General features: G+C 36.8%; 4 protein-coding genes across 11 annotated transcripts; 2 read left to right on the top strand and 2 right to left on the bottom strand.

Annotated features, from left to right (window-relative positions):
• Positions 1-472: 472 nt before the first annotated feature.
• Positions 473-46,349, top strand: MTMR7 (myotubularin related protein 7). Its single transcript, XM_058192004.1, has 14 exons — positions 473-1,685; positions 12,231-12,353; positions 14,097-14,259; positions 16,172-16,329; positions 20,075-20,203; positions 20,694-20,828; positions 25,275-25,407; positions 28,810-28,919; positions 29,723-29,848; positions 32,839-32,888; positions 34,600-34,800; positions 36,287-36,418; positions 39,405-39,531; positions 42,069-46,349. Exons 1-14 carry the CDS (start codon positions 1,662-1,664, stop codon positions 42,405-42,407), a joined length of 1,950 nt encoding a protein of 649 aa, XP_058047987.1. The 5' UTR covers positions 473-1,661; the 3' UTR covers positions 42,408-46,349.
• A 145-nt stretch (positions 46,350-46,494) lies between these two features.
• On the bottom strand, positions 46,495-57,718 carry VPS37A (VPS37A subunit of ESCRT-I). 2 transcript variants are annotated; one of them, XM_058192005.1, is made up of 12 exons: positions 57,382-57,718; positions 56,093-56,167; positions 55,278-55,392; positions 54,495-54,595; positions 53,395-53,608; positions 53,051-53,121; positions 50,782-50,909; positions 50,633-50,691; positions 50,486-50,554; positions 49,720-49,863; positions 48,677-48,757; positions 46,495-47,962 (listed from the first exon to the last, which is right to left on the bottom strand). In XM_058192005.1, exons 1-11 carry the CDS (start codon positions 57,543-57,545, stop codon positions 48,677-48,679), a joined length of 1,221 nt encoding a protein of 406 aa, XP_058047988.1. In that variant the 5' UTR covers positions 57,546-57,718; the 3' UTR covers positions 46,495-47,962. The 2 variants fall into 2 exon arrangements, with proteins under 2 accessions (XP_058047988.1, XP_058047989.1); XM_058192006.1 differs by having other exon boundaries at positions 56,093-56,162; positions 57,382-57,521.
• A 213-nt stretch (positions 57,719-57,931) lies between these two features.
• CNOT7 (CCR4-NOT transcription complex subunit 7) lies at positions 57,932-79,543 on the top strand. Of its 6 annotated transcripts, XM_058192010.1 has the most exons (9): positions 57,978-58,078; positions 60,218-60,377; positions 62,330-62,529; positions 62,666-62,761; positions 63,216-63,409; positions 65,385-65,546; positions 72,151-72,295; positions 76,362-76,472; positions 77,738-79,543. In XM_058192010.1, the coding sequence occupies exons 3-9, from the start codon at positions 62,413-62,415 to the stop codon at positions 77,864-77,866; spliced, it is 954 nt and encodes a 317-aa protein (XP_058047993.1). In that variant the 5' UTR covers positions 57,978-58,078; positions 60,218-60,377; positions 62,330-62,412; the 3' UTR covers positions 77,867-79,543. The 6 variants fall into 6 exon arrangements, with proteins under 6 accessions (XP_058047995.1, XP_058047997.1, XP_058047992.1 ...); XM_058192009.1 differs by lacking the exon at positions 60,218-60,377 and having other exon boundaries at positions 57,933-58,078; XM_058192012.1 differs by lacking the exons at positions 60,218-60,377; positions 65,385-65,546 and having other exon boundaries at positions 57,932-58,078.
• Positions 79,544-87,651: 8,108 nt separating this feature from the next.
• ZDHHC2 (zinc finger DHHC-type palmitoyltransferase 2) lies at positions 87,652-104,439 on the bottom strand. Of its 2 annotated transcripts, XM_058192008.1 has the most exons (13): positions 103,868-104,006; positions 103,263-103,362; positions 101,128-101,154; positions 99,315-99,409; positions 96,606-96,726; positions 95,045-95,114; positions 94,491-94,523; positions 93,961-94,081; positions 92,131-92,263; positions 91,914-92,040; positions 91,692-91,781; positions 89,939-90,051; positions 87,652-87,727 (listed from the first exon to the last, which is right to left on the bottom strand). In XM_058192008.1, coding segments are annotated over exons 3-13 (945 nt in total). In that variant the 5' UTR covers positions 101,129-101,154; positions 103,263-103,362; positions 103,868-104,006; the 3' UTR covers positions 87,652-87,686. The 2 variants fall into 2 exon arrangements, with proteins under 2 accessions (XP_058047991.1, XP_058047990.1); XM_058192007.1 differs by lacking the exon at positions 103,263-103,362 and having other exon boundaries at positions 103,868-104,439.
• Positions 104,440-107,090: the final 2,651 nt, after the last annotated feature.

Here is a 107,090-nt window from a genome sequence, read left to right as displayed (position 1 = left end):
ATTTTAAAAGTTTTATATTTCTTGTGATTTTAAACAATGGTTCTTTTTAAAAATTACATTTTCTACCTTTATGTTAGAGAGGCAATAAAAATGTAAAAGTTAAAACATGTATTTTAACTATCCTTTTCATAGCTTCTTATTTTAATAGTCTCACTGTGGTGAACCAAATTCTTGGAAAGAAGCTCAGATTTAAGAATGTTAATGTGTTCTTAAATAATATTATTTAAATTTGGAAACAGTGTATTTCTGAAGAATTTTGGATTTATCATGGGGTTGTTGCCCCAAAGGCTTTATGTGTTCCCCAGAGACACTCTTAAGTACCAGACAGCAAAGGACAACTTGATGAAATGTGTCAACTGTGGCCTCTATTGGCATAAGCAACGGGATAAAAGAAAAATTCAGATGATGGCCACAAATATATAAAATCCTGGTTCTTTTTACATGCATCATGGCTCATATAAAAAGGGATGGAGCTTCAGTCATGCACCCACTATCTTTACTTTTTTTGGACAGCAAAGTCTGGTGGAATTTGTGGATGCTTAGCCTGGACAATATGATTCCATGTGTCAAATTTCAACCTATTATTTAAAAATGGCCTTGTAGCCATTTTTATAAGAGACAAATCCATTGTTGCATTGCTATTGTTCTATTTGATTTTTTAAAAACATTTCTTTTGTACTTGTTTCAGATACATTACGTGAAGACAGTTTTTTGGGAGAAGGCTGTAATGCTGGGAAAGGTGGAAGGAAAGAGAAGAAGACGACAACCAACAGCAAGGTGGATGGAGTCAGTTATGGTGATGATGGGTCTCCGGTTGGGAGACCAGGCTAAAGACATCATCATAGAGAAAATCATATCTATGTAGTCCCTAGGAGTCAACACTGACTTGATGTCACATAATCAATCAATTGTACTTGTATTATTATATTTTGTACATTATACCACAAACAATTGTATATTTTGTCTATTATTATGTTAATTTGCTATATCTGTTTTTAAAATATCTATTTCTAGAAGACATCTTTTGTTTTCTTTGGAGTTATAAAAACACAAAGTTGCCTGCTTTGGCATGCAGTGCATAGCTTGGTTCACCTAACAATGGCTTTTTAATTAAGCCTATTTTCTGCATTCATTCCACCTGCTGAATTACCCTCTAATAGGTGAAGCTCAAGCAGATAAAATTATGGTTGCATTTCTCTAGCGGAGAGAGGATGATGGAGAGGGAGAGAGAGAAAGAGAGAGGAATATTATATCTAAGCCTGACGCACACAAGGAATGAGCAACTTGGGAACCAAGATGGCAAATGATGCTGGCATAAAGAGTAGCTCCTGCGCAGCATTTGCGCTGAAACGCGTCAGTCTTTAGGGCCTGGAGGTCTATCGAACCGGGCTCTGACTGATGCCCAAACCTGAAAAGAGCAGCATGGCAGCCGCTGCAGAAGGCGGAGCCCGGCCCTGACCTGCGAGCATCACAACAACCCTCTCCCTCATCCGATTTGAGAAGTGAAGATTTTCCAACTGCTCTTTACTTTTCCCCCGATACGCTAACACTCCCGCCCCTGCCCCTCTTCGCCTCTGCCTTCTGGTGCATGCACGGGTATTTGATGGTGCATCGCTCTCCCTTGGTTGTGTAAGGATCCCACGCAGCGAGATCTGGTCGCTATGGAGTACATCAGAATGCCCAAGGTTAGTACGGTGCCAGAAAGACGGAGCGGAAGGGATAGAGGCTCGTCTTGAAGAAACTGGGGGGAAACTGGGGGGGGGGTTCAGGATCTGGCGGGTGGGGGGGCAGGGAAACGGGGGAGAGGGAGGATCAATTATTCCTCCCCCTGCGCGTGGGATTCCAGGTGAATTAATCTTCACCTACGCAAGGAATAATGGTGGAAAGTTGAATGTTTAAAGAATCTATTCCCCCCACCCCTCAGATGAGACTGCTGCTCGGGAGAAGGGCCTTTTAACTCGGAGGTGTATTCCAACCAGATGATATTCTTCACATAGTTGGAAACAGAATTGCGCTTACTCATCCTTTGCCTATAATAATGCAACATCAGCCTGCAAATCATTTCCCCTCCTTCGATCTTACTCTTATTTGAAATTGAGATAGAAAACCCTCTCGCTTTCTCCCCTCCTTTCCAGGGAGAAATGATAGGTGAAAATGGAATTATATTATGGGGTTTCAAAGCGGTGCCTGATTCTAGGTCTATAGAATAAAAATGGATTCCTGGAAGAGTATCCCTGAATCTGATAAGCGATACAAGTTTATTTTCGTGACATTTGAGTAAATTGGCCTGTGCATTGATAAACTGTTTTAAAGTTTTAAAATCTTGTTTTACAACTGATTGTTTATGGTAAGTCCTAGTAGAACATGGGTTTGAATAATGGTTTCTTGTCTTAGGGGTTATGAAATTAGGCCTCTGGCTTCTACACATGAAATGTCATTTGAACATAGAAGAATATAGTGGTTTGCATTTAAAGGCATCATCTTGACATTTTTATCTCTTTCTCTGGCTTATGTCAAAAAGGCATAATTTTAAACTGATTTTTTTGCATGATTATGTTCCATAAATATAGAACAAATGAATAAACTCAGTAACAAATAGAAGACAATTCCACCCCCACCCCAGGAAGTAGCATATAAAATATTTTGGCTTAATAAAAATCAAGCCTTTCTTAAAATTGGAACACTAATTTAGGAATACTTATTGTACTTAGGATCTTTCTGAGACCTACTGTTTTATATTGTTTTATTGGTTATAAGCCAATAAAAGGGTTCTTTTTAAGAAAATGTTGGATAGCCATTTGTCTGAAATGGTGTAGGATTTCCTGCCTGGGCAGGGGTTTGGACTAGAAGACCTCCAAGGTCCCTTCCAACTCTGTTATTATGTTATGTTAAGATAGGTGGATATATCAATGTTTTAAATGAATAAATGAACTGAAAGTACAAGATTTTAAAAGGAAAGCATCCATCTTCCATTGACTACTATCATTTTTGCTATGGCCTGCCCTGCTTCCATGCTATGGGATTAGGTTAGTTATGAGATTTAATGTAAAAAAATAAATATAGATTTAAATGATTTTAAACCACTAAAATAATTTAGAAAGTAAAAGCCGTCAGAAGAACAGCAAAATACTAAAACAACTATTGATAGATGTAATCAACCACTAGCCGTAGGGCTCATACTTGGACTGCAAAAATCCAAATGATCTGTAGATCATGGTTTTCTTTTTTTTTAGCTGCAAAACGTTTTTTAAATAAAATATTGAACAAATGATGAAAAGGAAACGCTCTAGTGATAGAAAATTGGCTGTATTTGAATGATTTTTGTTGTCCTTAGTCTTTCATGGAACTTCATCAACTTCCTGCAGACTGGTAGGATTTTGTGGAACATAATTTGAAAGACTCAGCACTAAATAACAGCAAAGTGGCACAGGAAACTAACTCGCTTGTTCATTCTGGTAGCCCCAGCATGATAAACCCCATGGTAGCTTAACTTTAAATGACAACAAAATTGAGGAACAAATAACTTTTTGTATACCATATCTGCCCTATGGCTGTGCCTGAGATGCAGGCTATAATTTGTTTCGAACTGACGAATACTGTGGTTCTGAAGTTCAACTGAACAGTTGAAGGCAGGTCCTGACTTGGTATATTGACCTTCCCAGCACCTCAGTCATTATGAAATCTTGCATGATATCTCTCCTGCCCTCTCATCTCTACCTACCTCCTTTCTACCTGTCACATTCCTTTTCTTCTCCTTAGAAGTGTGTTCCTCAGCACACATTGCCAACAATAGTGTTGCCTTTTATTCTGTTCTGCACATTCTTAATCACTTAGGGTTGGCATATTTATGTTTTGTGTCTGTGCCTGGACCAAACACATGTGGTGTACATATTTTGATCTGGAGAAAGCCACCTAAAATGGCTGTTCCATGTAGTTTGGACATTCCTGATCAGCCTGTGTTGAAAATACTTTGTTTGGACCCAACAAGTAGGGAATGCCGCAGGTGACACAGCTATTTAACATGATTTCTACAAAAGAGTCTAAATGCCTCTCTAGTGTGTTGTAGAGTGTAGTAATAATAACATTAAGAGTTTATTTCTTGTATCTGTTTATTTAATATTCCATCCTGTGTGGTCAAGTTCATACAGTTCCAGGTTTTCTCCTACCCCTTCCTATTTCTTATTAGATATTTAGGTCAATAAATATCTTCCTCATCTTAGTTATTTCCAGATGCTGGGAATAATTTAGATTGTAAATGGAATCCTGAATATTTAAAAAGTACCACAATGGGAAGACTTTGGGAAAAGTATATAGAGCATCATAAATATTTACATCTATAGTGGTGAAGAAAATTGGAGTGCCTTTCTCAAACTAAGCCTTTAGGTCAGCCAATCTGACCCACTTCATGAAATATGATTTTAGAGCATTTAGAATTGAATTGCTTTTTCAAAATATTTGTGGGAAACTCTAATGGGCAAGCTCATAGTTGTAATGTTTCTAAAGATCATCTTTCAGGGACAATTTTGGAAATGAAATGTGGACATAAAAAATGATGCTTTTTTTGTTGTTGTTGTTCTTGTAGAGAAAAATCATAGGAAGTTAAAAGTTTTGGCAGCCTCTGATTGCTTATAGTTTACTCCAAAGAGAAAGTAAAGAGAGAAGCACCAGTGTTTTGTGGCTACTTTTTGTTTGTGCATTCTGACCAGTACCATGATAGGTTCCTTCGATCTGATTCCCCTCATATGCCTTGGGCTTACAAAATGCCACTTTGTATTGCTGATAGATTGAAGAAAATTGTTTTATAAAAGACAAAAGAAGGCACTGCCAAACCACTTCTGTATTGTTGTTTAACAAAAACAAAAACAATCCCTAACAACCTTACATAAACACATCCATGAACTTACCAATTTATTATGTTTGAAGGGGACTTTATTTATATCTAGGGGAAGTGGTTGGGTGAATATTCCTCTTGAATTCTGCTTTAGGCAACTGTGAGGCTTCGTTCACTCGAAGACTTGCACATAAAGTTTCAAGGACCCAGCTCTTGATAAGAGGGCTATGAGAGATACTAGAGGAACTACTAACAATAAAGTAAAACAGCTGTTACAAACTAAAAACCTCAAGCTGTATAAATGCAGCAGTTCTAAGTTTAAAATCTTGTAATTTTTTTATCTTAATTGTATATTGCAATAGGCTGAAAATTGATTGATAGCTGGACATTTTTAAAAAAAATTGTATTAGAAATTACAATAGAAAAGAATAGAAACCAAGCAAACTACAAAAATGAAAAATAAAAGACAAAAATAGTGTGAAAAAGAAAAAAGGAACTTCTCCTTTCATTCCAACAAATACCCAAATCTATGTAAATTTATTGCCATCTATTAAATTACTGTACAACATATATTCTTTTCACCCTATATCTCTTAGCTAAAAATAAAAATGGAAAATCCTTATTATTCATTCCTTATCAGCAAAAGTCTAGTAAGAGTTGTAAGATATAAGTACAGGTAGTCCTCAACTTATGACATTTGAGTCCAAAATTTCTGTTGTTATGCAAGACAGTTGTTAAGTGAATTTTGCCCCATTTTACAACCTTTCTTGCAACTGTTGGGCTGTTTTCAATGGTATTATAACTTTGAACAGTCACTAAATTAATCTTGTAAGTTGAGGACTACCTTTAATTCTTTATTTTAAACTTGGTTGAATACGCTTACTTTGCATTCCTTCCTTTTAATTCTTAATCCTTTTACAAAGAGCCTTCTTCAAAATCTTAATAAAAATCTTTTGTACATCCAGTAAAAATATATTCATATCTCTTTTTTGGTATGATAGTTATAGCAGTCCTTGACTTATGGCCACAACTGAATCCAAAATTTTTTTTGCTAAGTAAGACAGTTGGGAAGTGAGTTTTGCCTCATCTTATACCTTTCTTGCCACAGTTGTTAATTTAATAAGTTGTTAAGTGAATCTTACTTATCCATTGACTACTTACAGAAGTTCACAAAAGATGATCACATGACCCTGGGACACCATCATAAATACATGCCAGTTGCTAAATTTTGATCATGTGTCCATGGGGATGCAGCAACAGTCGTAAGTGTGAAGAATGATCATGTCATTTTTTTCAGTGCTGTAACTTCAAATGGTCACTGAATGAATGGTTGTAAGTCAAGGGCTACCTTTCAGATGAAATTGAATGATGCCTAAAGTAGATATTTTAGGCATCATTCGATTTCATTTGAAAGTTCAGTCCATCCTTTCTGTATTATTTTCATTACTTGCTACGTTTCTATCCACATTCAAATACATTTCAAATTTATCTAAAGCATCTTGTTCTTATTGGTTCATATCGAAAGTCTTATCCAATTTGGCCGATAGAATTTTTAAATTAGGCTGGTTCAGTGTTGAAATCCAATTTTTTTTACTACCCGTTCTGTGGGCGTGGCTTGGTGGGTGTGGTGTGGCTTGGTGGGTGTGGCTTGGGCATGGCAGGGGAAGGATATTGCAAAATCTGCATTCCCACCCCACTCCAGGGGAAGGATACTGCCAAATCCCCATTCCCTCCCAATTCCTGGGAGAAGGATATTGCAAAATCTCCATTCCCACCCTACTCTAGGTCCAGCCAGAGGTGGTATTTGCCAGTTCTCCAAACTACTCGAAATTTCCACTACCGGTTTTCCGAACTGCTCAAAATTTCCGCTACCGGTTCTCCAGAACCTGTCAGAATCTGCTTGATTTCACCCCTGGGCTGGTTCATTCAAATCTACACTCATACTGTCCAAGGCAAATTGTGCCTTAGGATAAATCTAATGCAAATATTGCTATATAGCGATACAGCATTTATTTATCCTTTCTTCTGAAGTCAGCCTGAACAAAGTCCCCCCCCCACAGTGTAGCATCCTTTTTCTTGAACGGCTTCCCAGTAATCTTGCTGGGATCAATGTTCACATTTCTTCTCTGAAAGTCCCTGACATCTGTTTGCCATTTACATTCCCTTCAGTATCTAATTTTTACCATCTCTTCCCTTGCTCCCTAAGACGTACAGTATCAAAAATGATGTTTTTGGCTTCTTTTATTTATACCACACAAAAAATTGCAGTTGCTATCATATATAACCCCCTTGATGATTTTCTTTTTAACACCTTTTGTCCCTTTCCTCTACAAAAATCAAGGTCATAAGGGAAAAATGATCCTAGTGGACAGACATGGTTTGAAATAAATATTTCTTTGCTTTTTTAATTTACAACAACAATTAAACTTTTCCCCTCTCCTCCCCCCTCCCCCACCCGACTTCCTGGAGCAAACACAAGGTATAGTTCAATAAACAAACAGTCATACATTAAATTTTTAAAATCTAACACAATTATAATCCTTCTCTCTCACATAACCTGACTTCTTCCATTAAAATAAAAAACAACGTCCTTCATTCAAAGGCAATCTGAAATTTCTTAATCTGATATCTATTTTGAATATAATCAATCCAATTCTTCCATTCATTTAGGTATTTTTCTTGAGTACTGTCTTTCAAGAAGGCTGAGATTTTAGCCATCTCAGCCAAATTGGAAACTTTCAATATCCATTCTTCTATTGTGGGTAATTCTTTTTTCTTCCAATATTGTCCAATCAACAGTCTTGCTGCTGTTATTAAGTTCAAAATCAATTTAGTCTCAATCACTGTACAGTCTGTTGTTATTCCCAAAAGGAAAAATTGTGGTAGGAACTTTATCTTCTTCTTCAGAACCTTCTGCATAATCCACCAAATTCTTATCCAGAAAGACTTAATTTTCTTACAAGTCCACCATACATGAAAATATGTAGCATCATCACAATTACATCTCCAACATTTCGCTTGCATATCTGGATACATACATGATAATTTCTTAGGATCTAAATGCCATCTATAAAACATCTTATAAAAATTTTCCTTAAATTCTGCGCTATGTAAATTTAACATTTCTAACCCAAATTTTTTCCCATGTTTCCAACATTATTGGTTCCTGAATATTCTGTGCCCATTTTATCATACAATCCTTTATTAAATCTCTTTCAGAATCTATTTCTATCAACACATTATACAATCTCTTTATATGCCCCTGGGTTTGATTTCTAATTTGTTTAACCAAATTTTCTTCATTTTGAATAACACCAATTTTCTGATCTTCTTTCCATCTAGCCTTTAACTGTCCATATTGAAACCAAGTATAATTCCTCCCTTCTTCTTTTAATGTCTCCAAAGATTTTAGTTGTAAATTTCCCCTCTCATTATATAAAAGATCTTTATAAGTAATCATTTCTTGTTCCTGTTCTATATTTATATTCTCTACTGCATACCAAGGACTTGCCCATATAGGAATTTTATAATTTAACATATAATAATATTTTTTCCAGACACGCAGTTTGAAATAAATATTTCAATTCCATATAATGTATGTGGGCAAGCGATCAGCCCACTGGACATTCATTTCTATGTTATTTAATATCTGCTACTAACAAATAATCAGATAAAATAAGGTTTTCTTCAAATACATCCATACTGTTCAAATGTATAAGATCAGAGTTTTTGTTTTTAAACACATTATAACAAATTGAGTTCCCAGATAGCATTTTTTTTCTCTTATAATATATAAAATGTTTCTAATTCTTATTGCTTTTTATCTAAACTCTGCTGTAGGTTCCTGAGCCTAAAATTTTTGCCTGGATTTGAACGAGATCATCATTTATTTAAGAACCAAATGTCTTCCATGTTTTAAAGGACAGTATTTAAAGATCTGATGTTGATGTTACCCAGCTTTTATCTCACTAGCCTAAATCAGACAAATGATGCTGTCAAAGTCCTGTCAGATGCTTGGAGACTATTTTGAGTGGGAGAGAACAAGCTTAAAACTCAGTCCCCTTGTTCCCTAGCCGGCTTAATCAGTTTACTGTAATTAATTAGTAAAGTATTTTTTTAATGAGGAAGAACACAGTTTCATTAGTTGAGTTGCACGCTTGTCAGATGAACTTAATTTACAGTGTATTAAACAGCACCTAAACATGGCTTCTTCTTCCCTTTTCTTTCGTTTCTGTCCAATTTCCTCTTCTCACTTCATTGCCATCCAATTTTGGTCTCTGCTTTCTCTTGGCTTTTGTTTCCCAGTGCAGGGATTCCTTACCTGTCTCTGTCACTTTTTTCTTCCTTCTTTTGTTGGAAAGAGAGGCAGGGTATGTGCATGCTCACTTGTACTTGTGTATTCTCCACGAACAAGGGAACTGTTTATAGCTGTGGTCACCGACTGGTGGTCTGTGGACCACTGGTGGTCCACGAGAAAATTTTGGTGCTCCACAGAAAAATTATTTTCATTTTTTATATTGCACTAAATACTATTTATCTTTTTTAAAAAATCCATATTACTGGTCCACAGGATTTTAAATTATGAATTTATTGGTCCCTGAGGTCCGAAAGGTTGGTGATCCCTGGTTTATATGATATTTGTAGATAGGGGATCAATGTCATAAATGGGATAGCTTGTTTTATCAACAACGACATTTAATAATGATACTGTACATTTTATGTTAACTTTGATTTCTTTTTGGCCCACTTCTTTCTTTTGGGAGGGTGGAGGAATGTGGCTTCTGGCAGGTATATTTTACACCTGGCCTCACAATAAATTACAACACTCCTTATTCAGCACTAGGCTTATCTTGGCAGAAGATTTGCAGACATATCTAGACAGGAATCTTTACTGCAGATAGGAATGAAGCCTTGGGATGATATGGCCCACTGCAGTGCAAGGAAGTTGTTTATGTGTATATGTGTGTACAGACACAAAGAGTTGGCCATTTCCTTGATGGGATTGAGAAGCAGATCTTTACATAATGGGTATTTACTAGACTGGGGATTGGTCTTGCTTTTCCAGTTTCAGCTACAATCATATATACACATGTTCACGTATGCATAGAAGTGCAACTCATGCATACATTTATCAGAGTGAGGAAAGGGAGTAGTTCAGGGGTTTGGTGTCTCTATATAGGGTTTTCCTTGCATCCTACATTCATTTTATTAAAAGGGGATTGTATCAGTTGCAGAGTTATCTTCCAGTCTCAGAAATACGGCATGTTCTACAAATTAACCCATCTTTTCGCTGAAATTTTTTATGGGCCTAACTACTTTGATCTGGCTATAAACTGCCTAAATTTAGATTTAATATAACAAAGTTCACTTATCCACTGGGAAAAATATGAGATGCACAAAAATAGTTCCCAGTGGATCTGTTTTCTAGAAGAATGTGCCATGAAAGTGGTTTGGCTTTCGGCTGATGTGACCAGCTTTTGACATAGGTCATTTAAAAAGTAGCCAAGATACAGTCATGTAAGATTCAGCCAAGAAATCAGGGACTCATAATCCATTTTTTTCAACTAATGTTTTAAGTTCTGGGATTTTAGTCTTAAATTTCTTTTACCAAACTAAATTCTCAGAGGACATAATGGAAAGTAGCCATGAATCTAAATATAGACCATGAGAATTTGGTTTAGCAAAGTCCCAGGTCACATGGAAATGCTAATTCTGATTAAGGTAATAAAGGTTGCCATCATTAGTACCTTTAACCAGGGGTGAAATGCTCCCGGTTCAGACCGGCTCGCCCAATCCGGTAGCGATGGCAGTTGGTGGTTCAGAGAACCGGTAGCAAAAATCCCTGCCCCTGCCCCTGCCCCTGCTGAGCCGCGCCATCACTTGAGGTTGTTTTTTTTAACTTTTAAAAGCAGTTTTTCTTCAGCCGAAAACATGCCGTTAAAAGTAAAAAAAAAGCCTTTGATGATCCCGTGGCTCAGCTGGGGTGTCAGAACCTTTTAAACTCTCTTTTTGAACAACCTCTTCGGCCGAAGAGGTTGTTTAAAAAAAATAGCTGGGATAGCTCCTCTGGCTATCCCAGCTGAGTTCCTCATTACCAGAACCTTAAAAAAACATGTTTTCTACAAGCTTGTTAAAACAATTATTTTAAGAGGTTCTGGGCTGCAATGAGGAAACTTCAGCTGGGATCATCAGAGGAGCTTTTAAAATCTTTTTTTCTTCTGGTGATCCCAGATGAGTTGCCTGATCATCACAGGCTTTTAAAATCATTTTTAACAACCTCTTACAACAGCCCATGCCCACCCAATCACCCCCTCCCCCACTTACCTATAATTGCTGTTCCTTTTGGGCTGGCAAAGCCATGCTTTACATCAGTTGCATCAGCTAGCAACTGAATCTGCCTGCCTAAAATCCATCTCCTCAGTGAGCAACTGAATCTGCCTGCTTTGCTGGCTGAGGAACTCTGGCAATTGAAGTCTACAAACCTTAAAGTTACTAAGGTTGGAGACCCCTGATCTAAAAAATATAAATAAAATAAAATAATAAAATGAAATATTTGTGCAGCTTTCTGAGATTTGGTGTGTTTCTGTAGTGTTTCACTCTAACTACACAAACACACAAAATCTCACAAAGCTGTATGTGGCATTTTGTGTGTGTGTGTATGTGTGAGTCAGTTGTGTTTGTGTGTGTGTGTGTGTGTGTGTGTGTAAAGTGTGAAAGTTGGTTTTTGGTACCTCTTATTGTTTTGTATACTTCGTTTATTATTTTTATTATTTATTGTTATTGACCACGCCCACCCAGTCATCTGACCACCCAGCCACGCCCACAGAACCGGTAGGGAAAATTTTTAGATTTCACCCCTGCCTTTAACCATAGGAAAAAAATGTCTAAACTTGATAATTCAACTGTCATTATGGGCAAGAGATGAGTAAATTTTGACTTCTCAATTGGTTTGTTGTTTTTTATAACAATGGATTTGAATGCAATATATTTCTAAGTGTTCTAGGTATATTCTGGTTTTTTTTTTCTCTTTTATCTAACTCCAATCTTCAGATGTCTCAGATAAGATAGGGATGTTTGCTAGCAATAGATTTATTCATAAAACATATTTATTTTAAAAGGAAATGCCTGTGAGCAGTGCTGTGGGCAGTATTCATTATTGTCAGATTGATTCACAGCATTTGCTGAATTAGAATCATAGCTTTTACATAAGCAGATGGCAACTCATCACTTTGAAATGTAAACACTGAAGAGGGGTGACATTGGTAAAATGGTGCTGCATCTTTTAGCACGATATCAAAGCATTACAGGATATAACACATTTCTAAAAGAAAAAATATAGCTCTAAAACACTTTCTAAGAAGTTTTGCGTTGGTGATTTTGTGCCTTTCTCTGTTTGTAGGTGGAAAATGTGCGCTTCATTGATGGAATATCTTCCAAAAGAACTGCATTAGGGACTCTGTATCTAACAGCCACTCATGTCATCTTTGTAGAAAATGAGCCAGACAATCGTAAGGAGACATGGGTATGACAAGTTACGATTATATCTTGATAAATTCAGTGACCTGCACAGGCTGTGACGTATATTTAGAACCATAAAATGTTCTACAAACAGAAAGGCAATTAGGTCTGTTAAAACACTTTGTGAATATTTGGGGACTGTTCACTTCTATCTGTATCTCTAGTCATAAAAATTCCTAGCCCTCAAGGACCCTCTGAATCCTTGACTCACAGTGGAGAGGCCATTTATGCCACTAAGTCCAACCCCTCAGTCAGTGCCAGCATCCACACAATAACAGCTCATGGTATTCAGAGGTCTATTTTCTGCTTGGACATGTTCTAAGTAAGCAAAAAAGTTTAAATCATTGAAAGAGCAAGTAGGTATGAAGGAACTTCAGTAATTCTTAAGTCTTCCAAATACAGTAACCAACTTACTGATGCTATCAGTCTTGAGCGTTGTCCAGAGTGCAATTAGAATTCAAAAATATCTGGAGGGCAAAATATTTTTTTATTTCTATAACAACAGATCATGAACTATCATAGTCAGAAGAATAGTCTGTTCATCTGGAAAGAATAGATCTCCTATCCAAGGAGCCCATGCATCTCATCGAATAGAAGACCTGCCTGCTCTTGAAATTCCAAAAAGCAACCACATTACTTAGGTTCTTCAAGGGCAGGGCCAGCTCAAAATATTTTGCTTCCAGAGATCATAAAACAAACGGCATTCTCTCACTTTCCTCACAAAGATGCGTAGCAAGTTTTGCTCAGGCAGAAAATAAGGTGAAGAAGATGACCTGGAAATTAGAGCTCTACCAGTAATTTCACTGGACCTGGGGCAGCATTCTCCGACTGAGAGTATCATTCCTAAAAGTGTTAGCCAGTAAGAACAGAATACTGGGACTCTTGGTTATGGAAGGGACAATGCTCGCTCTTTTTTTCTTCTCGTGGATTATCTCCACCTTTTGAATGCTCTTCACATTTAGATTCCCTGCATATGTCAGTTTTGAAATAATTGCTCTAATCTCTTCCTTGTAGCATTCTACCATTCTGAAAGCTCTGTTTTCACCCTGGATTTTTTAAGTTGGTAGTTTCAAGTGACCACAGTTAGCATTTCAAACCCCTTTAAAGAATCCAGAAACCAAAGTTCTGGATTAAAGTCTCCTTGATTTTTAAACAAAGGCAAAATTCACCACCTCTAATAATACTTGAATTTCAGGATGTCAGGCATATGTGAAAATACATTCTGTGATTGTTCTAATTAAAAATATATTGAAAGTAAATAGTATTTAAAAATACATTCGAACAATTTCATAAAACGAAACAATAACACTTAGACCTTTTTGTTAATTCACTTGGAGCTATTTTTCTCCTCAGCCTGTCATACCTCGCAAAGTTGTTTTTGTGGGGAAATTCCCATTTATATTGTCTAAAGCTGTTAGGAGAATATGAACTATAAAATACATCAAATGCTTATTTTTGGATCTCAGTGAACAAGTTAATGATAGCTTCCTCTATGAGAGCTGGGTTTGTACGCATTCCTTCCAGCAGATGTAGTTAAGTGATGTCCCACTCTACTAAGTGATCTTCTGCTCCCCTTACTGATTCAGGATTCAGTTGCTCTAGCTCTCTGTGATCTTGTATAGTGCTAAAACTTTGTTCAACATGCTACTTATGTTGTTAAAGACACATCATACAGTTTTGATTATGTTGATTTATAAAATGGAATATATTTAGCTTCTCTTTAGATTGACTTATTTTTCTTCATCAGATTCTTCACAGCCAGATCTCTTCAGTTGAGAAACTTGCTACATCAGCTTCTGGTTGCCCAATGTTGATTCGTTGTAAGAACTTCCAGAACATTCAATTCATCATGTCTCAGGAAAGAGACTGCCACAATGTTTACATTTCTCTGATACGTCTGGCACGCCCAGGTATAGCATGGAAGTTCAGGAGGTACCCATACGTCTGTGCTGGCAGTTGGCCTGAGTAAAATTACTTCCTTGTAGGCATGGGTGACTCCTCTGTTTTGTTTATAAATCTCACTCTTAGGAGGCTGAGTTGTTTGGATTCTAGTCAGGGGTGAAATGTAAAATTTGTTACTACCGGTTCTGTGGGCGTGGCTTGGTAGTGGTGGTGGTAATGTGACTGGGTGGGCGTGGCCAACTTTTAAAAAAAAAACTTTTAAAAGCATTTTTTCTATGGATGAAGAGGTTGTAAAAAATGCTTTTAAAAGCCTGTGATGATCAGGCAATTCAGCTGGGATCGCCAGAAGAAAAAAAACTTTTAAAGGGTTCTGACGATCCCAGCTGAGTTGCCTGATCGCCAGAACCTTTTAAAAGCATTTTTTTACAACCTCTTCAGTCGAAGAGCTTGTAGAAAACATGCTTTTAAAGGGTTTTGACGATCCCAGCTGAGCTGCGCGATCATCAGAGTTTTTTTTTTAACTTTTAAAAGCATTTTTTCAGCTGAGGAAAAAATGCTTTTAAAAGTAAAAAAAAACCCTCTGATGATCATACGGCTCAGCTAGGGCGGGTGGGGGCAGGGATTTTTGCTACCAGTTCTCTGAACCACCCGCCACCATCACTACCGGATCAGGTGATCCGGTCCGAACCGGGAGCATTTCACCCTGATTCTATTTCAACAAAAGTTTCCATTGATCTGAATTTATTCTGATTTATTTCATAAATCTGTTTTGTACATTTGATATGGTTGGTTGTTGTATTCAGTTGTATTTTCTTTAACTACTCATGCTCTTGCTCATGTTCTTCTTATTCTTTTTGCTAGTTCTCTGGTTTTTTTCTTGGTCTTTTCCCTAAAGGCTGTTAATTTCTACTCTGGTACCAAAAAATTCAGAATCTCCATTTATTTTTTAGCTAATTCCATCCAGATTTATCATTCTTTTATGTTTGGAATTTTTTTCTCTCTGTCATTTTCAGTATTAATCTTGACATGGGACAAGAATGTTTTATGGAAATGTCCTTTCATTGTAAAAACTGTGTCTCTAATATAATTCCCTGGGTGATTTTACATGGATGATATATTTGTTGCAACTGCCCCTCTAAGTTCCCAAACCTTCCTAATTTATGAGATTCATTTATTTATAAAAATGATTGGGAAAATAGTTTGTTCTGAAGCAAATGTCCAACCTCAAATATAATTTATATTTCTAACTATCGCTTGGACTATGGAGTCCATGGAAGCATTATTTAAATATAAACTATAACTGTTGTTTCTTTGCCTTCGACTATATGCTTTGCCAATGGCTGTAATCAATATGGCATTCATTTCTGTGCCATCATTTGCCCCTTCATTGCCTCCAAGTATTTCTAATTGTCTAAAGGCTCAATCCATGTTATGTCAGAATGTGAAAAATAATTTCAACTCCCATACATTAAAGTGGCTGTTTCTAGCTTTGATTACACTAGATAAAGTAAGCGTGAATCAAAGCCCATCTACTATAAAATAAAAAATAAAAACACAGAGAGAAAAATAATGTTTCTGCTTTTTTCATCTGCTTTGTCTACCTGGTATAAATTAAATTACCAAATAATCTCAAGGAGAATACTGTATTGGCTGTCTCCCAAATGTTATCTTAAAAGTGTCCAGACAAAGAAAATGCAGAACTGACCTGAAGTCCACTCTGTAATTGTTGTTTGGCATTTCTACAATTATAACTTTCTAAAGAAGTTGGCTTTATCCCCTGGATTTAAAACATGAACAGTTGGAACAATTAAGCAAATAAATCAAGCGAATAAATGTTAGTGTTTGCCATTTTGCATTAATAATAATAACAACAATAATTCTAGTGAAGAAATAGCAGCTGTCTTGTTTTCTTGTTTTCAGTGAAATACGAAGAACTGTACTGTTTTTCTTTCAATCCAAAATTAAACAAAGAAGAACGAGAGCAAGGCTGGAATCTGACAAACTTAATGGAAGAATACAATCGTATGGGAATTCCAAATAATTACTGGCAGATTAGTGACGTCAATAGAGATTATCGTGTGAGTTGCCGTTCATGAAAACAAATGATCTGAGGTCTAAATATTGTGATTCAAAATATTAGTGTGTGAAAGACTTCTGTTTCCATCACTTTCCAAATAACTCAGAAGCTCAATTAATTATGAAATACTTGAACCAGTAAATATTAAGCTATGTACCTTGTAGTCTTCTGTATAAAACTTGCTTCGTTGTTTATTTCAGATGTATAAAATTGGTGTTTCCCTGCCATCCTACCTGAGAAATTGTGATTTTAAACACAATTAGCTTCTGAAGTTAGCTTCAGAAACTGCTTTGATTTCATAAATACAATTTCCCAGTACATAAATCATGGATAATTGATAATTGTTAAATCAACTTCTGGAAAGAGAGTGTAAAGGAAGGAAGACACTTGTATTTTATGTATTCCTGGATTGATAGAGTTCCCAACTTGGTATCTTCCAGAGGTATCAGAATCTGAATAGAGCTGAAAGGGACCTTGGAACTCTTCTAGTCCAGATACCATTTGGACTAGACCCTATACCATTTCAGATAAGTGACTATCCAGTCTCTTCTTAAAAACCTCCATTGTTGAAGCACCTTCAATATATGAAGGCATGCTCTTCCACTGGTTAATTGTCCTCACTGTTAGGAAGTTTCTCCTTAATTCCAGGTTATTTCTCTCCTTGATTAGTTTCCACCCATTGTTTCTTTTTCTGTCCTCTGGTGTTTTGGAAAATAAATTTACCCTCCCCCCCTTTGTGGCAACCTCTCAAATACTGGAATACTGCTATCATGTCTACCCTAGTCCTTCTTTTCTCTAGACTAGCCAAACCCAAATCCTGCAACCATTCTTCATATGTTTTAGTCTCCAGGTCTTTAATCATCTTAGTTGCCCTTCTTTGTACTTTTTCCAAAGTCTAAACATCTCTTTTGTAAGGTGGTGACCAAAGCTGGATGCAGTATTCCAGGGGTGGCCTTACTAAGGGTTTATAAAGTGGCATTAATACTGATATTGAAGAGTACTGGGCCTAAAACGGAACCTTGTGGTACCCTGCTTACTTCCCTCCATGTAGATGTAGTACCATTAAGGACTACTCATTGAGTACGGTTTGTCAGCCAGTTAAAAATCCATCTGGTGGTGATACTTTCTATCCCACATTATTCTAGCTTACCAAGAAGTAGGTTGTGATCTATTTTGTCAAATGCCTTGCTGAAGTCTAAATATACTATGTTCATAGCATTTCGCTGGTCTACTAATTTTGTCAAAGAATGAAATAAGATTGGTTTAGGATGATCTGTTTTTAACAAACCTGTGCTGGTTACTAGTTATAACTTATTTGTTTCTATCATAGAGTTTCACAGATCTGTTTTTTTAATTATTTTTTCCTGGTATCTTTCCAGGTATTGATGTTAGACTGATTGGTCTGTAGTTTCCTGGGTCTGTTTCCCCCCCTTTTTTGAAAATGAGAACCACATCAACTCTTTTCCAATCCTCTGGTAGTTCCCTGGTGCTCCAAGTTTTTTTAAACATGTGATACAATGGATCTGAGATAACATCTGCCAGCTCCTTCAGAACTCTGGGATGTAATCCATCAGGTCCAGGTGATTTATATTCAGTGAAGTCAGACAGGTGTTCTCTTACCATTTTCTTTATTTTAATTTTTATTTCTAGTCTGTCTTTTACAATTACATTTCTGGTAGGTTTGGCTATAGTTTCTTTTTGTGTGAGGACTGATGCAAAGAATGAGTTAAGCGGCTCTGCTTTCTCTCTACTCCCTGTTACTTCCTTGCCATCTTCTCTCTTTAGTGGAACCAACTGTTTCCTTGACTTTTTTCTTGTTATCTTTGACTTTTGTTGCAAGTCTTTGCTCATTCTGAGTCTTTGCTTTCCTGACTTCATCTTTGCAGATTCAGGGTTTGTGCTGATATTCTGCCTTAGTTATGTGTCCCTCTTTCCATTTTTTGTACTTATCCTTTTTGTCTTTCAGTTTATCAGAGAGATCTTTGTGCAACCTTGCTGGTTTCTTTTTGGATTTCTTGCTTTTCTTTTTCAGTAGTATTGTGTTGGACTGGGCTTTTATGATAATATATTTCAGTGTTTCCCACACTTCTTGAATTGTTTTCTCCTTTAGGATTTTTATCTATGAAATTTTGCTTAGGCTCTCTCTGAGTTTGTTAAAATCAGCTCTTTTAAAGTTTAAGGCACTGGTTGGATTATATTCTATTACCTGTGTTTGCATCATATTGAATTCCAGTATGAAGTGGTCACTCTCGCCCAAGGTTCCGGCAATTTCAACTCCCTCTATTACTTCTCTATTAGTAAGAATTAGGTCCAGTATAGTTTTTCCTCTTGTTACCTCCTCTACCTTGTCAGCTAAGTTGGTTAGGAATCTGTTTGATGTCCCACTTGCTGCAGAGTTTGTCTGCCAATTGATATCAGGTATTTAAAATCTCCCATTACTACTCTGGCATGTTTCTACATACATTTGTTAATTGATTAGCAAAGAGTCTATCTATTTCTTCTGCTTGGTTGGGTGGCCTGTAGTATACGCCTATGGCAATGTCATTGTTTTTCCTTTTATGTTGACCTATATGGATTCTAGGAGGTTTTCATTCTTGGTTTTGTATATTTCTGTAGAGATGTAGTGATCTTTTATATATAATGGAATTCTGCCTCCTTTTTTATTAGTCTGTTTCTTTTGAATAGTTTGTATCCTTCTATCAGTACATTCAAGTTGTGAGTTTTATCTCACTAAGTTTCAGCAATGGAAACTATATCACATCTGCGTTTATGTACTAATACTTCAAGTTCACCATGTTTGTTCCTTAAACTTTTGAGCGTTAATGGACAGGCATTTGAGTCCTTTTATGGGTCTTGAGTATGTTTCTTATATCTCCCACTTGGTAACTGGGATTTCCATCCTTTCCATCACTCTATATTTCATTATGTTTTTCTTTTTTTTATTTATTCTTTCTCTTTACTCCCTTATGTGATTGGTTATCTAGTGGTTTTATCTCATGTTAGCCTATAGATTCCAGAAATTGCATCCAACATCTGAACTGTTTTTGACGAGGACGGTGTTGGATTAATATCATGTTTCATGATACTATGTTTCATCTTAATCCTGTAATCTGGTCATTTTTGCAAAAAAAACGAAATAACCTTTTGCAGTTTTTCTGTTGGTAAACTTCAGATAGACAAAGTCTAAACCTGTCAGAATTTCCCAATAGGCCTCCAGTTATAAATGCTGTATCATACTGTTTAGATTATTTGAAGATTGATTATGGTAATATATAGGCACGCAAGAAAGTTTGCACTTTTTAACTTTTTCTTAGAATTGTCATTCATTTTTCTTGTTCACTGCACATGTATAAGATAATTATTTGTGAAGCAGTTTGGAATAATTCATCGCAGAGTGTTTGAAAAAATAAATATATACAACAGTATTTCTCAACTTTGTCAGCTACCAGAATTGTCCAGCCAGCATGACTGGCTGGAGAATTCTGGGAACTGAAGTCCACACTTCTTAAAATTGGCAGGGGTGAGAACATTGCTATACAGCAGAGGTGCCAAACCTGCAGCCTGTGTGTTGGATGCGTCATGCGCTGGCTGCGCCCACCCCCGGTTTTGTGAAGGGGACAAAAGTTGTGATACATCACGTGACGCCAAGGTGACGCTGCGAGTTTGACACCCCTGCTATACAGTATAGACTGCTTGAACAAATCAGTAAAAAATCTTCAGTTTTGCTTTCTTCTATTCTGGGACAGGTGTGTGATTCATATCCTACTGACATCTACGTACCCAAATCAGCCACTGCTCATATTATTGTGGGAAGCTCTAAATTTCGTAGTAGGAGGCGTTTTCCAGCACTTTCCTATTACTACAAGCAGAATAATGTAAGCATGAAATTAAAAATTTAAATAATTTATTCAATATATCCTGATTTTGAGTATTGAAATGATTTTGAAAGAATTTGTGTCAAGCAAGATTACAAAAATAGCTCCCAGTCAAAGGATGGGACATACCTTATCTGGCTTGATTTCTTCTTAAAGATGGAGGTTACTATAGTCCTATTATAGATAAGAAAAATTCATACATTTGCTTGTCAAATTATTAGAGATTTTTAATTGATTTATTGATCAGTTTTTAATTATATTAATCTTATTTTTTCTATGTGATTCAGGAAACACATTTGATTGGCATCATATCATCTGGAAAATTCAAAATGGCTGTTTGTGACAAATAAATCATGAGTCAGTTTGCTGTGAGAACACAAAAGGAACTAACCACAACCAGAGTATTATAACCAAGCTTGAACTTACTAAATATTTTCACAATAAAGCATATGGTTGCTCTTGTCTCTCTCTCTCTCTTGTTATCTCCTAGGCTTCCATATGTCGCAGTAGCCAACCTCTAGCAGGCTTCAGCGCTCGATGCCTGGAAGATGAACAAATGCTACAGTTGATCCGAAAGGCAAATCCTGGAAGTGATTTTATCTATGTTGTTGATACACGCCCCAAAGTAAGAGGCCTCAAATTCTGTTGTATTTTTTTATGCCGAGTGTTGGCTGAAATGTCTAAGAAATTTTGAAATTTCCCACCCCCAAAAAAAGTCGAAGCTCATTAAAGTGAATCAAACTGTTTTTAATTGCACTGAAGGGAAGCTCTGTTTGTAAATTTCAGCAAATAGAAATATTATTTTATTAGGTCATTAGCAACATACGTTTTGGTCTGGAGGATTGCATAGAAATGGAAATTGTGTTTACAGTCCTAAAATTAGTTTTCTCAATAAGCAAATATATTAATGAATGGGGAGAGGCTTGAACTGAAAGAGTTGAACTTACTGATTACCAGTGATGGGATTCAGCTGGTTCACACAGGTTCGGCCAAACTTTGTAGTTAACTTTGTGTGTAGTTCGGCAAACCCGCTGAATCACCATGCCTGGCCCTGCCTTGCAGCTTGCCCCTCCCCTTCCAACCACTCCTTGTCTTGCCCAGAAAGGCCAGAAAATGATCTTTTCTGAGGTCATTTTGGTATCTTGGCGGTCCTCTAACCAGCCTCCCTCCCCTCTCCAAGATGATGTCTGCGCAGGCAAAATCCCAAGGCAGCTCTGACAAGGTGCCCAAGGGAGAGGCTGCAGCTACTAAACAGGCGATCAAGCTAAGTGCCTGAAGAACCCCATCCATCACCGGGAGTCCAGGTGCCTCAGTAGATGGCAAGTGATGCCTCAGCCGGGCAGCCTCAGCCTCAGCAGACAACGGGCTCGGCAGGGGGGCAATCTAGTGGCCAGGAGCAGCTCTGCCCCAAGGAGACTGGGGGCATTGTTGGGGCTCCTGCGAAATGGGGCTCAGGCCCAGTCCCCTTGCTGCACCATGTTCCATGAGCTAATGCTGGCACTGTGCGGCTACCCAGGCACCCTCTTCATGTGCAGTGGCCTGCAGGTGGGCATGGCAGCAGCCCTCCTTTCCTCCACAGGGCCGAACCATCACCCTCCCTCCTCCTTCTCCTCCTTCCCCACAGATGTCCCATTCCTGCACCCAACCAAGGCCACTCTCCCGGCCTGCATCTGCCACCTGGGCATGCTCTACATTTACCTGCACGAGTTCATTGAGCAGTTCGCCAAGCACGCTCAGCCGCCGGCCACTGCCCTGCTGCAGGTACGCCCTTCCTGCCCTGCATAGTGGACTGTGGCACTGGGTGAACAGAGAGGGGGGGGGCTTCTAGCAACAGAGCGGGCGGGGAAGCAAAGTGGCTGGGCTGCTGCTGCCTTTCATTGGGGTGCATGGAGTGAGATGGGGCTCCTCTTGCCATCTCTTCTCCCATTGTCTGGCACCCTTAGCCACCCGCCCACCTTGGTATCAGTGCAATTTGGGGGTGGCAGATGGGGAGGGGAGGGGTGGGAAAGGAAAAGTATTCCCGACTCCCAGGCCAACTGGATTCTTCCCAGAAGTTCTTTCTCTGCCTTTCAGTGTCAGCTGTCAAAGATGAGGGTTCTGTAGGCAGAAGAGCTTGCTCCATCCACCACAGCCCAATTGCCCTCACATCCCCCAAGCATTTCCTTGCCTATCTGACTTCCAGCTCATTCACATTTCTCCATCACGTTTCTCGCTGTCGTGTGCAGGGAAACAAAAATTTGAACTTCTCGTGAAAAAAATTATCTTGCGAAGTTGGAATTGATTGATTGAACTTTATTTTAGTTCCACAAACTTGTTTCCCTATACACAACAGCAAGAAATGCGATGGAGAAATGTGATGGAGCTGGAAATCAGGTAGGCAAAGAAATGTTTGGAGGAAGTAATGACATCTGAGCTGCCCTGCCATCCTCCACGGGTTTGAGATGCCACTGAGGAAAGGTGCCAATGACCCTGCGGGCCTCTCTCTCTTTCTCCTCCTTCCACCACTGCCCAAAAGCCCTCGCATCCCCCAGGAAAGGTGGATAAAGAAAGCACCTCACCTAAAGGCTTCTGGCTTGATACGATCCCCCCCACTCTGCCTCTTCTATTGTTCACTCCCTGCCTGAACACAAGCAGGAGAAGCAAACTGTTCAGGGGCAGAAATGAGATGTGGGTGGGCGCTCCTCTCGCATTTCTTCTTCTTTTACTTTGTTGGGCCTGGAGGTGCTCTCTGTCTTGAGTCACTCTTCTCGCTTTATCCAGTGACAGAGATGGCATCTTAAGAAGCCATGGTTTAATTACCACATTCCGCACGTGATGGAATCCTCTTTCTTTGACCACCTTTCTTGCGGAAAGCAAGGGCACCTGGGGGTGGGGGGTGGGGCAAGCTCCGCGGCACAGCAGTGCAATGGAGAAATGGGCAATGGAGCGGCCATCATGAGGGAAGGAGGAGGCTGCTTTCTCTGCTTCTCCTCCTTCCCTCGGGCTGGTCGCTCCATTTGCCATTTCTCCATTGCATCTCATCACCCAGGATCCATTTTGATACCAGGGTGTGGGGGAATATTTTGCCTCGCCAAACTAACCCCACAGTCTCCTCTACATTTGGCTCAGCTTTGATCATGCTGTCAACTAAATTCCTCGACCCTCTCACTTTTGCCCACAGACTGACCAATACCTCCTGCACACAGCTCCACAGGGAGGGGGGAATCCCTCCACTCCCCCCAATTCTTCACTTTCCTTTGTGAGGTCTTGGGAGCATCGATTCCTTGTCTGTATGGTAACCTCCCCTCCTTGTTCCTCGGAAAACCTCACCTCTTAAAAGAGCCGTCCAGGAGGCTGAAACAGCCGCAAGACCAATGTGCAGACAAGCACACTTGGAAACAGCCTTTTGACAAAGGGTGGAAATCTAGGCGAACCAGTTGTTAAATTATTTGAATCCCACCACTGCTGATTACTCACTTGAAAAGTTGGAGAGAAGATATTTCTTTATCAATTATTTGAAAAACATGTGAGACTGAACTTCAAGGCTGAACTGAGTTTTGTTTCATTTTTCATTTTATTTAAATAATAGTTGTTATTTGGATAAAATGAAAGATGAGACAAAACTAAGCTCAGCCTTGAAGTTCAGTCTCACATGTAGTTGCCCTTTAAAATAGGTTGGTTTGAGACTATAACTTCTAGCAGACAACAAATCTCCCCTGCTAATTAAAAGTAGAAATTTGCAGAATTCCACTATTAAGCATTGCTTGCATTTCTTGAAATTGCAGAACAGCTAACAAAGATTCGGATACTCTTATGACTGTGCAGACAATTGCTATTATAGCCTCACTATAAATAGAGAAACACATAACATAAGATTTGGAAGCATTTTAGAGGTCATAGTCCTCTCTCGAATGCCAAAATCAATTACTCTATCATGCCTAACAGATGGCCACCCTGTATCTACCTAAATACCACCAAAAAAGAAGAATCTGCTTCTCCCCAAGGCTGCCTCCTCCATTGTGGAATAATTTTTATTATTAGGATATTTTCCTTTTGCAGTCATAATAAATATAACTTTATTTGCATTTTGTGACAAGCAGTAGAGGGCTCTCCAGCTTTACAAAATTAGAGCATACGTCCAAAGGCTTACTTGTAATATGGTCAACATTCCCTGTTGGGCAGATAGCCTTTGTGCAAGCACAGTGTGGCTGGTCAAGGAAACTTTCCAGAACATTAACAGGATTTGCTAGATTCTAGGAAATGCATATTCAATCCAGCAGACCTGTACTACAGGCCATACAACAACTTGTTGACCTTTGCCTTTTTATTGAGTGCAACAGCACCCAAAAGGGTCTTTATGCTTCAACATATATTTGATTACATTGTCAGTAGGTAAGGTGAGAAAGACAGTCTGGTGTAGTGGTTAAGGCCATAGCTAGAAACTGGGAGACCTTGAGCCCAAGTCCTGCCTTAGACACAAAGCTGGGTGACTTTGGACCAGTCACTTTCTCTCAACTGGTGGAAGCAGACAAACTTCTGCTTCTGAAACCACTTCTGAAATTTTGCAAAAAAACCTGCAGGGACTAGTCTTGACACTGACTTGAAGGTACACACACACACACACACACACACATGTAAAGTGAGTTCTGTCTCTAGAACACAATAGCATTTCTTATTCTTCCTCTTTTAAAAAGCACTCATTCTTAACTCAGTGGTTCTTCTAACAAGTCAGCTAAGGTCAACAATAATTTGGCATCTTAGAACAGATCGGGTCAGTATTCTGTGGCTCTGAAGAGAGGTTGCCATCTTCTGGATGAATTGTACAATTGAAATCACTGTTGAATGTAAAAGCTCCGAAGTAGTCGAAGGCAAAGGTGACAGCAGATCTCATTTTTATTTCATGGCTTTTAAAAAAATAAAGAATGCAGCCTGTATTTTCACTAATAAAACTCACAATCCTATATTGTGGAGGGCTCTTTCCTCCCTTTCTTTCTTTTGGCATATGGTTATGTTTTTATTTCTTCTGCATTATAAAGGAAAGAACATTATGTCAGAGGTCTGAAGGGTATTCTTTTTTCCTTGATCTTTGCAGCTCAATGCAATGGCAAACCGAGCAGTTGGGAAAGGGTACGAAAATGAAGACAACTATTCCAACATCAAATTTCAATTCATAGGTATTGAGAATATCCATGTTATGCGAAGCAGTCTTCAAAAAATGCTTGAAGGTAACATCTTATCTTTGTAGATGCTGGGGGCAGCTTGAGATTCATCTGTCTTTTCTTAAGGATCTGAGCTGAATGTATATTAGTACCAAAATTGAAATGAGGGATTTTGCTTCATTAATACTGCAAAGAGCATTGCAGTTTTAGCATTTAACCCCATTAATGTGAAACAATTTTTCTAAAGTGAAAACGTTGCATTAAATTGACCCTCTGCTTCAGTGGCTGTTAAGAGCTTTTCCTGTAGATATTTTTCAGCCTTGCTGTCTGATATTGTTGAGTTGGAGAGTTTAGCAACTTAATAGGGGATCTCTTCAATAGGCGATTCATTTTATGAATCCTTCCTCTTGTGGCATTAGAGAAACTTCTATATAATTGGCTCTGTATGTTTTGAAAATGTTTCAGAATCAATTTTTGTGTTAAATTTATATTTTACTGATAAAGAAGTAAAGGGAGCCTAGTATAGATCTATTTCAAGCTAGCCATGCCCTTCTGAGATTCGAATCTGGGCTACTTGCATATTAGGTAGATGTATTAACCTCTAAGCTGTGGGCTCTCGTCACTTTGTCGGCTATACCAGGGGAGAGATTAAGTGTTTACGCGGAAGCAGTATCCATAGTCCCATGTTTGGATAGACCAGGTTGCCCTGATAGACCAGTTTCACAAAAAAAAAAACACTTCAGAAATGTTCCTCATGAGCTTGAAAAAGTAGTAGTCGTTTTAAAGATCTGATTCATTGAACCAGGTGTGGCTATCTGACTTATTAAAGCAAATGGGGCTTTAATGCAACTCTCTAATGAGTCTGCATCTGTTTTCATATATGCTTGGAATCCTGAAGAAAGACATAACTGCATTTAAGCAGTTCTGGGCTTGCATCTGGAAGCAACTCTTCCATAATTTTAAAAGGATGTGCATCTTAATGCAGAATATATAGTAATTTAATAATTACTATGATGGTCAGTTTCTGCTAACCTATTATATAGGCATTACCCTTTTCTTTTACCCTTCTCATCCTACTTTGGAAAAAGAAATAAAATTATATGGTATGTATCTTAGCTTACAGAAGGTTTGGTTTATTTCCTCCACTTCTGACATATTGTTTACTGTGCTTGTTGTCTAATCAGCCCACATTCTCATTTCTGCCAATCCTTTTTGTACAATTAATGGCGAAAGACAGATCTAGAATGGCAATAGAATAGAATAGAATAGAATTTTTTTTATTGGCCAAGTGTGATTGGACACACAAGGAATTTGTCTTGGTGCATATGCTCTCAGTGTACATAAAAGAAAAGATACGTTCATCAAGATACAACATTTACAACACAATTGATGTTCCATATATCAATATAAATCATAAGGATTTGCCAGCGACAAAGTTATAGTCATACACTCATAAGTAGAAAGAGATTGGTGATGGGAACGATGAGAAGATTAATAGTAGTGCAGATTTAGTAAATAGTTTAACAGTGTTGAGTGATGGCCTTCGGGAAAAAACTATTCTTGTGTCTAGTTGTTCTGGTGTGCAGTGCTCTATAGTGTCGTTTTGAGGGTAGGAGTTGAAACAGTTTATGTCCTGGGTGTGAGGGATCTGTAAATATTTTCACGGCCCTCTTCTTGATTCGTGCAGTATACAGGTCCTCAATGGAAGGCAGGTTGGTAGCAATTATTTTTTCTGCAGTTCTAATTATCCTCTGAAGTCTGTGTCTTTCTTGTTGGGTTGCAGAACTGAACCAGACAGTTATAGAGGTGCAAATGACAGACTCAATAATTCCTCTGTAGAACTGAATCAGCAGCTCCTTGGAATGTGTCAAATCAAATGTATTTTTCCAATTTATTTAATTACCAGGGTTAAAAACACAGGGATAATGACCAACTACAACAAAGACAATGAAATAATCATATGAAACCCAAAAATGAAGACTTAGAAACCACATACAAATTAACTAAAGATACAGTAAAACAATATAAAACAAGAATAAAATAGAAATTGAACAAGATAAAAAAGCAATTCAATATAAGAGGAAAAAAAGACATTATAATATTATCATTTCAAGTCTAGGACATCTTATGCCTCCTTATGGAAATTTCTGCAAATAAGAATTGCAAGGCCAGTGGCTTTTAATGGAGACATTGCTTAGTAACTGAATTCCTCACTAAATTAGTTCGCTTTTGAACTCCAGGTCAGCTACTGCTATCAGACCTGGCTGATTTAGATCTGACGTTTAGGACTGCAGTTTAGGACTTTGTGGTCTTTGCTCAGTCAAGTAGAAAGCAAATATTAACTCTGATATGGGAACAAACCTCTATTTTGACTCTATTTAGGCTTTGCAAACAGGAGGTAAGCAGTCTCAGAGTAAATCCAGCTGCTAATGGCTTGTGTTCCCATCTGCGTAGATGCATTAATCATTTGACAGGCTTCTTGCTGTCAGCAGTCCACTGTCATGAGGGTTCTCTGAGACGCTATTTTGAACATACCTGTTGTGATCAAGTGCGAAGAATCACTCTTTTCACTGAATGATAAGATTGGTCCTCCTAGGCTGATGCCCTCCAGATGTGTTGGAGTTCCAACACTCCTAATTTTCCAACCCACAGGGGATAAGTATTGCTTGGCATATATGTAGAACATCAGGTTTGGCATATCTGGATTGGCTTTAATCTAAGGTTACCAGATCTGGATTAAAGGTTTGGTATTGGAACCCTTCTGCAGCCTATAGGAAAGGGATCTGCCACACCTTCAGATGTGTATGGGTGTAGGGAATTTCTCACCAATTTGAATGGATCAGCATCCTACGTGTCGTGAAAGAGCGATTGATGGCTATATCCCTCCTATATGACAAGAAATATTTTTTTCTATTCATGTCAGCAGCTGGGGAATAGCCAAGCTTACACAACTGTACAGTTCCTTTTTGTCTTCGATTTTTAAGATGAAATGCCAGTTTAAGAGAGTGTGATTTTTGAAGAAGGAAGTGGCAGAGAGGGAAGATTTAATTGAACCTTTTCTTCCAACATTGGTCTTTTAGTTGCTTTCTTAAAAAAAGATATGAGTGAACTGAAGCCCTGCAGAAGATAAACTTAGTCCTGCTATTTTGAGAACAAAAACACCTACTGGGTTAAAATATGAAGAGACCTTGATTGCAGCAGTCCTTAATTCAGTGTCTGTTGACATAGCCTTTTCATTTTGGGGACTTTGTTATGCATGTTTTCCCCAGAATTTAAAAGCATATGGCTTGCAGCAATGCAAGAAATCAAACTGGTATATAATGGCTGGTCAGTCATGCAAATCAGTCATGCAGCCGAACAAGTGACCAACATGTATGTGAAAATCAATTCCCCTTTTTAAGCTAGACTTACCATGTAAAATTAGCAACTTAAAAAATTCTAGTCTGCTGAAATGGGCTTATTTTGCAGTCTGTGAGCTGACATCTCCTTCAATGAGTGATTTCCTGTGGGGGCTAGAGAATTCAGGCTGGTTGAAGCACATCAAAGCCATTATGGATGCGGGCATCTTTATCACAAAGGTACAATATATGCTTCGTAAATGAAAATGGGGATGTGCCATTTCACGTAATGGAAAATCTTTGATTTTCTTCCACTTGCATGTGTTATGGAATAAAATTAATACAGTCCAGATCTGTGCCTCTCTGGCCTAGAAAATAACACGGTGCTGGACATAATGCTAGATGCTGTGCAGAGAAGTGTTGCCCAAGCTCATGAACCTATTTTTGTCTAGCATAACTGGTGATGCCAATTTCCTGATATTTGTGATTCTTTCTTAAATGTCACATGTATGCTTGGATAAGTGTACAGAACTGTCAGAATGAAATGCTGCAACTGGAAATGAAGCACATTCATAATTAAAAGAAGCTCAAGGCCAAGGTGAGAAATAATAGAGAATATCAGTGGGATAAAAGGCAAGTCATAGTGATTCATTGGCGGCTTCTCCAACAATGAAGAGATGATGAAAGGAAAAGATTTCATGGTATATTTCCACCCAGCAAAATACGGTTATTCACTATGTACAAAAGCCTTCCACAGTGTATTACATTGGCTGCAACATTGGGAATAAAACTCATATCATTGATCCATCCAGTTGAGTATTTGACAGACAATGGCTACCCAAGGTGTTTCTAGCAGAGATATTTCCAGCTTTATCTTGAGATGCTAAGAGTTGACATTCCACATACTTACTTCTCTATCATTCCCTTTCTGTAGGAATCAAAGATACATTCCTTCTTTCTTTCTTTCTTTCTTTCTTTCTTTCTTTCTTTCTTTCTTTCTTTCTTTCTTTCTTTCTTTCTTTCTTTCTTTCTTTCTGTTTTAGGCTGTTGCTGAAGAGGGAATCAGTGTTCTTGTTCACTGTTCAGATGGATGGGACCGGACTGCTCAGGTTTGCTCTGTAGCAAGCCTTCTACTAGATCCATATTACAGAACTATAAAAGGATTTATGGTAAGCAAGACAGCTTTAATTAGCAGAAAAAGGGATACGTTCTGAGTTCATTTTTAATGGAATTAAAGTGAAATTATTTTTTAATAACATCAAACTATTTAGTGAATTTCCAGAGGATTTATCTTCTACATTTTGGGAGATGATGCACCACATTTTTGGAAGTCCGTATTTGAGGTCCATCTTCAACTATAGACTCAGTTAAGCAGTCACAACTTACTATGGAGCTAGCAGTTGTGCTTCTCATTGTTATCCCTACATAAAAGCGCTTCTGGCACTCTTGCTTAAGCTCTGGTGAAAGGCAAGGAAGTTGAACCAGTTCACTGTCTTGGAATACACAAATTTATGGTGAACAGATCAAAAGCAAGAGCAGCTTTGTGGATTACAAGAAAAAAAATCTGGTCCAAGAATGGATGCAGGTTTAGCTCAAATAGATGGGACACATATTTTCAGAAATGAGGGACTAACACTTGTGCACTTGGCATAACTTACTACCACCCCAAGTAATTGAATGGACTATCATTCCCCCCAATTTCTATCATATTTCTTATAACTTTACAGTAAATGCATCTTAAATGTAATCATCATTTACCCCCTTTCATTATCTTGTTTATGAAGAGATCTTGGAGTTTCAAAACATTCTGCATTTTGTAACTCTTGAATGGGAAACTTGAATGCTAGCCATTGTATGAAATAGATTGGAAGAAACTGCATTGAAGAGACAGAGACTAGTTAGCTCTGAAGCTTGCAAATTTTAATTTAATCTGTGATTTAATTTTAATTTTGAGTTTTCTATGTAAGGCCAAAGTGGATGCAAAAGACTAGGATGTATTTAGAATATTAGAATTATAGGGCTAGGGGGGACCTTGGAGGTCTTCTAGTCCATCCCCCCTGCCAAAAGCAGAAACATTTATACGATCCTTGACAAATGGATGTCCAATATTTTCTTGAAAATCTCCAGCAATGAAGCCACCTACCTAGGCAAGCTGTCATGTTACTCCTAAGTGCAAGACCTTATTTTTCTCACCACTGAACTATATCTTATTGGATAGGGCTCATTGCTCTAGTTCAGGGTTCGGCAACCTTAAACACTCAAAGAGCCATTTGGACCTGTTTCCCACAGAAAAGAAAACACCGGGAGCCACAGAACCCTTTTGACATCTAAAATGAAGATAACGCTGCATGTGTTATTTTTTTACCTATATGCTAAGTATAAAAAACTATAGTGTGTTGCATTTATGAAATCAAGAACTGCTGCAAAGAAAACAATTTTTTATTTCTGCATGCAACAAAAACATTTTGAACTCCAAAAGAAAAGATGGGTCGAAAACCTCAATAAATCATGTGCCGGCAGGTGTCTCACATTGGCAGTTGTGATGCATATTTTGAGCGACAGGGAGCCACAGCAGAGGGATGAAAGAGCCACACATGGCTCCAGAGCCGCAGGTTGCAGACCCCTGCTCTAGTCTGACAAAATCCTTCTGAATCTTGAGTCTTATCTTTCAGAGTGTTAGCAATTCCTCCCCAGCTGGGTGTCATTTGCAAACTGGATGAGCTCCACTTCTATCCCCATAAAACTTAGATAATTTTTGAAGATGTTGAAGAGCACTGTGCTGAAGACAGAATCTTGAGGTACCCCACTGCATGCATTGCTCCATGTAGATGTCGATCCATTGAGGGTGAACACTGAGTGCAGTTGGTCAGTCAATTGAAAATCCATCTGGTGATCTGTCTCACATTGCTTTATCTTATCAAGAAGTAGGCTGTGGTCTACTTTATTGAATGCCTTACTGAAATCCAAGTATCTATATCCACAGCTTTTTCCTGGTCCACTTATTTAATCACTTTATCAATGAAGGTTTTTAATAAACCCATGCTGACTTTTATTAATCACCTTGTTCATTTCTAGGTGCTCCTAAATCCATTGTGTGATTATCTTTTCTAGGATTTACCAGGTATTAATGTCAGGCTGATTGGTCTGTACTTTCCTGGTTCCGCTTTTTTTCATTTTTCGAACATTGGAACCAGATCAGCTCTTTTCCAGTGCTCTGGCACTTCCCCCTTGCTCCAGGAGCTCTGAAAGATTTGTTTAGTGGTTCTGAGATCACATATGCCAGTTCCTTTAGAGCCCTGGGATGTCAACCATCTGGTCCTGTCAATCTGAACTCATCCAAAGAGGATTAGTATTATCTTACTAAATTTCTTGCCTGTTTTGATGTGTTTTTCTATTTTCTCCTCTAACCCATAATTCGTTTTCCAATAAAAGGGGGAAGCATCTTTTCTCTTTTTCTAATATAAAACATAAATTATCACTTTCCTCTGAGAACCTGGTTTGGGAATATGGGTATACATTTCCCTGACATATTCCCATGCAGCTGGCATGAACAACTGGCTTCTCTAAAAGGCTATGATGACTCAAATCCATCAAACTTAGATTCTTTGTCATGTGTTCATGTGTTCTGTCAGTGTGGCAGATGGAGATAACTTTAAGAAATACAAACTGATTTATAGCCAATTAATGTTAACTTTGAAGCATTAAGCGTAGAGCAAAAACCATGTAACATTATAATGTGAACCTCAGGGTGTTAAAAATTATTCTATAAATGGATAGCAAATTTCCAGCATAACAAAATTGTATGTTGCCATATAAATAGGCTGCCAATCAGTTTCTAAAATTCATAACAGTATGATTACTGTCCCTGATAAAACTTACCCTTTTTCTGGGGTCTAGGCCAGGTCAGTGTGGCCAACTCACTATGGTCAGCATGAGCTGGTCATCTGGAGTTGTCCTGCAGTGACTTGGAGGTGGCGAGTTGGCCGTGGTGAACTGACTCTGGCAAGCTTGCCACAGGGAGTTGTCCCATTCTGCTTTTTCTGATTGTGAAATTTCAGGATTATTTTTAATAATCCAATTAATTAGACTAAGAAACATAATTTTCTGCTTCGCTATAAAACCTCAATAAACTCCTTTGATGCTACTTTTTTTGTTTCAGGTATTAATTGATAAAGATTGGGTTTCATTTGGTCATAAATTTAATCACAGGTAAGCATGGTTCTTTAGTGTGGGTTCTGTGAAGTGGCAACCAGGTACTTTGCTGCCAGAGAACATCAAATGAACATCTGAATATTAAATATTGACCATGGAAATTTCTGATGGCATCATGTTCGCCTTGTGGTCACTTGAGTCATTCTTGATTCTTCATAGAATAGAATAGAATAGAATAGAATAGAATAGAATAGAATAGAATAGAATAGAATAGAATAGAATAGAATTTTTTATTGGCCAAGTGTGATTGGACACACAAGGAATTTGTCTTGGTGCATGTGCTGTCAGTGTACATAAAAGAAAAGATACCTTCATCAAGGTACAACATTTACAACACAAATGATGGTCAATATATCAATATAAATCATAAGGATTACCAGCAACAAAGTTACAGTCATACAGTCATAAGTGGAAAGAGATTGGTGATGGGAACAATGAGAAGATTAATAGTGCAGATTTAGTAAATAGTCTGACAGTGTTGAGGGAATTATTTGTTTAGCAGAGTGATGGCCTTCAGGAAAAAAATGTTCTTGTGTCTAGTTGTTCTGGTGTGCAGGGCTCTATAGCGTTGTTTTGAGGGTAGGAGTTGAAACAGTTTATGTCCAAGATGTGAGGGATCTATAAATATTTTCATGGCCCTCTTCTTGATTCGTGCAGTACATAGGTCCTCAATGGAAGGCAGGTTGGTAGCAATTATTTTTTCTGCAGTTCTAATTATTTTCTATTATTTAATTAATAATTAATTAAGTTCTAATTAATCATAACTACATGGACAGGATTATGCAGTTTTCTTAGTACCATTTTGGAGGAGGTTGGCCAGTACCACTTATCTAAGGCTGAGAGATAATGATTGACCCAGAGTTACCAATATTTTTTGGTGTCGGGTGTAAGGGAGGATTAGAATTTGGGTCTTTCCACTCCATTCCTGTGCCTTAATCATTAGACCAACCTAACTTCTGTATCTCATGAGTATAGTGAAATATAATTAGAAATGATATGAAATGTAAAGGCTCATTTTTAAGCAGATCCAAATTCGATTGAATATAACTGGTCCTTTTCTTAATCACCTTTCCTTTGATTTTTTAACTTTTGAAAAGTCTTTCTAGGCTTATTGGCTGAGTTTATACACCGCACTATATCAAGATTTTAATTACTGTTTGTTTAAAAAGCCATATCAGTCTGGTTCACACATAACTCTAAGCATAAACTGTGGCTTATAAAGTACAGTGGCCAGGTTCATACATTAGCCTATGTGAAAGCCACACAAATCACATTATGCCACTTGTGGTGATATATGAGCCCAATCTTCTTTCTTATTGGACTAATCAATATAAGTAAAATCCATTTAGCTATTCAGGCTTTAGCTGGCTATTGGGACCTCTGGAGGGGGAAGGAGGGGGCAAGCAAAGGAGAGAAATGACATATGATATTACATAAAGGCCAAGATTTGGTACTTTCATCACTCATCAGGACACAAGTATGCAGTTGTAGCAGTTGCATGATGATATTATATTGCATACGTCATTTTGACCTGTTTGTGGTTACCTTCTAATTGACATGGATACATATACTCTGGCAAATTTTATTCCGCAAATGAAGCAAACAATAGAACTGACAATTAGGATGGAAGATGTGCAAATTCTAGAAGATCCAGAATTTCAGAAAGGTAACAATTGTGAATTAATATTTTCCCCTGGCATTGATGTAGATATGGCAATTTAGATGGAGACCCAAAGGAGATATCACCAGTCATTGATCAATTTATTGAGTGTGTTTGGCAACTTATGGAACAGTTTCCTTGTGCCTTTGAATTCAACGAAAGATTCTTGATCCACATACAGCATCATATATATTCCTGCCAGTTTGGAAACTTCTTGTGTAACAATCAGAAGGAAAGACAGGAGCTCAAGTAAGTCACTTTATAAAATATGTGTGCATGGTACGCCAGAATGACCCTTTATTCCAGTGGTGAAATCCAAATTTTTTTACTACCAGTTCTGTGGGCGTGGCTTGGTGGGCATGGCAGGGTAAGGATACTGCAAAATCCCCATTCTCTCCCCACTCCTGAGGGAAGGATATTGCAAAATCTCCATTCCCACCCCATTCTGGGGGCAGCTAGAAGTGGTATTTGCTAGCTCTCCGAACTACTCAAAATTTCTTCTACCAGTTCTCCAGAACCTGTCAGAACCTGCTAAATTTCACCCCTGCTTTATTGTGATAAACATGATGCTTCAATGTGGAATCTTAATCAATACATAAGAGAAAATTGTTCAGTCCTTTCAAACTGGTTATATATTAAAACCCCAATATAATCATAAAATAGAACCAGTAATAAATACTACTAAAGAATAAAAGATCCATCTCCTTGAATACTTATTGCAACCAAAAGAATTATCCAAAAACTGCTTTACTTGAAAGGAAGATGTCTGAAACATAATCAATCTCCTGAATTCTCATGAATATAAGGTGATAATCTGATTTTAAAAGTAAATTGGAAGATTGGAGAATTAACCCTTCTTTTTAGATAAATATTAAACAGTAGAGAGACTGAGAAAACAGTCTCAGTTGGATAGTTATGATTGTCTGTCAGAGTTTTTCCATGAGGGTTTCTAATTTTTCCATTTTAGTTGTCTTTTAAATTAATTAAATGAAATCTCAATTGCTATTGTCAGAAAGTTATCATCAAAAAATATAGTTCCCAGAATGTTACAAGGATAAAAGCCAAGAAAGTTGGAATTAAATAAAACCTGGTTAGTTCCTTAGCAAGTCTGCTGATCATGGCTTCCCTGCTATTGCCCAGAATAACCCAACACTACCACCTATTGATTTACAAAGAACAGTAGACTGTGGTTCTTTGGCAATTTAATTCACAGAATCAGTTACAGAATGAGATGTATTAATGTTACGTCTACCCAGATCAGAGCACAAGCACTCTGACCAGCATCATATCTTATGGTAGTAAAAGAATCCCCATTCCTTAATTTTCTTGTGTTACACAACAAAATGCTTCTTTTTATTAATTTTGAATCTCTTCACAATTATTCTTGGCAGATGATCCCAAATATTGTAAGATAGGTTAAAACAAAACAAAACAAAAAATTACTCAGGCCACATCTGTGCATAGGATGCCATAGTTTCCATGCAGTATTAGGAAATTTAGTTCTGTAGGCCAAGATTGTCCCTAAATTCCTTAACCACTGGCCATATTCCACTGGGGGTTGTGGTTCTAAAACATCTGGAGAGCTTAGCCTTTTTTATTACCTAATTCCAAATAGTTGTTCTATCCTTCCTAAATGTGAATCTACTCTTTTGACACGCTCATGAAGTCTTTCAATATGAGAATGAGGGAAATAGCAAATGCAGTTCATAGAATTTTATTATAAATTGTCCCTCAGAATTCAGGAACGGACTTACTCACTTTGGGCTCACTTATGGAAGAATCGTGCTGATTATCTGAACCCTCTGTATCGGGAAGACCACAACAGAACCCTTCATCCACAATCAGCACCCTCCCATTTTATCTACAAGTAAGTTGCATCTGAATTGTTTTATAAAATATTTGACTAAATGAGCTAGCAATTGTCTCTGACTTCAAGAACGTGCAAATATATTGCAAATAGCTGTGAGATTGATGGTAACTGTCACGAACCTTCCCCAATTCCTTCTTCTTTGCTGTGAAAGTGTAACACATTGCTGTGTAGACTAAAAGATAATTATATTAACCGTAGATACTTTTAACTGGGATAAGGTGTTGTAAAATTGTTTCATTTGTTCACTTTCTGTCACATTGCTGTGGAATTCTGTAAATGACCTTTTGAAGACAATCCATCCTTGAAAAGTGATTTATAAATTTCAAATAATGCCCAGACAAAAGCATTAGATCTTCAAGATTGGTATATATATACAGTATATCAGGGTAATGATGATTTAAAGCTGACCAGCCCTTTAAGACTGATGAGTCAGCAGGTTTATTGCCATTTAAGAAGCTGTCTATATAAAGGGGCCATTAGAGGGCGTCTCTCTCCTCCTGTATCTGCATTGTAGCATTTTCTCTCCGTGTGTGCTTCCTGTTACAGCTGAAGATTGATTGCCTGGCTTTGCTTGGCACGTGTATGTATATATAAATATAACCTATAGATTAACCACTGTTTGAAAAACCTCGTGTACTATATTTTGCTCCTGGGTTGTCTCAAAATAGTAGTCACACTGTTGTGTGACTATATATATGCCTGTTATGTGACAATATATAAGTCTGTTTTCTTTCTTAGCTCAGAATTAGTGATGTATATTATTAATGTGGAAGCTGGGATTCTGCTAAATAAAAATAAAAGAGAGAGAGAGGTTAAAAATACGTTTGCAAGATATTGTAATTTTTATTTCTTTGTAACTCACGGAAAGAAATTTGCTTTTTAAAATTAACACCAAGCCATCCATATCTTTTAAAGAATGAAACTGGAGTACGATAGGTTTGGCATTATCGTTAGACTTTACAGTGTTAGAGGGCCTCTTAAAATAGTTTCTCATTCTTTTCCAGATAGGTCTGCTCTTTATCCAAGTGTGACTTCTAGTTAACCCTGCCAATGATCTACTTATAATGATGTAGTCTAAGAATATTCAGAGGAATTAGGTAACATGATAGCTCAGCCTCATTTAGGTTGCCCATAGCATGTCTGTTGTAATATAGCTTCTTCTCCAAGAGTTGCTAGACTTTCAAAAGACTTTTTTAAAATACAATTTTATGAACAAAATTAAAAGGAAGATTAAAGCTAATATAAACTAGTATAAAGTAAGAACAAGAAAAGAAGAAAAAAATCAAAGTTAAAAGTTCAAGACTGGAAAAAAATACTTTAAAAAAAAAGAAAGGAATACAAAATTCACATTTCCAACATAAACTTGAAGTATACATTCTCATTCTAGACAATTTCTCCGGTGATATATACCTATCTTATAAAAATCCTTGTTAAGATTATAATAATTGGAAATTTCAATCTTTTGAAGCACATATTTTCCTGTTGTTCCATCTGTATATTATAACCAATTTTTAGCCTCTTTATCATACTTTCCTTCACTTGTTCTTCTGTTTCAAATTGACCTGTAAGTATTTCAAGAACCAAACAGAAGAGGGAACAGTGGCATTCCTGTTTTGTTCTTTGTTTAAATATCTCACAAAGTTTTGTTTATATTTCAATTAACAATTATTTGTGCTTTCTGAGAAATGTAAATCAATATTCCCCATATAAAATTTTCTAAAATCCGTATATTTCAAAACCTTGAATAAGAAAGCCCAGTTCAAATTGTCTTCTTCTCAAGAAATCAATGTGGCCTGTTTTTATTATCTTGTTGAAAATATTCTGAAACGTCCAACACATTTCTAACATTGTCTTTTGATTCTTTTAGGTAAAATCTACATTGATGTGAATAAATGCTTGCAAATCTATTTTCATATGTTTGCTATAGTGTAAGCATTATCTGAAGTTCATCAGCCAAGGACTGATGACTTGCTTGCATTTTGAAATGAGCTTGTGGCCTATAAAGTATTAGAAATAACATACATGACACTTACATAAAAAACATTTGACAGTTTCAATTTTCTGAACAATGGAATGAGAATTTGCTTCTTAAAGTTGATTACAGCAATAAAGCTGCACTTAAAATATTCAGCAAACTGGCTTACTTAATGCTGGAATTTCAGGAATTTTAGGAAGAAAGGCTTCACATGTGTATTTCTTGGAAATATTTAATCCTTCAACCAAATATTTGTATCAGAAAACATATAAGATAGGGGCTGGCTATTTTATTAATTTTGATGCAGGATTTCTACTGACTCCCCCACAAGGACAAAGTCATTCTTAGTACAAGCGTTACATCAGTTATGGGAAAATGCCAATCCCCGCTGGGTTTTCTCATTTAATAATTGGTGTAACTCTTGCATTCCAAATGACTTTCTGTTTATCAAAGTTCTCATGCTTATCAGACTTCAGTAAAGTGAGATATTACATTTAATGTTGTTTAAAGTTACACAGATAGCATTTGGCACTTTAATCCTATAAAATTGCACTGAAATCTGAACATGTGATTCACTTTGCCAAAGTGAAAAAACCTTTTATAGTCGGAATATTCTGAGAAATAAAGATCTGTGTTTTCACACTTCTGTGCTGTAAAATGGTCTTTATCAGAGGTCTCCAACCTTGGCAACTTTAAGACTTGTGTACTTTGCTTAGCTTTGCTGGCTGAGGAACTCTGGGAATTGAAATCCAAAAGTCTTAAAGTTGCCAAAGTTGGAGACCCCTGGTCTATATGAGAATCTGAGCAATTTTTATGTGATAATTTTAACAGCTGAGAGAACTCTTTCCCATTAAATGTTTCCCTGGCACAGAGGCTTGTGCTAATTTGTTTTACACTATGCAGTGCAATCCTGTTAACTTCTCTAGGAGCAAGTTGTGTGGGCTGAATAAAATGAGGCTCACTTTTGTATGAGCTTCAATAGGTTTTTGAATCTTCTTTATTTTCCAGGTTTTGGAGTGGAATGTATAACCGTTTTGAAAAGGGATTCCATCCAAGGCAATCTGTTACCGAATATCTGATGGCTGTGAAAGAAGAAACCCAACAGTTGGAGGAGGAGCTGGTGGTATTAGAAGAGGTATGCATAATTGGTTTTCTAAAATTATAAAATTTATAGATTGCTGATGCACCCCATCTTTTGAGCATGCGATTGGCTATCGCCATATGCATCAATTCAAGTATAGGGTATCATTATTCACAGGTAGATGTAATTTTTGAAGGTTTTCTATCTGACATATTGAGTAGAGGATTATATTTCTTCCATCCCATATCTGGCAATAAGAGCTCTCTACAGCAGTATTTCTCAGCCTTGGCAATTTTAAGAAACATGTATTTCAACTCCCAGAATTCCCCAGTGAGGCTTGCTGGCTGAGGAATTCTAGAAGTTGAAGTCCTCACATCTTAAAATTGCCAGGGTTGAGAAGCACTACTCTACAGTATATTTTTGGATCGGCTATTTATTTCTTTTACCATGATAACAGCTGCTAATGAGTGAATTTCCTACTTCCGGTACAATTTCAAAATCAATTTTCTTGTGAATCCTGTGTTTCCCCGTCTGTGGTTTACAATCTATGGAAGACTTCCTTAGTTAAAATGAGCAACAGGAATTCCGGAATTACACTCAATTTCTAATTACCATACATTTCAGAGTGTAAGACACACTTCCCACCCCCTAAAAGTGGGTGAAAATTGCGGTGTGTCTTATATACCAAATGTTGCCGAAGCCCCACCCACACTTTTTCGGCCTCCGTATGTCATGTTTTTGGCCTCTGCCCGCTCCATTTTAGACCTGTTCCAGGCTGCGGGGATCACCATAGCACATCGCTGCCAATCACTACCTCTGCACATCACATTTTCAGCCTCTGTGCATCATGTTTTCACCCTCTGCACGCCCTGCTTTTGGCCTCCGTGAATCGCATTTTCAGCTGGTTCCAGGCAGCGGGGATTGGCAGCAGCTGCAGCAGCAATCCACGCCGCCTGGAACCTGCCAAAAATGCAATGTACAGAGGCAAAAAACGGAGCGTGCGGAGGCCAAAAATGCAATGCACGGAGGCGGTGATAGGCTGTGGCGATCCCCGTAGCCTGGAACAGCTGATTGGCAGTATTCCAGGAGGCCGATCCAAACGCCAATCAGCTGCTCTTGCTGAATCTGGCTGTGATAACGTGCTGAAGCTGACCACACTGTTTGCTGCAAGGACGCTAGCCAGATGAATGCTGATGGATGCTGCTAGGCAGAGGCAGATTTTTTTTTCTTGATTTCCACCCCCAAAGCTAATGTGCATCTTATACTCTGGAGCATCTTCTACTCCGAAAAATACGATAATTACTGATTTCTCCACCTTGCTAGTCTTTCATATTACAGTACAATTTGGGCCATAATTGGGTGAGCCATTTTCAAAGCAATTATTTCTTACCTTGTTTTTTTACTGGTCACCTCAAGCTTACTCTGGCTATTTTCAGGTAGGCAACTTACTTGTTGCTGGGATTCTTACCAATAAAGCTTAGATCTAATTATGCTTTAACTCTACAGGGATTAGAGCAAATGCTTTTCTCCTTTTAATGAAACAGGTATTTAATAGAATCTGCTGGAAGGAAAAGTTTTAGTATTTTGCAATAGAACCACTGAAATCAGCCTACCCTTAGTTAGATTTCTAGGTAACCAATATTCAATCTGTATGTAGCTGCTTCCTCCCCCACCCCCCCAGCCTTCAGGTTGCTAAAATGTCCTTATCTATTCCCTGAATATTCCTTCTTAACTCAGAAGGATACAACTGACTGCCACCTGCTCTGTCAGGTATCTATGCTAGATGTAGTGGATGATTCTGTTGCATTTGATCACCTAGGACTGAATGAGAATCAGTCCCATCTTTTCTGTACATGCATACTTAGGGAGAATTATTTTCTAGGTTTTTTTTTTTACAAAACCTTTTAAGTTGTCTTTAATTTCTTACTAGCCAAAGGGCGACATCCTTGTTCATCTTTTGCCTTTCCCGTTTCTCCTACTTCTCATTATTGTGAGATTTTGTTGAGTAGTCAGGTGATAACTGGCACAAAATGCTCCATGAACATGGAAAAATGCCTAGAAACTTGCTTTCTTTCCGTTCTATATAATTTCTCACCTACTATTTCTTCTATAGAGAAATCAAGAATAACCTTTTTTATTATTATGCTTGATTTCTCTAGGGAAGAAATTGTAGGTGGGAGATTATATAGAATGGGGGGGAAAAAAGAATAACCTTCCATGTCAAAGAGACTTTAGAAAACTGCAAGTATATAAATCTGCAGTTTCCTAGGCTTGCTTGCTTTATTCACTCACTCATCATTTACATCATTAATTAGTTTGTCACCCATCTTTCTTAGAGGTAATTCTACACAGCTTACATACTTACAAAAAGCACGACGTCCCAAGAAAGTCTAGCCTTGCTGCTTTTTCAATTAATATTATCCAATCCATATTAGATTTTGTAATCTTCTATTAATTCATCCCTCACTATTGGTTAGTAGACTGGGATTGATGGACCTATCATTCAGAAATACCTGTGAAGGCCCCAGCTTCACATTGATAGCTTGGATATATTTTAACAGGCCAATGGATTTTTGTTTCTTGTCTTGCAGAGACTGGCAAAACTTACTAATGGGCAATTAAATAATGAGGCAAAGTTAAAAAAGGAAAATGGAAGCTCCAGTGACTGCATGGCCAAATCACTCCAAGATAACACCTCCAATCTGAAATCATTCCCTTCTCGGAGTCCTTCACAGGGAGATGAAGAAGATTCAGCACTCATCCTCACACAGGACAACCTGAAAAGCTCTGATCCCGATCTGTCAGCCAACAGCGATCAGGAATCTGGTGTGGAAGATATGAGTTGTCGGTCCCCAGGTGGAGGAGGTTTACCCAGTGAAGATAGCATTAGAGACCATGACTCAGATGAAGCTGTTTTTCTCACTCTCTGAGTGATAATTTAGTAGATTATGAAAGACTGCCTATCAAAAGTTCCAAAGGGATTTATGCACTTAAAAGAGTCCATATGTGACAAAGTAATAAGCTAGAACGTTTTTGCATTTATTATCTTCGTTATCCATTTACAGAGCCATATAGAATGAACGTTTTGTTTTACATAACTATTATCAATAGGATAGCTGTACAGTAAAACCACTCCAAAGAATTGACAAGAAATGTTTAAGCAATGCCAAAGTCAATCCAATCCAATTCAGACCAAACCAATACATGTTATCTTACTTTGACACCAAAAAATACTCAAATGGAAAAAACAAATAGATCTGTTCTGTTTTGTTTGTTTTTGAAAAACAAACAAACAAATCTTGAAAAAAATTATGTTAAAGATGGCCATGTATGGACTTAAATATTGTCAGAGATGTCTGCTTATTAAAAGGACATTGCTGAAGAAATTTGGAAAATTAAGATTGAAATAACCAGATAAGTTTTCCTAGTTCTATGATTTGATTGGTAGTAATAACATTATTTCTGTTGGTGCCTCTGCAAATGCTGTTTTTCCCATTTTTCTCTTCAAGTAATCTGATTTCAATTGAACACAATTCCTGGTGACTATATGGATACATTCACGTTTTCCTGATCAAGTGGTCTACCAGTCTTCTCCCAGGATTTCCTCCCTCTCATCCCCAATCCTGGATTATTATGGGGATCTCCCCCCTCTCCCGTCCAATTATTAATCAGATCTGACTCGTCCACATTTAGCTGTTGAATTATAAGACAGAAGGTGGGTCAGCAAGAGATTAGCTCTACCCACACTTAAATTATGTACTTCATCCCCTTTGTAAATTCAGGTTAATGTAGTGGGGACTGTATACTTTTCATCTTCTGAATTGTGGAATAGGATAGGGATCATGACAAAGAGGGTGGACATGGGCACTTATTCCCATGTACATTTTTTGGATTGGAAAACGTGACTAGGGCATTTAGCAGCTTAAAATACTTTAATCTATATGCCACTCAAGGAAAGCTAGGAAATTCTAAAGAAAAAAAATATCTTTCCAAATTATCTTTTATATTCATCCTCATTAGCTTGCAATAAATCACTGGTCCTTTCACAAATATAGGCAGCCCTTGTTTATTGAGCAGTTGGGATGGGCAACCTGGTGGCTAAGTGAAACACTGATTAAATGAAAATCACACAACCACAATAAAGCTTACAATTGTACTTCAGCTTTGCTTCGGCTATGTTTTTTTCCCCTTTTTCTTTGAGGTTATCTTGTTATGAAGTAAATAAGCAAGTGAGAATAAGAGCAGAGAGGATGTCAAGGTCATAAATATGGGTACTGATCACAGCTGGGGTTTTTAGCACTTTTGTGACTTATACCACATGTAGGGTTTTTAAAACATTGAACAGCTTTCTCCAACCAAAATTAAATGTAATTGATTTATTCGCCAGCTACATATTTAATGTCCTTCCTCTTCCCTCCTTGCCCCCCGCTAAAAGTTCTTATTTGTTACTTATTTTTTGAGGTATCCTCAAGCAGGAGAGTAGATGTAAGAGTTTCAGGGGTCGCATTAAAGCTAAAAGAAGAACTTGGGGCCAAGCTGGTCAGTAAAAGGAAGTGTTCTTTGTAAAAGACATACTGGAAACTATGAGATTTGTATTATTAGACATAGTAATGGACATTAATGGTTTTAAAAGGAAACTAGATATATCTAGGAAAGATAAAGCTATCATGTCTACCTGATTTAATGACTTATCTCACCCCTCCAAAATTTGATAAACAGAGCAGACGCAATTCAATTGCACCTCACCAGACCATCTAAATCAGGCAAATGTAAGAACAATGGTTTGCTCTTTTGGTGAAATAAAGTGGGATCCTTTGGAGGCAGAACATTACTCCAGTGGCCCAAATTCTACCAATTGCAAACAAGGTGCAATTCAGCCCCATCATGAGATAGCTCTTTTGCATGTACCGTAATAATGTGGTCAATTTCTTTTAGATATTACAAGTTTATACATTCATAACCAGATTATAGTATATATTTTACTTTGAACACAAGCTGCGATGTACTCAACAGGTAGTGCTGAACTTGAATACAGAAGTACTCTACTGTAAAATGGTTACTCTATAAAGTATGAACTGATGAGGGTCAAATCTGCCATAAAAATCTACATTATGGAAATATTGTAGAATATACCATATTGTGTCTTCTAGAAATTTTGTGCAGTGTATTTTACACCTGCAGCTATTCCTACTCTGCGCCTGGTTTTACTTGGAGCCCAGAGATCTTGCATTTAATAGATTGTCTTGTATGGTTCCAATTCTGAATTACTAAAATTGCAAAATTAAAGATATAGTACTCGCTGTATACTTTTGGCATTATGAATATAATTTAAAACCTTATAAACAATAATGTTTGGTTATCTAATTGCTTTTTTTTATTGTTACACTCTATAATCTTAATTCAAAGTGGTATTTACAATATTGCAAAAACATCCATAGTGAGCTCTTGAAAACTATTGTAAAAGTTTATATTCTCAATTGAAAACAAAATGAATTTTATAATTATCTGTTTGTGGCTGAAGTGGCATATCACATTAAGCTTTAGATGATTAAACGGGAGTACTGTAATAAATACTATTTGTAGTCTCATAGTCAACCTAAGCTTGATGTGAAAATCCAATGTGTATATTGCAAAAAGGGAGTGGCAACAAAATGTTCAGGAGATTTTTATCCTTAGAATGAAAGCTTTTGGTCATTGGTTTCAGCCAGCTACTTTAGGTTTCTAGTTTATTTTTCAAATCAAAGTCATGTCCACTTCTACTAATGGTTAGAAAATAAATCCACATTGAGCTACATTTTTGTTTTCAGGAAGAAAGGTGACTTGCAGTCCTTACCTTTTAAAAAACATAACCCCACAGTTCGTTCATGCATGTTGATAACTTCCTAACTTCCCACTGGCTTTTAGTGCCATTTGTCTTGGTATTCATCATCTAAATACACTGTTACAGGGAATGGAATGATTTCTCAGGACTGAGCATCCACTGTTTTCACATCATAATGAATCATCTTCCTTTCCTCTTTGGGATTTCCATTGTACAGAGGCCTCCAAAGAATAGGTTAGCAAAAGTCGCCCTTTGATTATATTTTTGTTACCATTGATAAACAAAATCGAATGAACCTGAAGACCTATTCAAATTGGGGTTTGTGCTTGCTTCCCTGATTTTCTCTTCATTGATTCCATCATTACCTGTGTTGGAGTATTGTTATCAATACTGCGATACGATGCAGAATTTTTATAACTATATAATCAGCAATTAATATAAAAGAAAGAATTTCTAATTCCTCAGTTACCCCAATCCATGCAAAGCATTTCAGGATAAAGAGTCAATACAAGTGCACACAGCAAGGCACTATTCCTGTATGGAAAGCAGGGAACGGGCTTGAAATGTAGGAAGCGCTACAGACAACACAGCCTTTTTTCACTATTCATGTAAACCCATCCTGATTCAAGAAGATTCAAGACAGCAACAAAGCAAGAGTGTACAATTCACAACCCAATGATGAGCACACTTCACTTGGAAGAAGGCTTGATGCATTTTGAAACTCTACTTTTTGGTTGATTTCAAGTACCAGATTAAGAACAGTGTCTTTATAAATAGTATTTGGTTGGATTCATGTATTGTGGCTATCATAAACTCTGATTCATTAGCCACAATAGCTGAATTCACATTGAATATTAACAAAACACGTTGTGGCTTAACTTGAATTACATTTTAAATTAAATTTCTAACTAGTAATTTTCCTCAACATTTCTAAGCGAAGGAGAAATGGTTCGAGCTTGACATCTACAACAGCAAAGAAGTATGACCGTAAAGTCATAACTAGACTGTTTCCATTTACATAAAAAGACTAGGCAGCAACAGTAAGAGATATATACAATTAAATAACTTTCAAACACGTATTGTTAATTTAAATCTAAAGACTACCAGAGGAAGAGAAGCCAAGATCAGAAAACAAGTATTCTGAAGAGAACAGTAAGGAGCAGAACTGATAAAATAACCTAAATGACACGTAGCAATAGTATTTGTTCCACCAAACTTATTTATTTCCAGTTTAAGTCTCAAAAGTTATCAGTACATCCCAAAGTATATAAAGCTGAATTCTACAGTTACTCTTCCACATGCAGAATTAAATATTCTGCTTTAAAAATGCATGTATCAATACTGAACCTTTTTGGAGAGAAGCCCTATAAATCGTTCAAGAAAATGAAATTTATTTCTTAACAAAGCAATTAAAAGAAAAAAAAAACAAGTCATGAATGTATACTCTTAGACTTAGTTTTCTGCAATATTATCGTAAATTTTTGCCAATTATCTAAAGAAAAAAAGAGTCCAAGGTTTAGTTATCTGAAAAACATTTTGAGTTCTTTAAACATGCAAGACATAAAATTAAACTATTTTTATATGAAAATAAAATTCCTTGGTTGTATTTTTAGTGTAGGATAACCTCAATTTTACCTCTGTAGAAGAGTGATTTAAGACTGCGGTTATTTCACTACATTTTGCCAACATAATACTGAACAGGTGAATAGACGTGCTTATTTTATGTCTGATGGAGGGGACTGAGAGATGGGGGTTTGAGTCAATTCTATTGGATCTAAATAATATAGTTGTTGATAATATATATACTACATAAAGTTCTTCTTTCCTTCTTGGTTTCAAAAGTGCTTAAACGAACACATGGACACACTAGGGCAAAAGAGAACAGAGATGAGGAAATAAAGCAAATGTAGAAATACCAAGAATTTATACAATCTACCCACTCATTTGCTTCAACACAAATAAGAAAATAAGATGCAAGAACTGGAGAATTATGCCTATCTCTATTTGAGACTTGAGGTAGGATACTTCCCGAAGCGATGAGTGGCAAAATTAAAAGAAAGGATTCTTTAAAAGTTTGAAGGGTTGCTTTTAGCTCTTCAGTTTCTTAGCTACTCAAGTCTGATTGCAGTAGTGTATACTTATACTTACTTGAACTCTATGTAGTGACATGATACAAAAAAGGGTGAAAACCTGATTTCAAGAAATTAAATTGTGGTGCATTCTGGTAAAGCCAGATGAAAAATCTACCTTATTTTACTTGTAACTTAGTTCAACCAACCGTTTCTATGCCTCTCAAACAAACCAGCCAGTATTTAATAAGAAAGTTATGGATTATGCTGTATAAAATTTAAAAATCTAGTCAAAATTACATGTTTAAATATTTAATCTATAAAGGTGGTAGGGACAGCAGCATGAAATTAAATATGATAAGGGTAATCAATAGCAAGAAATATTAGTGCAAAAATTGCAGTAGAAGTACATTTTGAATAAAATAAGAATAGAAAGACACTCTAATTTGTACAAAAAATCACCCCCAGCTCTATATACAGTTTTTTTTCTATAAATACAACCATAATGAAATGCTTATTTGCAAAATAATAGACCTATGAAAATGTGCTTTGCTGGATTTGTTGCCTTAAAATTCTAATTAGCTGGAAAAAAAATCTGTGAATAGAAAAAAGTATCTACCATTAGTCAAAGTTCTCAATGCACACATACAAAACTTTACGTTTTCTTAAATTCAGATTAATTTAAGGCAAAAAACTGATACATATCCTTTAATCCCTGATTGCACTGATTCGTTTTCATAAAAGGCTAAACTCAAAAGACAAAGTAAAACTGCATATATTGTTGAAAGTTGCATGTTGTTTGTATCATAGCCATAAAGTAATTATCTTTAATGATTCCCCCTGCCCTTTCCCACCCTATTTGCAGTATTGAGTGACATAATCCACAATGTCCAGGACTCTCCATGTCCATGTCCCAAATGCTCAGAAAGGCCTTTCTGGATGATTGTGGGAACTATTAGAGAATAAAATTATGAGCATGTAAGCTTTGGCTAATTCCTTTTATTTTTTTTGCATTTCTTGATTTTGTTTCTAATTGTGATGTTTTTACATGAAGCAATGTAAAACTTTCCCAATTACGTAATCAAAAGCTTACGTTCTTGTATGTGTCATTTTTGTTCTGTGTATTATGTAACGCTTATCTCTGGACAAACATACATAATTTATATGACTACACACTTGCATAATACACATAATAGGAACGTGTCCTACCAGACATTCAGAACTGGTGGATATTATTTATATGAATGTATCCTGATAAATTAATGTGTGGCAGGCAGGACAATTAGAATCTGCCTCATTTGTAACATACCTATAATGGAGCATGAAATTGGCCACGCAATGCTATTGCCTGTTGTAGTTTTTCTTCTTTGGCTCTTCTACAGTGGCAAATCTAAGGAAGAAAAATGTTAACACCATATATTCTAAATTTACTTTGGTGGAAAATAATGCTTTTAAAACAATCAAAATAAAGAAGTCAAACTTTGACTAAATCTGTGATCATCTCAGCTAGCAAGCTTCATGTGCAGGCTTCGAGTAGAATAGTTGAAGGTGATTCATATGTTTCGATTGCAATTCTAAGGACACTAAAGCTAGCACAAGGAATTACTGATTTAAGACTGAGCAAACGTTCTTCTAACAGTTTAAATAATTAGTTAATAGCACACATTGCAATATACATTATTCAAAAGCTCTCAATAATAATATCAAGGTACATTCTTTCTTGGGTACATTCTCCTTGGAGTTTGCCATTAACAATGAAGTTACTAAATAAAACATACATAATCGAATTGTTCCAATAGAACAAAATTCAAAAGGATTATGTGCCCCAATGGAAGAAAAAACTTGACACATTAGGGGTGTTCTTTCATACAGAAGTGGGGAACAGGCCTCTTACTCTTGACTCTTTAGCTCACTACCATAAGGGTGGTTGGGGTAATATTGACATTTGTTTTTAATCTTACATACTTAAGCAATATAAACAACATACAAATAACACACTGTTATTATTCCTCTATCCTTGCATAACACTGTGCATTGCAGATAGCAGGAAAGTGATGGGACAGTTGTATTCCTATAGTTAGTGCATGCAAAGCAATAATTTTAATGCATACTTAGCTTGCCAGAAATGTTAGGCAATTTGGCAAACAAAAGCCATTCTGAAGTAGGAAGGCTTAAGTATTAGTATTTCTCTGCTAAATACAAGAATTTGTGTTTATACAGCCGACTGTGTCTTTTTTTAAAACAGCAAAATAAACTTTAATTTTACTTATTCGATAGCTTTCAATTGGATTAATTACAATTTTATTTAAGATTTCAACTATTTTGAATGATTAGGTTTTGAAAACTACGTACTGTTCTTTTCTCCATGAAACTACTAAGAAAATCGTCTATTTCTGTTTTCCCTTCCAGAAAGTCTTCTGCAATAGTGTCAGACTCCTCTTCAGCTTCATGGGCGGCCACTTTCAATCTTGCCTGCAGAGCACTTGCACTGCAACTCTGTGGAAAGAACAGTGTGTAATTTGAAAATGTTCAGTTCATTTCCCCAGGAGGTCCACAGGGTTCTCCGACCACTTGGCATTTTGCAAAGTAGTTACAACAGCTTGTACTGTGCCATTAACCTTAACTAACTCCTATGGGTGTCCATCTTTGGATAGGTTGATCAGTTACTTTTTACATAGCAATAGCAATTAGACTTATATACCACTTCATAGTGCTTTTACAGCCCTCTTTAAGCCGTTTAGAGTCAGCCTATTGCCCCCAACAATTTGGGTCCTCATTTTACCCACCTCGGAAAGGATGGAAGGCTGAGTCAACCTAGAGCCGGTGAGATTTGAACTGCCAAACTGCAGCTAGAGTCAGCTGAAGTAGCCTGCAGTCCCGCACTCTAACCACTGCGCCACCTCGACTCTATTTGCTTTGTTGTATGCCACTTAAAACCATCAGACTGGGGCAGTTAAAAAAAGGATAAATAAATCATACTTTTAACTCCAAAGAACAAAAATTAAGAGAGGTTAGTCTCCAAAACAGGATGGGATGGGAACTAGAATCTCGTTTTAACAACCTCTGTACAAGCAAGTGAATCATGCTTTGTTTCCTCTTGCAAAAAGGAAAAGCTCACCTCACTAAGTTCATGCTGCCTTTGTACTTTCTTTTCAAATGTGGTTTTCAAATGAATCAGTTGTTCATACTAGAACGAAAATATTTTTATTAAACAGGGTCAGAAATCAATTCCTAAATTGCAGAAAATATTTTTCCTTGTACTTACTTTATCTAGTATCGTTTGCCTTTTGGTCTCCAAGCTTGGTTCCAATAATAAATTTTTTTCTGCAAGGTAAACCCACTGTTGAATTTTAGAAGAATATCATTGTTTTTTGATAAAATGTTATTCTAATTAGAAATATTTGGAAGTCTTACTTGCTAGTTCTTCAATACTTTTCACTAAATCATCTTTATCATTAATTATATGCTTCAATTGGGGTAGATTAACAAATTGTTCTAGCAGTATATCTTCTTGTTCATTCATGTCTGTCAGCTGTGATATGCTGAATTGCAAAGAAAATAAAAATAGTATTTAGCAACCAGGCAAAATATCTAATGTATTATTTTGACAACTATATATACTGAGTTTCTTGATAATGCGCAATTTCATTCTGGTGTATATGATATAATGCTAATCCTTATCTCATTAAAAAAATGAGCACATATTCAAGATTAATGCTTAATTATTTCCAAAACTTGAACTCAGTCATTGCTACTTTCCTGAGAAAGCCATAACATTTAGAGAATGAATCCTGAGAATTGCCAATGCTCAGGCAAAAACAGTTCATGGCAATTACTACATTAAACAAATGAACAAAGCAGGAACATAGGCAAACACACTGTGTGCACAATTATTAGGCAAGTTGTATTTTGGAGGATTAATTTTATTATTGAATAGCAACAGTGTTCTTGGTCAATCCAAAATGTTAACAAACCTCAAACCCAAATATTTAATAAAGTAAAAATGAGTTTTGGGCTTTCTTAGGAGAATGTCTATGTATGCACAATTATTGGGTAACTATTAGCATGCAGAATTATTATGCAACTAAATGAAAAATGAAAATCTGCCCATCTCATTCGTTTATACGCATCTGTTAAAGTGACAATAATAAACAACTCAAAATGTACAAATACATTTCTGACATTTCAAACAAAAAAAAACTCCAGTAACCAATATAACCACCCTCCTTTTCATGGAGTCTGTCAGTATCTCCCAGACACTGTTCAGAGAGGTGTACTGTTTTTCTTCACTGTAAATCTCCCATTTAAGAAGGGCCCACAAGTTCTCAATAGGGTTTAGATCAGGTGAGGAAGGGGGCCATGTCATTATCCTTTCATCTTTAAGGCCTTTACTGGCTACTCATGCAATGGAGTACTTTGACGCATTCGATGGAACATTGACCTGCATAAAAATCATGGTCTTCTTGAAATATGCAGACTTTTTTCCTGTACCACTGCTTGAAGAAAGTGTCTTCTAAAAAATGGCAGTAGGGTTTGGAAGTTGGTTTTGAGTCCATCTTCAACCTAAAAAGGTCCAACTAGCTCATCTTTAATAATACCAGCTCATACCAGTACCAGTACTCCACCTTGCTGGTGTCTGAGTTGAAGTGGAGCTCTGTGCCTGTTACTGATCCAGCCACGGGCCCATTCATCTGGTCTGTCAAGAGTCACTCTCATTTCATCAGTTCATAAAACCTTTGAAACAATCTGTCTTAAGGTATTTCTTGGCCCAGTCTTGCCGTTTCAACTTACGTGTCTTGTTCAGTGGTGTTCAGGTTTCAGCCTTCCTTACCTTGGCCATGTCTATGAGCACTGAACAGCTTTTTGGCACTCCAGATAGTTTACAGTTCTGGAATATGACAGCACTGGAAGATAATAGGTTACTGGTAGCTTCAAGTTTGATTCTTCTCAAATCTTTGGCAGTTAATGTGCGTCTTTTTTTCTCAACATGTTTCTTGCAACCCTGTTGACTATTTACAACAAAACATTTTGATGGTTCTGTGATCATGCCCAATATCTTAGCAATTTCAAGAGTGCTGCAATATCTTAGAAATTTCAAGAGTACTCCCCCCGGGCTCCATTTTTGGCACGACATCCTCCTACAGCCCTCTGCCAGTGAAAAAGGAGCTCGGGAGGGATGAGTACAGTCCCCTTAGCTCCGTTTTCGCTGGCAGAGGGCTATAGGATGTTGCAGCTGAAAATGGGGCCTGGAAGGGCTGCGCGCAGCCAAGCTCCATTTTCACTGGCAGAGGCACTACGGGCGGGTCCTTCGCTATTTCCAGAGTGGCCCCATGAGCCAGATCTAAGCACCTCACATGCCGGATCCGACCCGTGGGCCTTGAGTTTGACACTGCTGAACTAAGCATTCCCATTTATACAGCTTGGAGATGGAAAATATCCATTAAAATGATGATATAGTAAAAATACTCACTTGCCTAATAATTGTGCACACAGTGTATTTACAAAAATAAAAGTGAAACTGGTACAGTACTGAAGTTTTCACCTTCTACTCAGATCTAGCTAAAGAGATATTTCGCTGATGTCTTATTTTATACTACTAGGAACATACTGGCTTTACTGAAATATACATATAAGTCAAGTCTATGGTTTTCAATATTGAGGAACAATTTTTACCCATATTTACCTTAGTTCTGATAGTTCTGGAAATACATCTGGAACATCAGGCATTTTGTACCCAAATCCATTTTGATTTCCCTAAAAAGATTAAACAATATATATGTCTTTAAATAACAATCCAGCTTGCATGATAGCTGTATGACAGAATAATAAGCTAAACAATACAGTTTTTCCTGTACTCAGGTTCTATAAAATCTCTAAAGATTTTGGAGCTCAGAATATCATCTTCTTAAAAGTATGTTCAAGTATTACTAGCAAATTCACTTTCTCTAAATGTTAATATTTGATATTTGAATGGTATCTTTTGGGAAATGAACAGCTTGTTTTGTAAGGTACACTACCAATACATACCTGTGATAATGTTTCTGTTGTTGGAACAGGTAATGGCAAGTCAGTTATCATGCCAAAGGAAGGAGCTGCAGGTCTATCTGTACTATAACCTGAAGAAAGTGATTCTGCAAGGGGCACAGATGCTACAGACCTATTTGTTTCTTGTGGCAGATATGCAGAAAGAAATGGAAAATTCTGTGGATATGTAGGAATTCCACTTGGCTTGCTGTAAAGGCTAAGAGGGAAAACAATCTATTATCAGCAAATTATTTTATAGCATTTTCAAGTTTTTCTTCTCAAAATGAAATTGGATTAAGCATTAAATAGGTTTCTGGTTAAACAGTTGACAATAGCTGTAATTCATTCTAACTGAATGCATGACAAGCCATCCAGTTAATCTTATCAATGCCAGAGTGATCACATAGCACGATTCATCATCTCCTGAGGCATCTAGACATGACTATTCCTTCAATCCAAGTAATTAAAATTGAGGGCCTAACTAAAACTTCAGCAATGTTTTATTATGTCAGAACTAATGAGTCTTTTCAGTGCTAATATAATCCAAAATATAAAACATGCACAATATCTAGATGCTGAAATTTAGAAAAGCTTTGGTTTTTAGTGAAAACAAACCTGAAAGTAATGGAATTATGCATCTGATGCTACTACACCTAGGCCAATGGATCTTGTATTTTGCTGATACCTACTATAAACTCTCCCTTTTTGTGTCACATATTGCCCCTATTCTGTATCTCCTTTGACCAATTACAAATAAGCATTTGTACTTATAAGTTGAGATGGATCAGGGAAAGAAAGATGTTTAGAGCTAAGGGCCTTCAATACTGTAATATAAAATACTCAATTTTTATTTACATGTATTAGCCTTATTTATGCCCAGCAGAGAACAGCTCAACCCAAAACAATAGTTTAAAATTTTATTCAACTCTGACTTTTTAATACAACAACTGAAGGCATTAGATGAAAGAAGGAAACCAAATTGCTATATAAGGTTGACAGCCACATCCTGATTTAATTATGTTTGATCTGAGTTTGCCCCATAAGGATACACATAGTGATGTTTGAAATTACGATATTATCCATATTTTAATGTGCTTACTTACTATGGGAATGCTGTTGCGCTGGGAGCCAAAACTGGAGGATTTTTCCAAAATTCATCAAGTATACTTTGAACAATTTTGCCAAGGTCAGAGTGCATTGTAAACTGTTAAATTATTTAAAAAATTAGCATGGTTAAAAATTATGTGCCATACAACAAAGTCCATTTATTATCGATTTAAATGAAAAAAGGCAGCTTAGTGTAGTGGGTAAGGTACTGGGCTAGAAATCAAGAGTCTGTGATTTCTATGCTCTGTTAGATATGAAAAACAGTTGGATGACTTTGAATCAGTTATTCTCTCTCAGCCCACCCTATCTCACAGGATTGTTATTGTGGAGAGACAGGAGTATTACTTATGTTTACTACTTTGAGATAGATTAGATAGATACACAGATGAAAAGGCATGATACAAATCTAATAACAATCACGTGGCCTCTCTTAGATGATGGATGCAAGTGACAGTGGTATATACAATGAGGCCCAGTTGTGTTCTTGTGTGCAGAAACCGAGCTGACAAATAACCTGAAATAATAAGAACTTAAAACACATCAGGATTCTGCAAAAATAGTTTTTAATTTTTTAAAAAATTAGTTTGGCGGAACCACTCTAAAAATGTGGGGTTTTGTTCAACAAAGTCCTTGGGAAAACTATCTACCAGAACCAAGAGGTCAGAAGGTATAAACATTAACAATTCTACAATAAAATATAACTGTTGCCAGTTGCACATCTTGAAAGAGACATGCATTTTACCATTAATTATTTCAGAAAATGATTAATTTATACATACACTATTAATTAATGGAGAGGTCACATATGCTCCTTGTTTGTCCATTATATGGTGACGTATTGGGGGGAAAACACTGATGACTGGTTTTTCCTGAGGAAACTGAGGAGGAAGCAAGCTGCAAACACCAAGATATTTGATTATTATCATAACTTCCATATATGATTTAGCTCTCTATTGCATCTCCTTTTGAAATATAACATTCACCTTTCTAGAGAATGTGAACAACAGGGAGTGAAAGTACAGTTTTTCCTAACAATTTCTATATAATCACAATCTAGCCAAAAACATAGCTCATCCATTTGAATTCTAGCACTTACAACACAAACAACAAACAGTTGATGTACTCTCACTCTGTCAGACAACAACTGAAATAAGTGTCCTACTCAATCTCTGTTTAGGTAATTTTCTGATCCAGATGTTTGAAGATAATGAACTTTTTATTGAAATCTCCTAGAAGAAATGTGAATTTTTATATCAAAGTAATTTTAGGTGCACTCCAAGAAAATAAGTTAAAATCAAAATAAGTCAACTTATTTTGATGAAGCAAAACTTCTTCATAAAAGTGAATGATTATCACTTAGGAAAAATGCTTATAAATACAGCTGTTGACAATTTTGCCACATAGATGTAGGCAATATGCTCCTTGAGAGTCACACAGAAAAATTTTCTCTCCTTAAAATTTATCCAGATTGAAACAGAGGAAACTCACTCTAACCCTCATGTGATGTGACAACCTTAACAACCTTCTAGTCCACATTGATTCACTAAGCATGATTTTAATTTTCAACTTAACAGTCAAATCAAAAGATACTCACATATTTATATTAATTGTCAGGTTATTTACAGTGAAGGGCAACCGATATTCCACATCTTTTTGTATTTCAGCTATACTAAAAAGAGAAACATGATTATTAGTGCTTCCTGTAATAGTGAAATCAGATACAAATGACCCAATTAAGCATCTTAAAAAGTTTGATCTGACCTTAATTTCCAAGGTCAGATCAAACTATACTTTCTTCTGTTAGAAACTCTAAATTACTAAACTAGAACTGGTTCCTTTAATACAGTTATTCAAACTTGGCCCCTTGAAGAGTGGTGGACTTCAACTCCCAGAATTCCCCAGCCAGTATGAGCTGTAAACTTGAGCAAGTTGCTGGCTGGGGAATTCTGGGAGTTGAAGTCTACCACTCTTCAGGGGGCCAAGTTTGGACATCCCTGCTTTATAGCTTGATTCCCTCCTTCCTATTTTAATCAGCTTAATTTTGAATAAAAGCTCTGAGGACCCCAGAAAATATAAGAACCGGCCTCTGAAGGCAGATTGGTCTCTGTAGTTGAAACAGAAACTTGTTCACAAGAAAGCTGATGTGTGGGCAGCAACTTGTTTTGCTGAAGGAAGCTGAGTGCTATTGGTGAACCAGCATTTTACTCACTTCCTGTTTTCTAATAGAGGGAAGGCCAAATTCCTTTAATTGTACATGGTAATTAGTCTTTGGACTGCAACCAAACTATTTTCACTTTGAAAGAGTGGTAGGCATTGCCCTCTGTATGTCAGCTACTCTTTTCAACTAGGATTTTATGACTGCTCCTCCTTTGCTCTTTTTGTGTCCTCTGGCTTCTAACTTCTGCCTGCCAGAAGTTGCAATATCAAGGCACACCTTAAATCAGAGGTCTTCAAACTTGGCAGCTTTAAGACTTGGGGACTTCAACTCCCAGAATTCTCCAGCCAGCATGAGCTATAAATTTGAGCAAGTTGCTGGCTGGGGAATTCTGGGAGTTGAATCTACCACTCTTCAAGGGCCAAGTTTGAAGACCTCTGCCTTAAACATACTACTACTACTACTAATTGAAAAAATATTGGCGGCCCAGGTCAGTGGGCCTTTAAACATGCCTTTAAAGAAATTAAGTGGCCCCTCATTTGCCCTGGTTTGATGGCTGATTTTTCAGCTGAGGAGCGAGTCTGAAGGGGAAAAAAAGCCATGTTTGCAATGGAGAGATCACCCAGGGAATCCTCATATTCTCATACAATCCTTCCCCACCCTGGATTGACTTCCAACCGTTCTATGAAAAAGAACGATTCCCTCCTCCCTAAGGGGGTGTCACTCACGCGGCATGGGCGCTGCGCAGAGACTCGATCTGCCGCTGCCGCTGCTGCTGCAGGCTGGTGAGAGTCGAAGGCAACGCTATTCCGCCGGCGGAAGAGGTTGTGGTGGTGGCGGCGGCCGCCCCGCCACCGCTGCTCCCTTTGGAGTAGTGGAAGAGCCAGCTCATCCTCTTCTAATCTAAGCCCCCTTCCTTGCTAACCGAGAGAGGGGAAAAAAACAACAGACGATGCGCAGCCTTCCGTCGTCGCCACCACCTCGCCTCCCTCCGCGGGTCTCTCTCCTGTCCTAGCGGAACGTGAAGCCCCGAGACAACGAACACAAGCCACCCAACCGTTCCGCCTGCCGGAGCCGTGCGACCGAACACGCCTGCGCTCGATCCGCTGGGCGGGTCATCACCGCCCGTTGCCCTTTTCCATTGGTGGGAAGGGGCTGGGCGGGGCCAGCTCGGGAGCCCGATTGGCCCAGCTCTGCCGGGTCTCCGAGGCCGGGAAAGGAGCGTGAAAGGGGGAAAGCGAGCGAGAGAAATCGAGGGGTTGAAAGGTTAAGAGCGCGGCGCGCGCTGATGATGTAATGGCTTTGTGCGCTGGGAGGCTGTGGGGAAGCCGCGCGAGTGGTTTTCCGCGCTTTCTGGCTATCCCTCGCCGCGTCGGGGCTGCCTCCGCCGCCGGGTCCCCGCTCGACCCTTTCTCTTCCCCTCGCGTGAGTAACCGCTTCTCCTTTCATTAAGAAAGGCCGCGAGGAGCGGCGGCGACAGCGTTTCTCGTGTGTGTGTGTGTGTGTCTGTGTCTGTGTCTGTGTCTATGGGGTGGGTGGGTGGGTGGAGGCGCCGGCGGTCGGGAGAGTGAAGTGGAAGCGCGCGCGGTCCGACGGCGAAGTTTTCTTTCCGTAACGTGGGAGGAGGGGGAGAGGAGTCAGAAGAGAACGAACTTAGGCTGGCGCTTGGAAGTCTCCTATCTCACCTTTGCTTTACCTTCATCCTATGCGATCCAAGCTTGCCTGCCTGCCTGCCTGAGACAGTAAAACTAGAGGTGTCTCTTGCCTCATCTTGAAAAGATCTGCCTATGGCAGGGATCCCCAATCTTGGCAACTTTAAGACTTCTGGACTTCAAGTCCCAGAATTCCTCAGCCAGCTTTACTGGCTGAAGAATTCTGGGAATTGAAGTCCATAAGTCTTAAAGTTGCCAAGATTGGAGACCCCTTGCCTATTTATTTATTTATTTATTTATTATATTTGTATACCGCCCATCTCCCGAAGGACTCAGGGCGGTTCACAGACAAAAAACAACAGAAAACATATAATAGATAAAAACAGCTAAAGAATAGATAGTTAAATTCAATTGATGCTCTAACTTATAAATACAAATTTAAAACCTCATTTAAACCCCTTTTTTAAAAATCCCAATTTAAAACTACATTCAGGCTAGTCCTGCTCTTCGAAACAGCAGCGTCTTCAGCTCTATGCAACGTTCGCTGCTCCCTTTTCCGAAGTTTCCCTCCTACTCCCAAAGGGAAAAAAAAGTGGTGCGGGAAGATATAAGAGTTAGATGCCATTGAGTTATCTTTTCTTTTTGGTCATTGCAAAGATGTATAGAATAGAATAGAATTTTTATTGGCCAAGTGTGATTGGACACACAAGGAATTTGTCTTGGTGCATATGCTCTCAGTATACATAAAAGAAAAGATACGTTCATCAAGGTACAACATTTACAACACAATTGATGGTCAATATATCAATATAAATTATAAGGATTGCCAGCAACAAAGTTACAGTCATACAGTCATAAGTGGAAAGAGATTGGTGATGGGAACTATGAGAAGATTAATAGTAGTGCAGATTTAGTAAATAGTTTGACAGTGTTGAGGGAATTAATTGTTTAGCAGAGTGATGGCCTTCGGGAAAAAACTGTTCTTGTGTCTAGTTGTTCTGGTGTGCAGGGCTCTATAGCGTCGTTTTGAGGGTAGGAGTTGAAACAGTTTATGTCCAGGATGTGAGGGATCTGTAAATATTTTCACGGCCCTCTTTTTGATTCATGCAGTATACAGGTCCTCAATGGAAGGCAGGTTGGTAGCAATTATTTTTTCTGCAGTTCTAATTATCCTCTGAAGTCTGTGTCTTTCTTGTTGGGTTGCAGAACCGAACCAGATAGTTATAGAGGTGCAAATGACTGACTCAATAATTCTTCTGTAGAACTGAATCTTTATTATCTTTCAGCAATAGCCAAGGTATGCATTCTGGTATACAGAGCTGAGCGTATAAACTGTTCATGCTTCTGTCTAAGTCATGATTGGCGGTTCTTGGTGCTCTCTGAGCTTGGTTGTTTTCTTACAGAAGTTTCATTACCCAACTACGAAACATCATCGGTGCTGATAGAGAGTGGGGTTTCTTCTTAAGTCAGGATACCACGGACTATCCAAGGTTCAGGTTGTTATTGTTCATTCTGTTACTATTTGAAACATGCAAGGATCAATGTGTCTTGGGGACCCCCTGACGTAAGCTGTGCTATGGCACTTTGGGGCAGAAGCATAAATAGCAAAGTGAGGCTGCTGGATTTTTATCTTTTCAGTGAAAGGATGAAAATAGAAGGGAAGGTATTGAAAAGAGCAACTAAAACTATCCTCTCTATTTTTCACTGTTGGATTTGGGCAAGAAATGTTGTGTCAAGCTTTTCCCAACCATAAATCTTCCAGGTGATTTATTCTATTCCAATAAATAACAACAGCTTACATCCTGTGACAATATCTGTAATGTGATTTAAATCACTAGTACCAAGACTTGATTTAAATCAACTCAATTTAAATCATAATTTTTAAAGAACAACTTTCATCTCTGTCCCACAGCAGCTGCTCCTCTTGCCCACTGTTGACTCACCGACAATCCCATTCACTTTAATGGGACGGCTGGTGATGTCACAGCGACACAACAAGTGAGGGACGTGACAGGCAGCAGGTGAGTAAATGCCTGCTTACAGCCGCTGCCATGATGGATCTGAAATGATAGGTACTTTTTAATATTATATAAGCTGCTTAGGTTTCAGTTTCATTTTTACTGCTTGCCCTTCATTCTCACACTTAGAGCCTTGTGTTACAGATGCATTTCTCTTCAAACAATCATAGTTTATAGTGTACATAGATTTGCAAAACAAAAGGATAAAGGAATATTTCTGGAATTTGTTTTATGATTTATTTCATGGTTACTGTGAAATAGTGTGAATGCATTAATGTTTATGCATGTTATCTCAGCTTGCAGAGATTGGATTCATTGAATGAGTTTACAAAAAATGTAAATATTGCAGAATATGCAGCCTCATGCTACATAACTCCAGCTCCATTTCATCCTGAATAAACTAAATTATTAATGTACCTTAAATACAAAACTATCTTTAGATAGATTTTTACTCCAAAAGCGTTTTATTAAAATAAATTTGATACAAAATAAAAAAATCAAATTTAAATAAAAAAACCTGATTTAAATAAAAATATATATTTTTTTTAAAAAAAAGAGATTTTTATTCACCCTGCAAAGTTGTTTGCCCTTATGGCTGACCATAAGGCGTTTCCCCCACTGCCTGGTCCCCACAAGCCTGAAAAAAAATGTGAGGGATTCCTGGGGCAGGAACCTATGCTAGGCATTCCAGGACCTTCCCCATGACCCCTTAGACAACCCATGCTCCACTTAACAACCACATCAGGAAGAGCAGGAATGGGTGGTCTTAAGTGAAATGATCATGTGGGCACTTCACATCAGTCATGATGTTTGACTATACTGGCCAGGCTCCATTGTGGTTGTTGGTCAAAGACTATCTATAGGCTTACATAGAATAGATATTTATCAAATTTTCTTAACATTTTCTGTGTCTAAACGCTAAACCAGACCAAGGAAATTCAGTTCGCCTAGGAATGGTTAGCTCTACATATTTGTTTAATGCTTTGATTATTATAATAATTTATTCTATGCCTTAAAACAGGGCATAGCAGTCTGATACTCTCCAGTATCTGGATTAAAGCTTCCATATTTCCTAGCAAATTGTGTCAGAGAGCAAGAATTTTAAGGTCCAAATCAATTGGTGAATTATCAGCTGCTGTAAACATTTAGGAGATATTACAGTCTAGAACTGTAGTGTTTCATGTCAGATTGCTTTCTGTTTCAAATGGAGGACACTGTTCAAATATAGAAAGAATAATGTTTAAATTCTTAGTTTTTAGCAATAATAAAACTCTCCTAGATTGCAAGAGAAGAGACCATATGGAACAATATTTGTAATTTTATAATTTTCTTCAGGCACACCCAGGAAATGAGCATATATTTGGCAGCAGGATATAGAGCTCTTATTTCTACATTAATTACTTATTTGTTCTTGATCAATTAGCATGTTTTGTTTTACATTAGTGGCCAGTATAAGTATTAAACTTTATTAATGCTGAGTACAAATACGTGGCTAAGCTAAAATGCCTTAGATAGATTGCAAACAATGGCTGTTATTTTATTGAATTAAATTGAAGTTTTTCGAAATTGCCATCCAAAAATATGCTAAAAAATCCCATAGAAATGATGTTAATTCTGGTATTAATGGCTGCTTATCTGGGTGTGAATTGCTGGTGAGGAGGTTGGAGTTTTTTTGTTATTTGTTTGCTTTTTAGCTTTTTTATTGTGTCTTTTGAATGGTATGTAAATATTGTTTATCTTTTTTGAGCCTGTTATTGGTTGATTTGTCTGAGTGACAAAGTTTCAGGAATTGTCTAGCGTTTGGGGATTTAACTTGGTCTAAATGCTGAAACTATGGTTAAGTCTGCCAATGTGTTGTGAAATTAAGGAGTTCTTTTAAAGATGTTTTCGAGGTGTGGCTTGTGCTGGTTGTGCTATAGTATGCTGAGTTGTTATGTACTTTTTGATAATTTTGTTTATGTTTATAAATTCATTAAAATCATTTATTTCTTGTCTTGCTGTTTTAGGTATAAAATTTAAACTTGTTTTATGAAATCAACTTTTCATCAAGTATACCTTTTTGATGCCTGGTATCTGAAACCTCCTAATTATGCCAGCAGCCACAGTAGATCACAGCCAAAGAATCTGTGAAGTGTGGGCTTGTAACCTGGATGAAGAGATGAAGAAAATTCGTCAGGTTATACGGAAGTTTAACTATGTTGCCATGGTAAGATATTGGGAATATCTTTATTTTTCTTAAGTTACAGAGGCAGTGTAAATGATTTGTAAAAGAAAAACGTAAAGGAAATAATGCATTTCTTCAAAAATAACAAAAGATTTCCATTTTATTTATTTATATACAGTATATCCTGCCTTTATTATTTTTACAAATAACTCAAGGCGGTGAACATATCCAACACACCTTCTTCCTATTTTCCCCACAACAACAACCTTGTGAGGTGAGTTGGGCTGAGGGTGAATGATTGACCCAAGTCACCCAGCTAAGGTGGTAGAATTTACAGTCTCCCACTATCTAGTTGGGTGCCTTAACCACTAGACCAAACTGTCTCCCATTACTGATTTCATTGGAAAAAAAGTTCAAAGTAATGAATAAAAATTAGTTCTGAATAGGGACATACACGTATGTTGTTTTTACAGTTCCTAGTTCTATTTGGTATGTTAATAAAATAAACTAATATTGAATAATTAGATTAATAAATAAGCTTCTTTGCATAGCTCCTGGGTTTACCCATAATGCCTGAGTTAACTGCAATACAGTAATTGGGTTCCATGTTTAGTCTTTTCTATCAAGAAAAGTATACAGAACTTTTAGAGCATCTAGCTATAAAAAGTGGTGAATTGTATTACTCTTTTAATAGTTTCCATTTTGTCTTTCACATTTATGCTTTTCAGGACACAGAATTTCCTGGTGTAGTTGCACGACCTATTGGAGAATTCAGAAGCAATGCAGACTATCAATACCAGCTACTCCGGTGTAATGTAGATTTACTTAAAATAATCCAGTTAGGGTTGACATTCATGAATGAGCAAGGTGAATACCCTCCAGGAACTTCAACATGGCAATTTAATTTTAAATTTAATTTAACGTAAGTTCTGGAACTTGGTTGTGTGTCTTTAAGTGTGTAGAGTATTTTAAAATTAAATAATTTAACTAGGTTTTTCCCCTCTGTTTTTCAATTAAGTGCAGGAAGTGTGATAAATTACACCTAAGTAAATTTGTTCAAGTTCTTAAAATTCATATAATGTTCAATCTGAGATTTATTATTAATATTATTTTAAAAACCTCTGTTGGAAGCCTAGTTGAGATAGTTAGGGTTAAACCCTTTGTATATGTGCTTGAACTTTAAATTGATGTCATTCACTGGTTTATATCAAGCAATGAACGTAAGAGTGCCAACATATGGAGGCCTTGTCATCCATTAGCTTTATTGTCAGAGAAATCTCTGGAATAGGCTGAGGTCAGAAGGAAATCTGCCAAAATCGGAGCCTTTGTGCAAGTTTTGCCGACTTCCTCCACATATTGCCAAAGTTTGTATTCTCCAGGTTTTTTTGTTCTTCATAAGATTCTCTGAATCATTTTAATTTGGTTTCTTATGGGTGTTAGGATTTCCAGGAAGGAGGAAGCATTAAGAAACGTTTGCTTCATAAGTTGATTTGTGCATCTCTGGATGAAAGTTATTGATATTAGCTGAAGTTAGCTTACATTTAGTTTATTCATTTACAATGTAGGTAGATCTTCCTAGTTGTGTGAATCTGGATAATGCACAAGACAGTAAAAAAACAACAACAACCCTGCACAGATTAAAACACAGCAAAATATATATCCCAAGGTGAACATCTATAGTCAGTTACAGCCAAAGCATGATAGAATTACCCAATATATCTTCTTCTCTCAGCGAACAACATGGTATATATTATATTTCAGTGCTATGTCATGAAAGGCTTATTAGTAGGTAATCAACAGCTCTTTGAATTGAACTCAGACAGTTGTCACTAACTAGTCCAGCTTCAAAAGTGGATTGTTCCACTAGCAGTCTGATTGCTGCATTTTGGTCAACTGCAGCTTTTGGGTCATCATCAAAGGCTATCTTACAAAAAGTGTGTTGCAGAAGTCTAGTGATCCAGCTGTCTAGTGATCAATGTCTGAGTTCCATCATCAGGCTATCCTGGTTGAAATAGACTGCAAGTGGAACACCAAGTGGAGTTGTAACTAGTGGTGGGTTTCAAATTTTTTTACTACCGGTTCTGTGGGTCTGGCTTGGTGGATGTGGCATGGCTTGGTGGGCGTGGCTTAGTGGGCGTGGCAGGGGAAGGATACTGTAAAATCTCCATTCCCACCCCGCTCCAGTGGAAGGTTACTGCAAAATCCCCATTTCCTCTCTATCAGCTGGGACTTGGAAGGCAGAGAATAGATGGGGCCAGTCAGAATTTTTACTACCGGTTCTCCAAACTACTCAAAATTTCCACTACCGGTTCTCCAGAACTGGTCAGAACCTGCTGAAACCCACCTCTGGTTGTAACACATATTCCTCTATGGTTTCTGCTTGCTGGCTAAGTCTAGTCCTCTTCCTCATCATGAACCAACTCCTACAGCAACTATATAGAATAGTTGCTGTAACTGATGATACTGAAATCTCTCTGTATGTGTGTGTGTGCGCACGCGTGTGTGCGTGCATGCCAGTGGTGAAATCCAAATTTTTTTACTACCAGTTCTGTGGGCATGGTGTGGCTTGGTGGGCGTGGCAGGGGAAGGATACTAGCAAAATCCCCATTCCCTCCCCACTCTGGAGCCAGCCAGAGGTGATGTTTGCCGGTTCTCCGAACTACTCAAAGTTTCCACTGACGATTCCCTGAACTGCTCAAAATTTCCACCATCAGTTCTCCAGAACCTGTCAGAACCTGCTGGATTTCACCCCTGGTGCATGCATATATCTAATTAGCAAAACTCTTTTACAAGAATGATTTATTAGCAGTAATATAGATTTTCTGCTTGTAATTCATTTAAAATTTGTTTGACATTAATTAACAATAGTGATTATTTTTTAATAATGCTTCTTCTAGAGAGGACATGTATGCCCAGGATTCTATAGAGCTATTAACAACATCTGGAATCCAGTTCAAAAAACATGAGGAGGAAGGAATTGAAACTCAGTACTTCGCTGAACTTCTTATGACTTCGGGTGTTGTGCTCTGTGAAGGAGTCAAGTGGCTTTCATTTCATAGGTAACCACAACATACAGAACGATTGCTGGCCTATTTTTTTTCCCCCTTTTAATGAAACCTTAAGACAAAATAATTATCTCTGCTTATTAACCTGAAGTATTAGGCTGGGTGATTTCTAGATCATTTTGTAAAGACTTTGCTGCTTTAATCTTACCTCTTCAGTTTACGCTTTGGCTCCAGTGGAAACAAATAATCTATCTTAATTTGAGGTACTAAAGTGTCAGTCATGTAGAGAGGGAGCACTGTATTTTTCTATTTTGCTTTGACAGTTTCCCAGGTCAGAGGAAGGAACAGCCACATATATCTGCCCTTTGTGTACGGTTAGCAGGTAAATGGAAACTGGAATTAGTTGATTAACATCGTTGGAAAGTCCAAATTCAGTACAGCTCTGAAGACTCTTTGATAATGCTGGTAGGGAAAATATGAAACTTTTATCTTAATTGTAATGCCAAATATCGGAAAATTAAACTTTGCTGCATGAACCTATTTTCTTACCTGGTTCCAATATTCTAGTTTTTTTTGTTTTTTCCAACCCCTAAGGCCCCCCTCCCCACCAATAGAGGTATGGCCCTTAAAGAAAATGGTTGAGACTGATGTTTGAATTATATGATTTGAAGCTTAAAGGACAGTGTAAGCATACACTCAAGATCTGAGTCATTGAGCACAATCTTGTGCTGTATATTGTAAGACCCACTTCACAATTCTTAAGCAGGAAAAAAGGAATATTCAGCTGATTAATCTATAAATATGTTAATTATTACATTAGTTGGGTTGTTGAGCATAAAGCTGCTTACTGAAGGTTGGTTTTGGCAGGGATAAATATTGGAAAGTTTTCTGGAGCAGATTACTAGCAGAGGTATTTACCTTAAAATGAATCATCTTGATCAAGATAATGTAGATGGGTGTAGCCATTCAAGCCATTCTGATGCACAGGTTTGAACATTTCAGAAATCCAGGTGCTTTGAAATGAAAAGGGTTTGTAGCAAATATTCTTAGCTTGGAGTGCCCAAAACATGTATTGTGCATCAGTTTGTTTTTAATACAGTATCCCAGTGAGGGAACAATACTTCAATACCATTAGTTGAGATTAAATTGTTCTGTTTTGAACAATTGGAAGGAATTAAATTAGCTTTTATAATGTTGATTATATAGCTGTTGATGGGGAATTATTATTGTGTAGGATTCAAAATACTGCTAGAGAAATGATAGAAAATTTATCTCAAAGGTGCTTTTTGCTTCAAAAGGCAATTGGACTGTTTTCTTCTTCCTCAAGGAAAAAACAGTCCAGTTGCCTTTTGAAGAAAAAAAGCACTTTTGAGGCATCTATGACCTGGACAACTGAGAATTGTCACAGATAGAAAATATACAATGTACAGGAGATCTGTGCTTTAGCAGTGTTGTCATTTGACTGGTTTTCAGTACATTTTACAAAGAAGTCTTCTAAGGTCTCCATTTTGATTTTAACTGTGTGCAACTCAAAAATGGAATTTTTAGTGCTGTTAGCAGACTTTGTATCGTTTGGAAGTCAATTATGTTTTTGTTCTTTAGGTTTATCAGATTAGTTAATATTTACACCTTTATCCTGGAATAACTCTGTAGCTGCTGGGCAGATCACAGCAGTATGTTTGGAGCTGGGAGAGTCCTCTTCCATAAAAGAGGAGAGATCTGTAATGGCTAATGATTTCAGTCTCTGTTAATTTTACTCTAAAGCATCATTTCCATTGGAACGGTTTTGGAGAATAGATTTACTTATAGGAGTTGGTTCCCTGCTTGTTAGATAACTCAGCTTTCAGCTGTTCTGTGGGCTTGGCTATAGCTTTGTTGCAGAAAGTGTACAATGTCTCTTCCTTCTTTTTCCCTTGATGATTGCTTAAGTCTCAAGTTTTCTCTGTTCTTTCTATATGTTGCGGGTTGCAATAAGGCAGCACAAGGCTAGTATTTAAAACAATAGATTAAGGATAAGGTGATTAAAAAGCCTCTTTTGAAGGAGTTTTTCACAGTAGCTGTTGCCTCTTTGCTATCTTAGCTCCTCCTTGTATGATAATTTTAAAACACATAAAAATTATAGTACTTTTTTGTAGTTTGTTTCATTTTCTGTCTTGCTGGAAAATGAATGTGCTTAATTGCTTTCATGTAAAACCTAGATGGCAGGTAGCAGGTAATAATTGCTACCACTGTTAGAATATGTGGATAATTGTTTTTCAAGATGGAGATGATTTGTTGTGAATAAGGTTCATTAGAATTCTCTGCAATCCTGCAGTGTTATGATGTCCACTTCTTCTAAATTCTAAGGAGTTTCTGGCTGAATAAAACAATAAAACTTTGTCACCTCTTTACTGAATACATTAAACCAATACTTGTTTCCTTTGATGTAAAACGATGTAAAGCTTTGGTTTTGGTAACTTCAGCAGTTACTAAACCGAAATGAGTCAAAAGACTGGGGGAGGTGATAAAAAACAGATTCATCTCACTTCACGAAAATGGAGGAAAACCAACAGGTTCTCCCAGGGTGCAGGTAGTAGACGGATTGATGCTAGTTAAATAAGGTAATACTGAATGCACTCTTGTGTCCAAGTCACCTGGAGCTTTATAGATAAAAACCAAAGTTTTTGAATTAGAAATGTACTGGATACCAGTGCAGGGCCATACATCAAAGTTATGTGCTCTTACTGAACCAGACCGATTAGTAAATGGTATTCGACATTCTGAAGTTTTCAAGTGGTCTCCAAGGCAGCTCCATGTAGAGCTTGTTGCAGTAGTATTGAGGGCACATGTTTTATTGATAGAGGTTTTTTAATGGTTGTTTCAGTTGAATTACTACTTAGTCATCAGTCAAAATTAGACTTTCTGTCTGTAGCCTCTGTCAACCTATTTAGGAGTTGCTGCAAGTCTAGAAGGCCCCCAGACCACAGGTCTACTCTTTAATGGATAATACTTGAGAAATAGTGAATGAATAGGAACTATGTGTTAGTTTTAGCTTGTTTCATCCTCAGAGTTCCCCTAGTTCCTTATAACCCCCAAATATCAGTACAAGATCTCCACCACATTATTGTACACAATCCAGGCTGGAGGTGATATTACAGCAACTCCATACAGTTCAGGGACCTCTCCGAAAGTATTAATGTGAATGTGAAATAATAGAGGGAACTCCAAAACACACAATGAACAGAAATTGAGCTTCTCTGAAACTATTGACTGGAACTACCCATCCAGGAAGGAATAGGTCCACTGTAAATCATGCCTTCAATATCTGACCTTCTCAGATGATCCAGTAAGATACCATGTCTGATGGTATCAAAGATTGCTGAGAAGTCTAAGAAGACCAGAAGAAGTACATTATTCCCAGAGTCATCAGCTTTAATATCTAGGCTTGAATTCTGATAGCAAAGGAACCAGATGTTTTTCTAGGGTACTTTGAGGTTAATTTCATGCCATCCGCTCAACAATACCTTCACAAAAGGTTTACTTGAGTAAAATACCTTCTTTCTGTAGTTTAATTTATTGGTTAAAAACTGTTCAAATTTGGAGGTCACAATAGTAGGCAAAACCAGCTGCCTGATAAAAAGTTACTTGGTCAGTGTGAAGGACACTTGCACTTCATTATTGTGTAAGAAAGTTATGCCCAAAGACTATAACTTTTGATTTTTCCAAAAAGTTATAATTAATTGCCAATAATAGTTAACGGTCAAAGTGTGGTGTTAGGATTTTTTGAGGCGAGAATATTGCTCTAAAGAAGACAACAGTCCATGTAAACCAGCTGGACACCAAATATCAGGGTATTCAGCTCTGAGTAGGAAAGATAGTCAGGTTTCTGTCACCAATTTTATTTCAAAAACATTTCCATCCTTCAAGAGCTAAAAAAAATTATTTGTAAAAAGATTCAATAAAAATGGAGGTAAAACTCAGCCCTGTTGGACGCTCCTTATTTTTGTAGTGAAAGTATCTATCAGATGGCCTGTTAGGAGTCACTTATATTTGCACATTCATGTGTAATTCTTATTGTCATCCCTTCAAGGTAAACCAGATCGGGAAAGATACTTAACAGAAAAAAACATTACTTTATTAAGTTAGGTTGTAGCAACAGAATTTTTCAAGTATGATTGTACTTCTCCTGAGTTTCTTCTTAGATTCCTTCTTAGGACATAATGAGTACTTATCTTTGTTTACATAACAGTTTTTAAATATTTGCTTCAAGGCTGTGGCTCTGTCTCTATATTACTAAACCCAGCAGTCTGCTATAGTTCAGAGCTTTCAGTTTGAGCTGTAACTTATGTCAGTCAATAGAACCAAAAACTGAAGGAAGATCTTCAAATGCCACATACAATTTCTTTGCAATGTTGACATGTTTGTGTATCAATAGGGCAATACAAAGCAGTGATCTAAGTTAGAATAACTGGGTCAAACTGTTCCTCAACAAGAATATTGATACTAACAACTCAATCTTCCAGTTTGTGCAGGACATGTTTGTCATAGGTTATGAGGTCAGTGAGATTAATTGCCCTACAATTAGCTGGAACACTTTAGTTACCTTTCTTAAAGAGTGGAATACAGGTAGTCCTCAACTTATGACCACAGTGGAGCCCAAAATTTCTGTTGTCAAGTGAGGCATTTGTTAAGTGAATTTTGCCCCATTTTACGACCTTTCTTGCTATAGTTGTTAAGCGAATCATCGTAGTTGATAAGTTAGTAATCTGGTTGTTAAGTGAATCTGGTTTCTCCACTGATTTTGCTTGTCAGAAGGTCACAAAAAACGATCACATGTCCTCGAAACACAATAATGGTCATAAATATGAACCAGTTGCCAAGCATCTGAATTTTGATCACGTGACTATGAGAATGCTGCAAAGGTTGTAACTGTGAAAAACCATCATAAGTCACTTTTCAGTGCTGTTGTAACTGAACAATCACTAAATGAACTGTTCTAAGTGGAGGATTACCTGTAATAATGCTTAAATTCCAGCTTTTGGGCCGATGATCTGTGAAATTTATATGATTGAAAATCTAACTAAGGATAGGATCTCGTTATTTTGGATTCTCTTTAAATAAATCCCTAGGAAGGTAATCTTCACCTGGAGTTTTGTTGGAAGGGAAGGCTTTATCAATGGTTAGACCTTTTTTTTAGGTGACTGGAGGCTATGACTCTGCATTGCTCAAGCTCTAAGATTGCATTGGTATTAGCTCAGTCATGTAAGGAAGCATGTAAGAAGTGCAAACATTGCTCCCTCTTTGACTTGGATTTCCTTGTATTCGGGATGCATGGGTCAGCAGATGGGATTTCTCTGTAGCTAAACTACTATTTACTAATCTCCAGAAAGTCAACATGTCCTTAGTTTGTAGCAAACTGTATGTTACACCAGAGCAATGTCTGGTATAATGATTTCTCTTCATTAGAGATTTTTAGTTTTCTTTTTTTTTAAATTAGCTATGATATGCTAAGCAATTTCTACTTTTTAATATTAGAATAAGTAGTTCAATGCTTTATATCGAAGCAGATTACTGACCTGAAAGTTACTCAGTTTGCAGGAAGTTTTAATCAGTCTTGTTTTCAAGCATCCTGCTATTTGGAAGCGGAGGCAGATAAGTAATAGAAATAGGTTTATTTTTACTGGTTACAGTCAAAGTTCTTAACATTGTTTTAGTGATTTTTCCTATAAAGATTACTTATTCACTTTTGAAGATTAACTATAGAAGTTAATGTAAGCATTATTAAGAACCATTAAATATACAATGTTTATTTTAATGACAATTTTGAAGAGATATATCAGAGCAAATGCATTTTGCAACTGCATACATTAATATCAGTTCCAGATGACTACATTTTACAATCTTTCTAGATAGCTGTCTACAACAGTCTGAATCCTCTTTAGGATGTAGAAATCTACTATTGACTTTTAATCACTAGCAAGAAATATACTGTATTATCTCTGCATACTATGTAGGGTATCGCTTCTTTTTTAAAAAAAATTCCCATAATAGCCTTGTCTGTGTTTTGTCAGATTAAATGAAACAGTCATCTGGTAGAGGTATATTTTACTTTGTTAAGTTTTTCTTCTTCTTTTTTTTTGTAACTTTGCTGTGAATCACGTTTACAAATACTGCACTATGAAATGTTTCTTTAAATGATATTGAATTAAAATAAATATTTGACAATTATGTATGTGGAGATGATCCCACTTTATGTAGAAAATACGGATAAGAGATACTTACTAAGCAACTTAATTTTGTAGTATGTCACCCTGATTTGGATAGCAAATAGAAATTATGATTTGCCAATTTGGAGATAATGATAAATGAAGTTTTTCTGTAAACCTAAATTCTTTGTGCAGTATGAATAAAATTAATGCATAGATTTGGAGTTCTTTCTACGCTCATGCAATATTTAAGCACCAAAGTTTTCTGTAACTTTGGAATTATATTCAAATCAATCCATACTATGTACAAAATTCTACTTATAAAATAGTCAATTGCTGTGATTTTAATGTTACAAGGAATGCATGTGAAGAGAAAGCATATATAAAATGGTTGATAAATTTCTGTTATGATCTGGAATGTTTTGCCTTCCTAATCTTAAATCTGTTTATTGCTGTTTATGATTACTTTGCAGTGGCTATGACTTTGGATATCTGATCAAGATCTTGACAAATTCCAATTTACCAGAGGAAGAGCTAGACTTCTTTGAAATACTGAGACTATTTTTCCCTGTCATTTATGATGTGAAGTACCTCATGAAGAGTTGCAAAAATCTCAAGGTAACTCCTACTGCTATATTTAGAGTTTTTTATAGGGAAAGTATACAAATTATTTTTGTCTGTTTTACTTATGGGCAGTTATAAAAGTTATGTTTAGAACCTGTTCTCATAGAGAAACCCATGCAATAGGAACCTTTTGAAAAAGAGATGCCCGTGAGAAGGATATTAATGTATCCCAGGATTTTTTAATAAAACTAATAGTTATGTTGATCCAATAACTAAGCCATAGGTTTTCTATATATTGAGAAAGAAATCATAAACCAGCTTCTGGTCTATAAACATATACTGTAGACCAATGCATTCAGACTTATGAGACACTCTTGAGATGGCTGTGAAGCTTTTGATGCAGCCACTAGCAAGGTCTCATTTCTGCCCTTGCATTCTCTTAGATAGAAGCAGAGGTGAATAAAAGGTTGCAGCTCTTTGTTATTTTATTATGGCAAGATGAAGCTAAACAGCACTGATGAGAGGAAAAGATGAGAAAAGATGATAATAGCAGTTGTTAGGTCCAAGAGAAATGAGTCAACCTTGGAAGCGGAGGCAGATAAGTAATAGAAATAGGTTTATTTTTACTGGTTACAGTCAAAGTTCTTAACATTGTTTTAGTGATTTTTGCTATAAAGATTACTTATTCACTTTTGAAGATTAACTATAGAAGTTAATGTAAGCATTATTAAGAACCATTAAATATACAATGTTTATTTTAATGACAATTTTGAAGAGATATATCAGAGCAAATGCATTTTGCAACTGCATACATTAATATCAGTTCCAGATGACTTAAGAACCATTAAATATACAATGTTTATTTTAATGACAATTTTGAAGAGATATCTTTTCATCTCAAGGTTTTATCCAATGCTCTTTCATTAATTAAATTTCATTTCTTTAGCAGTTCTACAATTGAGTAAGCATATAGTTTATCAACTTGTCAGTTAACAGTGTACAATCAGAAGTATTGAACATATTAAAACATAGAGGACAGATATAATCCCAAATCCTTCACCTATTTCTCTGTACAGAAGTCAGTTGGGCTACTAACTGGCTTGTTTTGTTAGCTTGGCATCTAGAGGCAAGCCATCTGAAGACAAATACATGGAGGCATGAAGGACAAACAGCCAAAAGTATGATTGTTGCTGTGGTTTTTACAAACATAAGGAAAGAAAAAATCTGCATACCAACTGCTATTGAGATGACTTGAAGCAAAGGCTGGTTTAATATAAAAAGAATCAACATGTTTTTGTAAGCAAAGAAATCAGAGATAAATTGACTTTTGACTATGATGTAACTAAATCCTAGTTTTACAGATAACTGGTCACCAGTGATAATATTGATGAGCCAGATGTGAACATCATTATTCAGGGAATCTATAGTTACTGCCATGTGTTGTTTGGAGGCAGTGGATATTACTTTAAAAAAAATCTAAAAATCTTCAGTAAGGCAAGGCTTGTGGGGTAGGTTCATAAACCAGCCATATCTATTACATGGAATTATCATTGGAGAAGATGATGAATAGACAGATCAGAATATTCACATTTCTGCTTTTTCATACTTTGAATGTCATTTGTCATTTTGATTTCCATGATTATTCTTATTAAATACATTGAAAGTTCATGTTTTAAATATAGTTTTATAATGAAAACTAGGAGTCCACCTGTATTAAAAGGTTAAATATTGTAAATACTCAAAACTGTCTTCAGATTATCCTTTTTTCTGTTGAGTATTTGGATCTAGTTTTTTCCTACAAAATAAATTGATAGTTGGCTATCAAGTAACTTCATTATAGCTTGTCACCTTTTAAATTGCTTGTGAAAATTGTGAACAGGTAACTTAAGGAAGCTTAGTTCTAGGGAAGAAGATGCAAATTATTAGCAAGCTGGAGTAAGTGCTACATTTTGTTTAGTTTTTATTTCCTGCCTTTTTATGTCCTGCCTTTCATTTTTATTATTATTATTTTTCACAATAGCAATAACATTTAGACTTATATATACCGTTTCACAGTGCTTTCTAGCCCTCTTTGAGCGGTTTATAGAGTCAGCATATTGCCCCCAACAGTCTGGGTCCTCATTTTACCAACCTTGGAAGGATGGAAAGCTGAGCCTGGTGAGATTTGAACTGTTAAATTGTAGGCAGCCAGCAGGCAACAGAAGGAGTATGCAGTACTGGTTTCTAACCACTTTGCCACCTCGGCATTCATAACTTCCTCCATTTTTCACCCACAACTTTGAGCAAGTCAATCTTTCCCAGCTGGAATTCATCCGGTGAGATGAAGGTGTATATATACCTCGGTCTATTTAGTGCCTTAGGATTCCAAACCCCTTGAATTCTGTCTCCTTTTCGAATCCACCACACACATACAGTTTCTTCTCTGCTCCACCAGCCCTGGTTTATCCTGTATTCTGTGTTCTTCTGTTTCAATTTAAAACTGTCTTAATTCCCATCACTGCTATTCAAACACGGTGGAAATGCATGAGATAATGAACGTATGTGTAATAAAAGAGGGCAACATTATATATGCAAATATTATTCATTGGTAATGTCACCTAAATACTCTTATTTAGTTTAAGGATTGAAAATATTTTTTTTAAAAAAACCTTTGTTTGCCTTGCTCATTTTTACTCATCCTTCAAAATGTTTTGACAGTTCCCATCATAAAAAATTCCCACAGCATGTGTTTATTTTTGAACCATATAGGATTTAATCTATATATATTTTGAAAGAGGTAGTGGATTTTTTCTTTTTTTAAGGAGAAATACGAAGCAGTTCTCTGTTAACAGCTCATATTGCAATTTGAAATTTCTGCTATGCAAAGAAGGGAGTAGGAGTTTCTGAACTTGGCCACACCAAATGTAAAAGGTTTAAGCAGAAGACCAGGGACTTCTAACAGTTTTGCCCTGTTTTACATACTAAGCCCAAACTGGATAGTACTTTTATAATAAGCTACAGTTGTAAAGGAAGAAGGCGCTGAGGAAAGTTTATCTGGCTTAATTTTATTGTGCGTATACTAAACTAGACTATGACAGTCATACTACATGAAGATTAGACTCTCATAGCATAAACTTTTCTTAATGTAAGGTATTAATTCTGTTTTTCTATTCACTGGATTATTTCAGTTAATCAGTTTGATTAGGGGTCCTTTTTTAAAGGGATTAGCTTGAATGAATAATGAATTCCATTATTAATTGCTAGAAATAGACAACACAATACATGGCATCCTTACTTCTTCCAAATGGGAAACATGCATATGCTGTGTAATCAGTGACAGGCCATCTTTTCACAGGTTCCTTTTCCAGGGCTTTTTAAGAGCTTGAGGAATTTTCATTTTTCACCGCCACTGCCCTCCCTCAGGATTTCGCCCTCTTAAAGCTAATGCTTCAACAATTTAAAACTCAGCCACACTTCTGCAAGCAGGAGTATAAATTGTAGATGCTTGTACACATTTAGCATCAAATTGAAAAAAATCAGGAATATTTGGAACCCATCAAATTTCCAAAGTTGTTTTGATAACATTTAAACCATCCAGAGTTGTTTGACAGTGAGATGGGTGGAATATAAATTCAAATAAATAAATGTCCACTGCGATGTACACACTTTACAGCACTCCCTATCAAAATAAATGCTGCTTTTAGCTGTTAGAGTTTCTCACCCTTATATACAGTTGTGCTTATTTTTTAACATTTGATTTTTTTTCCTCATCTCCTGTCTTGATGAACAACTTGTAAGCAAAGTGGGAAGATAGGTGGGAAATTGGTTTGAAAGTACTTTTTGTATATAGGCAGTCCTCAACATACAACAGTTTGTTTAGTGATGGTTCAAAATTACAACGGAACTGAAAAAAGTGCCTTTCCCTGGTGGGAAGGCTTGAATTATAATAAACAAGGGGTCTGAAGACCTTTGCTGTCATAATTTGCTATGGTGTTGAAGAACATGTGACTGGGACTATGATTTAACCTAAAAGTATAGCTCTTCAAATTGTTTGCTCATATAGGTGGATCGTGGAAAGTAATGCTATTATCTGCTGTCATATTTTCAACTATTCTAATTATGCTGCAATCTTCCTTTTCAGGGTGGATTACAAGAAGTTGCTGAGCAGTTAGAGTTGGAAAGGATAGGTCCTCAGCATCAAGCAGGATCTGATTCTCTACTAACAGGCATGGCCTTCTTCAAAATGAGAGAGGTAAAGGGATATACTCTATGTGTGTGTGTGTATGTATGAATGTATTATAATGATGGCGCTGAAGGAGGGGACTTAGGATGGGTCGTAGTTACAGCTGTCATAGCAGTCATGTGATTGCAATTTGGGTACTTGGCAACTGCTTGCAATTATGATATCACAGTGTCTCACACTGCTGACTTCTGATAAGTAAAATCAATGGGGAAACTGGCAGGAGGTTGCAAATGATGATCATGTGACTATGAGATGCTTCAGTTGTGTGAGATTTGCCTTATGACAGCAACTAGAACTTGATGCATCTGCCTGCCTAAATCAGCAAGGTCAGGAAATAATTGCATTTTACAATCACATTGCTCAGTACTGTTGTTGGTCTCAGTTACCATTATTGACGACTACCTGTATTTTGATTATTAGATTAATAGTAATGGCAAATTAGATTATAACTTAATTTTGATTTAATTAACATTATAATTAATAGTAAATTAAAGTAGGCCATACTAGATCCATATTTACTTCCAAGGTGAACTTCAAGTGATGCTTCTAAACTTTAAAGCCTTAATGGGCTTAGTATTACATTGCTTCATAGCAGTCTATTTGAGGATTAAACTTGATGACAAAGTGAACTATGAATGAGTGTGAGCATGAGAAGCAGTGACTATTCTGATAGTTACAGTTGAGTGATCACTGAAGAATTGTGCCCCTAAGTGCTTTCATAGAAACCACTGACATTTTATTCTAGTAGGCTTTTCATTTGTAAAGCCTACTTTGCTTTTGACAGTTCTAATTTGTAAGATCTTTATATTTTTCTGCTTTTGGTTTTGTGTTCAGCTAAATGACATTCCATCTTTGATTGATCTTGAAAAGCTAAGCAAGAGGTAGCGTCATTAGTAGGAGAGACACCAAAATATAGCATCTAAGCTGCTGTTGGCAAGACAGAGAAATTTTAAGTTTTAAAAAAGAACCTTGAAAGAAAATAATGACAAGCAATTTGTATTGTGGCAAGAAAGCCATACAGATGTGTCTTTACCTCTTTTCCTTTTGTTTTTTGTTTCGTATGCATTATGTTACTCTTGTTAAGATCTGATTTATGTGGCAGGGAAATGATTGTGACTTATCCTTTTCTCAATACACTTCAAGAAATATAAGCTGTGGGAGATATATTTTATTTAAATTTTATATTTGATCTGAGAACAATATTTTTTGATACAGGTAGCAGTGCCTCCAAAAATGGGAGAATAATAATAATTTGTCCTTTAAATTTTCTTTAGATGTTCTTCGAAGATCACATTGATGATGCCAAGTACTGTGGTCATTTGTATGGTCTTGGTTCTGGTTCATCTTATGTACAGAATGGAACAGGAAATGCATATGAAGAAGAAGCCAACAAACAATCATGACATGAAATGAGAAGGCACTTTTTCTAAGCTCAATATGGTTGTACATAGGTTTTATCTCTGGTTGAATTCCTTGGACAATAAGGCATTCTTTTCCTCTTTATCAGCACACTTTTCTCTTGCTTTTGTATGTACTAACCCTGACTGTTCCTGTTCCAATCCTTTGACCTTGATATATAGGCATTTCTGGATTAAATGTTGCCATGTACCTTGCCCATCTGTACAGAAGCACGTGTAGGAACAGTGTGGTAGATAGAAGAGGAAAGCTAAAATGATAATGACATTTCTAGTAAACTTTAACTGGCCTTTGTATTGGTTTATTATCCCTGCCCTTTCCCCTCAAACCTGGGCAAGCGCTGATTGTAATCAATTTCCCCATTGGATGTTAATCCCTTCCAATGTACCGGGGTTTTAGTTATTCATAATTGTGGACCATCACATTTGCACTTTAGAAGAGTGACTCTGAGTCAGATCCTCTGTTTTATCTGAAGTTCTGAATATTCTTCCCTGACAATACAAAAAGGGTTCATCTGCCAGTATTGCTTCTTCCAGGTCTCAAATACATTGAACAAAGCCACATTCATTGCCTAATCTCTCTTCAAATTTACAGGTATCTTAGCAGCCACTATAAAATTGCTGTTTCGTCTTCCAAAGATTCCCGCCAGCTCTCTGATGGAAGCAACTAGGTGGAATCATGAGGAATCTCTCAAGGATATTTTCTTGAATTGAGAGTCTCTTTCATGGGGCCTAAATTAGCTGGGCAGTTTTTATGAGGTGTGATTAGGAGAACTTTGTGTATTCTCCTCCATTTAAAGCAAGCTCTATAGCAGCCTTTTCCTCTATGTTGCAGCCTTCAGGTTTATTGGACTATAACTTCTAAAACGTGTGGAATATATAGAAGTTGATAGCCAAATATTTAAAGGTCACCGACTTGGGGTGGAATTGGGGTGCTGCTTTGCAGCCTTATGGAAGGTGTGTGTATCCTTTTATGCGTTTGTGTCTGAAAGGAATAATTGTAAGATGAAATGCTGCAGTTAAAGTAATTTAAAATTGTAATCCATTTCCTTATTCCCGTTCCAATGAGTTATGGCCTAAATACTTTTCTATTTTAAAATATTAATTTATTGTCTACATAAATGGATGAACACAATATAAGTAAGAGATCCAAAGATAAATAGGAAGATATGTCCTTTTTGGGAGCTGCAACACAAGACATTTGTTGTCAAACAACAAATTTATTTGTACCTAATAAAGTTACCTAAGGCTTCTAAGGCTAGTTTATTTTTTGAGTCTATCTTAGCAGTATATTTTATAGGCGTTTTACTAAAGAACCACAAAGTACTTTCCTGACCATGCAGAGCAGGCTCTTAAAAAGCAATTGTGAAGGAAGACTTTTATTAGTATGGAATAGCTAAATCGTATCCTGAAATGATAGAGTGCTGATGGCAGCATTTGTCATGTCATCTACACTGAAAATCAGTGGGAGTAAATCTTAATGTACAGCAAATTGATATACCTACCATGTACTTTAATATGTTTCCCTTTATCCTCATAAAGTTACAATAATGTAACTGGGCAGTCCTTTTTCTTTTAAGGAAAAATTACAAAGATATTTGCATAAGAGGGTATTTGTTTTTAAAGCTTTTGTAAATAAAGGCTTCAATAATGTTTTCTTACATACTTAAGAGACTTGTGGTTTTGATTTGAAACCCCACCGGCATGTCTGTGTACCTGTCTAGCCTCTTACATCTTTGTCATCTTAATTCAGTGTGGTCTGTTAGTTGTACTTTGGCTGCTCAAAGTATCATCACTATAGTCACTTTAGAGTGCTCAAAATGTGGTTGAATATAGCAAGAGCAAATAGTTGATTTCCATGTTTGTGAAGAACTGGCTATAATGTGTTTGCTGCTCATCAATGAGGGGGAAGGACCTGAAAGTCAAATGTTGTGCTCAGGTGTAATTTCTCATTCAGTAGCAATAACCTGCCTTACTAAGAAGCTTACTTGAATTTATACAGTCTAGCAAGTAGGTGAGAAGGTTAACATGCCATCAGATATTTTTTAAAGACTAAATATTGTTTTTCATGTATTTTGTCGGCAGCTTACAGAACCTAATAACTGCTGCTTGTGATTTGCCAAGTGGACAAAAACTCAACTATGCTGTAAACATAGCAGCTCTGTAGTTAGTATTCCTGCTGCTGGGAGATTTGTATATTTAAGTTCAAGTAATGACTGAATTATTTTATACCAGGTTGACAATAGACTGTGCCTTGATGAAGTACTAATCATAAATGCCTCTTGTCCATCACACTGTTGAAAAAAACTCACTGAATTCCACACAAATCAATATCTGAACTATACTATATTGGACTTATTTTATCATGAGGTAAATAATAGTGGATTTTTTCACTGACCATACCTTTAATGATGTTGGCAATGGAATTATTTACTGATATTTTGTACGAAAGCAAGGAGAAAATGAAATAAACTCATAATTCATACAATGGAACTTAGCTGCAAATATTTCACAAGGCTGTTGAATAAAATGAGAAGTAAGCTGCCTCAAAGAGCATCCTTCAGTTGTCATCCCTTTCAGGAACCATAATGAGTTAAAATAGCTTCTTGTTGCTCTTATAAGAACTTTCATTTACAGAGGGCTGAGGCTTTTTTTGTTTATGCATTGTGAGACTGCCATACCTCTATTCCTTATGGGCCACAATGGGACCCTTTCAGATTAAAGGGGGTATTTTAAAAAAGTGTACACTACAAGGACAGATCTGAAAATGAGCATGATGGCTAATTGAGGTTGAATCCTACTCACTTTGTGTCAGTCTTATTGTTCCTTCATAATCTGAAACAATACAATTTAGACATGTGTAGTTTGCATAATGGATATAATATACTGTGTAGCATGAATTTACAAGCTTCCAACTTCTGGTTCTGCCACTTTTCTCAAAATGCTGATCCAACTTTGGCCATGGGCTGTATTAACCTTTCCTTTGGAAGCTCTGTAATGTGGTATGTCATGGCTCCAACTTTTACTTCCAATTATGTTACATTGAGATTTACTCTGGGATGAGTCATAGCCTTTGTGTTCTGTAATATATATTAAGCTTCCTTGCTTCTCTACTTGAATATGTTTTGCTCTGGGATTCAAGTGGGGTAGATTCTGCAGTGAGTCGTTCAGTTATTGCTCCCCTTAAGTTTTATGTGCTGAGAAAATTGGCAGATGTTTCACTGGCTGTATAGCTTCTAAACCAGCAGAAGAGCTGACTTAACATAAGTCAACAAAACCAATGCTTTATTGCTCATGCACTTTTCACATTTAAACCATGACTGGTTTGCTTGAAAGAGTTTAATTTTTCCCCAGAAGTTAACATAATACAAAAATACGCAATATGTTTTTGCTGAATACAAAAAGAAGCACTCCTACACTTGGTAAGACCTGCACTTTTATGTGCAATCTGGCATTAGGCTAATACTTGAGAATATTTTCAGTATGGGAATGTTAAATTTTAAAAAAGTTATTTAGATTTGAAAATTTGCCATTATTAAACGAAATAGGAAATCATACACAAACATAAAAGCCATGAAGGGCATAAATAACAGAACAGTTAAATCTATATCTTTGAACACCGATTCCTTGTAGATGAAATTGGTCTAATCCAGGGGTCTGCAACCTTAAACACTTAAAAGAGCCATTTGTACCCATTTCCCACAGAAAACACCGGGAGCCACAAAACCTGGGTGGACGTGGCCAACTCAACACTCCCACCCAGTCACATGACCACCACCCCCAGCCATGCCAGCCATGGTGTTTTCTGTGGAAAATGGGTCTCTCTCTCTCTCCCTCCCCCTCCCTTTCATTGGTTTTTCTTTTTTTCTCTCCCTCTTTTTTCTTTCTTTCTTCCATTCTCTCCTCCTCCTCTCATTTGTTTCCCTCTTTTCCCTTTCTCTCTCCTCCGCCTCTCATTTTTTATCCTCTCTTTCTCTCACTCCATTTTCTCATTTCTTTTTTCCCCCTTCTCTCTCCCATTTCTCTCTCCCTCATTTGTTTTTCTTTTTCTTCTCCCTCTCATCCTTCTCTCTCTCCGTCCACCATTCTCTCTTTTTTCTTTCTTTTTCGCCCCTTTTCTTTTTCTCATCTCTCTCTCGCACACGTGCACGCAAGCAGGATACCCTCCTAAGCCGGAATCATGGTGACTACTACTACTGCTGCCACCACTACACACCTGCTGCCGCCACTGCACACTCAGGTGAGTAGCCAGCCGTGCTGTGCAGGACAGCCGGAGCTCTTCCCTCCCTGCATCCAGCAGTGGCGGCTGCTCCTCCCTATTCCCCTCCTTCCTGAGCTGGCACGAAGGGGACCGTGGCTGGTGCTGAGCTGCTCATGAAGGATGCAGAATCACAAAAAGCCAGTTGCGGGCAGTGCGCAGAAAACGCTAGGGGTGCTTTAGCTGCGTGGCTCTGCAGAGAGGCTTGTGCCTTCTCAGGGCGGAGAGCAGGTCATGTGACCCGGTCGGTGGGGAACTGCAGGAGAGAGGTCAAAGAGCCACATGCGGTTCTGGAGCCACAGGTTGCCGACAAGCGGTCTAATCCGAGTACCCTGAGGATTTTAAACTACTAAAATTTGCAGCAGTGATTACAGTAATTGTCTCCAAATACAGCAAATGTTACATAATTGAACTTTATTTGATAGTCATGTCAAATACTATAATAATATAGTAATTATGTCAGTGAAGTTAGCTTGGTGTGCAGCAAATGGACATTTTCTTGTTTTCATCAACTCTCAGCATTGGATTTGATGTTTAGGATGCACAAAACTGGGCTTGTTTAGGTGTCCAAAAGAATTAAAAGAATTAAAAGATGATTCCATTTCAAGGCTAATCTGATCGTTATGACACTGCCCTTTTATTTCTTCAAGGTTATCTTCAAACAGCACTACATTAGGCACAGTACTAATAAAAAGTATTTATTCCCCTTAGATTTGGAGATAAATTTCACTCTATCCCTTTCTGCACTGTTTGAATGTCTTTTTTGTGCACATTTTTTTGAGAGCCATGATTACGGTTTCTGGATTAACAACAAAACAATGGTCTTGACAGTCATAACAAGCATGAGAATTGAAGTGTACAAACTTCCCACCATGGAAGATTCCATCCCCCCAGAGGGTTCCAGAAATCATTTGATTTTAGAAAAGTGTTCAGTCTTGAATCTTGAACAGGCTGGTTCCATTTAAAGAAGTTGGCTTCTGTTTTGCAAACTGAAGGTGGAATTCGACTTGCATTACTCTATGAGCAACGTATGAATTTTTAAAAACTACGACTTCAAAACCTATGTAAAACTGGAATATTCCATGTTGATTCCAACTGTGTTCTATTCTTTTGTTTTTAAATGGTATAGCACGTCTGATAGTTATGCAGAAAGACAAACTGAAGAATGTTGCTGTTATAGTATGATAACTAAATCCTGATACCTATAGGAATACATATTTTTCTTAAAAATAAAATTTACTCAAGCATTCTGAGCTCTTCTGGATAAAGTATCATTTACAGGTGAAATAATAACATGGATATTAAGTCTTTGCAAGACTTCTCATGTTCCAGTGACCAATGAAATATGTCAGAGGTCTTCAAACTTGGCAGCATTAAGACTTGTGGACTTCAACTCCCAGAATTCTTCAGCCAGCATAGCCACAAGTCTTAAAGCTGCCAAGTTTGAAGACCTCTGAAATATGCCTTTAGAAAAGTACCTTGGGCTAGTGGATAGATCTCTAATGCCCATAATTTACTTTCAAAAAAATTCCTATTTCAGATAATTGAAAAACTATTTGGGAATGATAATTGATTTTTTCCTGAAAATAAGAGAAAATTAATATTTTAAGAAATTAAAATATAGTATATTGCTATGTTCATATACATGTTCCAAAGGACATACTACTACTTGAGCTGAATTGCCTATTAGATGTATACAATGTGTTTATATTTTTATATATGATTTGCAATTTTCCAAATTCTAGCTTAACACAGCTTTTATTGTTCAATCTGTTTGTATGAGAAAGCTACTAGGTGGTATCAGTAACTGATCTTGTATAGACTGGTGTGATCTGTCATAGAAATATGGTAGCAGTTTGCATTTTTAGAGATGAAAGATTGTTTTTTTCAACTGTAGCATTGGCCACTAACAAAGGTACCTTTCACAAAGGTAACTGCTTAGTTTTGTCTGTGTGCAGTTAACTAATGTCTACATTTATGGATTTTAATTCATTTTTATAACAGTGCACAATGAGTCCTTTTAGAAATCAGACAAAATTATGATTAAAACATTATTTTCAGTCGATAGTATTGTCATCTAGCTGCAATTTTGCTGTGGAAATTTTGTACTTGCTATGGTTTTATCAAAACGTACTGTTGATAATTAACAGTATTCAGAGTTTGAATACTGATATGAAAGGTGCAGGAAGAGTTAAGGAAAATGCAGTTGGAACATAATTATTTGTTCAGGTAGTCCTCGACTTAGAAACATAATGTAGCCTGCCCACCATAGTTGTAAGTTGTAATAGCTATAAAATGGATTAATCATTTATCAACCCAATTTTACAACCCTTTTTTTGGCAGTCATTAAGTGAACATATTGCTTATGGAACAAATACTACAGTTGTTAAGTGAGCCAATAGCTCACTATGGGTGTGGTGTTCAGCAAAATTGCTGTAAAATGTCATGTGACCATGGCATGCTGCACATCGCCATACATGCAGCCTGGTGGCCAAGTCCCCAAAGCAGTCAAATCTACCAATGTGTATACGTTTGCTATAGGCATTTAAAAAGTTCTTTGCTCAATACGGCAATTCATTTCTAACACAAATACTTAAGATTCATTCTGCTGTATTCAACTTATATAGAAGCATTTCTTTTTTCCTCTTGCATGGGGGCAATGCCTGCATCATTTAAGGTATTTTCCCCCTTCAGAACTTACATTCATCCCAAATCACAATATACACATTACCAAGTTTATTAGTGCATATGTAACACAGGAATCAGATAAAACTATAGTGGGAATCCTAAAACAAGTGAAATACAATGTTAGAAAATGACAAGGCTCTTCCCTGGCACATATACAAACTCACAAAGATTGCCCACCTTAGCAAGAAAGCAATCAAGCAAAAATCATGTAATTGATTACAATTAAATGTCTTTAATCAGGCAAGAACCCTAGTTTTCAGTTCATCAAAGTTGTGGTTTCCCAAATGCAAGTATATAGCAGATAATGCACAGAATCCTTTTTTCCAAATAGTTACAATGGGAATTTGAATAAGGCTGAGTAGAATACCATTTTGCAGAGATGCCTCTTTTTTTCTTTATTGTCACTGCTTTCTCACTATTCACCCCAATCCCAAGCCTTTTATTGGAAGTCTCCAGCTTGTAAAAGTCAATGGAATTTACTTCCAGAGCAAAATAATGATGGCCAAAAGAAAGTACATTATTTTAAAGTCCCATATTTACCATAAACTCCTCTCTAGTTTACATGGCTCTTATCACCTGAATATGTTCAAGTCTTCCTCTCAAAATTTTGGCATTGGACAGCTGACAGTCTCCGTTTTCATGAAGACATGCTGAGAGAGACATGTCTGTTCCATTATTTTGAATTTTATTGAAAAATACTGTAAGGTGTTATATCTAACAAGTGTTGTATGAGAACTGAATTGCAAATTTCCCCCTTTAATTTACACATTTTAAAGACAACCCAACAGAGCAAAATATTTTACAATGTACAGCATATGATGATTAAGCAGTATAAGGAGTATTCTCATTTTATTCTCTCACTTCCATATCTAAATATAAATAATCAGAACACTGCTATGAAAATGAATTGTCAATGCTAATATATATTGTGTAAAACTGTAAACTAGAAGTACACAACCTTTTCAAATATCCCAAATTTTATGGGTCATATTCTGGCACTTTTGGTGATTAGATCCTACTGAGATTTTTCAAATAGATTAAAATATCAAGGAAAAATCCAAATCTACACTATTACAGTTGTTGTAAATAATATCATCACAATATCATCATGCTATCTCATTTATTCTCCACAAGACTATTCTGAAATATTTAAAATCTATACCGCTACAGAAAATAATGTGTTGCTTTTAAAAAAATATTTGAGACCACTGCAGCTGGGGAATGTCATTCAGTCAGATCTATATGTAGTACCTATTTGGAAGTCTAAAGTGACTGCCAAAGGGATTCTGAAAACAATTTTTTTGTTTCTTAAATACTTTTCAGTAAGATGTACAATATTTTCACATTCTTCCCTAACCAAACTGTTTATGGACCATTATGAAACTGATTATAACCTATTTTATGTAAATAGCATACTGTATTATGTGCAGCTTAAATGTATTAATTCCATCTACCACTGTACATGCAAAGGCACTGATAAAACCAGTTCTATGAAACTGTTAAGTTCCTTGGCTTTCAAAATTTTGTAAGTTTTAAATTTGGTTCTTAGATCATATAAAAGTTCATAAAAGCCCCAGATAATTAATTTCATTTAAAGTGTGTCTCTGCTAGTTCCAGTTATCTTATTAAGAATATAATCTAAACCACAGTAAAACTATGAACATGAGTGTTATATGATATTCTACATCTCTTCATATGTAAATCACCAGGGTAATAGCGAGAAATGCAGCAATTCAAGGATGCTCAGTTACAACAAAGCCTCTTATTGATACAAACTTAGGTCAAAGTTTTAAGTTGACCATTCTCAAAAATTTAAAAAAAAATATTTCAAGTAAGATTGAATAACTGAATTCGCCATCACAAAGTTTCAGAAAGCCTTGTTCTGAGCATGGTTCTAACTACACTCCTTATTTTTATATAAATAAACATTTATATAAATAAACATGAAGTTCGTTTTGGTCTCTCAGTTATGAAATAAGAGAAATTGTAATCTAGCCCTTATATAAAGGGTTGCATGAGCATGATTGTCCAACCTGAGGCTAGTTTATAATTAAAACAGTCTTGCTAACTCAACTGAAGGCAGCAATCAAAAGTATCTTCTCATTGTATCCAATCAACAAACAAGCTATTCAATGAACTGAGAAAGTTTTCTTTATAGTCCAAGGAATAAAGGTAGTTTGCAGGTGGAACTCACAAGCAAGATTTCCATTTAAAGATTCAAGAACTGCTTCCAAGAGTGTGTTTAGATTATATATAAAGTTTATGCTCATTTGAGCTATAAATGTCGATGCAAAAACCACGCCTATAATCTTTAAAGGATTAACGATTGTCCTGTATATGTTAAGATTTTTCTCATTCCCAACGTGTCATTTTTCAAGACTTCCGTTTTGCACTGTAACCATATTCTATGTTAGCCAAACCATTATTTTAAAGATAATCAAGAGGTGTCAACAGATATTTCAAGTGATGATGCAGAGACAGCTATTTAGGCCTTGAAATTTTTCTGAGCACATCCATGTAGCAGTGGACTGAGTAGCTGGTTGATGAATGCTGATGTACTGGATGAATTCTTCATCCTTTCATCAACAGTGCTTTTTCTACAAAAAAGTATTATTTGAAAAACAATTTGATTAATGGCTTTCATTCTACACGACTACAGAAATTACAAAGTAAAGCAATGTTTCCCAACCTTGGCAACCTAAAGATGTGTGAATTTAACTCCCTGAATTCCCCAGCCAGCATGCATTTGTAAGTTGCCAAAGTTGAGAAATACTGAAGAATTTTATTAAATATGAAATAGTCATCAAAAAATTTAAAAATAACTTACTTTAAGACCCAGTGTTGTTTTCTTTACTTGTAAGACTAGGTTTCATTTTCCATAGATAATGCAGGATTGCTCATACCTTTAAAAAAAGATTCTCTTAAGCAATGATTTTTAACTTTGTTTTAAATAAATTACACCTTGAGGCTTACTGACAACTAGAGCAGAAGCACTGTGTGGATAAACCAAAGTGCACTAATAACCACTCACACTGCTTCTTTCTGTCTGTGTGTATCTTCTGAGTGGTGTTTAAGGGCAGCCGGTGTAGAATGTTTTGCAATAGTTCAACTGCATAGTGACTAAGGCATAAAAATTTACAACTAAGGAAAGAACATCATTGTGCACAATGCAGATCAATGCAGACACTCCTGGCTATGATTGCCATTTGGGAAGCGCAACTAAAGTTGAAAAGAACTCAGAAATTGGATAGCCAAAATCCCTGCCACTCTTTCTCACTGGGCTTGAACTTGACTCTTGTTTCTCCCCATCTTCACCTTAACAGCATCCGTGTATTAAAACAGGAGCTTTATATCACTTGGCCAGTCAGGCTCAATATATATATATAATTGAGCATCATCTGCGGGTTTATGGTACCTGGTCCCATGCTGACAGATGACCTTGCCCAGCAGCTTTGTGTTAAGTCTTAGTGTTAAACTCTAAGAAATCCTACAAAGCAGTGGTGGGTTTCAAATTTTTTTACTGCTGGTTCTGCGGGCGTGGATTGGTGGGTGGGGCATGCTTGGTGGATGTAGCAGGAGAAGGATACTGTAAAATCTCCATTCCCTCCCCAATCCAGGGGAAGTTACTGCAAAATTCCCATTTCCTCCTGATCAGCTTGAACTTGGGAGGCAGAGAATAGATGGGGGTGAGGCCAGTCAGAATTTTTACTACCGGTTCTCCGAACTACTCAAACTTTCCGCTATTGGTTCTCCAGAACTGGTCAAAACCTGCTGAAACCCACCTCTGCTACAAAGCCCTTCCAAGCACCAACTGAAATTAGCCAGAGAAAAGAGGGAGATTACTATAAAACAGTGTCTCCACCTTACAAACCCTGGACTCAGCCCAGAAGGAAAACACAATCAATGGAATGGAAGGCTGTTTGAGAGGTCAGAAGAACCAGGAAAGTTACACCATTCTTGTCCTGCCAGCTGTCACTCAAAAGTGCTATCAATGCTCTTTTAAATATGCAGTATGTCTCAGCCTGAAACTTGACTGAAAAATATGCAGATCATCAGCTTCCTCGAGTGTCCTTTGAAGCTGCAGCCAACTACCCTATTAAAAACCTTCCCTAAAAAGGGAAGATATGTGTAAACTGAACAAAAATGGACGCTTTTTTAAATGCTGCTTTATTTTTATAAATAACTCCAGTTGGTGCACATACCTAAGACTCCTCTTATTTTCCACCCAGCAACCCTGTGAGGAGGGTTGGGTTGAGAGTCCCTGGCCCAAAGGCACCCAGCAGGTTTTCATGCGTATGGCGGGCCTAGAACAGTAATTCTACTATGTTGGTTCAGTGACAGTTTCTTGGGACGGGCGTCCACCACCAAGAGTGATATTAGTAGAACCAAGACTTCAGTTCTCATAGTTGTACACTGAGTTCATCTATTCTTATGTATTTCTACCATTTACAGTCAATAAATGAAAAAAAGTTTCACTAGAAGAAAAAATGAAATTATTTTCACTGAATTATTCATGAGGGGTTTCTTCAAAGGGAAGGAAATGCCAACATTCTGAACATCTTATACAGATATTCCTCGACTTACAGTCGCAACTGAGCCCAGCATTTCTATTGCTAAGTGAGACAATTGTTAGGTGAGTTTTGCACCATTTTGCAACCTTTCCTGCCACAGTTGTTAAGTGAATCACTGCAGCTGTTAAGTTTGTAACATGGTTGTTAACCGAATCCGTCTTCCCAATTGACTTTGCTTGTCAGAAAGTCAAAAAAGGTGATCACATGAGCTCAAGACAGTGACATGGCAACCATCATAAATATGAATCAGTTGCCAAACATCTGAATTTTGACCATATGACCATTAGGATGTGGTCACATTGGTCATAAGTGTGAAAAACAGTCATAAGTCAGTTTTTTCAGTGCTGTTGTAACTTCAAATGGTCACTAAAGTAATGGTTGTAAGTTGAGGTCTATGTGTACCAAGATATGTGCTCAGTCCAAACTTTCAGCTTGTGAACCTAAAATGTTCTCATTTTATCTTTGGCTGAAATGATCTGATTTGATGCCTCAGCCTAACAAGGCACTTTTAAAACTTACTGTAAAATTGTAACAATTTCTTACCTAGTTTGTTCTTTTCAGTATCTGCATTAGTTTGTGTCCAAGATTGAGGATCAGTAAGAAGGTGGCTCTGAGAATCTCGTAATGTCTTAGCCGGAAAATGGTGACTATTCTCACTGTTAAAAAAATGGTTAAAGAATGTTGAATGAGAAGCAATTCCATGAACTAAATTATTGATCAGGGTTCTTGGGGAATATAGCTTTAGTTGAGCCTGACTCCTAATAACAGCAGGGGAATGCCTATGTTATTTTCTTGCCAAAAGGGAGAGAGAGTTTGCTTATACGGTAAGGAATTTCTGGGATGACTGCCCCGGATGCTTCCCCAAATGCCTTTCCAGATGTTAGTTTGGACGAGGATGAGCCAGTCCCTGGCACATCAGGAAGGGAATGATGGCTCCAAGATGGGGACTGTGAGATAAGCAGTCAATGGGAGAATGACCGGATGAGCAGCTAGCTGAGAGTGATTGGATGAAGCACTGCTGAAGCAGGAAAGTCCAGAGGCTTCAGGTGTGGAAAGCACACAGCTGCAGCTGGTCAGTGATGACCAGCTCCACCTGATTTGAGAACACGAAGGGCAGAGAAAAGGCAGGAGAAGCTAAGGTTAGTTTGGCTACTCATGAGGCGGCAGCATCACCCCTTTGATGGGCTGCATTGGAAACTATTTAACACAGGAGACAGAGGGATATAATAATGAGAACAAAGTGTTCATTTCCTAGTTGTGTGTTTCTTGATCATTGCGATTCCTGCCTTGTTTTGGACTGACACCGTGCCTTGACTTTGGATCGGGCCTTGTGGATTCTGGATCTTTTTGTTTCATGAACCCTCTTGTCAGGGGTGGTATTCACTTACCTTCCCTAAAGGTTTGCAAATGTGAGCATGCACTAAAAATGTTTTTAAGTTTGATTTGTTGAAAAAAAACCAACCCAGAGGTCTTATTTACCCATTACTAGGTTATAAAAGATGGGCTGTGAAAGAGATGCAAGTTAGGTTTGCTGCTTTTGTTAAGATAGAAAGATACAGAACAGAATTGGATAAAAGGCAGTGATCATTAATTATTTTAGACATGGCTTCACATTTGTTATGAGCTACATGAAAGCCATTATGTACTTCCCCAGGTGTTGTACTACTGAGCTTTCATACTGAATGTAGAACTTTTCTGAATGTTTCTGGATGGCAGATACTCACTATTAATGTGCCTAAAGTATAAGATGATTATATCTATACCAAATAACAACACACACAATAATATCTTACATTGGGCCTGGGTAGCTGAGACACCACTTATTTCCAGCTACTTCTGCCTGGCCATTACATTCAAGCAAAGTGGGTGTGCTCCAGGTCCCCTCCATTAAATATTGCCATCTTGTGGGGCATAGGAAGTATGACTTCCTGTTGCCCCTCCCCCACTGCTTCCAGAACAGCATCCCCACAGAAATAAAGTTGGTTCTCTCTTTCCTGGAGTTCCGGAAAGTTGTGAAAATCTGCTTTGGTCCCAGACATGGAATTGATATTTATTATTTGTTCAATTGTTCAATTTTATTTTGTTATTTCTGCTATTAGATTATTTTGTGTCTGTGATTCAATGTTTTTAGCTATTTTTATGTTTTCTCTAGCTTTGTACAACACTCAGTCGATCTCTGTCTGTCTGTCTGTCTGTCTGTCTGTCTGTCTGTCTGTCTATCTATCTATCTATCTATCTATCTATCTATCTATCTATCTATCTATCTATCTATCTATCTCATCATCTAAAGACATACTTTTTATTTGCATTGTGTCCTGCAGGAGTAGAAGCTTGTTCAAGATCTTGATTAACAAGGCAGGTAGGAAAAGAGCATCCATCTCCTAGGCTGAAAATTAATTAAAAAACATATACATAAGCAAACTGTAGTCACAAGCTTTTTCAATGTTGAATTTAAGTTTTTGGTTTTAAAAACTATTTAGCTCACATAGTTTAATGCTCTCTTAAATGCAGAACTCACCTGGTAAAAATTGGCAACAGCCAGTATTTTTTCTCATCTCCAAAGACTTCCCTTAGGTTTTTGCTGAAGCCCAAATTAAACCCATTTTTATCTGTTCCATGTCGAAAAACAGGTGCTCGGAAGGCCTCTATAAGAAATTGTTGCATTTAACGTTTTCAAAATAGCACGCTCAAGGGACAGCGTGGTTTGTTGACAAAATAAAATCCTAATTCCTTACCTAAAGTTGATTTATTCTTACTGACCAACCAGCAATGATAACCAAAGAGAGAGGATAAGCTAATTGAAAACATAGCTGCTGCAAAGAACAAAAACATAATATGGAACTTGGCTTGAGTGTCAGGAAGGCCATTCTATAAAGAAAGAGAAAAAAAATCTTTCAATGTTCTTTTAGACACATAAATACATCCATTTAAAAATCAAGTTAGATCAATAATGACTATATACAATCTCTTATTTATGCCAGTGTTTTTTCCAACTTGCCAATGTTAAGATGTGTGAACTTCAACTTCCAGAATTCCCGACAGTATAAAGTCTACACATCTTATAAGTTGACAACTTTGAAAAACACTGATTTATATTATAAGTATAATACAACGGTGGCACAGTGGTTAGAATGCAGTACTTCAGGCTACTTCTGCTGACTGCTGGCTACCTGCAATTTGGCAGTTCGAATCTCACCAGGCTCAAGGTTGACTCAGACTTCTAGCCTTCTGAGGTCGGTAAAATGAGGACCCAGATTTATGGAGGCAATATGCTGACTCTGTAAACCGCTTGGAAAGGGCTGTAAAAGCATTGTGAAGCGGTATATAAGTCTAAGTGCTATTGCTATATTTGACCTAATTGAAGTGCTATAAATACAGGTAGTTCAGACTTAAAACCATTCGTTTAGTGACCTTTAGAAATTACAATGTAACTGAAAAAAGTGACTTATGACCAGTTTTCAAACTATAGTCACCAGATCAAAATTTGGGCTTTTGACAATTGGGAGTCATGTGTTTACCATTTGTAATCTTCCCAGCCAGCTTCCAACAAGCAAAGTTAATGGGGGAAGCCAGATTCATTTAACAACCACACAACAACTGCAATGACTAACACTGTTGCAAAAGGGATTGCAAAATGGGGCAAAATTCACTTAACAACTGTGTTGCTTAGCAATGGAAATTTTGGGCTCAACTGTGGTCATAAGTCAATGACTATTTGTATTATTATAGGAAACACTATAGAGGACTGTTTGAATGTGCCTTAAGAGAGTGTGCAAACCCAGACATAGTATTTGGTAAACCATGATTTGTTCAAATCCAACTACAGGTATTGTGGTTTATGTAAATCATAGCTAATTAATTGTTAATCAAATTACAACTAAACATGATGAATGAACTAGGTTTATAAGTTGAAGCTTGATAAATTTAAGAGTACTCTGTAATTGACCTCCAACCAGTTTTTAAGTACTAAAAATACTGAAGGCCCCTGGCCAATAAAGAATTCTGTCTGTCTGTCTGTCTGTCCCACCCACCCTCCCTCCCTCCCTCCCTCTCTCTCTCTCTCATCTATCTTTAAAGATCCAAAATACTAATTAACACACATAACATTTATGGTAAATACTGTAAATGGAATATGTAGGGGGGAAAATTCAGATATTCCTGATTCTCATTATATCTTGTCAGGAAGACCCAATTTTAAAGACCAGCTTTAAGCAGAACATTGTTTCAAAAACTATGGAGCTATATAGAGTTTAAGCACAGTCTAAGCAATTCAGAATATTCCAATTATTGACTAATACCAATATATAATTAAATCCCAATGCCTGTCATATTCCCTTGTACCACACAACTATGGGTTTCTGGGAAGTGTAATCAGAAGGTGCAGTGGTGCTGAAATATCTATAGCTTTCCCAAGTTTCATTCTCATAGGAGTCATGAGTCCTGACATTAGCCCATTTCAATAATTTTTGCCCTACATCTTCCAATGCCACCTAATTGAAGTTTATAGACATAAGAGTTTCAATAGCGTATACATCATCAGAACCAGAAAATGAATTGAATCTTACTGTCCAGAATCTAATAAAATGCTGTAACTCAGTTGCAAAGATGAAAAGGCAGTATAATAGAGAATAAGCCAAGAACAGAAGGAAAAACTTGTAATTTGAGAATCCAACACAGTTGTTCACCCTAGGAAAAGAGAATACAAATGGCTGAAAATATATGTATGAATGGACACACACACACACAAAATATCATTTATAATACTCCATTTGTTATTATGAATAAACACACTTCTGTTTTTCACATTACAATAATTCTTTAAATAGTTTCATCATTGAACAGTATAATTCATAATAATATTACAAACATAAACATGTAATAGTCACAAAAATTAAAAACAGAAAAATGAACTGAGCTGGTATATTACTCCTTCCCTGGAGTTTTTTAAAGAAACTGGTTGCTTCTCATTATAGTTTTTCCGTTCTGACCAGTACTATTGTTAAAGTAGCAAACAGCAAAGATTTTTTTTTTTGGCTAATAAAGACAGCCAATTTCCTGATATTCTTGATATTCATAATGACAAAAAATTACTTACCAGGGACAGTGATGATCCATTTTCAAAATACATCTTAAAAAGACAAACAATGTAGATTATTTTATAGAATTCACAGAAAAGTTAATCATACTGCAACAAAACTTTTATGTCAAAGACAATTTTAATACATAGAACAAATTAGTCCATAACTTTAGTCGGGATAACTGAACCCGCATCTAAATAAGTAATTTAACTTGTGCTTGACCTGACTTAGATATCATTCATATGATAACTTCCTTATTTTGTCGTACCAGCAAATCAGATGGCTGTCTAGCCTCTGCCTGGCATAAAATGAGGTGACTGAATATCGGAAGCTTGATTTGGGCTCAGGTTTTTGGTTTTATGTCTTTGGATTTAATAGTTTTAATATGCTTCTATGTTATTTTTGTTTTTGATTAGGAGCCACCTGGAGTTTAATATAAGATGGGTGGCTATATAAGTGCTTAAATAAGTAAGTGAGTAAATGAATGAATGAAACATTTCTGAAATCACTTTCAACAGGCAAGATGGAATAAACTCTCAACTTTGCAAATATTGTAATATTTGTTTCTTACTTATCACAGACAGAACAGTGATGGCAACGATCTGGTTTTATAAGTTGGCATCTATCACAATATCTGATTGCTGTAAAGAAACAAAAAGATTCATGTTTACCCTACTTGCTGCCTTGTGTATATCTTCCTGCATATCAGGAAGATATACACAAACTGAAAACTGTACAAAATATGTAACAAAGAGTCATTTTGCTAACAATCTCATATTTCTTTTTGGACACAAAAAATAAATGATTTTATACATTAAAATTCTACCATGTTAATTTGCACTCAGACCACTGAGTACAATAAGACATATTCATAGATGCTTGTGTATAGAATTACTTTTTAGCCAATACATATTTTAACCATATTCTTGAATAATGCAAAAATATCTCCTGATTTTAGTAACCTCAGTACCAAGAGGATTCTCATAACAAATATTGCCAAATAATCAGCTGTTTGGCAAGCAACTGAAGAGACTATCAGGTCCTTTCACTACAACTAATTAAAGTTACCAACAATTATTCAATAAAACTGATCAATAGCAGCTGCTGCATGAATTTGAAATTATGCAGAATTCCCCTAAGAAACGATCTCTACATTCAATAGGACTGGAAGTGCAGTCAACTAATCATCCTTTTCAAATAGTTATACCATTGATCCAGAAAGGACCATAAACACAAAGTCTGTTAAGAGAGCCAAAATATTGTTTTATTTATATACTAGAAGTTTTTAAGCAGGGGAGTCTTAATATAAAGCATATGGGATAATGATGAATTGAATTCAAGTTATATTTTTAAAAAAATATATTAATATTTTCTGGAAAAACATGTGAAATAACTTTAATGTTAGTAATTTTTGTTTATAGTTAAATGAAATTGAAATTAAAGATACAATAATTTTAGTGCACCTTTGGTTTAATAATTGTTTTTAAAATACTCTGGCCTAATTTATAGATATGAGCATAACAATCCAACATCCTAATTTTTGAATGTTTTTTTCCTGAGGGACCATTTCATTTCACTTTGTTTCACTTAGTTTTGGCATATTATGACTGCCTTTGATTTTTTTCAAAGAGATTTAAGTAAATAAATTTGGACCATCCGTTGGGCAATAAAACAGCAGGCACAAATTCTATCTCTCTGCCATCAGCTGGATATAGGCTAGGGAAGGAACTGGGGTGGTTTCATGGATTATTAAACAAAAATTTATAGACAGAGAATCATTTTGAATGGCTGCTTAATAGAGAACCAAAGCTGGAGATCACAAAGCACTCTAGATGAGCATCTTGAATGCAGTCTTACAAAACTAGTTGCCATAGTACACCTGACAATCTACTAAACATTTATTTATAAGAAGAATGCTAGATGTTATTTGTCCTTCCAACTAGTCGAACAATATGTTCCCTAGCTTGGTCTTTTTCTGACAAGTGAATTCATTTTAAGCAAATCGCTGGGCAGAAACCATACACCTTTTTTATTTAATGTATTCCATAATGAAATTTTTAGATTTTATATGGATACTCTTAACTTATGTCTGCTAAATAATCAGGAGGACATCATTATTGACAAATATTTACCTCCAGACATTGTTCTTGTACTGATAGGGAGGTCCTTGGCTGCCCTCTTCAGCACTTCTTGATGGGTTTCATTTCTAGGTTCTCTTTCCAGCAATTCCTTATCTGAATAGCTCAGATGGAACTAGGAAATAATGCAGTTCTTGAATCATTATTTATTAACCATTTAGTATAGTCATCTTCAGACATTTACCTGAATATTGGAAAGTTTGAAACTAAAGAGACAATTCTTTGCAAGCAGATGCGGCTGCTACTTTCTCAATTCAGAAAGACTATCTATACAGGTAGCCCTCAACTTATGAGGGTAATGGAGATTGCCCATTTCTGTAGGAAGTCATGGACTATTGCATGAAGCACATGATTAACAACTTCCCTATCCCTGCTTTCTCCAATGCATTCATTAAACGAATGCACAGGTTGTGCATGGGGTGTCTCAGGGGTGTGAGAAACTGCGGGATAGAGAATGGGGTGTCTCAGGGGTGTGAGAAACTGCGGGAAGTGTAGTTCAGGCACAGGCGCACCTAGGAGGCCTCCTCCACCCTCTGAGGTATCCCATGCTCTGCCTCCTGCCCCTTGGGTTCCCTAGAGCCCTATGGGCCACCTGTATACCCCACCCTGTCACAATTGCACATGTACCTTTTGAAGATATCCAGAGCTCAGGTAAATTGGAGTACAGAAGGCTGCTCTCTTGCTCAAGGGCACAATCAAGAAGAAATCCTCTTGGTTTTGCTTCCATTGCAACTCTTTCCACCCCAACCAGTATAAATCATGCCTATTTTGATTCCTTGCAATCTTTCCTCCCCAACCAGCATAAATTGGTAGTGATTTATGCTGGCTGGGGAGAAGAGGATTACCACAGAAGCAAATGTGATGGGATTTCTTCTTTGCTCTGCCAGCGTAAGAGTAGCGTAAAGGTAGCATTGGTGGTGCTAGGAAGAAATCATACCAAATTACGCTAGGGAGGAAAGCATTGCAAGGGACCAAAATAGGCATGATTTCTTCTTAGCATCATCAGTGCTAGATTTACACTAGTCATATGCTGGCAGAGCAAAAAAGAACCCCATCACTTTTGCTCCCTTTGCAATCCTTTCCTTGACAGCCAGCATAAATCACTACCAATTTAAGTTAGTTGGAGAGGAAAGGATTGCAAGGGGCAAAATGGGCACAATTTCTTCTTAGCTTTGCGGCATGAGACTAGCATAAAGCTAGCACTGGGGGCTCAAAGAAGAAATCGTAGCGATTTATACTCACTGGAGAGGAAAGGATTGCAACAGAAGCAAAAGTGACAGAATTTCTTCTTGACTGTGCCAGGCAGAGCAAGGGGATGGCCTTCTCTATCCTGACTTCCTGAGCCCTGGATAAGTGAGTGAATGGTAACTGGGGAGCGGCAGTGGGGAGAAGTACGTGGAACCTGGTATGTTGCCAAATGGACCCAGTGCTTCTGAGGACCTGGCCGGGCAGGATAGGGTGGTAATAAGTGGGTGAGTGTGCTGCAGCATTTATGTAGTTGGTTGTAAGGGCAAATGACCATGGGGCCACTGCAGGGTTCGTAACTTTGAAACAGGTTCATATTTAGCTTTTGGGGTGTGTGTTGTAACTTCAAACGTTCGTTAAATGGCCGGTTGTACCTCACGGATTACCGGTAATCATATTTGCTTGAACATGGAATTATAACTTTATCCATAATTAAGGATCTGATTTATTAAAGCCTGGACTGTGCTTAAGAGTTTTTTAAGGGAATCCTAACAAATTACCCCTCCCATACTGCTAAGCGAAATTGGTAGGAAGAAAGTACATTCATACACTTAAAAACAAAAGAAAACAAAGACAACTGTTTAAAGTTTTAATTTTTAAAAATTGTGTAATATTGAAAATCAATACATCAATCTCTCTTCCCTATAAAAGTGATAGAATATTTCAGATATTAAAACTAAATCTGCCCTTAACCTCTTGAAGAAATAATTTGAAAGGCAATCTGAAAATGAGATTAAAAGACAATCTTGATCAGTGTGCAGAAGAGAAATCCTTGAATATACCACAATATTATCAGCAATGTTTTATATCATTTAATGAAAGAAGTGGCCCTTTGCAAGTAATTATAAAATGACTCTATACATAGATTTAAACCAACATTTTAAAATAATACATTATTGTATATTTGTTAAATAATTAAAAATAATAGGTCTGCCTATAGAAACAAAAATGATTTTCCTTGTTTCCTTAAGATCAAGCAATAGCATTACATTTTTCCATTTGTACATGTATAAATTGTAATGTAATATGTTTTTTCAATTTTATTTAACAATATGCTATTTGAAATAAGTTAAAATTATTCCCACCAGTTAATTGAGCTGATGACAAGACTAAGAAAATTCAGTATTAAGAAACTGAATATACTTGGGGGGCGGGTTGGTGGTATTTTACCTTTTATATCTCATATCCTTATTTCTATAATAGCAAATTAGAGAGAAAAAATAAGTACATGAAAGAACACAATATAAACTGATGTTTTTCACATAAATGTTAAAAGCTTTGATATTGTCAATAAAGTACACATGTGGGTTGCCTATGTCTTCAGATGAACAGATGGAAAGCTAGAGATAATATATTTATGTAAGTTGTTGTTTACTGTAAACACACAGAACCTTTGTGCACCAGAAAAAAAATTAGTAAACAAGTTTTTTTTTTTCCTTACACAAAATTATAACTTACTTCTTTGGAAGGATTCATTGGTAATGTAAAGATTGTTTTCCAGTAAGACCACAAAAACATCATGAAAAATAGATGATACGCAATCAGGCACACCACTAAAACAAGAATATAAAATTAAGACATTAAGCAAATGATAGAAATTGTCAGAAATATACAGACAACCAAAACAGAAAAGCAAAAGCAAAGAGCCAAACGTTCCCAATGGTTCACAATAAAGAACAATGCTATCACAACACCAACCAAACTATAAAATAATGGCTATTAAAGAAGCTACAAAGCACTACCAGAATGTATTCAGATAAAAAACTTTGTAAGGAAGAAAATTCTGTATGTTCTGTCATTTAGTCTTTCATTATCATATCTGTATTCCTTGGAATGGATCTAATGGGGGAAGAAAATCTTCTTAATGGGTCTTATAGCAAGATTGTTATGCACTTAGTTTTATACAATAACAGAAACTCAAGGGCCCTATGTCCTATTGCCACTAAGACCAAATACTTTTCTATAGCAGCTAATATTCAGAGATATGGTAAACAGGCATCATGATTAGTTAAAAATAAGGTAGTCAATAACTACTAATCCATCTAATGTATCTTAAACTCATCTAAGCTGATGGTCATCAATGTAGTTTTACTATATAATATAATTTATCTTTGGATGGAATAAAAAAGCTAATAACTTTCTGCTCAAGAAGTTTACAATTTAATTACTAAAACAGTAGTAGTCAATCTGGTCCTTACCGCCCATTAGTAGGCGTTTCAGCTTTCAGGGTGGGCGGTAGGGGTTTTGTCCGATACTGAAGCACTTTTTTTTTAAATTTAATTGACTTTTAAAAAATTTTTCATAGCATTATTTAAAAACATTTTCATTAGGTTTTCATAAAATTCCCCATGACAATTTAAATTTCTGAAAATATACTATTTGTATCGCCCGCACATAACATTTAGTTCATGTTACGTAAGTGAAACTAAATGGCGCTATAGTGCGACTGCAAACAAAAGAGCCTCATCCCAGAATAGCTTGTGCATCTCCCCCCACACCACCAAGCTGTAACAGACAAGCAGAGCTGGTAGCTGGTGCCCCACCCCCCCCAAACTCAATCCACGATGCACGAGAGGCATGCACAGACAATGATACATAGCGCATTACTGTGGAGCCCGTGGGCGGTTAGAAAATTTTACTACTAACAAAGATACAAAAGTGGGCAGTAGGTATAAAAAGGTTGACTACCCCTGTACTAAAATAAAGAAGATAGAATCAAAGAAAAAACAAGAAAATAGCTTAATTTGGCAACAATATTAGTATCAGTAGAAGATAAGACAAAATATATAGCAATAAAACAAGATAGACACTGTTATATATTCCTTAATAGTCTCCTGACTGGTTCTGTCCCATTTTTTAGGGCAAGGAGTAATATAAGTACTACAATGTTGATACCAATGTTGATAATGCAGCAAATAGGAGCATAGGAATTGGAAGGAGTTTGGTAGTATCAACTAAAGTTACCTCAATTTCTTCTATTAAATTATAAAGAATATGTTTTGTTATATCTGGTCATACACATAGAGAAAATAGATCAACCTTTTGTCCCCTTTTTCCTTAGAAAACCTGATGATCATTGCTTAGGTTTAATGATCTATATAGGAAGACAGAAACAAAAATGCAGCCTAAAATACAATTTAAAAAGGCATGCAATCTTCAATAATTTATTGCTGAAATAAATAATTTTTTAACAAAGTTCCTGAACATATACACACTATAGCAGCATTAAATTCTATAAAATACAAAGTAGGAAAAAATAGCTATTACTTACTTTTTTCTCCAATATTTGATATTGTTACTGCCAGAGAGGAAAGGAGGAAAGGTCAGTGAGAAAACTTGACATTATTTGGACACAAAAAAAGCATTTTTAGTTTCTGGAGTACATATATACTTATCTATGAAGGAACATATAAATACCATAGTTTATTTTGCATTCCTACATTGTACTTAGTTGAATTAAATATTACTTTTGAATAAGACCTTTGCAGATTTTTCAGAGGGGAATAAAAACAGTCCATACAAAAAGCACTAACTATGAATTCTACCACTTATTGCAAGGCTGAAGTAACAGAATCTTGCAAGCCTGAAAGCATTCTTTCCCTCTCTTACTTTCCAGAAAACCAGGAAGGGTTTTTTCAGAAATGCTTCCCATGTCTCTTTTGCTTCTGTCAGCTGAGATACCTTTTGCATGACAGTTGTCTAGTCTGCAACTCTTCCTCCTGTTTTCCCAAGTTGTTCCCATAGACCATTGCAAGTTCTGAGCAATACATTCAGGAAAAACTTTTACAAATTGAAGTCTGTCCAAAGGAAAACAACCAAGATGATAGGGAAAGTAGAATGAAAAATTTGCAGCGTTTGAAAGCACTATATATTTTTCAAGAATGGACTGAGACAGATCTGATAGCCATTTTTATATATCTTAAGATCAGCCAGAAGATGGGGCAGATTCATGCTGAGCTGTTCCACAAGGCAGAAGACTTTGTTGACCTTCCTGAAAGCCATGAAGACTTTGGCTTCTCTCACTGAATTTGCCTGGAATCTTAATGGAACTCTGTTTGTGTGTAAGGTACAAACACACAAGGTATTGTGTGGTAAGGCATTATTTTTTTTACAGAAGCTTCAATTTGGTTACTTTAAGTTGTATAATGTTTTATTTTGTTCACTGCTCAGAGTTCCTTTTGATGCGTAGCAATATACTATATATTTATTAAATGATATATTAAGAAACAATGGAATTAAATTAGAAGGAAGTCAATTTCAGTTTGACATAAGAAAAAAATGCTAATTGTAAGAACATCAGAGGATCAGATTGCCTCCTGAGAAATGGTGGGCTCCCCTTTGCTCTGTACTTAAACAGAGGTTGTTGAATGGCCATTGTCAAGGCTATGGTAATAAGGGATTCTTGCAGATTTAACTGAATTATCTTTATAGCATTTCCCCAATCTTACATGCAATGATTCTATGAGATATGAATTATTAAGGAATGATATATTTATATTTAATTATTTTACAGAATGACTAATTACTAAGAATTAATAAATTGTAGTTTGGAAACTGATAATGATTTGACAGTTACAGTATTGAAATTTTGCTTTCTCTGTATGCAATTCAAAGACAGAAATTAGGAACATTCATTTGTAAGGATTTCCTTGACATTTTTGCTCATTTCCACATACAATGAAGATTATAATTATTCTGTGGTAAAATAGTGAGGTTTAGTTTCCATCTTTGAACATCATCACTAAATGTCAGACAGCACGGATAAACAAAATATCAACTACTCTCATTTTGCATTGCTGCCAAATTCTCCATGGAGATAAAACCAAACCAAAATAGGAGAGTCATCATATAATTAAATTATGAACTAGGGGAGTGTGACATAAAAGTTAGATCACTTCCTGACTTTAAGAAAGATTGCACCAAAAATCAGTCCACCATTTTCTTGTTTGCTTTTTCACATTTCAAGAAAAATATAAAAGGATGTTAAGAAAGAAGAAAGAAAGGAACAATGGATGTATATAATCAAAATCACATGAATAGCATTATTCCAGATTGAGATGGTGAAGAGGTTTAGGAAGAGACTGTTGCTATGGATCCAAGAGAAACAGTAATATCATCTACTATTTATTTCATTTTCAGCTTACTTATCTTATTATGCTTCTTAGTGTAATTTATTTTTAGAATTGTCTAAGATTCACTGAGAGGACAATAATGGAAATAAACAAGTATCTTCTAATATTTTCTCTCTGTCACCCAAAGGATCTCCTTAATGCAGGCTCATCTTTCTTTTAGGTAAGAAACATTGGATATTGGTTATAAAGGTAACCTTTAATACAAGCTGTGGACACTTCAGGTATTTTGATAATCAACATTTCAAAAAAGAAGCAACACAAAGAATTAACATACCTGGAAATGATAGACCATATTCAAATAAGGCATTATTCTATTAACATGCTTTAATGGCAGCCAACCTTCGTGAAATTTAGATTATTTGTCAGTTCAGATTCTGAAAAATACAATTCCTTATTTTATACCTATAATTACACCGTCCAGCAGGCAATCTGGTAATAATATAAAAGTGCTTAGAAGTTTTAGACCAGAGCAGAAAATCTAAATTGTGATATTTTTATCTATTTCTTCACTGAGCTTATTTTACCCAGAAGATGATAATGTACAGGTATTAAAAATCAAGTTCCTAATTTTGCTTTCCATTCTTAGAAATACAGCTTCACAGAGAATGTGCCTGCCTACTCCTCCCATTTGTTTATATATTGTTGATAAACATTGCTATTTCAATACCAGCAAGCACACACAAGGCGTTTTTTTTACTGCTCTGCCTTGATTAACAAATGCTAACACTTACCCCAGGAGACATTATTTCCTGTATAACAGATAGCGACTCTCAAGAGATCTTTCTTAATGAATTAACGCTGGAAGTCCTAAAATCAAGCTCCCTTTAAAATTACCAGTTCACTATTGAATAAATACGGGAAGGTAAAAAAGGGACTCACGCAGACAGAGCTGGGCGACGTAGGCATAGTAAGACCAGGCCAGGATGCTGCAGATGAAGAGGACCGGCACCCAGTAAAGGAAAGGACCAGCACGCCGCCACAGGCAGTGTCGCCTCCCGCCTCCTATCCGGGAGCGGCTGCGGGAGGAAGCCACCGACCCCGCCGGAGACGCCATCTTCCCGCGCCCCATCTTCCCCTCCCCGGTTAATCAGCTCTTCCGTCTGCCAGGAGGGCCCGGGCCCTCACCGCACATCCCCGGCGGCAGCGACGGCGGCAGAAGAGGCTGGCTGGTTCCAGCGCTTCGTCGCCTTCCCCTTCAGCGCAGTCGGCGAAGGCTGCTCCTCCTCCCCACGATCGCCTCCAGCCACCGACCCCTCCTCCCTCCCGCTCGGCCGGCCGTCAGTCGCCGAAGAGGGTTCAGCTGCCCATCTCTGAACCGGGGCCGTGGAAAAAGAGGGTGCGGCTGAGGACTCTCCCGCTAACGCCCCAGGCAGGCTGCTCGCATTGAAGGCTCGCAGGGCGAAGGGCGGGGAAAGGAAAGACGAGGCTTCCCCCCACCCCACCTCCGCGTAGCTAGCAGGAGGCGGCACGGGCTTTCGGGATCCACCCATCCCGAGGAGGTCCTAGGGACGGACGGGGTTGGTACCTCGTTAGAAAGGTGTATACAGGGACCGGTCCGTGGGACACCTGCTGTTATCCCTTCGACCGCTCTTCAGCCTTTTGGCAACCGTTAGCCGGTAAACTCTGCGCCAGTAAGCGTTTTGCTAATCTACATCAAATCCCTACAGCAATGTTTGGGACTATGTCTTCGGATGGGAAGTTGAGAAATAGTTACTGGTTTGGAATGAATGGCCAGTTTGAAGAAATATGACAGGTGATAAGGTGGAGGACCTTTTCCTGCTATGTAGCAATCTTGCAACCAAAAGGAAGAAATTTAAATGAAATCAATTTTTATAATGATCATAGGACAGCACAGAAGAAATTCATTCTGTGCTTTATACTAAGTTATATATTATATATCCTTACATATATATGTTATATATATGCTGAATGAACTGTAAATGCCCAACACTTCGTTTGCAAATCACAGTAATTGAATCCTCACCAACCCGTTTAATTGATAGGTTAAGTCATTGTGTGAAGGATAGCTGGTTCCCATTATGACATGCAAAAGTTTCACTTGTTTTTGAATTTGTAAAATCAAACCACCATCATATTTAGGTCAATTCCTATTGACTATCTGAAGAGATTCATGTTGCTTTCTTGACAATAATATGGTGATTGACCAGTATCTTCTTCCTGGATTTCTTTTTAATTTTTCTAGTTTGGTTGGGTTACATAGTTTTTCATAAGAGTTTCTCCGTTTTTTGTAAAAAATTCTTTTTGTAAAATAAATGACATGGTTTAATATGTAATGTGTTTTTGAGGTTGTCACAATCATTTTAGCCATTGTCTATCGACTGCAGGATGAAGGTCTCTTCCACATTTCTAATCAATGCAGTCCTGAGTTTTCTTTTGTCAATTGAGCCCGCAATACTGATGTTGTAGATCCATTTTGTTTTAGTTCTCTTTTGTGGATGCTTTTTATCAAGTGGAATCCATTGTATGACTGTCTTGGTCCACCTGCCATCAGTTCTTCTTGCTATTTCCATTTCAATTCCTTTACTCCCTTGATGATATTGTATACTTTCGTTTGTTCTCTAATCCATATGCAGGTCTTTCTATCTTGTCTTATAATGCTGAGCATGTATTTTCCATGACTCTTTGCGCAACTCATAGTTTTTGTATTGATTGTGAGATTAGTGTCCATCTTTAATCAGAATATTTTAAAGAACTGTTAAGAACAAGATTTTTACTATGTCCTGATACATAAAACTAAAGAACTTAAAGAGGGTGTAATTTTTTAGTACTCCATTTATTCTAAGTTCAGCTTCTATTTTTCTCTATACATATATAATTTCATTTTCATAAAGAATGTGGAAAAAAACAGACATTTGTCCACCCAGTTTAATTTTTTTCAATAAACATAACTTGCACAAGATCAGAGATTATCTACTATCTATATGTGACAATTGACATGTTATAAGAAGTTTCCATCCATTTCCCCATGTTTCTTAAACATACTGCAAAGGTGCACAAATTTATACATTTGTTCTAATTTTTGCCACTTATTTCAATTTTTATTTATTCTATATGCCAAATAAAACTAACTTTATTTTAATTTTCACATCTATACTTGTCACTGTATTATGAATCTGTCATTCTCTGAAAATCATTCAAGTTCTCAGTCAATACTATGATGTCATTGGCATAAAAACACTTCCTTACCCAACAATCTCTAACATCAGTGCAACCATTTCTCATGCTTATACTAAATAAGCAAGAGGATACTTCTTATCTATTATTAACCACTCAGTGTTGAATTATCCACTATTTTTCACACATACTTTATATACATCATATGCTGTATTCAAATTTAACAATCAGCCTTTAGGATCTTTCATACATTAGGCCAATGTACATTGTTGTATGTGTTGTCTAAGTGATCAAACATACAGTAAGCTTATTATATTCTTACATAAAATAATAGGACTGATTATAATGAAAACAATCTCTGAATTAATTTTGCACTTTGTTCAGTTTTAATAACAGCCATGTAAAAGTGTACATTTTGAAGAAAAATTCAAATACATTTTTTCTTGTTTTTAATCATAGTGGTCTTATTTCTAAAAGCAAGACAACATCTCCATTTGAAATATGGACAAGTATCCAATCATCATCTATGTTCTTCCTAAAATTTGATCCTTTAAGGCAGTCTCTGTTTTTCTGTTTTCAGTTTATGCATTTTAAGAAATCTTTTTGTTAATTCAGTATGACACCATAAACTTAGTTATGTATCATCTAATTTAATTGATTCCAATTAATCTATAAAAGGTTCTTAACGGAAGGTAATATCCTTGTTTGGTGAAAAAAGTTATCATTAATTTATCATTTTCCACACTGCTCTGTGCAATCTGAAAAACTGTACTCTCCCCTATCTTACACATTTTTAAGACATAGAGAAGAGACAGAAGCATTTCCTCTTCATGTAGCAAAATGTTTAGATTAGTCCAATATAAACCTCATTCCATAATTATAGTTTCTATTTTAATGAAATAAATAGTTGTTATGCAAAATTAAAACATGCATAAGGACATAGGTAATCTCTGACTTCTGGCTATCA

This window comes from Ahaetulla prasina, chromosome 8 (assembly GCF_028640845.1).
Source record: "Ahaetulla prasina isolate Xishuangbanna chromosome 8, ASM2864084v1, whole genome shotgun sequence".
NCBI lineage: Eukaryota > Metazoa > Chordata > Lepidosauria > Squamata > Colubridae > Ahaetulla > Ahaetulla prasina.
This window is presented reverse-complemented; position numbering and strand designations above follow the sequence as displayed.

Bases quoted from the DNA above. Each gene is read 5' to 3' on its own strand.
- MTMR7 (XM_058192004.1), top strand. From the start codon at position 1,662: ATGGAGTACATCAGAATGCCCAAG. The intron at 25,408-28,809 runs GTAACATCTTAT...CTTATTTTGCAG, and splicing joins TCTTCAAAAAATGCTTGAAG to TCTGTGAGCTGACATCTCCT. The intron at 29,849-32,838 runs GTAAGCAAGACA...TTTTTGTTTCAG, and splicing joins GAACTATAAAAGGATTTATG to GTATTAATTGATAAAGATTG.
- VPS37A (XM_058192005.1), bottom strand. From the start codon at position 57,545: ATGAGCTGGCTCTTCCACTACTCCAAAGGGAGCAGCGGTGGCGGGGCG. The intron at 53,609-54,494 runs GTAAGTAAGCAC...TTTCCCTCTTAG, and splicing joins AGCGCAACAGCATTCCCATA to CCTTTACAGCAAGCCAAGTG. The intron at 53,122-53,394 runs GTATGTATTGGT...TAATCTTTTTAG, and splicing joins CAACAGAAACATTATCACAG to GGAAATCAAAATGGATTTGG.
- CNOT7 (XM_058192009.1), top strand. From the start codon at position 62,413: ATGCCAGCAGCCACAGTAGATCACAGCCAAAGAATCTGTGAAGTGTGG. The intron at 65,547-72,150 runs GTAACCACAACA...ATTACTTTGCAG, and splicing joins AAGTGGCTTTCATTTCATAG to TGGCTATGACTTTGGATATC. The intron at 76,473-77,737 runs GTAAAGGGATAT...AATTTTCTTTAG, and splicing joins CCTTCTTCAAAATGAGAGAG to ATGTTCTTCGAAGATCACAT.
- ZDHHC2 (XM_058192007.1), bottom strand. From the start codon at position 104,057: ATGGGGCGCGGGAAGATGGCGTCTCCGGCGGGGTCGGTGGCTTCCTCC. The intron at 99,410-101,127 runs GTAAGTAATAGC...TTCTTGTTTTAG, and splicing joins ATCAAATATTGGAGAAAAAA to TGGTGTGCCTGATTGCGTAT. The intron at 95,115-96,605 runs GTAAATATTTGT...GTTTCTTTACAG, and splicing joins TACAAGAACAATGTCTGGAG to CAATCAGATATTGTGATAGA.